Genomic DNA, 144,179 nt, shown 5'->3' with positions numbered 1-144,179 from the left:
TTTGTCAGTCAGCTGTTTAGAGAACTCATTGCTTTGTTTTTCAAGTGTGCGCGGGTATTGGAGTTCTCCTTGCTGTCTGTGGTCAGAAGAGTAGACCATTTATTTAGCGTTATCATTTTCTATCAATATTTGTTGTCTTCCCTGGAACAGCTGATGATGGTCGACAATATCACAAGACAAATAGCTTTAAGCTAGACAGACATCAATGCGCATCCAATCCATCCAACAAGTATACGTTAATGACAGTAGGCCTATAGATTGACTCTTTCGGTTGGAAGCATTAGATTTTGTAATGGCACAGGCCTATATTATTTTGAGTGCCCATGAGAACGGTTTTCACGGTGAAACCTAATGAAATGTTACGTTGGCATAGCAACACTTACAGTGCATTTTCCGAGCTCTCCAAGATTCAGGATTCGTACAGGGTTTAAGTTCAATGTTTAAATTCAGTTGTTAAATGCTTAATAATGACATAACAAATAAAGGTAATTAATGTAAGGAAAGAAAGGAAGTGTTTTATGTTAAACAATCTGTGAGCTCTCCAAGCGTTCAACTCATGAACTAGGGTGTAAACATGTTTTGATTAAACTCATGTTTTATATTGAATGTAGGCTACCTGTTCTGCGTATGTTTGGCTGAGAGGGTAGGCTACCAGTAATGTTATAGGCCTAAACGTAATTTAACCTCCTTTATCAGCAAAAATGCATTGAAAGCATAGGGAGCATTACTTTTTTCACAGCGACCGGCAATCAGCGTTTACACACCTATGTTTTTTGCCGTTACATCACTGGCTACTGATTGGCCTATTTGAAGTTCATGGTAATACACATTGCAGCATAAACTAGTAAATGGACCATGTGTGTTAGGGTGACCATCCCGTTTTTCCCAGGACAGTTTCAGTCCATTTCAGGTGTCACAACTTTTCGGACTACAAAAACGTACATTTGTCAGCAAGATGCATCAATCACCTTTTGGTGCTTTGCAAACAGATGTCTATTTCCATTTATCAAATGGAGCGAGTGTACATGAAGTGCACTATTTGCATGCTGGAATGATTTTGGAGTGGACGAACATGCACAGGTAACCTACTTTTTGATGTGATTTGTTTGACAATCAGATGAAAGCATTATGACTGCTTGTGTTCATGCCACATTAAAGGGTAATACATTTTTAACGTTAAGTTACGTCTTTATTATTAGGCCCATGAAAATGTTTTGATGGGTAATACAAAATAATATACTCTAAGAGCGGATCAAGAGCTTAAAGTTCCTCGTTATTCATTTCACTAAGGAATTAACATGGTCCACACACAAACACAGTTGTGAAGAAAGCACAACAATACCTCTTCCCCTTCAGGAGGCTGAAAAGATTTGGCATGGGCCCTCACATACTCAGTTCTGCAGCCCAGGATCTTGACTGGCTGCATCATCGCTTAGTATGGCAACTGCTTGGCATCCTACCGCAAGGCACTACAGAGGATAATACATACGGCCCAGTAAATCACTGGGGCGGAACTCCTTGCCATCCAGGACCTCTATACCAGGTGGTGTCAGAGGAAGGCCCTAAATATCGTCGAAGACTCCACCCACCCAAGTCATTAAATGTTCTCTCTGCTACCGCAAGGAAAGTCTGGAACCAACAGGACCTTGAACAGCTTCTACCTCCAAGACATAAGACTGCTACATAGTTAGTCCAGGAAACGATTTGGTTATCTGCATTGACCCTTTTTGCACTAACTCTTTTGACTCATCACATACGCTGCTGCTACTGTTAATGAAACCTATACGTACATATCTACCTCAATGACCTCGTACCCCTGCACATCGACTCGGTACCGGTACCCTGTGTATATAGCCAAGTTATCATTACTCAGGGTGTATTTATTCCTTGTGTTATTTCTCTTTTTTTAATCACTGCATTGTTGGGAAGGGCCCGTAAGTAAGCATTTCACTGTTAGTCTAAACCTGTTGTTTACAAAGCATGTGACAGATACAATTTGATTTGGAGACATGTAGTGCTGTGTATTTTGATATTTTTTATACCTTTATTCTCCATTGTGCTTTCTCCCCCAATTGCCTGCTCTCTCCATCAACGGAGGGTTCACCTAATGTGTGTGAGAGAGCCCCCTCGTCTGGGACTGGAGCCTAATTTGATCAGTAATGAATTTTGTGTTACATTAGGCCTGTATAAATGGATGGACAAGCACAGACTACAAGTGTCCAGGAGTCAGACTTAATCTAATGACAGCCAGGCAGAGACAGAACCAATTAGAGGGAGAGGGCCAAATCGCTGCTGCTGCAGCGACTGCAAATGAATAGGTACAAATCAAATTAGGGCCTAATAGACGCGCTGCGAGAGGAGCCAGTCGATGCTAACAGCATTAGGGCCTCGTGACCTCCCAGCTCATAGCGACAACGGCCAGAGAAACTTCCATCGGCCCTTCAAGGAAAAATCAAAAGACCTCTTGTTCAATTAAGGAGAGGGGAAGAAACGTTGTTGCCATCTCCTAAACAAGTTAAACATTTGGGTCATCAGCAGACTTCCCCTTCAGGGTTTCAATATGAATTACTTAAAGGTGCAATATGCAGAAATCGCTCCACCATTTCCTGGTTGCTAAAATGTTTGTAGTTCACCTAATTTCAGTTTGTGACAAAACAAGACAGTGCTTGACTTGGGATAAAAGAGGTGCGTTAGATTATGTTCACAGAAATTCCCAAATTACAAAATGCTATACACTGAGTGTACCAAACATTAAGGACACCTGCTCTTTCCATGACATGGACTGACCAGCAGAATCCAGGTGAAACTATGATCCCTTATTGATGTCACTTGTTAAATCCACTTCAATCAGTGTAAATGAATGGGAGGAGACAGATTCTAGAAGGATATTTAAGCCTTGAGCAATTGAGACATGGATTGTGTACTTGTACCATTCAGAGGGTGAATGGACCTTTGCCTTGAACAGGGTATGGTAGTAGGTGCCAGGCGCACTGTTTGTGGCAAGAACTGTAACACTGCTGGATTTTTCACACTCAACAGTGTATATCAAGAATGGTTCACCACCCAAAGGACATTCAGCCAACTTGACAAAACTTTGGGAAGCATTGGAGTCAACATGGGCCAGCATCTCTGTGGAACACTTTAGAAATATTGTAGAGTCCATGCCCCAACTCAATATTAGGACGGTGTTCCTAATGTTTTGTATACTCATATATATATATATATATATATAATTTTAATAGGGGGGGGGGGGTGCAAGTCAATCACAGGAGGTTGGTGGCACCTTAATTGGGGAGAACGGGCTCATGGTAATGACTAAGTAAAATAACTGCACTGTTAGGCTACAGTATAATACACATTTGTATACATCGTGTGTGAGCTACTGGGTGTGCAGACTTTTGCTCCAGGCCTGAAACAGTCTGCCTACCAAGGTCCTGTTGAGTAGCTGATGTTCAGACTATAATGTGGTGTGTTTGAGTGGGGATCGGACAAAAGCCTGCACACCCAGTAGCTCCTCTGGACGATGGTTGGCCACCCTTATTATAAAATGTTGCAACATTACAACCAAATACTTTTATGTCTTTATAAAATGATTCCCTCATTTAATGAATCAGTGGTAAAATGGATAAGGTAGGCTACTTCAAAGCAAGGTAGCTAACTAAGACAAGTTTATCTATAACCTTATAAGGATAAAATATTCATGTTTCAGGGAAGATCTATGCACAGCATGGAAGCTATTTGTTCATATTTTTAAGGTTGTTGGAATTACATAACCTACTGTTTAATAGAGGGGAATCCCAGCATTCAAAAAACGGTGTCAGATTTATTTCTCAACAGTGCTGGTGGAAAAGCGACACCGAGTCAATGACATTAGCCTAATGCTTAGGCCTATAGCTAAAAAGTTAAGTAGTGAGCTAGCTTGTAGTATGGCTAGATATGTTTTGAATTGGCTATTTAATAGTTAGTCTATCATTATTTTATAGGCACCCTGCTGCTGAAATGTCTCTCTCTCCTCGGTCAACGGCCCACTCGCACTGGCACACACTCAGATGATGCACACACACATAACACAGACGGGCTGAAGGGTAGGCCTAATTCTGATCATGGTTTATATGTAGACCTTTATGTGATTGATAATATATTTTAAAAAGGAAAACACAATGATACAATTCCATGACTTTTCCAGGATTTTCATGACTGTAAGAACGCTCATTTGACAACTTGGAGCAGCGCATCCTAAGCATTCAGGCTGGCGCATTCTCAATTTGCCCATTCTCAATCTGCCCATTCTCAATCTGTGCATTCTCAATCTGCCCATTCTCAATCTGCCCATTCTCAATCTGCGCATTCTCAATCTGCCCATTCTCAATCTGCGCATTCTCAATCTGCCCATTCTCAATCTGCACATTCTCAATCTGCCCATTCTCAATCTGCGCATTCTCAATCTGCGCATTCTCAATCTGCGCATTTGTTACGTTCGTCTGAAGGATGAGACCAAGGTGGAGCGTGGTAGGCGAACATTTTTCCTTTATTAAAATGAACACTGTCAAAACAACAAAATACAAGAACGAACGTAAAGTTCTGCAGGCTACACAGTAACTAACAAAAACAAGATCCCACAAAAACCCAGTGGGAAAAGGCTGCCTAAATATGATCCCCAATCAGAGACAACGAATGTCAGCTGCCTCTGATTGGGAACCATATCAGGCCAACACAGAAATACAAAACATAGATTATGCCCACCCAAGCCACACCCTGACCTAACAAAATAGAGAATAGAAAAGGCTCTCTAAGGTCAGGGCGTGACAGCATTGTCAATCTGCCCATTCTCAATCTGTGCATTCTCAAACTCCAACAGTCTACTGGCACGCATACACAGGATTCACAGACTAGTGTCAAATAAACTTGAACAAAGCGGAATCAGGATATGAATGCACACTCTCTATTGCTATTCAATGCAGATCCCGCCTTAATTCCACTGTGTGTGAATCCGGGCCGGTGATAGGCCACTTTGTTTTAAGCAGTTCCCCAAAAATTGGAGGGGTGCACCAGACAACTCCAGCCCATGTCAAGCACTGAGTGTAGAGAATCATTGTACCATCTAAACCGCTGTGAAATATCTTTTCATAACCAAATATATAGTATTTTCATCTGTTTGAAGCTGGTGTACCAAACCAAAAGTAAAAGATGCAAAAACTTAAGAACAGGAAGTATAGAAACCGCTTCTTAGACTTGGTTTAAATGAGAATGACTGATCTATAATCCACATTTCTTTGTGAATTTTGTAAGGTTGCTCAAAAAGTTACATATTGCAGCTTTAATACATCATTTTAGGCCCTTTAAAACGTAGGCTGCTTTTTGGCAGCTTATCTAAGCAAAGGAAGACATCACTGGTTTACAAAGAGACACTGTGCCTCTTGTACATTAACATATTAAAGGAAACTGGGAAATAAAATAAAGGTGGATTAAAATGTCAACTCAATTTGCTGTGCTTATTGAGAAAAACACTTTATAGGGTTTACTTGACAAATGGACACTGTATAAACACTATCGTTTTTGTTTTTACAAACTTTGTAGAATGCATTAAGAGTCATGCTGTTAAGACATTAGCAAAATAAATCCATCAAATAAGACTGCTTACATTAGTGATTGATAGTTAACTTCATGAGACATCTTGGAGGCATAAGTGGACCGTTGACTGACTACATGTTACCACACTGAACATTCTTCACCTGATGCAATTTAGAGGAAATGAGGTAAACTTTGGACAATACCAGAGATTAACCCCAGTACCATATGGTCTATGCCATGCATGCATTTACAACTGATAACATTATGACTGCCACTGCCACTTTGTGAGACAGTAGTAATTCAAGATTTAGAGATTAAGAGAATTACTTTAAAAAATAATTAAAATATTGATATTGTCATAAAAACAATGCATGTCATTACTGATATAATAGCAAATGTATTATTTAAATAAAGTACCACACGTGTAATTTATGACAATGTATGACAATGTACAGTGCATTGGGAAAGTATTCCGACCCCTTCTCTTTTTCCACATTTTCTTACATTACAGCCTTATTCTAAAATTGATTCAATAAAATTTTAAATTATATTAAATGTTTTCCTCATCAATCTACACACAATACACCATAATGACAAAGTGAAACAGGTTTTTATACATTTTTGCAAATGTATAACATTTTTAAAACAGAAATACCATATTTACATCAGAAATTCAGACATTTTGCTATGAGACTACAAATTGAGCTCAGGTGCATCCTGTTTCCATTGATCATCCTTGAGATGTTTCTACAACTTGATTGGAGTCCACCTGTGGTAAATTCAATTGATTGGACATGATTTGGAAAGGCGCACATCTGTCTATGTAAGGTCCCACAGTTGACAGTGCATTTCAGAGCAAAAACCAAGCCATGAGGTCGAATTAATTGTCAGTAGAGCTCCGAGGCAGGATTGTGTCAAGACACAGATCTGGGGAAGGGCACCAAAAAATGTATGTAGCATTGAAGGTCCCCAAGAATACAGTATCCTTCATCATTTTTAAATGGAAGAAGTTTGGAACCACCAAGACTCTTCCTAGAGCTGGCCGCCCTGTCAAACTGAGCAATCGGGGGAGAAGGGCCTTGGACAAGGAGGTGACCAAAAACCCGAAGGTCACTCTGACAGAGCTCCAGAATTCCTCTGTGGAGATGGGAGAACCTTCCAGAAGGACAACCATCTCTGCTGCACTCCACCAATCAGGCCTTTATGGTAGAGTGGGCAGACAGAAGCCACTCCTCAGTAAAAGGCACATGACAGCCCGCTTGGAGTTTGCCAAAAGGACTCTCAGACCATGAGAAACAAGATTCTCTGGTCTGATTAAACCAAGATTGAACTCTTCGGCCTGAATGCCAAGCGTCACATCTGGGGGATACCTGGCACCATCCCTACGGTGAAGCATGGTGGTGGCAGCATCATGCTGTGGGGATGTTTTTCAGTGGCAGGGATTGGGAGACTAGTCAGGATCTAGGGAAAGATGAACAGAGCAAAGTACAAAGAGATCTTTGATGAAAACCTGCTCCAGAGCACTCAGGACATCAGACTGGGGCGAAGGTTCACCTTCAAACAGGACAATGACCCTAAGCACACAGCCAAGACAATGCAGGAGTGGCTTCAGGACAGGTTTCTGAATGTCCTTGAGTGGCCCAGCCAGTGCCCGGACTTGAACCCAATCGAACATCTCTGGAGAGACCTGAAAATAGCTGTGCAGCGAAGCTCCCTGTCCATCCTGACAGAATTTGAGAGGATATGCAGAGAAGAATGGGAGAAACTCCCCAAATACAGGTGTCAAATCAAGTCAAATTTTATTTGTCACATGCACCAAATACAACGTGTAGACCTTACTGTGAAATGATTACTTACAAGCCCTTAACCAACAATGCAGTTCAAGAAATAGATTTAACAAAATAAATAAATAAAATTAAAAAGTAACGCAATAAAATTACATAATAATAACGAGGCTATATACAGTGGGTACCGGTACCGAGTCAATGTGCGGGGGTACAGGTTAGTTGAGGTAATTTGTAAAGTGACTATGCATGGATAATAGAGTAGCAGCAGTGTGAAAACAAAGGGAGAGGGGGGGCAATGTAAATAGTCTGGGTGGATTAATTGTTCAGCAGTCTTACGGCTTGGGGTAGAAGCTGTTAAGGAGCCTTTTGGTCCTAGATTTGGCGCCCCGGTACCGCTTGACTTGGGTGACTGGATTCTTTGACAGTTTTTCGGGCCTTCCTCTGACACCGCCTAGTATATAGTGTGCCAAGCTTGTAGTGTCATACACAAGAAGACTCAAGGCTGTAATAGCTGCCAAAGGTGCTTCAACAAAGTACTAAGTAAAGAGTCTGAATGTTTATGTAAATGTAATATTTCAATTTTATTTGTAATACATTTGCAAAAAAAATTATAATTATGGGGTGTGTAGAAGGATTAGGAAGAAAAACAATTAAATCAATTTTAGAATAAGGCTGTAACGTAACAAAATTGGAAAAAAGTTTGAATACTTTCCCGAATGCACTGTATAAAGATTTGGTAATTTTCCTAGAAGAGGAGCAGGAGAAAAGCTACTAAGGAAAGAGGGGTCAGAGGAAGTTGCCTGGTTTCTGTGATCACAGACAGGGCCATAGAGATAGACAGAACAGAGCAGAGGGGGTGCAGTGGCCTTGCTCGACAGATAGCTCACACACCAAACGCTGCTGGGTTATCACAGGGCCCTGCATGGGGCCCTTTGATGTGGGGGCTCCTGGCTATCTGCAATTGTCCCCGGGGCCCCCTGGCTTGGCTCAGCCACACACTGTCCCCTCTGACAGCTGCTAATATGCAGGTGAGAGTGGGGGGCAGACGGCCGCTGCACAACGCTGCTGATTCGGCGAGACAACTATTATCTACTGGCTGAACATTCAACCAGGCTGGGCAGATAACTTTCTACCACTTCATAAAAGTTGTCTGAGCATGGGTCTGTTCCCAGGCCAACAGATCCACCATCAAAGAGCTTGTGTTTAGGTGGGTAGGTTTCTTGAGGAATGTGAAAAGACAACGAAATATGTTCTGTATAAACATCTCTCTAAACATAGTACATCTAATTGTTTGACGTATTTGTCGTCTGAATTTGGATCATCAAAGGTGAGACCTGTGGGTGTCAGTGTGAACAGCTCAGTGTGTGGCTGTGGATCGCTCTGTCTGTCCATACACACATACTGTCTGCTGCATTTATTTTAAGGTCTAGGGTCCAGTCCAGGGGAAGTGTGATAAAGAAGGGGCAGCAGTCTATCTGGATGTCAAGTTCATGAGTTCATCCTCCGGACCCAGACCATCTTCTCTCCTCCCTCCCTCTGTCTGTCTGACAGCCAGCCATGCACCACATTCCACTCCCTTCACACCCAGCTTTTAAAATGGCACAATTAAATAATAATGCGTCTCCTGAGACATAGACATAGAGAAAAGAGAGAGAAGAGAGGAGAAAAAAGAGTGAGAGAGCCCACAGAGAGCAGACAAGCAGAAAGGCTCCGGCTAAATGCATTCTCTCTCTCCCTTAGAATATCCTCCAAGCAGCAGAGGGATATATGGGACACAGTAGATGGAGTGGAAATACAACATTAGAAAATACAACTGTGATTTTCATCACTGTGAAAATAAAGGAGTGAGAGATGATGTATAAGGCAGCTGTTGGCAAACGCGTACTTGCATCTCACACAGCAGTGACAGTTCCTTACAGATTTTATCAGCCTCCATTCAGTAACAGAGCAGAGTGTTGGCGTGAAAAAATACATGCACTGCCATTGCCTTAACCACAGTCTAATTTCCCTGTCTAGCTGTTACCTGGCCAAGGAAACACACTGGGACATTGTCATTGAAAACCAGTGATGGAATATGAAGTTAACAGGTTTGATTGAAAGGGCCCACAAGTGTAGCTAATCACAGAATGGTGTTGCAAAGCCCTACTTACTGAAGGAGTCAGAGCAGTAGTGGCCTCATCCTTTCTTCCCTTTTGATATATGCCCTAGCTTTCAGCTATCTGTGGCCTGCTCTTACAGCCTCTTTACAGTCCAAAACCGACACTATTCTCTGTAAGCCCAGCCGACAACCCCCACTCCATTCCTCATTCCCTCCTCTCCCACGCCCACAGTTCCTAGAAGAGGCCCAGCCCTGGCCCAGAGTCCCCAGGCTGTCCCATCAGTGCCTCCCCCAGAGCCCAGCACACTGACAGCCCTCTAGACAAGTGTAACGTCGGCCTCCTCCGCAGCCCTGAGAGCTGCCACAAGTGCTTAGCAGCGAAGTGTGAGTCTTAACGTGGATGTAAGCCCCCAGGATCAACCACCGCCACATGATGGCTCCAGGAGCATCTTCCCTTCTCTCCACGCCCAGGGATTCACCTCGCTTCCATTACATTAGCATGTCGCTGTTAAATCATTTACTCCTTTTTACTCTCTTCCTTACCCGCCAACTCCGTTCTCTCCCGGGGCTCTGGGAGTGTTAGTAATCCCATCAATAACAGCCTTCTGAGGGCTTTTACTATAGCCCTCTCTCACAGAATGGAGCACAGTGCCCCTAAAAGCCAAACCAGGAGCATCCGAGGAGTAGGAAAGGGGGGCAATCTTTCAATTAGCGTTAAACCTTTAATAGAGTAAAGAGCGCCTTGAGTGTCTGCTGTGTGTGCCACTTTCCATACTGTTCCTCTGTGTTTTTTTTGTAGGGGTGAGGGGACCACTCATAGCCAAATAAGCCTGCTTCCATGCCTCAGGGCATCTCGCTGTGTGTGGTAGTGGTGACTGGGATCTCAGACATGCTCAACAGTTACAGGACGGGGGAGTGTCAAAAACAAGATATGATTCCTACAAACATCCAGATAGATAATAGCATAGATAAGTGTATAATAACTGGTAAGACCAGATATACAGTGCTGTATCATCTATTGCAATGTAGGTTCTGATAAGACGTACTGTAGGAGTGAGTGTGAAGGAGCAGTAGTGAGTGGGTGGGTGACTGTGCTGTGTGTAAGCCTGGGGTGTAATATACTAAGCTGCTAATGTGCGTCTCCTCTGATTAATTGTTTGATAGCCAAACACTTCCTGTGTGGACAGATAGGGCTGTGTTCATAATGGGATATCCAGTCTTTAACTACTGTTCTTGGGGGTTATGCATTTTTATATTTTTTATGTCACCTTCATTTAACCAGGTAGGCCAGTTGAGAACAAGTTGTCATTTACAACTGCGACCTGGCCAAGATAAAGCAAAGCAGTGCGACACAAACAACAACACAGAGTTACACATTGAATAAACAAACGTACAGTCAATAACACAATAGAAAAAAAAGTCTATATACAGTGTGTGCAAATGGCGTGAGGAGGTAACGCAATAAATAGGCCATAGTAGCGAAGTAATTACAATTTAGCAAATTAACACTGGAGTGATAGATGTGCAGATGATGATGTGCAAGTAGAAATACTGGTGTGCAAAAGAGCAAAAAAGTTAATAAAAAGAATATGGGGATGAGGTAGGTAGATTGGTTGGGCTATTTACAGATGGGCTGTGTACAGCTGCAGCGATCGTTTAGCTGCTCAGATAGCTGATGTTTAAAGTTAGTGAGGGAAATATAAGTCTCCAACTTCAGCGATTTTTGCAATTCGTTCCAGTCATTGGCAGCAGAGAACTGGACGGAAAGGCGGCCAAAGCAGGTGTTGGCTTTGTGGATGACCAGTGAGATATACCTGCTGGAGCGCGTGCTACGGGTGGGTGTTGTTATCATGACCAGTGAGCTGAGATAAGGCGTAGCATTACCTAGCAAAGACTTATAGATGACCTGGAGCCAGTGGGTCTGGCGACGAATATGTAGCAAGGGCCAGCCGACGAGAGCATTCAGGTTGCAGTCGTGGGTGGTCTATGGGGCTTTGGTGACAAAACGGATGGCACTGTGATAGACTGCATCCAGTTTGCTGAGTAGAGTGTTGGAGTCTATTTTGTAAATGACATCGCCGAAGTCGAGGATTGGTAGGACAGTCAGTTTTATGAGGGTATGTTTGGCAGTGTGAGTGAAGGAGGCTTTGTTGCGAAATAGGAAGCCGATTCTAGATTTAATTTTGGATTGGAGATGTTTAATATGAGTCTGGAAGGAGAGTTTACAGTCTAGCCAGACACCTAGGTATTTGCAGTTGTCCACATAGTCAGAACCATTAGAGTAGTGATGCTAGTCGGGCGGGCGGGTGGGTGCGGGCAGCGATCGGTTGAAAAGCATGCATTTAGTTTTACTAGCGTTTAAGAGCAGTTGGAGGCCACAGAAGGAGTGTTGTATGGCATTGAAGCTCATTTGGAGGTTTGTTAACACAGTGTCCAAAGAAGGGCCAGATGTATACAGAACGGTGTCGTTTGCGTAGAGGTGGATCAGGGAATCATCCGCAGCAAGAGCGACATCGTTCTTATACTTAGAGAAACGAGTTGGCCCGAGATTTGAACCCTGTGGTACCCCCATAGAGACTGCCAGAGGTTCGGACAACAGGCCCTCCGATTTGACACACTGAACTCTATCTGAGAAGTAGTTGGTCAACCAGGCGAGGCAGTCATTTGAGAAACCAAGGCTGTTGAGTCTGCCAATAAGAATACGGTGATTGACAGAGTCGAAAGCCTTGGCCAGGTCGATGAAAACGGCTGCACAGTACTGTCTTTTATCGATGGCGGTTATGATATTGTTTAGTACCTTGAGCATGGCTGAGGTGCACCTGTAACCAGCTCGAAAACCGTATTGCACAGCGGAGAAGGTACGGTGGGATTTGAAATGGTCAGTGAACTGTTTGTTAACCTCTCTAGGGGGTGTGGGATGCTACCGTCCCACCTGGCCAACATCCGACGAAATTGCAGAGCGCCAAATTCAAATTAAATTACTATAAATATAACTTTAACTTTCATGAAATCACAAGTGTAATACATCAAAATAAAGCTTAACTTGTTGTAAATCCAGCCACCGTGTCAGATTTCAAAACGGCTTTATGGCGAAAGCAAACCATGCGATTATCTGAGGACAGTGCTCAGCACACAAAACATTACATACAGTTATCAGCCAAGTAGATTAGTCACAAAAGTCAGAAATAGCAATAAAATGAATCACTTACCTTTGATGATCTTCTTTTGGTTGCACTCACAGGACTCCCATTTACACAATAAATGTTTGTTTTGTTCGATAAAGTCCCTCTTTATATCCAAAAACCTCAATTTTGTTGGCGCATTTTGTTCAGTAATCCAATGGCTCAAATGCGGTCACAACAGGCAGACGAAAATTCCAAATAGTACTGGTAAAGTTCGTAAAAACATGTCAAATGATGTTTATAATCAATCAGTTCTTTTTAGCCTAAATAATTGATAATATTTCAACCGGACAATAGCGTCGTCAATATAAAAGAAAAACAAGAAAGGCACGCTCTTGGTCGTGCACAGGAAACAGCTCTGGGGACATCCCACTATCCATTCACTCAAAGTTGTCATTCTCCCTCATTTTTCAGAATAAAAGCCTGATACAATGTCTAAAGACTGTTCACAACTAGTGGAAGCCATAGGGAACAGAATCTGGGTCCTATCCCTTTAAATGGTGGATAGGATTTCTTTGGAAAAACACTTCCTGGATGGATTTTCCTCAGGTTTTCGCCTGCCATTTCAGTTCTGTTATACTCACAGACATTATTTTAACAGTTTTAGAAACTTTGGAGTGTTCTATCCAAATCTACTAATTATATGCATATCCTAGCTTCTGGGCCTGAGTAGCAGGCAGTTTACTTTGGGCACGCTCTTCATCCGGAGGTGAAAATAGTGCCCCCTACCCTAGTGAGGTTAACTTGGCTTTCGAAGACTTTAGAAGGGCAGGGCAGGATGGATATAGGTCTGTAACAGTTTGGGTCTAGAGTGTCACCCCCGTTGAACAGGGGGATGACCGCGGCAGCTTTCCAATCTTTAGGGATCTCGGACAATATGAAAGAGAGGTTGAACAGACTGGTAACAGGGGTTGCAACAATAGCGGCGGATCATTTTAGAAAGAGAGGGTCCAGATTGTCTAGCCCAGCTGATTTGTACAGGTCCAGGTTTTGCAGCTCTTTCAGAACATCTGCTATCTGGATTAGGGTGAAAGAGAAGCTGGGGAGGCTTGGGCAAGTAGCTGCGGGGGGTGCGGAGCTGTTGGCCGGGGTTGGGGTAGCCAGGAGGAAAGCATGGCCAGCCGTAGAGAAATGCTTATTGAAATTCTCGATTATCGTGGCTATCACTGTGAAGAAGGACCATAAAGAAGAACCACGGTTCAATGCCCAGTAGGTCCTATAACACACAGCCACAGCAAAGGACAAATGAGCAAAGTTGTGATGTAACCATTCAAAGCAGTGGGTACTATAAGTGCGTTGCTTTGTACTCAGAGTCAAGTCAATGGAGAAAAACAGTGTGGAAAATGAATGCTTCAACCCAGTCTGCTCTGTCTGGAATTTCTCTCATTATCTTTTCTCCCAGAGCCTTTAATGGGCGCTGCTGTCTGAGCTGGCCCAACAGCATCAATAATGGAGTCAACATGGGCACTGGTAGAGACTGAAGGGTTAAAATAACCTTGACAAAGAGCAGATGCCAAATGGTGTGTTCACTGACAAACCGCTGACAAACCCCGACATCTGGATGAAGGGAACCTCCCTTCGTACGCGCGTCCATGCCTTGCTGAAGTCTCACATTATGACGTGCGTTCAACGGTCATCTTTCACATAGCAATGATGTGTAAGGCTTGGGCATTCTCCCTTCCTGGGCCCTGGTCATACAATACAGTATCACAGGCTCCCCGAGTGCTTCTTTAACATCCAACCCAAACCACACAACTACCACACAGCTGAGAGTGTGCAGCCTGAAAAGCTTCCAGGAGCCGATTTAAACAAATTAGCTCTCCAGCCTCTGGTCCCCCCGGGGCTGAGTTCTGACAGTCACATTATGAGTGTAATAGGTGGAGTTTATGTAAACAGAATATTACGGTTTACAATGAATAATGAATGAGGCAGCAGGCTGAGAGGAAATTGGTGGTACACCTAGTTGTCAGAGGGCCTAATGGATTCCAAACAGGCTTGTGTTACAAGCAGACTAAATGAAGCAACGCTCTGTTTATGCTGACATGTTAATGTGCTTTAAAGCTACTTTACTGGCAGGCAGTAGAGCTCCGGCACGCCCTGCACCGCTCATCAATGACGCCTCAGAGAGAGAGACAGAGCGGATCGTGGAGATTCAAAAAGGATTACATACACGCAAAGAAATGTGAAAACATGACACTGTTGTTGACTAGTTGTAGAGCAAATAGATGCTAGTGATGTACTGAGGGAGTGTGGTGTAGGGGTAGAGGGTAGGGGTGCAGGGTTAGGGTAGTAGTAATAGGAAAGGGGGGCAGGGTAGTAGGGGTGTAGGGGTAGGGTAGGGGGGTAGGGTAGTAGGGGTAGTTTGGTAGGGGTGTAGGGGTATAGTAGTAGGAGTGCAGGGGTGGGGGGTAGGGGTGTAGGGGTGGGTTAGTAAGGAGTGTAGGGGTAGGGTGGTAGTGGCCCAGGGGTAGGGTTGCAGGGGTAGGGTAGTAGGGATAGGAAAGGGGGGCAGGGTAGTAGGGGTGTAGGGTAGGGTAGGGGGCAGGGTTGGGGGAGGTTTGAAAGGGGTGTAGGGGTAGATAGGAAGGGGTAGGGTAGGGTAGGGGGTAGGGGTTAGGTAGTAGGGGTAGGTTGGTAGGGGTGGGGGGTAGGGGTGTAGGGGTGGGTTAGTAAGGGGTGTAGGGGTAGGGTGGTAGTGGCCCAGGGGTAGGGTTGCAGGGGTAGGGTGGTAGTCGTGCAGGAGTAGGGAGGCAGGGGTACGGGTGCAGGGTAAGGATAGAAGGGGTACATGGGTAGGTTAGTAGGGGTTCAGGGGTACGGGTGCAGGGGTAGGATAGAAGAGGTAGGGTGGTAGGGGTTCAGGGGTTCAGGGGTAGGGATGCAGGGGTAGGGTAGAAGGGCTGCAGGGGTAGGGTGGTAGGGGTTCAGGGGTAAGGGTGCAGGGGTAGGTTGGTAGGGGTTCAGGGGTAAGGGTGCAGGGGTAAGGTTGGTAGGGGTTCAGGGGTAAGGGTGCAGGGGTAGGTTGGTAGGGGTTCAGGGGTAAGGGTGCAGGGGTAGGTTGGTAGGGGTTCAGGGTTAAGGGTGCAGGGGTAGGTTGGTAGGGGTTCAGGGGTAAGGGTGCAGGGTGCAGGGGTAGGTTGGTAGGGGTTCAGGGGTAAGGGTGCAGGGGTAGGTTGGTAGGGGTTCAGGGGTAATGGTGCAGGGTGCAGGGGTAGGTTGGTAGGGGTTCAGGGGCGGAGGTAGTGTGGTAGAGGTTCAGGAGTAGGGGTGTAGGGGTAAGGGTGTAGGGGTAGGATGGTAGGGGTTCAGTGTTAGGGGTGTAGGGGTAGGGTGGTAAGGGTTCAGGGGTAGGGGTTAGGGGTGTAGGGGTAGCGATGCAGGGGTAGCACATGGGGATGTGTGAAACGTACTCCTCAGCCTGAAGTGGTACTCGCTAAGCAAGCAGCATGACATCCTACTGTGGTGCCTAATGACCCGGATCTACAGTTTGAGGGGTGAATGTAGCACATGGGGATGTGTAAAACTTACTTCTCAGCCTGAAGTGTCCCCACTTGCGCTAGAGCGTAGCTGGGGTCATTAATTAGGGTGCCCCTCCCTGTTGGTTACATTCATCAGCCCTGAGTTTCAGACGGAAACCCCATATGCCCATTGCCTGCCTGGGTCAAACAATCCACAGCAGGCGATTGATGACCAGCCCCTTTCCCTTCCACCTCCCTGAGCTCTCTCCATGTTCAAACTACCCTCTCATAACACTATTACTACTCATCCCTACTGTACAGTATATGATGAGAGACAGCATAATGTACAACTCCACAGAGCTGTATTTACTGTTTACAAACTGTCGTACACTTTTCACCATACAGCAATATTTTACTCAATGCATGACTGAGTGACTGACTGAGTGTGTGTGTGTGTGTGTGTGTGTGTGTGTGTGTGTGTGTGTGTGTGTGTGTGTGTGTGTGTGTGTGTGTGTGTGTGTGTGTGTGTGTGTGTGTGTGTGTGTGTCAGAGAGAGAGAGAGAGAGTGTGTGTGTGTATGTGTGTGTGTGAGAGAGAAAGGTAGAGAGAGAGAGAGAGAGTGCGCATTCGTGCGTGCATGCGTGCGCGTGTGTGTGTGAGAGAGAGGGTAAGTAAGTAAGTGAGAGAGAAAGAAAGTGAAAGAGATTCAGATTCAGAGAAAGGGGGAGGGGGATGCAGACATGTATGCAGTAATGGCGACCGTGATTCTTGTGCCCTCTTTGTAAGTGAGTTAGGATGTGCTGCCTGCTATTTATCTCAAGTCCTCCAAAGGCAGCAGCAGTGAAAGAAGCCTGAAAAACCCAGACCTCAGCTGGTCTTCATTCGAGATATGTGGGCAGTGGACACGCACACTCACACACACACACACACACACACGCACCCTTCCCTTGGCCCTGTCATCTAGTATTATTTATCAATGCGCTGACGTCTACCATGGAGCCCGCACCACATGAGAAAGTGATATGATTGATGTGAGACATGGTTCCATCTGAATGCAGACTGCTCCTGGGCAACTGCCTCGCCTTTATCTCTTCTGCTCTACTCTGGCCTGCTCAGCGAGAGGCAGGCCGTATATCAGTAGTTTAAGTGCTTCTCCTGATGAGTCCGGGACCTGGGTGGGGTGTGTATAGGCCAACATGTATGTGTGTGTTCATTTTGGTGGGGGATGGGTTGTGTTCACGTGAGGGCTGCATGTGTATCCACATTGACGTTGGTGTGCATGTGTGTGTGAGCACTAAAAGGGGTGGGCGCATACTAGCAGTGACAGAGGAGGTGTTAGACGGCTCCCAGGGCTGCTGTGTGTCGGCCTGACCTCTCTCTCATCTTAATCCAAACAGAAAAACTGACACATTTTCAAGGATCCTAAAATTCCTGACTTGTGAGCTGCCTCCACATTGCCAGCAGGGAATGAGGAATGAGATGACTCAAGTGTCCCTTCACACCACAGGGTGTGTGTGTGCGTGTGTGCGTGTGTGTGTGTGCTGTGTGTGTGTGTGTGTGTGTGTGTGTGTGTGTGTGTGTGTGTGTGTGTGTGTGTGTGTGAATAAGGCATGAAATCAACAACAGAAGGGAATACAGACACCCTGAGTTAATTCATCATTACATATTTGGAGCTCTCAGGTTCCACTGTATGATCTGCAGGAGTGTGGCTGGAAAACCAATGTAGTGGCCCAGTCCCTGCATCATATAAAGGCTAAACAAATATGAAGCATGCGTCTGTACATTTTTGCCAAGCAACGCAAAGTTCTTTCAATTATTAGGTAAAGAATTTCACTATTCATCAGAATATATCATAAAAATAACACAAATAATATAGCAAAATTTGCTGTAGGTGAATTTGCTGTGAGTTTAGAGGCTTCGCATTGCATGTTGTAATGTATTCTATTAACCCTTTATAAAAACCGTGGTCCAAAAATTCCTTTTTAAACGTGGGTTAAAGGGCATGAGACCAGGGAATGGGTTTGAATGAGGAGTCACAAGGGTCAGACCCTTCAATCTATAGAGAAAGAATGGAATCGGGAATGACTTCATGATATCCACTGTGCCTTAGAGCTGCAGAACTACCAAACCACTTGGCTGCAAAATGGTTTGGATCTTGGCTCGTAAATGGGAGGTTTCTGGTTCAAATCCCATGTCACAACCCTTGAGAAAAGCACTTAACATCAATTGCTTCAATAAAAATATCCAGATGAATAAGAGGATAAATATTTTTTTGCCTTTAAGAGCATCTGGTATGTAAAGATCTGATGACAATAATAACCCACCATTATGGCTGGACAGGGAAATCTCATTGAGTCAGCCAAGGAAATGGAAATGGTTTGTTACCTATGCCTCCCCCAAAGTGGAGTAAACCCCTTTAAACTTGGTAATCTTGTTTAGGACTGCTCTACGTATTCTACGGAGTGTTGGGTTTTGACCTACCTGATGTGTTGTCAAAGGTTCTTTCAGATTCTGATATTATTGCAGTCAAATCCTATTCTTCCTCTGGGACAGTGATTCAGCTCATCCAGTTTAGAATCCTTCAGTCCAAAACTCCAAACTCACAACACTAACCTGCATATTCAGGCTAAAATACAGCCCTGTTCAACAAGGAAATGAAGGCATGGTGTTATAAAGCTCAGGGCTAAGCCAGGCCAAAGGGTCTGCCGCATCATAGAAGAGTCTGACAGCATAAAAGTGGCGAGTATAGGACGAGTATAGATCTTTTATATCCGCTTGACCCCGCTACAAAGGCCTAGTCTTACCAGTCTCCCTGATCAAAAACATACCAGAGGAAAAGTTAGGTGAAGAGTCAATTGGTTCACATAAAATAATGAGTGACTGTGACAAACAATATAAACAGTGAATGCGTGCTGACAGAGTCCTGAGCCCTGGACAATCTCATCTCAGTCCCACTGAAAACAAGTCTCGAAAATCTGCCCAAACGTGTCCTGCAGTAAAAGTGTCAAGGGGGTTCATTTTTATTTGGCCTCACATACAGAGTAAAATACAGGCACTTCAGAGGTCTACCGGGCAGGGCAGTGGTTTGTCCACCATCTGGGGGCATGCAAGGCCTGACCTCATGATTGCAATGGACATCACCTCTCTAGCCTGCTCATATCCCCACTGGTATCCACACACATACCTACTAGGGAAAACATCCATTGAACTGCAGCTTGATTGGAAGGTGATCCAGAGGAGTCTGCTGCCTCCCTCCTGCCCTGCAATGTAAATCCCAGATGTGGCCGTGCTTCTGATGGTAATGAGGAGGAAGTGGAGGGTCCAGGGCACGACACCTCAGAGGGATTAAATCACAGACACGCTTCCCTGTGGAAGCGTAAACGCAAACACTGGAGTAGCTAGCAACCCAGTGGCTTAACCCTCCAGATACCTAACAAACAACAGAAATATAGACAGCCTGGGCCTGAGCGGAGGAAGCAGACAAAACAGTGGGTCTAGTTGAAGCAGGGTGGAATGGAGGGCACACAGTCACAGAGCCGTGTCTAGAGAGAGGATTGACCAGAGGAAGCCGCTGCAGTGGCACAGCAACAGGTAGCAGACAGACACACCGAGCAGAGTTCAAAGAAGAGGGATTCCAATGCATACTGCATAACTGTAGACATCTGGGCCTGCAATCAGCAGGCTACTCCAAAGGGCTGCCAAGGCAAACAGGGCAATAACAAATCCACTTTGCAGATCATCGATCTGCCTCTGCCAGGGCCAGGTAAACACGCTGAGGCTGAAGTTTGCTTTTTAAACCAGGGCTCAGGGATCGAGGCGAGGCAACTAGCCCCCCGTCCACCGCAAGCACAGACGAGCTGTCTTCTTCTCTTCTCTCTAGCTCTACATATAGGTCTGTCAGAAGAATTTCTCCATCTATCCAATAGTCACTACAACCCACTCAAATAGTGAGAAGTTTCTCCAGAGAAACATGACTTAGACATAGTATAGCATCATCATAGTGTTTGCTAATTGATGTTTACCAAGTTCATGTAAGTCAGTTATCTGTGCAACAGGCAATTGCAATGCAAGCTTAGAACACAGCAGAAAGGATCATCACAGACAGAACTACATCAGGTAGTGTAGAACCTGTATAATCTACTAAAAGAACATCAGTGGCTGTATCACATACCTCTGTCTCGCTCTCTCCTTCAGATCCACAAAACAGTCTATTGATTAACAGGTATGACAGTAAAATATGGCAGATTTCCTTTACTAAGCTTTCAAACAAGACCTTGCTTCGGACCAGCTGTGAGTTCTGTTATGTCTTATACACACAGGGACACACACCGGCAATACTCGGGGCAGGAGACAACCTCCATTGAGAGAGCAAATGAGCTGTTCCACCCCCAGAGACCAGTGCTTATAGTGCGGAAACACAGTCCAGATCCCCTGATAGAAGAACAGGCAGGTTGGAGGAAATGGAGCCTGATGGTTGGGATGATTAACACAGGGTGTAGCTCTAATGAAAGGATCTGGGTCAGCCATAAACATCCAAGCCTGCCTGATGTTGTTATATGTGCCTTAAATGTCTTCTCCATCATCTGCCCACTTCTCATACAGTGATCTTTACCTGACCATGGATGATGGCATCTGTTACTCACATACGCATGAGGCCATCTGTACCCACAAGCTTTAGTGGAAGGGCAATGGGATTGAAAGTGCATCTAAAGGAAATAGAAATAACAAACAAGTCTTCTTCTTATGTTTTGATTGTGTGTCAACGTCTGGCAGACTTCATAGTAGTCCATATTGTCAGCAACACCTTAGTAAATCTTTTTTTAGCCGAAACAGTTTGGTGGGCTGGAAGCAGGAAGGAAGAGGGAAGGAAGGCTAGAAGTGAGATAAAAACAATGTTTGGAAAACTAGGTCTGTAAAGAGAGACTGATGAAACGTATAGATGATTCATTCCGCTTTAATGTTTATTGACGTTGTGCCGGCCACTGGTCCATATTTGTGTACCTCAATGTTGTAAGGCTTTTGACCTCTCATACATCCCATGCTTTGCAGCTGTATTGACATGTGTTGGTCACATAACAAGTAAAATAAGTACTCCTTATCCAACCTCTCAGATCTTATGAAAAGATCTGGATCTCGCAGGATGTTTACAGATCCTATTGACCTTTCGCCCCAGATTTTTGGGCAACCAAATACAGTGCTCCAGTGGATAGCAACTGTCGCTAACCAAGCTCAAGTCCGACGCCTTGGACAAGCTCACGTTTCAAAACGCATGGAAGCCAATAAGGGCAATGGCGAAAACAGAGATTATTAAAAATAAAAAAATGAATTATTTAAATAGCAAAATTATTGAACAGTGCACCAGGGGTACGTGGCTGTGATTCATGAAATGCAGAGCCTTTTGCGCATGAGCTTAGCTAGCTAACGTCGCCAGGACTTTGCCTGCAAGCGTGATTGGGGACTTCTACTGGAGAAGAAGTTTCTGCCCATCTTCATACTGTACTATCTTTGATAGTGGGCAGAACAACCAAGGAGGTGGGCAGAGCCGAGCATGAGCTAGCGAGATCCTATTGGCGCATGTATTTGCATATTTCCGTTAGGGAACACCTACTCTGTGAAGAGCACGTGTGCAATAACTCAATTAGCCCTTGCACTCCTTAGAAACAACACCATTTTAGAAAGGGTCAAGTCTACAAAACTTAGTGCACTCTGTTCGTAACAGAGTACAGTTTTGAGAACGGAAAACTGTATTGAGATCTAATGTTTTACCGATTAGAACATTTGCAGAATGGGCGTCCCGAGTGGCACAGCGGTCTTAGGCACTGCATCGCAGTGCTTGAGGCGTCACTATAGCCCCGGGTTTGACCCCAGGCTGTGTCACAGCCGGCCATTACCAGGAGACCCATGAGGCGGCACACAATTGGTCCAGCATCGTCCGAGTTAGGGGAGGGTTTGGCCGGATGGGATTTCCTTGTCCCATCGCGCTCTAACGACTCCCTGTGGCGAGCCGGGTGCCTGCAAGCTGACTTCGGACACCAGTTGTACGGTATTTCTTCTGCCACATTGGTGGGGCTGGATTCAGGGTTAAGAGAGCAGTATGTCAAGAAGCAGTGCGGCTTGGCAGGGTCGTGTTTTGGAGGATGCATGGCTCTTGACCTTCGCCTCTGTCGAGTCCGTAGGGGAGTTGCAGCGATGGGACAAGACTGTAACAACCATTTGGATATCACGAAATTGGGGAGAAATAAAAAATTGGCTAAATGTCAGCCAAGTTTTATCTTGCTCCATCCTCCCCCCACTTCCTGACACTGGACTTCCTCTCATTACCATATTTGGTGGTGAGAAAAAGTTCTAAACAGATGCTTCAGATTTATAGCCCATGTGACATGTCTGGGTTTCCCCTTTTATCTATGATTGCATGTTGTAGGGGAAGGAAGGTAATGCACAGCTTGTGGAGAAAGCATAGAAGAAATACTGTTTTTTAATAAATGTTTAATGAAGTGAGGGTTTGTGTCTCCTTGAGGTGGTTGGGCAAAGAGGTCCAGATACATGGGACTGGGCACATAATCAATATAAATATATAATCATGTTACATATGGAATCAAAATACATAGTGTATTGGAACCTAAGTATTGTGACAATATCGAGGTCACTAGCAATTCCCAGCCCGTAGAATTTGGTTTCCTTTTTGAATTGACTGAAACTGAAATGGAGTTGACCACAACCCTGGACATCATAGCGTGCTTAATATAACAAACATTTCTCACATGAAATGATTTTTTTTAAACATTTGAGTCATTTGAAGTTAGGGCCTGATTCTGACTTAGGAAATTATACCATTCGTTCGCACGCCTTTGCTACTTACTTCTCAGTAGTTGGTAGACTTACCTTATCTAGGTGCGTAATGGGCTTCGCAGGCGTGATTCCCTTGCGATTTCTGAATAAATGTAATTCAACTGCTGCAAACCTACCGTTTTCATTTATCTTAAGCCATCCCTTTAAATACAGAATACCTTTAGTTCGAATTTTGTCGACAGACTAGAATACATTGAGAGAAGGGGTTCAGAAAATAAGGATCAATGAAGTTCAAGGTCAGAATACGCATAGAGAGAAAAGTGCATAAAAAGGTAATAACCTTCCATTTACGCACACTTAACTCGTTTTAGACTGATCCAATGAACCATTGTATTTCTGTTCAAAATGTTGTATCATGACTGCCCAAATGTGCCTAATTTGTTTATTAATAACTTTTCATGTTCAAAATTGTGCACTCTCCTCAAACAATAGCATGGTATTCTTTCACTGTAATATCTACTGTAAATTGGACAGTGCAGTTAGATTAACAAGAATTTAAGCTTTCTGCCAATATCAGATATGTCTATGTCCTGGGAAATGTTCTTGTTACTTACAACCTCACGCTAATCGCATTAGCCTACATTAGCTCAAGGGAAGGGACACTGATCCCGAAGAAGTTTTAAGATAGCTACGTGAGAGACAACCACATATCACATTCATAGTAAGTAAATATTTTATTATTTACATTTAATGCATTTATCTTAACCCTAAAAGCGCCAACAGGGGTAAATTCTGAACCAAAGGGGACAAAAATGTCATCATTTTGAAACCCTTTTTTTATCCTTTGGAAATGTTGGGACTTTGACAAGCTACCGGAAAAAAAAACATTTACCATGATTTCTGTTTTAATATGGAGGAATTAAAAATACATTATATTTTGTAGTGGTACGTGGGCAGCTAAGCTGAAATTGTGGAATCAATAGTAATCTTTGTGAAATTTGGCATAAAGGTAGATGTACAGCCTGTATCTTAAAAAGAGTTAGATCTGAAACCAGCCCAGATTTGGCCCCTGGGGGGCATGGTAGTCACTTTAACCAAAAAATAACTCAACAATGTAAATACATATTTAGCTTCCATTCAGTGATGAAAGTCTCATCTTTCAGATGCAATTGAAACAGAGTTGATAGCCCATAGTGTTCCAAAGTTATAGCTAAAAGTCTGATGGCACCGTTGCCCATATCGGTGAACATCTTAGGTCGTACCAGTATGTCAGATTATATTAATCACCAATGTCTCAGCCTCTGAGTATCACAGAAACACAACACTTTGAATGAATAACAGACAAATGTTCATAACAACTGGCTATGGATGAAATGTATAATTTATATTTGTGTGGGAGCCTATGGCAATAGCCCATGGCATGATCACAAAATTCATATTGCGTGATTTAATTGCGACACTTTGTGAAGAAGTAAGTTTACAGATATGTTCAGAAAAGATGGGCAGACACTCAGCTGTCCTGACATTTGATTGTTCCACCATTTGGGTGCCTGGGTAGAGAAGTAAGTAAATATATGTTTATTGTGAGAGCAGAGTAGAGTTCATAGAGTCTACTGAAAATAATGACAGGTTAATCAGGGTTAGGTACCGGATGTCCCCAACTAAGCCCCTGTAGCTCATCCCAACAAGGGCCCGCGAGGCTGTGGATGGAACTGTTGCAGCCTGCAGCCCTCTATTCCCATATATCAAATCTCTCTCTCTTCTCTGCCTCCCTGCTGGGCAAATTTGTCCAATTAGATACGGCCCCACAGGGAGGTATTCAGTTTGAAATGTGGCCACTACTGCCTGCAGATTAAGCCACAATAAAGAGGGTTTCACAGATACGCTCATTTAAAGGCTCCAAATGGCAGGGACAGAGGAGACTGGACCGCACAGACACACACAGCGCATGCAGGCAGACAGACACGGGGCTGGTGAAAACGTCCTCCCAACACATATGAAAACAAAAACACACACAGGGCACAGTACCTACCCTCACTTAGACACACTGGAGCCCAGTACCCACCCTTACACAGACACACACACAGGGCCCAGTACCCACCCGTAAACAGATAGATGCATACACAGGGCCCAGTACCCACCCTTACACAGAGCCCAGTACATAATCAATAATCAAATAAAATCAAATGTTATTAATCACATACACAGTTTACAGCATGTATAAAAGGTACAGTGAAATGCTTGCATGCTAGCTCCCTCAATATTGCAGTACAACACCTCTGCCCCCTAGGTGTCTGTGATGAGCCTCCGGCCAATCTGTCTCACACCCGACCATCCGTGGTGACATAATCCAAGTCCCTGGCCCAGACTAAGAGCCTTACAGGTGTCAGAAGAGGCCAACTGCCACCTTCAATGGAATCCAATGACTGAAAATACATACCTGACGGGTGGCACTCAGGAGACTGGGTTACAAGCGGACAAATTACAAGCGAATCAAATGCAATGGAATATGGAGCCAAGAAAAGTAGGGATTGACACACCCAAAGTGGGAGGCACTCATGAAGTATCTTACTGCAGTCAATCAGATCAACTCCAAACCCCTCCTTCAGACGCTGAGGAAATAGATTTTCACATTTTACATTTTAGTCATTTAGCAGACGCTCTTATCCAGAACGACTTACAGTGACGTTTAAATCAATCCACGATTGTGCAGCCCAATACATATCAGATATGCTTTTAAGTTGTGTATCCAGTAGGTCCCTCAGGTCCTCTGGCACTGGCCTTTTAACAATCCCAAAGCCTAGGACCAAGAGGCACGGAGAGGCAGCCTTTAGTTATTATGCCCCCAGGCTCTGGAACAGCCTGCCAGAGAACCTGAGGGGGGCCGAAACTGTGGACATATTTAAAAGAGATCTTAAAACACACCTTTTAAGCTTTGCTTTTCCTCAGGGTGCTTTTTAGTCATTCAGTATTTACTGTTATTCTTTTGTTTTTTATTCTCTTATGTTTGTTGTGTAGTAAATATTTCCGCTTTTATTTTCATACTTAAAAAAATTTACTTCTGTGAAGCACAATACATTGCATTCCATGTCTGAAATGTTTTGCATAAATAAAGCTAGATTTTCAAGTTTTTAAGTTTAAAGTCTTCAAGTTTTAATGTCACATGCACAAGTACAGTGAAATGCCTTTCTTGCAAACTCAAAACCCAACAACGCAATTATCAATAACAATGTAATACTAGAATTTTAAAAAAAGAAATAAGAAGAAATATGAACACAATAAGTCAGTAAGCAAGCATACTATATACAGGGTCAGTTCCAATACCATACTATATACAGGGTCAGTTCCAATACCATACTATATACAGGGTCAGTTCAATACCATACTATATACAGGGTCAGTTCCAATACCATACTATATACAGGGTCAGTTCAATACCATACTATATACAGGGTCAGTTACAATACCATACTATATACAGGGTCAGTTACAATACCATACTATATACAGGGTCAGTTACAATACCATATTTACAATGTGCAGGGATACCTGAGTGATGGAGTTAGATATGTGTAGGGGTAAGGGGACTAGGCAACAGGATATAAGATAAACACAGTAGCAGCAGCTTGTATGTGAGTGGGTGTACGTGTGTGTAGAGTCAGTAAAAATGTATATGCATATTATGTGTGAGTGAGTGTGTAGGGCCCTGTGAGTGTGTAGGGCCCTGTGAGTGTGTAGGGTCCTGTGAGTGTGTACAGAGACAGTTCAAAAATACAAATAAAAGGTCAATAAGGATACAAGGTTAACTCTGATAGTCCGCATAGCTATTGTTAGCTATTTATCAGTCTTATTGCTTGGGGATAGAAGCTGTTCAAGAGCCTGTTGGTGCCAGACTTGAAGCACTGGTACCGCTTGCCGTGCGGAAGCAGAGAGAATAGTCTATGGCTTGGGTGGTTGGAGTCTTTTACAATTTTCCGGGCCTTCCTTACACACCGCCTGATATAGATGTCCTGGATGGCTGGGAGCTCTGCCCCAGTGATGTAATGGGCTGTCCGCACCACCCTCTGTAGCGCCATGCGATTGAGGGCGGTGCTATTTCTTGAACTGCATTGTTGGTTAAGGGCTTGTAAGTAAGCATTTCATGGTAAGGTCTACACTTGTTGTATTCAGTACATGTGACAAATAAGGTTTGATTTGATTGCCATACCATGCAGTGATGCAGCCAGTCAAAATGCTCTCAGTGATTTGACAGGAGCGATTAGGGTTAAGTGTCTTGCTCAAGGGCACATCAACAGATATTTCACATAGTCGGCTCAGAGATTCGAATCAGTGACCTTTCGGTTACCGGTCCAACGCTCTACCGTAAACTTTATATCACAAAATGCTCCACTTACAGCAGGTCTTCCTCTCTTCAGATGAAGCAAATCTGACATTCCATAACACTCAGTTGACATCACAGAAGCAGATCCCCTGGCAAAGGCATCCACAGCTTCATCTGATGCTAATCATACCATGATATGATGCTATCCACAGCTATCCACAGCCCATAGTGAAGCGTTAATGCTCATTTAGGCAGTAAAGTAGGTCCCAAGGGTCATACTGCCTGCTGTTTTGCTAGGGTGGGTCATTGGTTGATAGACTGATTAAAAAACAACAGACACATATGTACATTAGCGAAAATTGCCATGATTATTAGGTAACAAATTACCAGCTGTTTGCAAGTTCCTTGAGGAAGTTCAACTCAGTCAGTAACCAATGTCCCAGACAGGGACAGATTGGGACCAGAAATTGTCCTAGCATTTCTAATGCAAATCCCCATTTCTTTCCTCGAGGCCCCCAACAGGCCCACTGGGCAAATGCCAGCGAATCTGGCATTTGACAGAATTGTCCTGTTGTCAGTCCTTAAAGAACTGTGACATATTCAAAGAAACCAAGACTAGTCACTTTTATTGGTCTGGTTCAGTAAGTGTTGACAACTTCAGCAGTGTTATGGATATATCCTCTTCATTTGAGAAAAGGGGATACATAGTTAGCTGTACAACTGAATGCATCTTCTGCATTTAACCCAACCCCTCTGAATCAGAGAGGTGTGGGGGGCTGCCATAATCAACATCTACAGCACCCATGGAACAGTGGGTTAACTGCCTTGCTCAGGGGCAGAACACCTGATTTTTACCTTGTCAGCTCAGGGTTTTGATCCAGCAACCTTACCAGTATTAGTATTTCTGATGTGATAATAATGGTAGTCGTGTTGTGTAAGAGTTAAGGGCCTCCACCAAGCCAATAACTATAACGATAACTATAATAATAAACTATAGTCTACATAACTACAAAACATTGGTGAGCATCCACACTAGAGGAAAGTTTATCATTCTACAGTCCTACACCTGTCAATCAACTGATTAACGCATTCTACTGCATGCTGCCTATTAATATGGTGGTAACCTGAAGCATCAGGCTGGCATTTCCACTCACCACCAAATATGGTGATGAGAGGAAGCCAAGTGGCAGGCAATGGGAGAAGATGGAGCCAGATGGATTGCAGCCCCAAAAAATGCTTCACAGAGTTCAAGTAACAGACACATATCAACATCAACTGTTCAGAAGAGACTGCATGAATCAGGCCTTCATGGTCGAATTGCTGCAAAGAAACCACTGCTAAAGGATACCAATAATAAGAAGAGACTTGCTTGGGCAAAGAATCACGAGCAATAGACATTAGACCGGTGGAAATCTGTCCTTTTTTCTGATGAGTACAAATTTTAGATTTATGGTTCCAACCGCCGTGTCTGTGAGACGCAGAGTAGGTGAATGGATGATATCCGCATGTATGGTTCCCACCGTGAAGCATGGAGGAGATGGGATGGTGCTTTTCTGGTGACACTGTCTGTGATTTACTTAGAATGTAAGGTACACTTAACCAGCATGGCTACCACAGGATTCTGCTGCGATATGCCATCTCATCTGGTTTGCACTTAGTGGGACGATCATTTGATTTTCAACAAGACAATAACCCAACACACCTCTAGGCTGCGTAAGGGCTATTTGTCCAAGAAGGAGAGTGATGGAGTGCTGCATCAGATGACCTGGCCTCCACAATCACCTGACCTCAACCCAATTGAGATGGTTTGGGATGAGTTGGACCGCAGAGTGAAGGAAAAGCAGCCAACAAGTGTTTAGCATATGTGGGAAGCTGGTTGAGAGAATGCCAAGAGCGTGCAAAGCTGTCATCAAGGCAAAGAGTGGCTACTTTGAAGAATCCAAATATATATTTTGATTTGTTTAACACTTTTATGGTTACTACATGATTCCATATGTGTTATTTCATAGTTTTGATGTCTTCACTATTATTCTACAAAGTAGACAATATTAAAAATAAATAAAACACTTAACTGAGTAGATTTGTCCAAACTTTTGACTGGTACTCTAAGTATTCAGACCCTTTACTCAGTACTTTGTTGAAGCACCTTTGGCAGCGATTACAGCCTCGAGTCTTCTTGGGATTGACGCTACAAGCTTGGCACACTTGTATTTGGGGAGTTTCTCCTATTTTTCTCTGCAGATCCTCTCAAGCTCTGTCAGGTTGGATGGGGAGCGTCGCTGCACAGCTATTTTCAGAGATGTTTGATTGGGTTCATGTCCGGGCTCTGGCTGGGCTACTCAAGGACATTCATAGACTTGTCCCTTAGCCACTCCTGTGTGGTCCTGGCTGTGTGCTTAGGGTCCTTGTCCTGTTGAAAGAATAACTTTCGTCCCAGTCTGAGGTCCTGAGTGCTCTGGAGCAGTTTTCCATCAAGGTTTTCTCTGTACTTTGCTCTGTTTATCTTTCCCTTGATCCTGACTAATCCCCCAGTCCCTGCCGCTGAAAAACATCACCACAGCATTATGCTGCCACCACCATGCTTCACTGTTGCCTTGTTGCCAGGTTTCCTCCAGCCGTGACTCTTGGCATTCAGGCCAAAGAGTTCAATCTTGGTTTCATCAGACCAGATAATCTTGTTTATCATGTTCTGAGTCCTTTTGGGTGCCTTTTGGTAAACTCCAAGCAGGATGTCATGTGCCTTTTACTGAGGAGTGGCTTACGTCTGGCCTCTCTAACATAAAGGCCTGATTGGTGGAGTGCTGCAGAGACGGTTATCCTTCTGGAAGGTACTCCCATCTTCACAGAGGAACTCTGGAGCTCTGTCAGAGTGACCATAGGGTACTTGGTCAGCTCCCTGACCAAGCCCCTATCCCCGATTGCTCAGTTTTTGCCGGGCGGCCAGCTCTAGGAAGAATCTTGGTGGTTCCAAAATTCTTCCATTTAAGAATGATGGACGCCAATGTGTTCTTGGGGACATTCAATGCTGCAGACATTTTTTGGTACCCTGCCCCAGATCTGTGCCTCAACACAATCCTGTCTTGGAGCTCATTGGACAATTCCATCAACCTCATGGCTTGGTTTTTGATCTGACATCCACTGTCAACTATGGGATCTTATATAGAAAGGTGTGTGCCTTAATTGTTCCAAGATGGGTTTTTTTCTGTATATATTTTGTATATATTTTAATCTTACTTTCCATCTACGGACTGAATATACTCTCCTGCAACCCGCCTCACCCAATGTGGTACTGATCTGCTATTTTTATACTTTAGAACACCAGCCAGCCTCAGCTCAGCCAATACTTGACAGTCTGCACAGTGCGATATCAACCCAGAGCATATCGGACTGATTTATTTTTCTCTACCACATCTCTGGATTCCTACCGCAAGCGCTGAGCCTTTACACTCGATCATCGCAGCTAGCTAGCTGCAATCCAAGTGGCTACTCCTGGTTGATGTTTCTGTCCCGAAGCAAGCACCAGTTAGCCTTGAGCTAGCCTCGAGCTAGGCCCATCTCCCGGCTAGCCGAAGAGGTCCACCAGCCAATTCTTCAGTTACAATACCTCTTTTGCCAATTGGCCTGAACCCTTTACTGCTGACACGGAGCCCCGCCGATCTATCACGACTGGTCTGCCGACGTAATTGTCCGAGGTGGCTTCAACAGGCTCTTCCGTTGCGACGCCGCCGGAGGCCCATCTGCATCCGCCCGCTAGTTGTCTGAATCGCCGTGTCTCCAGCTCGCCTAGCGTAGTAGCAACGACTGAAACGCCTCCCTGACTCATCTATTGCTACTCATTGGACCCTATGATCACTCGGCTACACATGCCTCTCCCTAATGTCAATATGCTTCATCTATTGCTATTTTGGTTAGTGATTATTGTCTTATTTCACTGTAGAGCCTAAAGCCCTGCCCAATATGCCTTAGATAGCCCTGTTGTTCCACCCCCCACACATGCAGTGACCTCACCTGGCTTAACTGGTGCCTCTAGAGACTTAACTTCTCTCATCGTCACTCAATGCCTAGGTTTACCTCCACTATACTCACACCCTACCATATCCTTGTCTGTACATTATGCCTTGAATCTATTCTTCCACGCTCAGAAATCTGCTCCTTTTACTCTCTGTTCCGAACGCACTAGACGACCAGTTCTTATAGCCTTTAGCCGTACCCTTATCCTATTCCACCTCTGTTCCTCTGGTGATGTAGAGGTTAACCCAGGCCCTGCAGCCCCCAGCATCACTCCCATTCCCCAGGATCTCTCATTTGTTGACTTCTGTAACCATAAAAGCCTTGGTTTCATTTTTTAAATTTTATTTTTATTTATTTCACCTTTATTTAACCAGGTAGGCAAGTTGAGAACAAGTTCTCATTTACAATTGCGACCTGGCCAAGATAAAGCAAAGCCGTTCGACAACATACAACAACACAGAGTTACACATGGAGTAAAACAAATATACAGTCAATAATACAGTAGATAAAGAAGTCTATGTACAATGTGATCAAATGAGGTGAGATAAGGGAGGTAAAGGCAAAAAAAGTCCATGCTGGCAAAGTAAATACAATATATAAAGTAAAACACTGGAATGGTAGATTTGTAGTTGAAGAAAGTGCAAAGTAGAAATAGAGATAATGGGGTGCAAAGGAGCAAAATAAAATAAATAAAATAAATAAATACAGTAGGGGAAGAGGTAGTTGTTTGGGCTAAATTATAGATGGGCTATGTACAGGTGCAGTGATCTGTGAGCTGCTCTGACAGCTGGTGCTTAAAGCTAGTGAGGGAGATAAGTGTTTCCAGTTTCAGAGATTTTTGTAGTTCGTTCCAGTCATTGGCAGCAGAGAACTGGAAAGAGAGACGGCCAAAGGAGGAATTGGCTTTGGGGGTGACCAGAGAGATATACCTGCTGGAGCGCGTGCTACAGGTGGGTGCTGCTAAGGTGACCAGTGAGCGGAGATAAGCGGGGACTTTACCTAGCAGGGTCTTGTAGATGACCTGGAGCCAGTGGGTTTGGCGACGATTATGAAGCGAAGGCCAGCCAACGAGAGCGTACAGGTCGCAGTGGTGGGTAGTATATGGGGCTTTGGTGACAAAATGGATGGCACTGTGATAGACTGCATCCAGTTTGTTGAGTAGGGTATTGGAGGCTATTTTGTAAATGACATCGCCAAAGTCCAGGATCGGTAGGATGGTCAGTTTTACGAGGGTATGTTTGGCAGCATGAGTGAAGGATGCTTTGTTGCGAAATAGGAAGCCAATTCTTGATTTAACTTTGGATTGGAGATGTTTGATGTGAGTCTGGAAGGAGAGTTTACAGTCTAACCAGACACCTAGGTATTTGTAGTTGTCCACATATTCTAAGTCAGAACCGTCCAGAGTAGTGATGCAGGACAGGCGGGCAGGTGCAGGCAGCGATCGGTTGAAGAGCATGCATTTAGTTTTACTTGTATTTAGGAGCAGTTGGAGGCCACGGAAGGAGAGTTGTATGGCATTGAAGCTCGTCTGGAGGGTTGTTAACACAGTGTCTAAAGAAGGGCCAGAAGTATACAGAATGGTATCCTCTGCGTAGAGGTGGATCAGAGACTCACCAGCAGCAAGAGTGACATCATTGATGTATACAGAGAAAAGAGTTGGCCCAATAATTTAACCCTGTGGCACCCCCATAGAGACTGCCAGAGGTCCGGACAACAGGCCCTCCGATTTGACACACTGAACTCATGCATGTTAACATTAGAAGCCTCCTCCCTAAGTTTGTTTAATTCCCTGCTTTAGCACACTACGCCAACCCTGATGTCCTAGCTGTGTCTGAATCCTGGCTTAGGGAGGCCACCAAAAATCCTGAAATTTCCATCCCCAACTACAACATTTTCCGACAAGATAGAACTGCCAAAGGGGGCGGAGTTGCAATCTACTGCAAAGATAGCCTGCAGAGTTCTGTCGTACTATACAGGTCTGTGCCCAAACAACTCGAGCTTCTACTTTTAAAAATCCACCTTTCCAGAAACAAGTCTCCCACCGTTGCCGCGTGTTAAAGACCCCCCTCTGCCCCCAGCTGTGCCCTGGACACCATATGTGAATTGATTGCCCCCCATCTATCTTCAGAGTTCATACTGTTAGGTACCTAAACTGGGATATGCTTAACAGCCCGGCCATCCTACAATCTAAACTAGATGCCCTCAATCTCACACAAATTATCAAGGAACCTACCAGGTAGAACCCTAAATCCGTAACCATAGGCACGCTCTTAGATATCATCCTGACCAACTTGCCCTCTAAATACACCTCTGCTGTCTTCAACCAGGATCTCAGTGATCACTGCCTCATTGCCTGCGTCCGTAATGGGTCCGCGGTCAAATGACCACCCCCCTGCAGCTTTTCAGGGAAGTCGTGAACCAATATACACAAAATGCATAATATCATCACTTTCAAATGCTCCCTAAAACACTTCAGCGAGCAGGCGTTTCTAATTAGCCTGGCCCGGGTATCCTGGAAGGATACTGACCTCATCCCGTCAGTAGAGGATGCCTGGTTGCTTTTAAAAGTGCTTTCATCACCATCTTAAATAAGCATGCCCCATTCAAAAAATGTAAAATTAAGAACAGATTTAGCCCTTGGTTCACCCCAGACTTGACTGCCCTTGACCAGCCCAAAAACATCCTGTGGCATTTTGCATTAGCATCGAATAGCCCCCACGATATGCAGCTTTTCAGGGAAGTCGTGAACCAATATACACAGTCAGTTAGGAAAGCTAAGACTAGCTTTTTCAAACAGAAATTTGCATCCTGTAGCACTAATTCCAAAAGGTTTTGGGACACTGTAAAGTCCATGGAGAATAAGAGCATGATATTTTTTTAATTTAATTAATACATTTAAGAATAAGGCTGTAACGTAACAACGTGGATTAAGTCAAGGGGTCTGAATACTTTCCGAATGCACTGTATTTTGTCAAGATGTATCGGCTAACAGAAACATGCTAATGCAGGGATTTCTACACATATGAATTATGATCATACATGAGCGCGGAGGAAGTTGTATCCATAGTTTCCTCATTTGACTTCTGTGTTTTAAAAGCATTTGAAAATAGGTGGATAATGTAGCCATAAATAATCCCTTAGTAACACAATCTCAAAGGTAAATACTGACCACAAAACCATCAAACAATGGTATAATATTTTAATGATATACAATACTTTACAATACTTATCATAATACTAATACTAACCATAATAATCACAATAATATCTATTTTAATTTGTATTGTACACAAAAATGCATAATATCATAAAATCTGAAATACACTATACAGTACAGTGAAAAAGGATAAAACAGTACCAGGGTCTGGTGTAGCGGTCTTAGCTCGAATGAAAGCTTTGTCCGCCATATTGATTTTGGGGCCAAGTCCAAGGTGGTCCACCATCTTAATTGATGTTTCAATTTAACCAGTAAACAATAAAGATGTTAAAATCACTGTGAAATTTGTTACTGGAAAGAATGGCATTTTTTTCCTTGGCTGGGACCTGCCTACAGTGCCTATAATAAGTATTCATCCCACTTGGACTTCTTCACAATTTATTGTGTTACAAAGTGGGATTTAATGTTTTTTTTTATCACTGATCTACACAAAATACTATGTTATATCAAAGTGTGTGTGTGGGTTTTATTTTATTTTTTATTTTTTTACAAATGAATGAAAATGAAACACTAATATATTTTGATGATCTGAGTTAATACATGCTAAAAACACCTTTAGCAGCTATTACAGCTTTGAGTGTTTTTGGGTAAGTCTCTAGAGCCCTGTTCACACCGCAGTCTTTAATGCTCAAATCAGTTTTGTTTTTCCAATACGTTTTGGAATACTGACTGTCTAAACAGCAAGTTACAAGTGACCAAATCAGATTTGTGTGTGTTCAGAACGGTCATTTGCTGACATGGCTAAGCTAGTTGTCATAGTAACGACAGGTGTGTGCACAGTGGTGTAGGCTGATTGATGTTGGTGGTCATGCTTCCTGTCACTCATAAGTTCTGTTGCAAGATAAGATGACAGCAATGTCTGCATTGGACGTTTCCCAGTGGTTTTGAATTAAATATTTTAAAACCTCAAAAGATAAGATTATCCAACTTTCGAAACAAGTTCTTTTTTTCTAGCCACAGCAGTCAACTAGCTATTTAGGTGGCTGATTAGCTTTCTTGCACATTCACTAATTTATTTGTAAATAATTAAACTAGTTAGCTACCACACGTTATTGTCAAACTGGTAACAGAGTAGGTACTGTAGCAAGCAGCAAGAAATGCCAAATAAGAGTCTAAAAACCACTTGAGGGCAAATAAATCAGATTTGACCGTTCAGACAAGTTCAGACAAGGTTAGCGGTTTCCGTCATAAATCTTGCTCTGGAGGCCGCTCTGCAGGAGGCCGCTCTGCAGGAGGCCGCTCCTTAACCCTAACCTTAACCACACTGCTAACAGTGAAGCTTGGTGGTGGCAGCATCATGCTGTGGGGATGTTTTTCAGCGGTAGGGACTGGGAGAGTAGTCAGGATCAAGGGAAAGATGAACAGAGCAAAGTACAGAGAGATCCTTGATGAAAACCTGCTCCTGAGAACTCAGGCCCTCAGATTGGGGTGAAGGTACACCTTCCAACAGGACAATGACCCTAAGCACACAGTCAACACAATGCAGGAGTGGATTTGAGACAAGTCTCTGAATGTCCTTGAGTGGCCCAGCCAGAGCCCGGACATGAACCCGATCGAACATTTCTGGAGAGACCTGAAAATAGCTGTGCAGCGACGCTCCCCATCCAACCTGACAGAGCTTGGGAGGATCTGTAGAGAAGAATTGGAGAAACTCTCCAAATACAGGGGTGCCAAGCTTGTAGCATCATACCTAAGAAGACTCGAGGCTGTAATCGCTGCCAAAGGTGCTTCAACAAAGTACTGAGTAAAGGGTCTGAATACTTATGTAAATATGATATTTCCTTTTTTTTTTATACATTTGCAAAAATGTTCAAAAACCTGTTTTTGCTTTGTCATTATGGGGTATTGTGCAGAGATTGATGAGGTAAAAAAAACTATTTCATCATTTTTAGAATATGGCTGTAATGTAACAAAATGTAGAAAAAGTGAAGGGGTCTGAATACTTTCCCAAATGACATGATCAAAAGTATGTGGACATCTGCTCATCAAATATCTCATTCCAAAATCATGGGCATTAATATGGAGCTGTTATCCCTATTGCTGCTATAATAGCCTCCACTCTTCTGGGAAGGCTTTCCACTAGACGTTGGAACATTGCTGCGGGGACTTGCTTCCATTGAGCCACAAGAGCATTAGTGAGGTCAGGCACTGACGTTGGGCAATTAGGCTTGGCTCGCAGTCGGCGTTCCAATTCATCTCAAAGGTGTTCAATGAGTTGAGGTCAGGGCTCTGTGCAGGCCAGTCAAGTTCTTCCATACTGATCTCGACAAACCATTTCTGTATGGACCTCGCTTTGTGCACGGGAGCATTGTCATGCTGAAACAGGAAAGGGACTTCCCCAAACTGTTGCCATAAAGTTGGAAGCACAGAATAGTCTAGAATGTCATTGTATGCTGTAGCATTAAGATTTCCCTTCACTGGAACAATGGGCCTAGTCCAAACCATGAAAATCAGCCCATGAACATTATTCCTCCTCCACCAAAGTTTACAGTTGGCACTATGCATTGGGTCAGGTAGAGTTCTCCTGGCATCCGCCAAACCCAGATTCGTCCGTCAGACTGCCAGATGGTAAACACTGATTCATCACTCCAGAGAACGCGCGTATTCACTGCTCCAGAGTCCAATGGCGGCGAGCTTTACACCACTCCGTTCAACGCTTGGCATTGCGCATGGTGATCTTAGCGTGCGGCTTCTTGGCCATGGAAGCCCATTTCATGAAGCTCCCGAAGAACAGTTATTGTGTTGATGTTTCTTCCATATGCAGTTTCGAACTCGGTAGTGAGTGTTGCAACCAAGGAAAGATGATTTTTACACGCTACACGCTTCAGCATTCAGGGTCCTGTTCTGTGAGCTTGTGTGGCCCTCCACTTTGTGGCTGGGCAGTTGTTCCTCCTAGACGTTGCCACTTCACAATAACAGCACTTACAGTTGACCGGGCAGCTCTAGCAGGGCAGAGTATGTATGGGCCATTCTAAAGTACGGGCCATTCTACTGCCAATGTATGTCTGTGGAGATAAAATGGCTTTGTAGTTGATTTTATACACCTGTCAGCAACAGGTGTGGCTGAAATAGCCGAATCCACTAATTTGAAGGGGTGTCCACATACTTTTGTGTATATATATGTGGACACCCCTTCAAATGAGTGGATTCTGGAGCCAACTGTATATATATATAAAAAAAAAAAAAAAAAAATTTTTAATTTTGTAAACATATCATTTTCTTTTCACTTTGACATTATGGAGTATTTTGTGTAGATCAATGACAAAAACAATCCCACTTTGTAAAATTACACGTGAAAAGTCCATGCAGGGTAAATACTTATTATAGGTAAAACCATATAAATGCCCATCCACAGGCACATAAATCCTCAAGGGATTACAGAGTACCAGTGTCAAATAAAGGCATATATTCCAAGTGTCCTTGACCAAATGGTTGCTTCTGTGCAAATGAAATTATATCTAATCGAATCAAATGTTATTGGTCACATACACGTGTTTAGCAGATGTTATTGTGGGTGTAGCGAAATGCTTGTGTTTCTAGCTCCAACAGTACAGTAATATTTAACAATTTCATAACAATACACACAATACACACAAATCTAAAGTAAAGGAATGGATTTAAGAACATATAAATATATGAACGAGCAATGTCGGAGCGGCATAGACTAAAATACAGTAGAATAGAAAACAGTATATACATATGAAATGAGTAAAGCAGTACGTAAACATTATTAGAGTGACTAGTGTTCCATTATTAAAGTGGCCAGTGATTTCAAGTCTATGTATATAGGGCAGCAGCCTCTAAGGTGCTAGTGATGGCTATTTAACGGTCTGATGGCCTTGAGATAGAAGCTGCTTTTCAGTCTCTCGGTCCCAGCTTTGATGCACCTGTACAGACTTCGCCTTCTGGATGATAGCGAGGTGAACAGGCAGTGGCTCGGGTGGTTGTTGTCCTTGATGATCTTTTCGGCCTTCTTGTGACATCGGGTGCTGTACTGTAGGTGTCCTATTGGGCAGGTAGTTTTACCCCGGTGATGCGTTGGGCAGACCGCACCACCCTCTGGAGAGCTCTGCTGTTGTGGGCGGTGCAAAGCACGTTATCTGGTGAGGTAAATCTGCCTTAAATCTATAAACCTGGTAGTAATGTCTTCGGGGGAAGAACGAGCTCCCAAGGCTTTAAGACTCTTAACCTGACCAACCTCTATATCCTATTGAAATCAGCAGTTTCCTGGAATGCAATAGACAATAAACACATAATAGGCTTCATTATATTTTAACCACAACCATGAGCTGCCACGACTACAACATTACAACGGCATATATTAAGAAGAAGAAATGTGCAAATCAACAAACTGACCAAATGTGACTTAAAGAACTATTGAAAAAAACTAAAAACGTTGTCTGCCTTGTTTCATATCATTTAACCATATGTAAGGGGCCCTGACTCAGGGTTGCTACCATCACAGCTTAGCAATGAAACTGCTCTGTGCCTCTGCCTGCCTGCTGATAGACTTTAAAGCAAAACTGACAGCGTTTTAACAACTTCGAAGATATGAAACAAACAGACAATCATAATATATTTATGCTACAAAACCAACTTTATAAGTGGTTTTAAAAATAGGTTATATTTGACAAAAAACTCCATGACATAGAGTAAGGCATTGTTGGCAGAATATATGGATGCAGTTATATATATTATTAATATAATTCACCAATACATTTCTTGGTAGTCCAGAAAATATTGCTATAAGGCTGTAAATCTCAGCTGGCCTGGTACATTGTTTGCTGCCTCCAGTCATTCGGGATACACTGTTTCAGTTTCAATGACTCAATATTTTGGACAAAAACGGATGAAGGTAACTAAGGCTGGGAATGTCAATACAATCAAAGTAGCAAGGGAAATGATCACAATTCAGTCATAACGTGGCTAATAAGCTAGCGTAGCTATTTATTTAGCAAGCTAAAAACACAGAGCCTAACGTAAGCTAGCTAACTAGCTGCTGGGACAATGTCATATCATTGGACAAGTGACCAACTTTTTCCCCTCATATCATTTTTCAGTGGCTACAGCTAGAGATGCAGTTATCATTTGGTTAGCTAGCAAGAAATGTGAATCACTTTGCTAGCTAGCTAGCTATGCTGAACTTGAACAGCTGTTATCCACAGTTAGCATGCATATATCTTAGTTGTTAATCAAATGTATTTTGCATCAATCAAATGGGCGGGCAGGCAGTTCCCATTCAGTTGTCAAAACGTGGGTTGGGACCAGCATGCATTGGCAGTCAAGCTGCAGAAGGGCGAGCAGGCTCCTATTCTCCATCGTTTATCAGTACAATTTTGACGAGCAACTACAAGCTGATGAGGTTTGAGAGGGTTTATCTACACTTGCCTTGTTAGATTTTAGCTGATCTCACTCTGGTTAACATTAGTTGTTGATCTTAGGGAGGAAGAGATAGCCAACCTGTTCATGGTTGTTTGATCAATAGGACTGTAAAGTTCCCAAGAGAGCTCCCGTGGTATTTACATGTTTGGCAAATGCTTTCTAATGGTCTAAAGTCGCACTGTTGCTACAGCCTGTAAACAAACAGTCCAGTTCAAAGTTTATGATGGCAGGCCTGTGTGGCAAATGGCTTATTTGCATATAGGCCTACTGTAGCTCTGATTGTCTATAGCACACTGGTCTGCGTAGACTCTGTTCCTGGACAAGACTGACACGTATTTATTAGGTTTTATTTACTGCAGTGTCAAGATTTCATGTTGCTAAAAGGCTGTCAGTTCCACTTTAAGACTAGTCTATTGCAATGTCCTTCATGTTATATACAGCAGTGGGTTTCTGCTAAGTACTTTAACATGCTTCAGAAAGTCCCAAACTGGGATGCTTACTCACACCTCTTCTCATGATCACATCACTCCATTTTCCCCTCCACTGACTGATCCGATCTGCTCTCGTATTGCCTGCAAATCCATCCCCACAGTTAAGTCAACTTGTCCACGAAAACCCAGGGCTCTGATCTAAAGTACCTTAGCAACCTGATCAGAACCTACCACCCTACACACATCCAGAATGGCTCAACCTGGCTGCTGAAAACTCTGGGAGGTGTGTAGAGGTTGTAGTTGTGCTGCTCCATGGCAGGGGAACATCCTGACATGTTCTAACTGTCTGGTTATCACTATGCAGCTTCATTCAAATATTTAAGTACAATTCATTACTATCAAAATCATTGTATTTCCTTCCATCAGTATTTTTTTGTTCATCTTAATCTCCCGTGTCCTTAGCTCTGCGAGTCCCTTGCTCCGCGTGTCCCCAGATCCGCGTGTCCCCAGCTCCGCGTGTCCCCAGCTCCGCGTGTCCCCAGCTCCGCATGTCCCCAGCTCTGCGTGACCGTCTGTAGGTTTGATAGTAGAGGCCTGAAGAACACTCATAGAACTGACCTGACCCCCCTGGTGGCCTAAATACCAGTAGCAGACTGTCAGGGGCAAAAACAGATTACACAAAGGACACCAGTCTCAGCTAATCTATCATTTTGTGTCTCATAAAGGATTAAGTAAAACACTTCATAAGCGACAAATAAAATAACTGCTGAACAAAATTATTTACCTTGTGTGGCTTGAAACTCTACCTGACCTTCATGATGGTGATGGCATGGCTGATGAGACCAAGGACAAGGATTCGAGACAGTATCTTTTACATCATTAGTAGGGACTACGTACAACAGTCCTGTGGAAGACGTTCTGACATCCTGGCTGCAACTGAGGCCTGAAGATACAGATTGGATGAGACAACCTCTCTGCACCAGCCCTCCAACCCCATCCCACACCCACATCCTTGACATCAAGCCATCCTCCCCTTAAATATCAGGTCTAATGTTTCCTTAATGTAATGGAGTTTGATCTGCAGTGTCCAATGTCCAATATTGTGCTGTTATGCTGGAGTTAAGAGCTCTCTGGGGCTTCTCAGGTTCACACACACAAGACCTCCCAGACTGTGTTGTTGGACTGTTGTCTGTACAGTCTCATAACCACAGACAAGCCTGTGATCAGAACTCAGCAATTTGATACACTGCCAGCCTCTGTATGGGGGGGCTGACAATGTCTCCGGGTGGACGGACACTGTATCCATGACAAGGTCTGTCCTCCTGGGACTGTCCATCCTGGCATCCTCCCCGCCTAGCACCATAGTGTTGCAGACCTCCAAACAATGAGGAATCCACAGACGCCCCAGCCTTGGCAGCGTCCATTTGTTGTTTCTTTAACAGGGGGAGAGAATTATACTAAAGTCAGCGAAACTAATGATACAAAGCGACAGACGTAAATAAAGTTAAGTGCAGAGGGTTGACATGCGCCTAGGGCCCCTTAATTGACTTACTGCCAATATTTTGGGACTGTGGTCAGGCAGCAAGACACCCTGCGCAGACTTTAAGTCTGATAGGTTGGAATTAGATTAGGCCCGTGGCACTGGTATTTGACCCGAAGTGACAGTGGGGAACAGGTAGCTGGTTTGACAAGATGACCATTAAGATGTCTAAAAAGTCTATAATCAATCCACTTTAATCATGAAATGCAAATTGAATTGACAAGGAGACAACGGTGCTATAAGCCCCATGATCCTCTATTCAACAGTCCTTGTATAACCCATACATTCACTGGTCTAATCCGGCTGTTTACAGCCCAGCAGGAATATCAACCGTCTGTCTGTCCTAATGTCCCTGTCACAATGTGGACAGACTGACCCACCAATACAGCGGTCTGTAGCTGTGTCTCCTGCCCACCCATGTCCGCTGTGAATTAAGTCCCTGGGTTTCCTGGAAGGCACATTTCTGGCAGATACAGACACAGACAGAGGGTCAACAGATCGGAAAACATGTGCACCACATTCTTTAAGGGGACATGCTGAAGTGAGAAGCCGGCGCCTGACAAGCAAACGTTTAGTCATTGGGGGATCGATGGTTTTGACATGCGTGGGGGCCACCTGAGCCACCCGACCACCTGCCCTGCCACCACTCACCGGAATGACAACTCCAACAGCTGGCCCAGGGATTTACACACATTAACAGCCAGTCTGCCAGCCCAGTGTGGTGTGAATAACTTTCCTGGGTCACCACCACCATAGCCTCAGCCCAGGCCAGGACTGATAGTTCAGAGTCAAGAGGAACACCTCCTTAAGCTTAATGCAGGGGAGTCCAATCTCAAGCCTGTTCTCTCAACGGTTCAGCATGACCTTTATTTGCCATCAGCTGAAAGGTCATACTCCTTAATCCATGCCCACTCCGTTTTGCCGAGCCCCAGAGTGCCACATCAGGATTATTGCCCTCTTAATGGTGCTTATCAGTGCATGAGAGTGCAAGCAGCATGGTTATTTACACCCTAATCTGTGAGAGAGGGACTAAATCCCTGAGTGATCCCAGCCAGAGCAGCCGCTGTGGTACTGTCCGTCCACCTGCCTGCTGACACCCCGCTCTCAGCACCCTCTCCTGCACTCCCCTGACTGACAACTCTATCAATGAGGTCAGCTTCCATGCAGGCACACAATCACACACATCTTAGTAGTGTTAACCAGAGCGCAGAACTAAGTGGATAGAAGACCCCTTACGCATACAGAGATAATCAATAAAACAAATATTTTTGAAAAGGCATAATGCAAAACAAATGAACTTTACTAAACCTATACAAGTTTGTTCAATTTTTTTGTATCAGATCATAGAAAGGCTAAGTTACAAGGCTACGCATGGCAGACATTTCAACCGACACTCGCCCTCCTCATATAGCGTGGTGTTTGCCCAGGTACTACGGCCTAACTAACACAGTGTCCAAGTAAAACCATCTAATAAAATACAATGGAACACAACAGACACCTGATTAAGTGTTTAATTACTGTTAATTAACATTAACACTATGGAAAGAGTTTTTTAAAAAGTGTTAAATTAAGTCCAATTTGATGAATTAGTGGGGGCAACCAAAGTACAACCAAAGGACAACAGCAAGTAACGCCTCCAGAGATGACATCTTAGGAAAGATTGTTGAGTATTGAACAGACACTCAATTAAGTGTTAAATAGCATTAACTCATTTCTACCTTATGCGCATTGAGCGTGGGAAATGAGCTTAACAAATCAAATATTATTATTATTATTAACACTATGGAAAAGGTTATTGGAATTCCACCTTAATTAGCCAACAAGCTGTCAGGGAATAGATAACTAGCTAGCTTGCTTGCTTTAGCTAATTGACTGAAGTCTTCCTCAGCACAGTGTTTAGTTGAAACACCTTGTTCAACTGACAAATTATATTTTTCAGGGCCAACTAACGAGGTGGACCAAAAAGCAGCACTTTTCAATCGACCAGCCACATTGGCTGGTAGGTAGACTATACCAAAAAATTATTTCAGTCACTCATTATTTTTATGTCAATCTTCCTGAGTGTAATGTAAATTTAAGGTAAAATACAATATAAAATGCCAATATTTATTTATTTATTTATTTATTTGTTACAATTCCAAGTACAAATTACAAATATCAGGCACAAATATTTGTTATACAAATACTTCCACCGCAAAACAAAACACACAGGTAAAACAAGAACAGACCTTAAAGACAAATAAAAAACTAATAGCGCAATTGTATTCACTCAGACAACATTTCATGATAATGATTCAAGAAGACGTCATTGTTTTTGTCCTTAACTAAGGTTCATGTTTTAACTAGATTATCAAATTCAATCAGAAATATTTGTAATTTTAGTATAGATTCCTGGAATTTTTGTTTGTGTCTAAAGTATTTGGCAACAAGAAAATAATCACTATAATTTCAATGGTCCTGTCATCATTGCAATAGTAACATATAATATCCTTCATGTCAAAAACATGGGTAGCGTTAACAAAGTTAATATGTATGCAAGGCTTTCCCAAAAATCGATCATAGATTTACATTCACACAACAAGTGTGTAAGATTTTCACCTTTTTTTACACAGGAAGCACAGATATTATTAACATCAACAAATTTGGACAGCATGTAATACAATTTTAATCTGTATCTCCTTTGGTGCTTCCAGTAATGTCAAGTTCCATTAGAAAAGCCCTTTACCCCAGAAACCAATTAGTATGGTCAAATTAAGCAACAAGATTACTGACGCCTCCTGAGATGACATCTGAACTTTTGGCAACCAGTGGTGTAAAAACAGACACCTAATTAAAAGTTAACTAACACACACACACACACACACACACACAGGTTACGACAGGTTACAGTACATTGAAAAAGCCCTTGTCCTCTTCTATCCTATCATCTCTTCCTTCCGCTAAATCCTTCCCCATCCTGTTTCCTGACTCTTCCACCTATTTTGAGTCTTTTCACACTTACTACACTTTGCGTAAAAATACCGTCGGCTACACATATTACTACAATGTAAACTTGTGTACTTGCTACGTCTCGACCTCTACCTCTGGAGGTAGAACACGACGCTAGCCCGACAGTTGCCCCCATGAAGCAGGACAGTGTAAACAGAATTGTCTTGTTGAGCCAACACTCCTACTGTATAAATGGTAATAGCAGAGCAATGTTTTTGAAACAGCTGAAATGTACAGACATTTTCCTCATATATGAGACTTGTTTTATTGTTTTTACCTGAAACTGCAGTAACAACCTGTTACATTCTGAAACTGCAGTAACAGCCTGATACATTCTGAAACTGCAGTAACAGCCTGCTACATTCTGAAACTGCAGTAACAGCCTGCTACATTCTGAAACTGCAGTAACAGCCTGCTACATTCTGAAACTGCAGTAACAGCCTGCTACATTCTGAAACTGCAGTAACAGCCTGTTACATTCTGAAACTACAGTAACAGCCTGCTACATTCTGAAACTGCAGTAACAGACTGCTACATTCTAAAACTGCAGTAACAGCCTGCTACATTCTGAAACTGCAGTAACAGACTGCTACATTCTGAAACTGCAGTAACAGCCTGCTACATTCTGAAACTGCAGTAACAGCCTGCTACATTCTGAAACTGCAGTAACAGCCTGTTACATTCTGAAACTGCAGTAACAGCCTGCTACATTCTGAAACTGCAGTAACAGCCTGCTACATTCTGAAACTGCAGTAACAGACTGCTACATTCTAAAACTGCAGTAACAGCCTGCTACATTCTGAAACTGCAGTAACAGACTGCTGCATTCTGAAACTGCAGTAACAGCCTGCTACATTCTGAAACTGCAGTATCAGCATTTTACATTCTGAAACTGCAGTAACAGCCTGCTACATTCTGAAAATGCAGTAACAGCCTGCTACATTCTGAAACTGCAGTAACAGACTGCTACATTCTGAAACAGCAGTAACAGCCTGCTACATTCTGAAACTGCATTAACAGCCTGTTACATTCTGAAACTGCAGTAACAGACTGCTACATTCTGAAACTGCAGTAACAGCCTGCTACATTCTGAAACTGCATTAACAGCCTGTTACATTCTGAAACTGCAGTAACAGCCTGCTACATTCTGAAACTGCAGTAACAGACTGCTACATTCTGAAACTGCAGTATCAGCATGTTACATTCTGAAACTGCAGTAACAGCCTGCTACATTCTGAAAATGCAGTAACAGCCTGCTACATTCTGAAACTGCAGTAACAGACTGCTACATTCTGAAACAGCAGTAACAGCCTGCTACATTCTGAAACTGCATTAACAGCCTGTTACATTCTGAAACTGCAGTAACAGACTGCTACATTCTGAAACTGCAGTAACAGCCTGCTACATTCTGAAACTGCATTAACAGCCTGTTACATTCTGAAACTGCAGTAACAGCCTGCTACATTCTGAAACTGCAGTAACAGCCTGCTACATTCTGAAACTGCAGTAACAGCCTGTTACATTCTGAAACTGCAGTAACAGCCTGTTACATTCTGAAACTGCAGTAACAGCCTGTTACATTCTGAAACTGCAGTAACAGCCTGTTACATTCTGAAATTGCAGTAACAGCCTGCTACATTCTGAAACTGCAGTAACAGCCTGCTACATTCTGAAACTGCAGTAACAGACTGCTACATTCTGAAACTGCAGTAACAGCCTGCTACATTCTGAAACTGCAGTAACAGACTGCTACATTCTAAAACTGCAGTAACAGCCTGCTACATTCTGAAACTGCAGTAACAGACTGCTACATTCTGAAACTGCAGTAACAGCCTGCTACATTCTGAAACTGCAGTAACAGCCTGCTACATTCTGAAACTGCAGTAACAGCCTGTTACATTCTGAAACTGCAGTAACAGCCTGCTACATTCTGAAACTGCAGTAACAGCCTGCTACATTCTGAAACTGCAGTAACAGACTGCTACATTCTGAAACTGCAGTAACAGCTTGCTACATTCTGAAACTGCAGTAACAGCCTGTTACATTCTGAAACTGCAGTAACAGCCTGTTACATTCTGAAACTGCAGTAACAGCCTGTTACATTCTGAAACTGCAGTAACATCCTGTTACATTCTGAAACTGCAGTAACAGCCTGATACATTCTGAAACTGCAGTAACAGACTGTTACATTCTGAAACTGCAGTAACATCCTGTTACATTCTGAAACTGCAGTAACAGACTGTTACATTCTGAAACTGCAGTAACAGACTGTTACATTCTGAAACTGCAGTAACAGCCTGTTACATTCTGAAATTGCAGTAACAGCCCGTTACATTCTGAAACTGCAGTAACAGCCTGATACATTCTGAAACTGCAGTAACAGCCCGCTACATTCTGAAACTGCAGTAACAGCCTGCTACATTCTGAAACTGCAGTAACAGCTTGCTACATTCTGAAACTGCAGTAACAGCCTGTTACATTCTGAAACTGCAGAAACAGCCTGTTACATTCTGAAACTGCAGTAACAGACTGTTACATTCTGAAACTGCAGTAACAGCCTGTTACATTCTGAAACTGCAGTAACAGACTGTTACATTCTGAAACTGCAGTAACAGCCTGATACATTCTGAAACTGCAGTAACATCCTGCTACATTCTGAAACTGCAGTAACGGCCTGCTACATTCTGAAACTGCAGTATCAGCATGTTGCATTCTGAAACTGCAGTAACAGCCTGTTACATTCTGAAACTGCAGTAACAGCCTGATACATTCTGAAACTGCAGTAACAGCCTGCTACATTCTGAAACTGCAGTAACAGCCTGTTACATTCTGAAACTGCAGTAACAGCCTGTTACATTCTGAAACTGCAGTAACAGCCTGTTACATTCTGAAACAGCAGTAACAACCTGTTACATTCTGAAATTGCAGTAACAGCCTGCTACATTCTGAAACTGCAGTAACAGCATGCTACATTCTGAAACTGCAGTAACAGCCTGTTACATTCTGAAACTGCAGTAACAGCCTGTTACATTCTGAAATTGCAGTAACAGCCTGCTACATTCTGAAACTGCAGTAACAGCTTGCTACATTCTGAAACTGCAGTAACAGCCTGTTACATTCTGAAACTGCAGTAACAGCCTGTTACATTCTGAAACTGCAGTAACAGCCTGATACATTCTGAAACTGCAGTAACATCCTGTTACATTCTGAAACTGCAGGAACAGACTGTTACATTCTGAAACTGCAGGAACAGACTGTTACATTCTGAAACTGCAGTAACAGCCTGTTACATTCTGAAACTGCAGTAACAGCCTGCTACATTCTGAAACTGCAGTAACAGCCTGCTACATTCTGAAACTGCAGTAACAGACTGCTACATTCTGAAACTGCAGTAACAGCCTGCTACATTCTGAAACTGCATTAACAGCCTGTTACATTCTGAAACTGCAGTAACAGCCTGCTACATTCTGAAACTGCAGTAACAGCCTGCTACATTCTGAAACTGCAGTAACAGACTGCTACATTCTGAAACTGCAGTAACAGACTGCTACATTCTGAAAATGCAGTAACAGCCTGTTACATTCTGAAACTGCAGTAACAGCCTGTTACATTCTGAAACTGCAGTAACAGCCTGTTACATTCTGAAACTGCAGTAACATCCTGTTACATTCTGAAACTGCAGTAACAGCCTGATACATTTTGAAACTGCAGTAACAGCCTGCTACATTCTGAAACTGCAGTAACAGCCTGCTACATTCTGAAACTGCAGTATCAGCCTGATACATTCTGAAACTGCAGTAACAGCCTGTTACCTTCTGAAACTGCAGTAACAGCCTGCTACATTCTGAAACTGCAGTAACAGCCTGCTACATTCTGAAAGTGCAGTAACAGACTGCTACATTCTGAAACTGCAGTAACAGCCTGCTACATTCTGAAACTGCATTAACAGCCTGTTACATTCTGAAACTGCAGGAACAGCCTGCTACATTCTGAAACTGCAGTAACAGCCTGCTACATTCTGAAACTGCAGTAACAGCCTGTTACATTCTGAAACTGCAGTAACAGCCTGTTACATTCTCAAACTGCAGTAACAGCCTGTTACATTCTCAAACTGCAGTAACAGCCTGTTACATTCTGAAATTGCAGTAACAGCCTGCTACATTCTGAAACTGCAGTAACAGCCTGCTACATTCTGAAACTTCAGTAACAGCCTGCTACATTTTGAAACTGCAGTAACAGACTGCTACATTCTGAAACTGCAGTAACAGCTTGCTACATTCTGAAACTGCAGTAACAGCCTGTTACATTCTGAAACTGCAGTAACAGCCTGTTACATTCTGAAACTGCAGTAACAGCCTGTTACATTCTGAAACTGCAGTAACAGCCTGATACATTCTGAAACTGCAGTAACAGCCTGTTACATTCTGAAACTGCAGTAACATCCTGTTACATTCTGAAACTGCAGTAACAGCCTGATACATTCTGAAACTGCAGTAACAGCCTGTTACATTCTGAAACTGCAGTAACATCCTGTTACATTCTGAAACTGCAGTAACAGACTGTTACATTCTGAAACTGCAGTAACAGCCTGTTACATTCTGAAACTGCAGTAACAGCCTGTTACATTCTGAAACTGCAGTAACAGCCTGTTACATTCTGAAACTGCAGTAACAGCCTGTTACATTCTGAAACTGCAGTAACAGCCTGATACATTCTGAAACTGCAGTAACAGCCTGCTACATTCTGAAACTGCAGTAACAGCCTGCTACATTCTGAAACTGCAGTAACAGCTTGCTACATTCTGAAACTGCAGTAACATCCTGTTACATTCTGAAACGGCAGTAACAGCCTGCTACATTCTGAAACTGCAGTAACACACTGCTACATTCTGAAACTGCAGTAACAGCCTGCTACATTCTGAAACTGCATTAACAGCCTGTTACATTCTGAAACTGCAGTAACAGCCTGCTACATTCTGAAACTGCAGTAACAGCCTGCTACATTCTGAAACTGCAGTAACAGCCTGTTACATTCTGAAACTACAGTAACAGCCTGTTACATTCTGAAACTGCAGTAACAGCCTGTTACATTCTGAAACTGCAGTAACAGCCTGTTACATTATGAAACTGCAGTAACAGCCTGTTACATTCTGAAATTGCAGTAACAGCCTGCTACATTCTGAAACTGCAGTAACAGCCTGCTACATTCTGAAACTGCAGTAACAGCCTGTTACATTCTGAAACTTCAGTCACAACTGCTACATTCTGAAACTGCAGTAACAGCCTGCTACATTCTGAAACTGCAGTAACAGACTGCTACATTCTGAAACTGCAGTAACAGCTTGCTACATTCTGAAACTGCAGTAACAGCCTGTTACATTCTGAAACTGCAGTAACAGCCTGTTACATTCTGAAACTGCAGTAACAGCCTGTTACATTCTGAAACTGCAGTAACAGCCTGATACATTCTGAAACTGCAGTAACATCCTGTTACATTCTGAAACTGCAGGAACAGACTGTTACATTCTGAAACTGCAGGAACAGACTGTTACATTCTGAAACTGCAGTAACAGCCTGTTACATTCTGAAACTGCAGTAACAGCCTGCTACATTCTGAAACTGCAGTAACAGCCTGCTACATTCTGAAACTGCAGTAACAGCTTGTTACATTCTGAAACTGCAGTAACAGCCTGCTACATTCTGAAACTGCAGTAACAGACTGCTACATTCTGAAACTGCAGTAACAGACTGCTACATTCTGAAACTGCAGTAACAGCCTGATAAATTCTGAAACTGCATTAACAGCCTGTTACATTCTGAAACTGCAGTAACAGCCTGATACATTCTGAAACTGCAGTAACAGCCTGCTACATTCTGAAACTGCAGTAACAGCCTGTTACATTCTGAAACTGCAGTAACAGCCTGTTACATTCTGAAACTGCAGTAACAGCCTGTTACATTCTGAAACAGCAGTAACAACCTGTTACATTCTGAAATTGCAGTAACAGCCTGCTACATTCTGAAACTGCAGTAACAGCATGCTACATTCTGAAACTGCAGTAACAGCCTGTTACATTCTGAAACTGCAGTAACAGCCTGTTACATTCTGAAATTGCAGTAACAGCCTGCTACATTCTGAAACTGCAGTAACAGCTTGCTACATTCTGAAACTGCAGTAACAGCCTGTTACATTCTGAAACTGCAGTAACAGCCTGTTACATTCTGAAACTGCAGTAACAGCCTGATACATTCTGAAACTGCAGTAACATCCTGTTACATTCTGAAACTGCAGGAACAGACTGTTACATTCTGAAACTGCAGGAACAGACTGTTACATTCTGAAACTGCAGTAACAGCCTGTTACATTCTGAAACTGCAGTAACAGCCTGCTACATTCTGAAACTGCAGTAACAGCCTGCTACATTCTGAAACTGCAGTAACAGACTGCTACATTCTGAAACTGCAGTAACAGCCTGCTACATTCTGAAACTGCATTAACAGCCTGTTACATTCTGAAACTGCAGTAACAGCCTGCTACATTCTGAAACTGCAGTAACAGCCTGCTACATTCTGAAACTGCAGTAACAGACTGCTACATTCTGAAACTGCAGTAACAGACTGCTACATTCTGAAAATGCAGTAACAGCCTGTTACATTCTGAAACTGCAGTAACAGCCTGTTACATTCTGAAACTGCAGTAACAGCCTGTTACATTCTGAAACTGCAGTAACATCCTGTTACATTCTGAAACTGCAGTAACAGCCTGATACATTTTGAAACTGCAGTAACAGCCTGCTACATTCTGAAACTGCATTAACAGCCTGTTACATTCTGAAACTGCAGGAACAGCCTGCTACATTCTGAAACTGCAGTAACAGCCTGCTACATTCTGAAACTGCAGTAACAGCCTGTTACATTCTGAAACTGCAGTAACAGCCTGTTACATTCTCAAACTGCAGTAACAGCCTGTTACATTCTCAAACTGCAGTAACAGCCTGTTACATTCTGAAATTGCAGTAACAGCCTGCTACATTCTGAAACTGCAGTAACAGCCTGCTACATTCTGAAACTTCAGTAACAGCCTGCTACATTTTGAAACTGCAGTAACAGACTGCTACATTCTGAAACTGCAGTAACAGCTTGCTACATTCTGAAACTGCAGTAACAGCCTGTTACATTCTGAAACTGCAGTAACAGCCTGTTACATTCTGAAACTGCAGTAACAGCCTGTTACATTCTGAAACTGCAGTAACAGCCTGATACATTCTGAAACTGCAGTAACAGCCTGTTACATTCTGAAACTGCAGTAACATCCTGTTACATTCTGAAACTGCAGTAACAGCCTGATACATTCTGAAACTGCAGTAACAGCCTGTTACATTCTGAAACTGCAGTAACATCCTGTTACATTCTGAAACTGCAGTAACAGACTGTTACATTCTGAAACTGCAGTAACAGCCTGTTACATTCTGAAACTGCAGTAACAGCCTGTTACATTCTGAAACTGCAGTAACAGCCTGTTACATTCTGAAACTGCAGTAACAGCCTGTTACATTCTGAAACTGCAGTAACAGCCTGATACATTCTGAAACTGCAGTAACAGCCTGCTACATTCTGAAACTGCAGTAACAGCCTGCTACATTCTGAAACTGCAGTAACAGCTTGCTACATTCTGAAACTGCAGTAACATCCTGTTACATTCTGAAACGGCAGTAACAGCCTGCTACATTCTGAAACTGCAGTAACACACTGCTACATTCTGAAACTGCAGTAACAGCCTGCTACATTCTGAAACTGCATTAACAGCCTGTTACATTCTGAAACTGCAGTAACAGCCTGCTACATTCTGAAACTGCAGTAACAGCCTGCTACATTCTGAAACTGCAGTAACAGCCTGTTACATTCTGAAACTACAGTAACAGCCTGTTACATTCTGAAACTGCAGTAACAGCCTGTTACATTCTGAAACTGCAGTAACAGCCTGTTACATTATGAAACTGCAGTAACAGCCTGTTACATTCTGAAATTGCAGTAACAGCCTGCTACATTCTGAAACTGCAGTAACAGCCTGCTACATTCTGAAACTGCAGTAACAGCCTGTTACATTCTGAAACTTCAGTCACAACTGCTACATTCTGAAACTGCAGTAACAGCCTGCTACATTCTGAAACTGCAGTAACAGACTGCTACATTCTGAAACTGCAGTAACAGCTTGCTACATTCTGAAACTGCAGTAACAGCCTGTTACATTCTGAAACTGCAGTAACAGCCTGTTACATTCTGAAACTGCAGTAACAGCCTGTTACATTCTGAAACTGCAGTAACAGCCTGATACATTCTGAAACTGCAGTAACATCCTGTTACATTCTGAAACTGCAGGAACAGACTGTTACATTCTGAAACTGCAGGAACAGACTGTTACATTCTGAAACTGCAGTAACAGCCTGTTACATTCTGAAACTGCAGTAACAGCCTGCTACATTCTGAAACTGCAGTAACAGCCTGCTACATTCTGAAACTGCAGTAACAGCTTGTTACATTCTGAAACTGCAGTAACAGCCTGCTACATTCTGAAACTGCAGTAACAGACTGCTACATTCTGAAACTGCAGTAACAGACTGCTACATTCTGAAACTGCAGTAACAGCCTGATAAATTCTGAAACTGCATTAACAGCCTGTTACATTCTGAAACTGCAGTAACAGCCTGCTACATTCTGAAACTGCAGTAACAGCCTGCTACATTCTGAAACTGCAGTAACAGCCTGTTACATTCTGAAACTGCAGTAACAGCCTGTTACATTCTGAAACTGCAGTAACAGCCTGTTATATTCTGAAACTGCAGTAACAGCCTGTTACATTCTGAAATTGCAGTAACAGCCTGCTACATTCTGAAACTGCAGTAACAGCCTGCTACATTCTGAAACTGCAGTAACAGCCTGTTACATTCTGAAACTGCAGTAACAGCCTGCTACATTCTGAAACTGCAGTAACAGCCTGTTACATTCTGAAACTGCAGTAACAGACTGTTACATTCTGAAACTGCTGGAACAGACTGTTACATTCTGAAACTGCAGTAACAGCCTGCTACATTCTGAAACTGCAGTAACAGCTTGTTACATTCTGAAACTGCAGTAACAGCCTGCTACATTCTGAAACTGCAGTAACAGCCTGCTACATTCTGAAACTGCAGTAACAGACTGCTACATTCTGAAACTGCAGTAACAGCCTGCTACATTCTGAAACTGCAGTAACAGCCTGTTACATTCTGAAACTGCAGTAACAGCCTGCTACATTCTGAAACTGCAGTAACAGCCTGTTACATTCTGAAACTGCAGTAACAGACTGCTACATTCTGAAACTGCAGTAACAGCTTGCTACATTCTGAAACTGCAGTAACAGCCTGTTACATTCTGAAACTGCAGTAACAGCTTTTTACCTTCTGAAACTGCAGTAACAGCCTGATACATTCTGAAACTGCAGTAACATCCTGTTACATTCTGAAACTGCTGGAACAGACTGTTACATTCTGAAACTGCAGTAACAGCCTGCTACATTCTGAAACTGCAGTAACAGCTTGTTACATTCTGAAACTGCAGTAACAGCCTGCTACATTCTGAAACTGCAGTAACAGCCTGCTACATTCTGAAACTGCAGTAACAGACTGCTACATTCTGAAACTGCAGTAACAGCCTGATAAATTCTGAAACTGCATTAACAGCCTGTTACATTCTGAAACTGCAGTAACAGCCTGCTACATTCTGAAACTGCAGTAACAGCCTGCTACATTCTGAAACTGCAGTAACAGCCTGTTACATTCTGAAACTGCAGTAACAGCCTGTTACATTCTGAAACTGCAGTAACAGCCTGTTACATTCTGAAACTGCAGTAACAGCCTGTTACATTCTGAAATTGCAGTAACAGCCTGCTACATTCTGAAACTGCAGTAACAGCCTGCTACATTCTGAAACTGCAGTAACAGCCTGTTACATTCTGAAACTGCAGTAACAGCCTGCTACATTCTGAAACTGCAGTAACAGCCTGTTACATTCTGAAACTGCAGTAACAGACTGCTACATTCTGAAACTGCAGTAACAGCTTGCTACATTCTGAAACTGCAGTAACAGCCTGTTACATTCTGAAACTGCAGTAACAGCTTTTTACCTTCTGAAACTGCAGTAACAGCCTGATACATTCTGAAACTGCAGTAACATCCTGTTACATTCTGAAACTGCTGGAACAGACTGTTACATTCTGAAACTGCAGTAACAGCCTGTTACATTCTGAAACTGCAGTAACAGCCTGTTACATTCTGAAACTGCAGTAACAGCCTGCTACATTCTGAAACTGCAGTAACAGCCTGCTACATTCTGAAACTGCAGTAACAGACTGCTACATTCTGAAACTGCAGTAACAGCCTGCTACATTCTGAAACTGCATTAACAGCCTGTTACATTCTGAAACTGCAGTAACAGCCTGCTACATTCTGAAACTGCAGTAACAGCCTGCTACATTCTGAAACTGCAGTAACAGCCTGTTACATTCTGAAACTGCAGTAACAGCCTGTTACATTCTGAAACTGCAGTAACAGCCTGTTACATTCTGAAACTGCAGTAACAGCCTGCTTCATTCTGAAACTGCAGTAACAGCCTGTTACATTCTGAAACTGCAGTAACAGCCTGCTACATTCTGAAACTGCAGTAACAGCCTGCTACATTCTGAAACTGCAGTAACAGCCTGCTACATTCTGAAACTGCAGTAACAGACTGCTACATTCTGAAACAGCAGTAACACCCTGCTACATTCTGAAACTCCATTAACAGCCTGTTACATTCTGAAACTGCAGTAACAGCCTGCTACATTCTGAAACTGCAGTAACAGACTGCTACATTCTGAAACTGCAGTAACAGCTTGCTACATTCTGAAACTGCAGTAACAGCCTGTTACATTCTGAAACTGCAGTAACAGCCTGTTACATTCTGAAACTGCAGTAACAGCCTGCTACATTCTGAAACTGCAGTAACAGCCTGATACATTCTGAAACTGCAGTAACAGCCTGCTACATTCTGAAACTGCAGTAACAGCCTGTTACATTCTGAAACTGCAGTAACAGCCTGTTACATTCTGAAACTGCAGTAACAGCCTGTTACATTCTGAAACTGCAGTAACAGCCTGTTACATTCTGAAATTGCAGTAACAGCCTGCTACATTCTTAAACTGCAGTAACAGCCTGCTACATTCTGAAACTGCAGTAACAGCCTGTTACATTCTGAAACTGCAGTAACAGCCTGCTACATTCTGAAACTGCAGTAACAGCCTGCTACATTCTGAAACTGCAGTAACAGACTGCTACATTCTGAAACTGCAGTAACAGCTTGCTACATTCTGAAACTGCAGTAACAGCCTGTTACATTCTGAAACTGCAGTAACAGCCTGTTACATTCTGAAACTGCAGTAACAGCCTGATACATTCTGAAACTGCAGTAACATCCCAGTAACATCCTAGACAATGAGACAGACCTGCCCAGCAGCCCGACTTTGTTAAGATAATACAACACATCACACATTTTTTTTACTTGAGAAATGCCGCACCAAACACCTTAGTTAGATTTAAAATTGCACAACAAATGTATACTAGGCAAAAACATAAAAATTAATTACAGATATCTTGAGTTATCTTATATTCTTTCTGGGATTTTGAGGAAATAAAATAGGCTTCCGTGTTTACGTTGTCTCATGGGGGACAAACATTATTAGCCAAACGCGGAAATTCTGTTTTTCTAACGAGCAACAGAAAAACACGTGTTCAGTTGACGTGTTCAGTGGCTCTTTAACAGTAACACTATAGAAAAGTTCCTGGAAGTTGCTGTAATTGGCTAACAAGCTGTGAGGGGTTCGTTAACTAGTTTGCTATTGCTTATTAGCTAACTGACTGAAGTCTTCCTGGGGCAGCGTAGTGTTTACCCAAATACTACACTCTATCACATATCCAACTTAAACCAATTGAATGAATCAAATGAAAATGCATTTGAATTGTTATGTGACTTCGGCTGCATTTACACAGGCATGCCAATTCTGATCTATTTATACTATTTGTTCTTCACAAGCTGTGAGGGGATTGATAACAAGCTACGGTAACTAATTATAGCTAATTACCTGAAGTCTGTTCACCAGCTTCTAGTTCTCACTTTTTTCAGGTTTCTGAAGTTGCTATTTTATACCATAAAGAAAGAGCTACCTAATGTCTTTCCGCTAAAATTCCAAACACAATACTAATAACTAATGAAATGACAATCAGTTATACAAATGATTCTATATGTACTCATTTTGTTGTTCCATGCTCATCAAAATGGTTACATCATTCTTTGACCCTGATCTTCTTGATAAACCCAAGGCATCTAAAGATTCTAGCTACTCTTCCCTGCTGACCTTATCTCTTGGCCCCACCTTCCCTTGGCTGGCCACTCTGACACAAGGATTAAAAGTACATCTGGTCGGAGCCAACAGGATTTATAAACAAAGCAATCAATTAAGGCAGAAGCATGCGATCGTGTTCCCCTGCTGACGCATGCCAGATTTTACAATGCCTGGATAGCTATTTTACGTTTCAGCTAACCACATCATATGTTATAGCAATCTGGTGCTCCATAGCACAGGCGATGACGTGGCACACAACCATTGGTTGATGCATGCAACATCTGAGCAGAGGAACACGACCCCTGTGACGTGTTTAGGGGATTTGTGACACCTGTAGGGATGTATAAAATCTGCAATGGGGATTTGTGATACCCGTAGGGACGTATAAAATCTGCAATGCAGACAACGTGGACTGAATGACAGAATACATATGTTAAAACGGATTTCAACAACATAAAAAACAGTAGCTATTGAACTTAGTAGGAAATCAATTAAATGTATCAAACTTATTAGAACATTTGTTAATTTGCCCAAGTTTATCATAAGACAAACAGAATGCATCAGTGATTTGTATTTTCGGTAACTTTCTGAAGATACAACAACATGGGAATGCCCCTGTCTCTGTGTGTGCGTTGTTCGCTTATGTCTGCCAATTTGTGTAGCTGTTAGTGATGCTAATGATAACTGTCTTCTGGTAGATGGAAAGGCTTTCCCAAAAACCTTCTCAATGAAATGTTATGGGGCATTTACATGTTATATGACTTGGGAAATTTCACTTGAATGACCCTCCAAGTTGTAATTGCAAGTGGGAAATTGAGAATTTTCTAACCCGAGTTTCCCAGTCAACCAAAAGATGATCTAAAGCAAGCTAGCCAACCTAATTATTATCAACGTTAGCTATCTTATCCAGCTGCTAAAATCTTATTGGTTGAAGAATTGTTTCACCTTCAAAAGCACATGGACACAATCATGCCGAACTCACATCTTATGCCTACCTGATTATTTGCATCAATCCAGTGGGTATTTGTTTTTCAAACTCTACCGTGATCACATATGGTAAAGAAACACTCATAACCAAACAACAGTCTTTTGCTAGTACACAGTTTAATTAAAGGGTAACTACACTCCAAAATCAACATTTCGTAGACCTCAAAAGTAGTCTACTGATGTGGCATTAGTTGTGGACTGAGAACATGTTATTTAGTTTTTCCCCCCCAAAAAGTGAGATTTTAAAAGCAAAAACCTGAAAGAAATGGGAAAAACCTGGAAAAATTCAACAGAGCTTATTTGGAAAAAAAGAAAACAGAGTTGATAGGACTCTACACCTGCAACACACATACACACACACACAAATAGTTTAAATCAGGCTCAGCAGGTTGCAGTAATGTGTAAACAAACTGGCACTATGGCTGTCTTTATTCTCACTAATCAGCTCCTTGGGCCAGAATCAATCTCAACTTTGATGGAATATGTTACATCAAGCGCTCTCCTCAACCCTGCCCTAGCACCTTTCTGTAAAGCTAGGATGGTGTAGTCTGATCTTAGCATTTAGAGATGAGTTGAGAAACATCCCATTTTGGCCAAGGTGTAATTTTCCGTACTGTATGTGTGCAGAGAGCGAGAGAGGGGGAAGAGAGCGAAGGAGGGAATGGTCCCTTTGGTTCTAACCGGCATCTTACATCTTACATTTGTCACAGTGTAAAGAGGGCTTAGGGGAGCAGTAACTTGGAACAATGACTCCATGAGTTCTTGGTCTTTAAGCTTTACAATACTTCAGTCTAAGCATGGTCTATATGGGTATAAAACACACAGCCCCATGTATCTACAACCAGGAGTCAAGGCAGATCCTGGAAAAATCATCTCAAGTAGCCGTAAGTCTGCATGTACTGACAAGCACTGCAGGCGTAAGCAAACAGAGGGAGCCGATGACGCGTCAGATATACGATTGTTTTCTTTGTTTGTGGGAAGGAGGGAGAGAGGGAGAGAGAGAGAGAGAGAGAGAGAGAGGAAGTTGGCCAGCTGAGACTCCCTCCCTTCGTGAGCCCAGGCCTCTTCTTTCCTCCCCCCGCTGACTGATCTGAAGTGATTAAACCTCTGCCATCCCTCCCCTGTTCCTCATCACAGAAAAACATGCTCTTTCAGCACCACCACTCCCACTTTAGCTGAACTGGGCTAACGCTGTGCAGACTGGGGAAAGAGTGTAGGCTGCTCTACGAGCTTCGCGCTGCACACTAAATCCAGTCCACATATGGGCAGAGAGCAGCCAGGGACAAGGCCAGATCTTATCCTCTGAGAGACCTTTCATCCATCTGCCCCTGATAATTCATCAGTGTTTCCTCTCAAGACAACATCATCAGAATCACAGCCGTACACATTCATCTCCATCTGTAACTTCTCTCAGCCCTTCATGTTCCTGGAAAAGATGTTGTCTACCATCTCGTCTGGTCTTTTAATTCTGGTTATGTGTAAGATAACCAGGGCTTCATCATGATGCTTGTGTGAATGCAGCTGTGTAGCTGTTGAGGAATGTTACTCGTCAGACTCTTGCTGTAATCGTGCACTGCGCGACACCAGCACCTCTCCCGTTCTCTGGCCTCCTCATGTTGTATCTGTGGTCATATGATCAAAGAGAGGCTTCCGGCACAAACAGGACTCCATTATGGATTTATGCGACAGGCTGCAACACAAGACATGGCTCTGGGTAGACTGTGATAGACAGGGAATCAGAGAACCTAGGTTTCTAAAGAGACTGTTCCCTGCAGTACATCCATCCAGAAATCCCTCTGTCCCTGGCAAGTAGATGAGCTTCTTGGCCCTGTCTGTCTGTCCCCTGCCTAGTGGATTTGACTGGTTGGCTGGCTGGACAGTAGACGGCTTGGAGTGAGTGGGTGACAGCACGGTGAAACATTAGCCAGACCACCTAGAAACAGGGACAAATGGGGTAAAAGTGCAGTAAACTGTTTGATTATTGTGCCTCCGCTCGTTGCCAAAGTTATATTTAACCGTTCCCATAAAGCAATGCTTGAGAAATGGGACTTGGGAATGGCTTCAGTGTGGGCCAGCGGAAGAGGAAGTGGCATTTCACCTCAGACGGCTCAGGGAGTGTTTATATGACGCTCTGGGCAGATAGCTGCGGCTGGGGGAACAGGGAGGATGCTGGGAGTCTCTGTGGTCAGCATGTGAAATGTTCTCACTTTCACCCCCTTTGTCTTTGTGGGTACTTTTTGAATCCTCTCCCATCTCCTCTTTGAGAAAACTTCTGAGATGATGAGATAAAAATGTACCTCTGTATATTTAACCAAAGCAGCAGTATACTGTACTTGTATGCATACCTTCAAACACAAATCCTTATTTTAGAACACACATTGTACATGACATGCACTTCCCCTTGAACCACACGAGTCAAAACAAAAGCACAAGTTGTAGGACTTTAGCAGATGATTATAATGAGACAAAAGCACCCATGTCCTGTTGCCATGCCCTTTTATTATTGCTCCATAACACGTATCCAATCAAAGTCTAGCTTGTGAATGATTGACAGGTGGGAGGGAGTACTAACTGTAGCCTGGTGGTGGTGCTGCTAAGTGGTATGTGTGGTGCGCCAGACTGTGGACACTGCCTGCTGAGACATACGCACCAATACAAGCTCAGGTTTCTGGCACATGTAGCTATTCATGTCGAGGATGAAAACTTCCCAGTCTGAAGACATTGCTTCAAGTTTATAATTGCTAACCGTGAATCCTCTCCTAATCGAGATGTAATAGTACATGAACACAAGCAAACATAACATTAATGAATGTTTGTGCTTCTGCCATGGCTCCAATGTGATTATGTCTCCTATATGCATTACATCTATCCACTGGTCTTATTGCAACTTGTAAAAGTAATGAACTGAACAGTCCTTTCTTTATGTTTGCCAAATGAAATAGATTAATATCTGTAAGAAACTCTCACAGCCTATAATTAATTACATCTGTTAAATAAGGGGGGGGGAACAAACTCTCCACATTTCCTTTGTCTTTCTGATTCAGAAGAGACTGTGTGTGTGTGTGCGTGTGTGCGTGTGTGCGTGTGTGCGTGTGTGTGTGTGTGCGTGTGTGCGGGTGTGCGGGTGTGCGTGTGTGCGTGTGTGTGTGTGGGTGTGTGTGTGCGGGTGTGCGTGCATGCGTGCCTGTGTGTGTGTGTGTGGGTGTGCGGGTACGCATACGTGTCATGTCTGTGAGACTGTGTGTGTGTTTGTGAATGTGCATACGTGTCATGTCTGTGAGACTGTGTGTGTGTTTGTGAATGTTCATAAGTGTCGGGAGTGTGTGTTTGTGTGTTTTTATTGTCACATGCACAAGTAAAGTGAAATGTGTTTCTTGCTTGCTCTTTCCCAACAATGCACTAATCAATATCAGTAGCACAATAAAAACACTATAAATCAAGCAGAACAGAACAGGGGTGGGGGCTCGGAGCAGGCAGTCGTTGGGGGACTAGGGAGGGCTTATAGTGTGTGTGTTAAGGTTTAATGAGAGCAGGCCTTCAGCAGGCAGGCAGGCAGAGCCAGGCCATCGGTCGGTGGGGCTCTCTCTGATATTAAGCAGCACGGGGCTGTGTAGCGAAGGCCCAGCGGCCTCTCTCTAATCTGCCCTGATTTATGGGGTGCTCTTCCTGCGGCTCAGCCCTAGCCTGGAGACAGCCTGGCGTCCTCTCCTACACACACACACACACACACACACACACACACACACACACACACACACACACACACACACACACACACACACACACACACACACACACACACACACACACACACACACACACACACACACACACACACACAGTACGCCCACCCTAGTCCCCCAACAAATGCCCGCTCTCAACCCTGGCCTGTGACTCAACCAAGCCACACAATAAAGCTCTATAATGCAGCAGTGTACACCGTGCATCAGCATACTCACAGATAGGCACATAGACAACACTATATACAACAGGTATTTCATTCACATAAACACTACGATGCTTACTTCCTCCAAATACGTTACTGGGTAGGCTTGTCTAGACGATGGGACGATTGGGAAAGTCAGAGTGTTCAGGAGACATACATGACCATCTGTCTTACCCTCTCCATGTAACACAGACAGCTTACCATTGTCGACAATCAGTCAGTCCTCCATACATGTTCAGTGTGTACAGAGGACTCCACAGGACGGCGGACCAGAAGACCATGCAGTGTTATCGGGGCCCAGGAATGTAAATCAGGAGGCAGCTCAGGCCCGTTAGCAATTCATCAAAGTCTGACGTGTGTGTGCTGTTCACCTGAGAGTCATCAGTCCTGTGTTAAGTGTGGTGTCAGAGCTGTGGCCATTATCTCCTCAGGGCTGGATAAACACACACCACACACACCACACACACATCCATCCTGTAAACAAAGACCCACCAACACAGACAGATCGCCCCACTCTGAGAGACTCCTCTCAACTGCAACCAGTCACACACATACCATATATACAAAATATACACAACATGCTACACGAGCCCAGGTAAACATACAGTAGCAGTCTTACATAACACAGTAAGCACACACAGTATGCACACATACTCACTCAACTCTAAGGATAGCTATCAAAACTAGATTCCAGTTACCCTCTTAGTAATGTGTGTGAATCTGACATTGCCAGGGCACTCTCCCTCATCCTCTCAGGCAAGGCAGGGTTGCTCTGAGTTCAGCAAGGGACTGATTTGACCATGTCCCTCTGACCCTGGCAGGGCAGGGACAGGGAGCGCTGGGAAGCAGCACAGAGACCCTGACCTGCTGCAGCCACTCTGCCCCTGTCCCCTTTCCACGCTCCCAGAGGGGCCCTGGGAGCCTGGCAGAACATCTCCCATCACATCATAGTTCCCAGGACCAAGACTAGGGACTTCACCCACCCAGGAAGCCAGAGGGGACCCATAGAGAACCCAGAGGCAGCCTCCTCTCGCTCTGCGCCGTCAGCTTCACCATGGCCCCAGGACCTCTAGTTCCCAGGACCACAGGGTAGCTTCCCAGAGCCTCTGGACACTGCCCAACTATAGCGTCTCCCCCTCACAAACATGTCTACTATTATCTTATTATAGTAATGGGACTTATCACTATGTGAATGCACGGTTCCTCTTCCTTTTTCTTTTCAAACATTGAAAGTGTAAGTGCTCTTTGCCACCCACTGCTTCTCTTCCGGAGGCCCTGGTTGTACACACTATGAACTCATGTTAAATGAGAGGACTGTGTCATTAGAACAGCCAGTGGCCTGCCCGACACACTACATGGTAGACGCCAGAGGAGGGGGAGCAACACAATCACACCAGGTGGGCATGGCAGGCAGTTGAACCCTACAAGTTAATTGTTAAGGCGTTGGACACCCAGGGTGGCACAGAGATGCCATCTGTGCCCAGGAGATGGATGTTCCAGGTGAAGAGATGTGAGGTGACACATTGGCCTCTCTGACACACCAGCCACCAGAGGTGTGACAAGACATGACTCTGCTATAATAGGAGAGACCATTACCATGCTTTAATAAGTGCATGCTGCTGTTGACTGCAGTCAGGCACTGATATGAGAAAGTGGAGGGTGTTAGGGGGGGGGGGGGGGTGATAACTATAGCTGTAACAGCTACAGTAGCCCTTTTGTGGTGGAGGGCAGAGGGGGACAGATGGACCAACATGGAAACAGATGGAGAGAGGTTATATAGGTTCATGCTGAAGCAGGAGACCCAGTGGGAGTACAAGTGGGTGGTCAAAATGTGTGCTATTCTCATATAGCCTCTGTCCCATCATATACGCTGTACTGTTTTTAGAACAAAATATTGGTAGAACTGTGGAACAGCCAGCCAGTGTAATTCAGGGAAACTAGAGCACACAGATGCATCTCCGTTACAATTGGAGTCTCTCATTACCTTTCAAGTTTATTGAGAAGCAGACCAAATAAACCCCTTTAGTTGCGGACTAAATAAAGAATGAACCCACGTACAGATTGTAGGCATAATGTGGCCTGTTTCTGAAGTGTAAGCCTTGTAATTCCAGTCACATTCAAGCACATCAGACACTGTCAAAAATGAAACTCCCAAAAAGAGCGGTTGAAGCCAAGACAAACGAAACGGGAGGATATAAAAATGGAGTTGTAAAGCGTGTCTGAGAGTGATTTATTTCACATCATAGCAGGGTACCATCCCTCTCCCCCTATGAAAGAACAACATGGAGGCTTAGCACACAGCCTCCACAGATCCCTGATAAATGTGGCTAATGGAGGAAACAAACGGAGGGTTCCCACGCTTTTTTATTTATCCAGGGCTATTTTAGCTAGAGCCTCTCACTCTTTGGGCCCTGTGATGCCTGCCCTGCCTCTGGGCTCTCCCTGTGGAGCTGTGGGGTTATGTGAAAATACAGACAGGAGTAGGACAGAGAGAGAGAGAGAAAGAGAGAGAGAGAGAGAGAGAGAGAGGAGAGAAAGGGTGAAAGAGAGAGAGGAGACAGGAGGGTGTGTGAAGAAGAGGACGAGAGAGAGAAGGGGATGAGAAATAGGGTGAGGGTGTGTGAGAGACGAAGAGAGAGAAAGAGAGAGGTGGAGAGAGGGAGGGGGGAGAGAGGGAAGGGAGAGGGCGGAGAAAGAGGGTGAGCAAGAGGGAGAAGGAGAGGGGGGAGGGAGAGAGAGAGAGAGGAGGGGGGATAAAAAGAAAAAGAGGGTGCATGAGGAGCCTGCATGACCGGAGTCAGGTCTAAGTAATTATTTCCATGAATTAGATCAGAACCCAACCCAGAGCCAAACATACAGAAAACGCTCACACACTCATTCCCTCACCCCCACATGCCAACTCAAGGGCCACTAATTCCCTCCACCGGCCCAGGGACATTGAAAATGGAGGCCTAATCATGGGCAAACAGCTGGCCCCTGGTTCCGGAATGTAGCCACTTGAGTCCAGCTAATACCTCTGTAACAAGGCCAGCTCTGGCAGAGCATCAGACCACTTTACTCCTGGGTTTGTCTGGGCCACTTGGACTAGATTCGACCAAAGAGAAAAAAACATAATATTAAAGTGCCTTGCAGTTTAGATCAAATGAACACATTGTGTCATCGTTGTTTTGAATCATAACCCTGCTAGCCAAGTAAACGTATCTTTACCAATATGTGGACCAAAACACACAGGTGGTTCTGGTGCTTACAATCTAGCCCTCATCTAAAGAAACAGACATGAAACAGAGAGATCAAGGCCACAGAGAAGTGGGACAGACTTATGAAGGAGAGGAACAAGGGTACGTACCTCTGTGAATAGACAGTAAAGGAGGGTGAGGTTTGGAGGGGGCTCAAAGGAAAACAGTGCCCTCTCTCTCCCTGTGAGTGTCTTTTCCAGAGCCTTCTTCCTTTCACAGTGTCTAATGCTTTACCCAGACCAGCTCCTTATGGAGGTCATCCAATAGCTCCTTATCCAGATGTTTTCATCCTCACTTTTTATCTGTCACTCTCAGCCAGGTTATCAACACTGGGAGAGGACTAAACAAAGACCAGGAGAAATTGACTATATCTTTAAATCTGACCAGCTGCAATCCCTCCCTGCACATAAAGAAACACATGTCATTTTGTGAATGCTCTTGTATCAAATACAGGGGCATGTATTGATTCATTGTGATACTGTACATGAACAAAGGGCGATTTTGTCAGATTTAATCCATGCTTTCCAGTCAGAAGCACCTGCAGCCTATAACACACAGAGTGATATGATAGGAGCAGTGTTAACCCGTGGCCATACAGTATTTTGTGATGTGTATCACAGATGGGCCATTGACCCAGCTGACCCCTGTGTCCTCCAGGCTAGACAACAATTGGCCTGAAATAGCTACTAACAGACAGACCATCTGGGCTCCCGAGTAGCACAGCGGTCTAAGGCACTGCATCTCAGTGCTAGAGGGGTCACTACAGACCCTGGTTTGATTCCAGGCTGTATCACAACTGGCTGTAATTGGGCGGCACACAATTGGCCCAGTGTTGTCTGGGTTAGGGATTGGCCGGGGTGGGCCGTCATTGTAAATAAGAATTTGTTCTTAACTGACTTGCCTAGTTAAATGAAGGTTAAATAAATAAAAATATATAGATTAAAAAATCTGTGCCAACAGACAGCAGGGTCTGATTATGACTCCCACCCATGGGCTGCATTTTCCTGGTCAATCAGGCTGTTGGCTAAATGAGCACATGTGCAACACAAGCTATTGAGTGGTTTGTGTCTCTTTAGACGAGCGCCAGGTTAGACTTAGAGGGGTCCCCAAAGTATTTGTTTTCTTGGAAACTCACTGACCCTGACCCTGAACCTTCTCTGGTCTGAAAGATGTGGCCTCTGAGGATGCAGTAGAGCTTCAAGTTCAAGAGCTTCAGATCAACATACACAGACACATTCTAAATCCATGCTCTACCAAGGTTTTCCAGTACATAGCTTTGATCTACCACAGTTGCTATGTTTGTCTACTGTACTTCAAACAATGTGTAGGCAGGTTGCTTAGGATTCAAACATTTTCAAACAGCCTACTTCATACTCTTAGAGGAGGTGCTGTACCGCATACATGCAAATAATGTATTGCATGTTTTCCACCTCACACCAAGACATTATCCCATTCCACTACTTTTTGCTTTTATAAGACCATCAGGCTTGATTGAATTTGCATTTTGTCTTGTAATAATTTATGAGGTACCTGCCTGCTGTTCTTTGCCGTTTTTATTTTATTTAAACCTTTATTTTAGCAATATATGTAATTGAGAAAAATGTATATTTCATAATAACATAATTTCTTGGTCAGTAGCTGTGCAACATAACAACAGGTGGTGTGTTGAACACAGTCACTCATATACAGTGCATTCAGAAAATATTCAGACCCCTTGACTTTTTTCTTTTACAGCCATATTCTAAAATGTATTAAATAATGTTTTGCCCTAATCAATCTACACACACACACACACACACACACACACACACACACACACACACACACACACACACACACACACACACACACACACACACACACACACACACACACACACACACACACACACACACACACAATACCCCATAATGACAAAGCGAATACAGGTTTTTAGAAATACCTTATCTACATAAGTATTCAGACCCTTTGCTATGAGACTCGAAATTGAGCTCAGGTGCATCCTGTTTCTACAACTTGATTGGAGTCCACCTGTGGTAAATTCAATTGATTGGACATGATTTGGAAAGGCACACACCTGTTTACTGTATATAAGGTCTCACAGTTGGCAGTGCATGTCAGAGCAAAAACCAAGTCATGAGGTCGAAGGAATTGTCCGTAGAGCTCCGAGACAGGATTGTATCGAGGCACAGATCTGGGGAAAGGTTATACCCAAGAAGACTCGAGGCTGTAATCGCTGCCAAAGGTGCTTCAACAAATTACTGAGTAAAGTGTCTGAATACTTATGTAAATCTGATATTTCAGTTTTTTACTTTTAATACATTTGAAAAAATGTCTAAAAAACTGTTTTGCTTTGTCATTATGGGGTATTGTGTGTAGATTGATGAGGATAAAAAACGATTTAATCAATTTTAGAATAAGGCTGTAACATAACAAAATGTGGAAAAAGTCAAGGGGTCTGAATACTTTCCGAATACACTGTAGATAGAGAGTTAATTCCTGATTTCTGTAACCATTAGCTAAGCTGTGTAATATTGACATAAGCTTAGAACCTCTTGTTTTGCAAACATGGTGCTGTTCTTTCAATTTCTGAGTTGATTAATGGACAGTTCATTATCTCAGTCAAATGAATATGCAAGTTATGTTTGTATTTGTATTTATTTTCGCAGTAAAGATGGTGATGATACAATAAAACACATTTACAATAGGCCTATATCTAAAAATGCATACGAAGACAGCCCGAAAACATTTTTTTTGGGGGGGGGGGGGCTCACAGGGTTGGTCGGCGAAGCCGAGGGGTGAGTCTGAGAGTGAAGAGGAATATTGGGAGAGACTGAGCGAGGAGTACTGTGAGATAGTTGAGGGGGGTGATGAGAGAGAGCTGTTGGCTTGGCGTAGTATGTACGGCATTTTCCCTGAGGAGCGTGTTGGCCATCAGATGCCCGTACTCATCCCGAGAAGTGTGTTAAAGTTCCGGTACAAATGAGGACGGCTATACGCACCAGGTCTCCAGTGCGCCTTCACAGCCCAGTACGTCCTGTGCCAACTCTCCGTACTCACCGCGGGGAGCGTGTGACCGGTCAGGCACCATGTTTTGCGGTGATACGCACGGTGTCGCCAGTGCGCATTCACAGCCCAGTGCGTCCTGTGCCAGCGCCCCGCACTTTCCGGGTTAAAGTGAGCATCCAGCCAGGATGGATTGTGCCAGCTCTACGCTCCAGACCTCCAGTGCGCCTCCACAGCCCAGTACGTCCTGTGCCTGCTCCTCACACTCTCCCTGAAGTGCGTGTTACCAGTTTGGCGCCACCTTTGCCAGTTCCACGCACTAAGCCTCCAGTGCGCCTGTCCAGTCAGGTATGTGCTGTGACTGCTCTTCGCACTCTCCCTGAAGTGCACCTGCCCAGTCAGGTACGTCCTGTGCCCGCTCCTCGCACTCGCCCTGAAGTGCGTGTCACCAGTCTGGCGCTACCTGTTCCAGCTCCACGCACCAGGCCTCCAGTGCGCCTTCCCAGTCCAGAGCTTCCGGCGACAGTTCCCAGTCCAGAGCTTCCGGTGACAGTTCCCAGTCCAGAGTTTCCAGCGACAGTTCCCAGTCCAGAGCTTCCAGCGACAGTTCCCAGTCCAGAGCTTCCGGCGACAGCTCCCAGTCCATAGCTTCCGGCGACAGCTCCCAGTCCAGAGCTTCCAGTGACGTTTCACAGTCCGGAGCCTCCAGCGACGGTCCGGAGCCTCCAGCGACGGTCGGCGGTCCGGAGCCTCCAGCGACGGTCGGCGGTCCGGAGCCTCCAACAAGGGTTCCCAGTCCGGAACCTTCTGTGACGATCTACGGTCCGGAGTCTCCGGAGACACTCCATGGTCCGAAACCTCCTGAGAGAGTAAATGGTCCGGAACCTTCAGCTCCATGGCCGGAGCCTTCCCCTGTGCTGATGCCCAGTCTGAGCAAGGCGTCCAGTCCAGCTCAAAGGCCAGAGTCTTCTTATGCGTTGGTGCCCAGTCCAGGCACAGCGATCAGTCAGGGTCCATGGCTGGATCTGGGGGATGAGCAGGTTCTTCGTCCCGCACCAGAGCCGCCTCCGATGCTGGAGGATGCGCGGGATGAGAAGGTTCTTCGTCCTGCACCAGAGCCGCCACCAACACTAGACACCCCCCCAACCCTCCCTTTTGGTTTCAGGTTTTGCGGCCAGAGTCCGCACCTTGGGGGGGGGGGTGGGGTACTGTCATGTCCTGACCATAGAGAGCTCTTATTTTCTATGGTAGAGTAGGTCAGGGTGTGACTAGGGGGTTTATCTAGTTGATTTATTTCTATGTTGGGTTCTAGTTTCTTTTTTCTATGTTGGGGTTTTTGTATGATTCCCAATTAGAGGCAGCTGGTCATCGTTGTCTCTAATTGGGGATCATATTTAAGTAGTTGTTTTTCCCACCTGTGTTTGTGGGATATTATTTTGAGTTAGTGCATGTTGCACCTCTGTCGTCACGGTTTGTTGTTTTGTTTGTAGTTTATTGTATGTTTTGCTAAGTTTCACATATTGTAACGGCTGTCGGGAGAGAGAGTAGACCATGGCGCAGCGGAGTTAGTGTTCATCATGATTTTAATTAACGTAAGAACACTATACAAAACTGAACAAAAACACAACAGCAAAACAGTCCTGTTAGGAAATAATCTAACAGAAACAATTACCCACAAAACCCCAACGGAAAAACAGGCACTTATGTGTGACTCCCAATCAGCAACAACCAACAACAGCTGTGCCTGATTGGAAGCCACACGGCCAAAATCAATGAAACAGACAACATAGAAAATGAACATAGAACGCCCACCCAATGTAACACCCTGGCCTAACCAAAATAAAGAACAAAAACCCCTCTCTATGGCCAGGTCGTTACAGTACCCCCCGCAAGGTGCAGACTCCGACCGCAAAACCTGACTCTGAAGGGGAGGGTCCGGGTGGGCCTTCTTACGGCAGCGGCTCAGGTGCGGGACGTGGCCTCCGCTCCACCTTCGGCGTCGCCCACTTAGGTAGCGCCCCTGGCCGCACCGGAGGACTGGTGGGCGACCTTGGTTGCGCCCGGCTGGCGGGCGGCGATGGCTGCGCCCGGCTGGCGGGCGGCGATGGCTGCGCCCAGCTGGCGGCGATGGCTGCCACCCGCCAGCCGGGCGCAGCCGGCGCAGCCATCGCCGCCCGCCAGCCGGGCGGCTCTGGCGGCTCCGGACAGGCGGGCGGCTCTGGCGGCTCCGGACTGGCGGGCGGCTCTGACGGCTCCGGACTGGCGGGCGGCTCTGACGGCTCCTGACTGGAGGGCGGCTCTGACGGCTCCGGACTGGCGGGCGGCTCTGGCGGCTCCAGACTGGCGAGACCCACTGGAGGCCTGGTCCGTTGAGCAGGCACAGGACTGACCAGGATGGGGAGACCCACTGGAGGCCTGGTCCTAGGATACGGCACAGGAGAGACCAGGATGGGGAGACCCACTGGAGGCCTGGTCCGTGGAGGAGGCAGAGGCTTAACCAGGATGGGGAGACCCACTGGAGGCCTGGTCCGAGGAGGAGGCACAGGATAAACCGGGCTGTGGGGGAGCACTGGAGTTCTAGTATGGACGCTCTTTACACACTCCAGGCTGAAACTGTACCCAGTTTAGGAAAGTTGCACTTGACTGTACTTTGAGAAACACCGAAAATGTGGAATGGAATGGTAAAATGGAAATGCAAGCACAAGATGAGAGAATGTGTTGTAACCAAGGCGGTGAGTGTATGTTTTTTTTATTTTTATTATTTCCCGCTTTTATGAGAGTTAAGTTCCAAAGGTTTCCAAAACTCAAGGTTCTCAGAACCTTGGGTTCTTGAAAGCTAGTGAGCATGTACATTGCATTGCACGCCAATTGTTTCTTGGCAAGGCAATTTGTTTTCTCAGCTACAGTTTGTTGTTGTGTGTTGGCTGGTCTTAGTCAAGGAAATGTAGGTAGCTAGTGACTTGAGTAATGCAGAGTTACTAGCGTGGCAGTTTCCCAAAGTTTTGTGTTGGTTTTGAACTTATAAAGCTAGCTAGCTTGTTTCGTGGAAGAATGTGGGATATATTCAAAATTGAGTTGGGGTGCAAGAATGTCCACACCACTGTTTGGGTATCATTGGCAAGCTAACGCTAGCTGTGTGAAGTAGCTAGATAGCAAGCTAATGACCGAAGTAATCTGTGTAAAAACCTTCTATAACCAAATATAGCTAGCTTTCTGTGCATGTTTGTTAGACATTTTACATTTTACATTTACTTCATTTAGCAGACGCTCTTATCCAGAGCGACTTACAAATTGGTGCATTCACCTTATGATATCCAGTGGAACAACCACTTTACAATAGTACATCTATATTTTTTTTATAAAAAAAATATATATATTTTTTTTGGGGGGTGGGTTAGAAGGATTACTATATCCTATCCCAGGTATTCCTTAAAGAGGTGGGGTTAGCTAGTTAGCGGGCTCTCATCTGAGTGGTGTTAGCTAGCTAACGTTAGCCAGCAGCTGGAGATTTGGAAAACAAGCTAACCAAAATGAAACCACATTCATTGGCTAACTTATTAAATCGGAAACAGCTCACAAATGAAACTCAATTTTTAATATCTGACAATTATCTGTGTACCACCATACCACCATAACTATCTATCTACAGCATCATCCCTCGTTCTCATCTACATCTGAATGCCACCTGTCTCAGTGTCTGTCTGCCTGTGCAGCTGCATGCTGTTGAGTTGCTCAGCAACCTGGTTGCTAGACCCGGTTGTAGAACTCAGAGAGTCTGAAAAAGATAGATGTTAGAATTGTCAGAAATGCAACAAAAAGGTAGCACGTTGTTGGTTTTTATTGGACATGTGAGAGCAATACATTATAAATGTAATAAAAATTGTTACACCGACAAACTTAGTCAATCCGACAAATTATAAGTCCAATGGTCACCTTACAGACACTATAGTCTCGGTTTAATACAACGTCTGTGCCACAACCGGCCGTGTCCAGGAGTCCCATAGGACGGCGCACAATTGGCCCAGCGTCGTCCGGGTTAGGGGAAGGTTTGGCTTTACTTAGCTCATCGCGCTCTAGCGACTCCTTGTGGTAGGCCGAGAGCCTGCAGGCTGATTTTTATATATATATATATATATATATATATATATATATATATATATATACATACTGCTCAAAAAAATAAAGGGAACACTTAAACAACACATCCTAGATCTGAATGAAAGAAATAATCTTATTAAATACTTTTTTCTTTACATAGTTGAATGTGCTGACAACAAAATCACACAAAAATAATCAATGGAAATCCAATTTATCAACCCATGGAGGTCTGGATTTGGAGTCACACTCAAAATTAAAGTGGAAAACCACACTACAGGCTGATCCAACTTTGATGTAATGTCCTTAAAACAAGTCAAAATTAGGCTCATTATTGTGTGTGGCCTCCACGTGCCTGTATGACCTCCCTACAACGCCTGGGCATGCTCCTGATGAGGTGGCGGATGGTCTCTCGAGGGATCTCCTCCCAGACCAGGACTAAAGCATCCGCCAACTCCTGGACAGTCTGTGGTGCAACGTGGCGTTGGTGGATGGAGCGAAACATGATGTCCCAGATGTGCTCAATTGGATTCAGGTCTGGGGAACGGGCGGGCCAGTCCATAGCATCAATGCCTTCCTCTTGCAGGAACTGCTGACACACTCCAGCCACATGAGGTCAGGCATTGTCTTGCATTAGGAGGAACCCAGGGCCAACCGCACCAGCATATGGTCTCACAAGGGGTCTGAGGATCTCATCTCGGTACCTAATGGCAGTCAGGCTACCTCTGGCGAGCACATGAAGGGCTGTGCGGCCCCCCAAAGAAATGCCACCCACACCATGACTGACCCACCGCCAAACCGGTCATGCTGGAGGATGTTGCAGGCAGCAGAACGTTCTCCACGGCATCTCCAGACTCTGTCACGTCTGTCACGTGCTCAGTGTGAACCTGCTTTCATCTGTGAAGAGCACAGGGCACCAGTGGCGAATTTGCCAATCTTGGTGTTCTCTGGCAAATGCCAAACGTCCTGCACGGTATTGGGCTGTAAGCACAACCCCCACCTGTGGACGTCGGGCCCTCATACCACCCTCATGGAGTCTGTTTCTGACCGTTTGAGCAGACACATGCACATTTGTGGCCTGCTGGAGGTCATTTTGCAGGGCTCTGGCAGTGCTCCTCCTGCTCCTCCTTGCACAAAGGCGGAGGTAGCGGTCTTGCTGCTGGGTTGTTGCCCTCCTACGGCCTCCTCCACGTCTCCTGATGTACTGGCCTGTCTCCTGGTAGCACCTCCATGCTCTGGACACTACGCTGACAGACACAGCAAACCTTCTTACCACAGCTCACATTGATGTGCCATCCTGGATGAGCTGCACTACCTGAGCCACTTGTGTGGGTTGTAGACTCCGTCTCATGCTACCACTAGAGTGAAAGCACCGCCAGCATTCAAAAGTGACCAAAACATCTACCAGGAAGCATAGGAACTGAGAAGTGGTCTGTGGTCCCCATCTGCAGAACCACTCCTTTATTGGGGGTGTCTTGCTAATTGCCTATAATTTCCACCTGTTGTCTATTCCATTTGCACAACAGCATGTGAAATGTATTGTCAATCAGTGTTGCTTCCTAAGTGGACAGTTTGATTTCACAGAAGTGTGATTGACTTGGAGTTACATTGTGTTGTTTAAGTGTTCCCTTTATTTTTTTGAGCAGTGTATATCTGGTACAACAACAAAAAATGTATTAAAAAAAATCTGGTACAACAAAAAAAGTATTAAAACAATATCTGGTATGTGGTTCTCGGTAATGGCTGAACGTATCATGATGAGAGGCAAGGAGTGTGTCGTGTACCTCCAATCAAGTTGATTTACAAAGTTCAATAGACATTGGTGTCATATTGGCTTAGATGTCATGGTAGGAAGATTTGTATTTAAAATTGAGCATCAACCTATGCTTACTATAATCGCCTATTGGCACGATCATAATATGGTTTGTGCCTGAAAAAGCCATCTGTAGCAATCGCTGAATGTATTAGATCAATTTATTTTGGGGTGAAAACACAAACCATGGTTGAATAGAAAATCAATCATGCAGAAAAATTTGTTCCAAAGATTCTACACCTGCATTGCTTGCTGTTTGGGGTTTTAGGCTGGGTTTCTGTACAGCACTTTGTGACATCAGCTGATGTAAGAAGGGCATTATAAATACATTTGATTGATTGATTGATCACACATGCATAGCAAAATCTCAGACTGGGTAATGCAGGTTTTCAGAGCTCTCTCCCTCTCTGGTTAACTTCACTCTGTCACCTCTCATCGTGTATCCACCATACTACTATCTCTACAGCTAATCTTCCTCCATCTCTCTTGTAACTCAGTCCCTTTCTCATCATACTCTCCCTCCCATGCCATGTTGTCTTATTGTTCTCCTCTGACACTTTCACGTCTCTCCTTCTCCCCTCGCCATACACACTGTCATAAGTGGTGTACTGTGAGTACAGACTTTTAGGGGTGTGCTCACACTGTGAGGAATGTTAAAATGAGTGCAGCCCGGTAGGTTTGCCCAAGGCCAGAGGTTGCATTAGTCAGCTAACAAACTGCAGAAGGAACAGGCCTGACCCAATCAAACCCATTCAGCAGGATATAATGCACCCAGGCGCCCTTCTACGCCCTCAATGCACAGCCAGCCTGGCAGCACTCACAGCAGGCAGACAGCCCCCTAGAAGACTGTGTAATCCCCAATTTAACACACACTCAAGTGAGCAGGCCGATATAAAAAGAGTGTTAATGGTATGCGTCACTCCCTGAGCTTTGTTTCACACACACGCACGCATACGCACACACACATGCACACACCTAGACACCAGAGACACACTCAGAATGCTTCTTATTGTGCTCAGAAAGGAAACATCTAAACTGAGTTGAACAGTACTTCTTTGCCAGGAAAACAATTTGAACAGATGCAGGAATTCACTATTGAATATATTTGGTAAACAAGACTGACAAGAAACGGATGTCACCCAAATGCTCTATTCTTCTTAATGCACTAAGTGCAAGCTACACTGTTGGTGGTGCAGGCAGCGTGTTCCAGCTTGGCGTGGGGATAATCACCCTTTGTTTGACAACATACAGCAGGGTACAGGGCTAGCATTAGCATACAAGCATAAGCGTATTACCCAGGACCTTGCAACAGATACCCACCACACACACACACACACACACACACACACACACACACACACACACACACACACACACACACACACACACACACACACACACACACACACACACACACACACACACACACACACACACACACAGGACGGGATCACAACCCCAGCATCGTTGCTACCCTAACATATAATCACATCTTAAATTCAGTTTCACCCCCTCCTTGCAAAAGTCCCCCTTGGAGGTTCAAGTAGAGTTGAAAGGTGAGGAGGTCAAGGCAGTTGCTGGAGCTTTGGGGAGGGGGCAGCCTCACATGGTGTCAGGGGGTTCTATGTGGGCCCTGTCTGAGAAGGGGGGGGCAAACTAGTGTTTTGGGGTAACGAAGCCACGCTTCACTCCTTAAATGCCTTGACACGTCCTCACAATGCTCTTTCACACTCTGTCGGGCACAAACACACACACAGACACACACATGATCACACACACACTCACTTATACACACTCATTAATATACAGTACCATACAGGTCTAAGTATACAATAATAAATACTTGTAATAAACTTAGAGACAACAAATTAAGGCCATAGCGTGAGAGGGGTGTTGGGTTCGTAAGAGTTCTAGGAGCTGTCCCTGGAAAACTCCTCTCGGGAGTGCTATAAAGATGACAGAGGAGCCAGTCACAGCTCCCTTTCTCATGTGAGGCTGGGCTTTTCACATGCCAGGAGAGTGAAAACTACGGCCCTGTGAGACACCTATGGACATATGGCAAAGTATCACCACACACACACACACACACACACACACACACACACACACACACACACACACACAAGTTCACTGGATACACACTTTGAAGTTGCAAAGAGAGTTTGACACAGAGAAAGTAGCAAAACATATACACAAGAAACAAAATCTCAGACAAAAATGTACTAATGGACAAGACATGCTCCCTGGAGTGATGTGCTTGTGAAAAATCCATTACTCAACATAATCTCTCTCTCTCTCTCTCTCTCTCTCTCTCTCTCTCTCTCTCTCTCTCTCTCTCTCTCTCTCTCTCTCTCTCTCTCTCTGTCTCTCAGCAAAGGTGTACATTCCTGAACTCCCTGGTCCTAGTCAGGGTGCGGGCCGGTTTAAATCAGTGACTGGACAGAGTGGCAGAACGGTGGAAACCGTCAAACATACAATGAGGATGGCGTGTGTGTGTGTATACAAACTGTTTTTTTTAAACTCACACTAAATCTTGAACAAACGGTACGAAACAAATCAACTGTTGACAGACTAACATATGGACTGGGAAACACTTTACGTGACACCTAGCGTCATAACACGTTACGAAACGGTCATAACCATGTCATAATGTCATAACAGCTGACATTTGTATTTATTAGGGATCCCCATTAGCTGCAGCTACTCTTTATGGGGTCCAAACACATTAAGGCACTTACATCAAACATAAAACAAAAGATAAAACAGCACATCATATAACATTACTACACCACTACAGTACATATCTACAATACAAAATGTATAATACCACCATACAACAATATTACAATGTACGTGTGTGTAGAGTGCGTGTGCTAGCGTGTGTGTGCGTATGCATGTGTCTGTACCTGTGTCTGTGTCTCTTCACAGTCCCCGCTGTTCCATAAGGTGTATTTTTATCTGTTTTTTAAACCTAATTCTACTGCTTGCATCAGTTACCTGATGTGGAACAGAGTTCCTTGTAGTCATGGCCCTATTGAGAACTCTGCGCCTCTCATAGTCTGTTCTGGACTTGGGGATTGTGAAGAGACCTCTGATGTCTTGTGGGGTATGCATGGGTGTCTGAGCTGTGTGCTAGTAGTTTAAACAGACAGCTCAGTGCATTCAGCTTGTCAACACCTCTTACAAAAACAAGTAGTGATGAAGCCAATCTCTCTTCCACTTTGAGCCATAAGAGATTGACATGCATATTAGCTCTGTCGTTAGTAAAGATTGAAAAAAGTAAGGGGCCTAGATAGCTGCCCTGGGTAACTCTTTATCTACAATATAGCAGGAGTGTAAAGCCATAACACATACGTTTTTCCAGCTGCAGACTATGATCGATAATGTCAAAAGCCGCACTGAAGTCTAACAGAAGAGCCCCTACAATCTTAACATAACATGCCATAACCTGTCATAATATGGTCATAACACTGTCATGACACATATATTTAGACCAGTTGTAACATATATAGAGTTATTTTATGGCTGGTTATGACACCTACATAAAAGGGGCAGCAGGTAGCCTATAGGGCAGCAGGTAGCCTAGTGGTTACAGCGTTGGGCCAGTAACTGAAAGGTTACTGGTTCGAATCCTCAAGCCGACAAGGCTATGTCAATGTACCCTTGATCAAGGGACTTAACCCTAATTGCTCAAGCTAAATGACTAAAATGTCAAACGTAAATGTAAGAGTGTCAAAACCCCCAAAACCTACCACACAAGGCACAACATATTACACCATAGCCTACTTATCAATAGCATTTTTATGTTATATAACGTTTTCTGAAATTGACCATATTAAATTATAATTGTAATTGCGCACACATTGATGTCAGACATGCACCTACCCCAATGCTCTGCTGTTGATGACTGGGATGAATGCAGGAGCAGATTTCAGGAGCAGGACAAGACACCCTCTTTTGACTGATGACAGACATAAGGGCATGTACTGTACGTGATAGGCCTATCTGGCTTATATGATGCTGGTGGTCATAATGCTTCTTGACGGTGTCATAAAATTTATTTTCTTAGTCCAAGTCAAATGACACAGTACAGTCATAATGCTTCATGACAGTGTAAAAGAGTATTCACTACAAGTTATTTAAAATAGGATGAAAATAAACATGCTGTAAAGAATTAATTACAACAACAACAAAGGATTAAAGAAACAAACTTTCAAATGAAAGGACATTTCTTGGTGGTGAAAAAACACATTTGAATACATTTGGGTTTTGACACTTACTGTATGTAGGTGTCATAACCAGCCATAAAATAACACAATATATGTCAAAACAGATGTAAATATATGGGTCATGACAGTATAATGACCATATTATGACAGGTTATGACCGTGTCATAACATGTTATGACGCTAGGTGTCAGGTAAAGTGTTACCAAACACTGTAACTTCGTTTTTGACAACATTTTAAGTTTGAAGCCTATAATTCTGTGATTGTGCAGCAGGTCTTTGCAGACCTAGAATTACAACACACTGCTGCCAAATAAGGCAAATACACTTGCTCTCCTGTGACCACTGAGTTTTTCTCGGTAATCCTGTAAAATACTAAAAACCTGTTGAAACTTTGAAATCCCATACATTTCAGCGGTAGGGCTCAGAGAGTTAATGAGCAGCTCATAAATGTGAATGTGGAGGTCAGGGCATTACAATGAGTGATATAGAGGTCTCCTCTAGAGTTTGGCTGGCTGGCAGGCAGGCAGGCAGGCAGGCAGGCAGGCAGGCAGGCAGGCAGGCAGGCAGGCAGGCAGGCAGGCAGGCAGACAGACAGACAGACAGACAGACAGACAGACAGACAGACAGACAGACAGACAGACAGACAGACAGACAGACAGACAGACAGACAGACAGACAGACAGACAGACAGACAGACAGACAGACAGACAGACAGACAGACAGACAGACAGACAGACAGACAGACAGACAGACAGACAGACAGACAGACAGACAGACAGACAGACAGACAGACAGACAGACAGACAGACAGACATTGTAGAGGAACGGAAGCTAGCTGGAAGAAATATATAAAATATGTATCTATTAGTTCACTGTGATGCCAACCAATTAGATTTTAAACCTGAAAAGCTTTAAGATAAACTCATCCAGAAGTGTTGTAATCGCTCCAATCGCTTGAGGGAATACTTTCATTCTTCCTGCTAAGCACTTTTCTCCAGTGTACAGTAAGTGTTCCCTCAGCAGGTTTATGGCAGGACATGGGGAGATTATGTTTTTCACCCATCCTGAGTGAGGCCATGCAGTGTGGTCCCACTGAAGCTCTGTCCTCCTGGCCAGACAGAAACAGGACATGAGGCAAATTAACAGATGAGGGGCAACTGGAGATTGACCCGTTTGAGGACCTAAAGTGCAGGCCATCAGTGTAGCAAAAGAACATAAAGACATGAACAGATCACCATCCCCCTACTGGTGTTACGAGACTTACAGTAGAATATCTTTGTAAGTCTGAAGAAAGACTAACAGACACTAACACTGCACCCACCATTTCAATGACCCTGGACAGCATTAGGGAGCCTAAAAGTTCATCAAACGGGGAGCTAAAAGTTCATCACATGGCTGACGTGTATAATCCTGTCTGTCACGTGTGACTAACCATAGTGTCAGTCTGGGTGAAATCACACCCTCAGGAGTGAGTTGTCTCTAAACCAAGAAGCCCACACACCTCCTTGTAGTTATCAGGGCATGGGCAACATGAAAGCCCCTGGGTTCTCCCCTCCCTCTGCAGAGCAACTGACCATCGCCCTGATCAAACGCAGGAATTATGATTAGCGGAGATAATAGGAAATAATGGAGCAAAGGTAAACTTCCTCTAGGAGATGATACTCATTTCCCTCAAAGAACAAAACCCACACAAGCAAGAACTCACGCACACACAAATGCACACACGCACATGAAGTTCGTGGGAGTGTGAACTTTCCGCTTTTGACTTGTAACACAGATTTTTTCCTTTGGCAAATCAGAGGGCATAGTGTCAGGGTTGTCGTAGGATGAAGCGGACCAAGGTGCAGCGTGATTATTGTTCCACATATTTATTGAACTGTGAAACTATGCAATACATACAAAATAAACTGAATAAACAAAAACAACAAACCGTGACGAAGAGTTAACATACACGTACTCAAAAACAATCTCCCACAAACCCAGGTAGGTTAATTAGGGTCTAATTGGGGTCTCCAATTAGAGACAACGATGACCAGCTGCTTCTAATTGGAGATCATCCCAAACAAAACCCAACATAGAAATACTAAAACTAGAACATAACAACATAGAAAATCTAAACTAGAAAAAAAACCTGTCATGCCCTGACCTACTCTACCATAGAAAATAACAGCTTTCTATGGTCAGGACATGACAGTACCCCCCCCCCAAAGGTGCGGACTCCGAACGCACCTTAACAAACAAGAAAAAAAGGGGAAAAAGGGAGGTTTAGGGAGGGTGACTAATGTCTATGGCGGCTCTGGTGCAGTACGCAGAACCTTCTCATCCCACGGATCCTCCAGCAGAGGAGGCAGCTCCGGTTCGGGGCGTAACCCCCGCTCCGCCCGTTGATCCCTCTGATTTTGTGTCACCGGACCCTGGATCGTCGCCGGAGGTTCTGTACTGCAGGCCGCCGCTGGAGGCTGCGGGCTGCAGGCCGTCGCTGGAGGCTCTGGGCTGCAGGCCGCCGCTGGAGGCTCCGGGCTGCAGACTGCTGCTGGAGGCTCCGGACTGCAGACCGCCGCTGGAGGCTCCGGACTGCAGACCGCCGCTGGAGGCTCCGGACTGTAGACCGCCGCTGGAGACTCCGGACTGCAGACCGTCGCTGGAGGTTCCGGGCTGTGAAACATCTCAGGAGGTTCCGGGCTGGGAAACGTCTCAGGAGGTTCCGGGCTGTAGGCCGTCTCAGGAGGTTCCGGGCTGTAGGCCGTCTCAGGAGGTTCCGGACTGTAAGCTCTGGACTGGGCACTGTCGCCGGAAGCTCTGGACTGGGAACTGTCACCGGAAGCTCTGGACTGGGAACTGTCGCCGGAAGCTCTGGACTGGGAACTGTCGCCGGAAGCTCTGGACTGGGAATGCGCACTGGAGGCCTGATGCGTGGGGCTGGCACAGGTGGCGCCAGACTGGTAACACGCACCTCAGGGCGAGTGCAGGGAGCAGGAACAGGACACCCCGGACTGGGCAGGCATACTGGAGGCCTGATGTGTGGGGCTGGCACAGGTGGCGCCAAACTGGTGACTCGCACCTCAGGGCAAGTGCGAGGAGCAGGCACAGGGCATACCAGGCTGGATAGACTCACTGGAGGCCGGGTACGTGGGGCAGGCACAGGATATACTGGGCCGTGGAGGCGCACTGGAGGTCTCGAGCGAAGAGCTGGCACAACCCGTCCTGACTGGATGCTTACTTTCGCCCGGCAAACGCGGGGCGCTGGCACAGGACGTACTGGGTGTGAATACGCACTGGCGACAGTGCGCAGAGCCAGTGCAGGATATCCTGGACCGAGAAGGCGAACTGGAGACCAGGAGCGCTGAGCTGGCACCACCCTTCCTGGTTGAATGCTCATCCTGGCTTGACAAATGCGTGGCGAAGGCACGAATCGCACCGGCTGTGAATGCGCACTGGCAACACAGTGCGAATCACCGCATAACACGGTGCTTGCTTCGTCACTCGCTCCCCACAGTAAGCACGGGGAGTTGTCTCAGGTCTCCACCCTGACTCTGCCAATCTCCCCGTGTGCCCCCCCCAAAACATTTTTTGGGGCTGCCTCTCGCACTTGCCTCGTGGTTGGTATAGTGCCTCGTAATATCGCCGCTCCACTTTCGCTGCCTCAATCTCCTCTTTAGGACGACGATACTCCCCAGCCTGCCTCCAGGGTCCTTTCCCATCCAGTATCTCCTCCCAAGTCCACTGGTCCATTCCACGCTGCTTGGTCCTTTGGTGGTGGGAGATTCTGTCACGGTTGTCGTAGGATGAAGCGGACGAAAGTGTAGCGTGATTATCGTTCCACATATTTTATTGAACTGTGAAACTATGTAATACATACAAAATAAACTGAATAAACAAAAACAACAAACCGTGACGAAGAGTTAACATACACGTACTCAAAAACAATCTCCCACAAACCCAGGTGGGAAAAACACCTAGTTAAGTATGATCTCCAATTAGAGACAACGATGACCAGCTGCCTCTAATTGGAGATCATCCCAAACAAAACCCAACAAAAAAATACAAAAACTAGAACATAACAACATAGAAAATCTAAACTAGAAAAAAAAAAACTGTCACGCCCTGACCTACTCTACCATATAAAATAACAGCTTTCTATGGTCAGGACGTGACACATAGTCTTTCTCTACAACACTGTATGTATAATAAGACCTGGTAGGTTCCATCCGCTAGCTTGTCATTCAATAAAAGTTTCAGTTTGAAATGTTTTGAATGTGACTGTGATACAAAATGCAAGCAAGCAGATATCTCAGCTCTAATGTAGCGGTTAACGCGTGTAATAAGCCCTGTTATCTTGTTACCAGGCCTAACTTTGTTTCTGTTACTTACAACCGTGAGTGGTTCAGGGATGATGAGGGCACACATAGCCATGCAGTATGGACATCAGGCCTGATGCGACAGTACTTATTTTTTCCATATAGTGTAACTCAATTTTGTGTTACAGTATACAAAGTGCGGAGATGACCACTGAAGTAAAAACTAACAACACCAAACCTGAAGTGGGTAAATGGAGCCCCCTGTTGAGTTGTAACAGTTGGGGTGTGAATGCTGAGGCCAGAAATACTTTTCCTTTAGATGATGCTTTCTGGCAGAACACTCACACTCCCTGCCCTTGTACTCCAATGCTGCAGGCTGTGTGAGTGAGTGTTTTTGTGAGTGTGTGTGTGTGTGTGGGTGAGACAGAAAGAAAAACAGAGAAAGAAAGAGAGTGAGAGAGAGAGATAGAAGGGGAGAGAGACTGAACTGTGTGAACAGTGTTGTGCAAAGGGTGTGTATGTGTATACGCGCAACGATGCATGTGTGTCTGCGTGTGTCCGTCTGGGCATGTGCGCGTGTGTGTGTAGGGGGGATTTAGAGATCTACATGAGTGACTCTGATCTGATTAACAGTGTGGCCGGGTGGCTGGGACTGCTAATAGCCATGTCCTCCAGGCAGAACCAGGCAGCACCATGTGACCCAGCCAGGCCAACAACACGGGACCTTTCTCCCCGACCCTGTCACTGGAAGACAGGCTGGGCCCACCGATGGAGACACAAGACCAGTTTGGCCTATGTATGCGTCAGCGTGGAGCCAGGCCTAAGGGCCTGCCTTCAGGGGGAACCATTGTGTAGCAACAAGTCCCTCTATTCAGCACCAGTGTGTCGCTACAATCTGCTAATGAGCGTGCCCAGCAGCTCCGCGCACCATCACAGGATGCCCATTCAGTCCAGAAACCAGGCCACGGCCACACTGCAGGCCAGAGAGAGAGGGAGGGAGGGAGGTAGAGAGAAACAGAGAGAGGGTGGTTAGACAGGAAATTTGTCACGGCAAACACAGCAGTATTTTGCCGCTTCTCACACAAGAAACTAAGTCAACAATTGTGACAGCTTTTTGACTACTCTGTGTAAACAGATTCTGCAGTACGTGTCAGCATGTAAATAACGAACAAAAGAGAAGCACTATCAATTATTCCATGGACACCTGCCTGTTATAACTTCCATTATACTGTAGCTATACTTTGCCTTCTCTCACTGGTTTGTCTCATAGAACAGAGCTGACAGTATGATTCAGTGTTGAATCATAACAACTATCAAATTGATATGAAAAATGAATGACTCTGCTGCAAAGGAGCTCTCGATGAGAAGAACCAGGTACTCTGTCAGGAACAGACTCTCCCTTACCCACGTATAGTACCCACCCTCTCTGCTCTCTAAGAGCAGGGGGAAAGGGAGGCAGTTCAGCTCAATTCCCCGAAAGGCTACATTCTAAATTCTCTAGCGTTTCTCCCCGTGTCACCCAGCCCTGGCCACGTGACGAGTTAGCCGGCAGCTAGCTAGAAGAGCAAAAGGAGGGCATGTCATCTCCCATCAGCCAGAGAAGCTTTTCTCTCCTCTCACAGCACAGCAGCTACTCTAAAGCCTCCCAGGAGCAGCAGAGTGGAGGCTGCCCATTAAAGCCCTGTTAAAACATTTCTGATGTTTTCAGAGGAGCCCGGTTAAGCACGGTGGCTCAGCCGCCAGATCACCCAGACACTCTGCGTTTCCCAGCATTCTCTCACCACCACTGTCCAGCTCAGAAGCCTTCAGGTGTCAGATTAGCATCAACCTAATTTCACCATTAAAATGTAATGTGCCGCTCCGAGGGCTAGATGAGTGCCTGTTTCATAGTTTCAAGTTTTAATGTCACATGCACAAGTACAGTGACATGCCTTTCCTGCAAGCTCTTAAGCAGTAATCAGTATCAATGTAGTCCCAAAAATAACATAAGGTAGAACAGAAACACACAAGAAATTAAAATAAGAAGAACATGAGAAAGTAAGTAAGCTGTATACAGGGTCAGTTTCAATACCATTATTTACAATGTGCAGGGACACTGGAGTGATAGACGTAGAGACACTACATGGCCAAAACAAAAGTATGTGAACACCCCTTTCAAATCAGTGGATTCGGATATTTCAACCACACCCATTGCTGACGTGTATAAAACCATCACACAACCATACAATCTCCATAGACAAATATCAGCAGTAAAATGGCTCATATTGAAGAGCTTAATGACTTTCACTGTGGCACCGTCATAGGATGCCACCTTTTCAACAAGTCAGTTAGTGTCACGTCCTGGCCAGTATAAGGTTAATTGGTATTGTAGTTTGGTCAGGACGTGGCAGAGGGTATTCGTTTTATGTGGTTCGGGGTGGTGTGTTTGTTGAAGGGGCATTTGATTTAAGTATTCCGGGGTTTTTGGGCACTGTTTGGTTTTCATGTATTCTATGTTTAGTCTAGTGTGTCTGTTTCTATGTTTTGGTTAATTGGGGTTGGGACTCTCAGTTGAAGGCAGGTGTTGTCTATTTGCCTTTGATTGAGAGTCCCATATATTAGGGTGTGTTTGTGTTTGTCATTTGTGGGAGATTGTTCCGTGATTAGTGTGTGTCAACATTACAGGACTGTCAGTTTATCGTTCGTTCTCTTTTGTTATTTTTGTGTTCATTTTGGAGTTAATAAATGTTCAAAATGAACAACCGCATGCCTGCTGCGTTTTGGTCCTCCTTCACCGTCGATAAGCGTGACAGTTAGTCAAATATCTGCCCTGCTAGAGCTGCCCCGGTCAACTGTAAGTGCTGTTATTGTGAAGTGGAAAAGTCTAGGAGCAACAACGGCTCAGCAGCAAATTGGTAGGCCACACAAGCTCACAGAACGGGACCGCGTGATGAATCGCGAAGCGTGTACAATTGTCTGTCCTCAGTTGCAACCCTCACTAACGAATTACAAACTGCCTCTGGAAGCAACATCAGCACAAGAACTGTTCGTCCGGAGCTTCATGAAATGGATTTCCATGGCCGAGCAGCCTAAGATCTAAGATCACCATGCACAATGCCAAGTATTGGCTGGATTGTTGTAAAGCATGCTGCCATTGGACTCTGGAGCAGTGGAAACGCATTCTCTGGAGTGATAAATCATGCTTCACCATCTGGCAGTCTGATGGACGAATCTGGGTTTGGCGGATGCCAGGAGAATGCTAAAGTTTGGTGGAGGAGGAAAAAGTTTGGAAGAGGAGGAATAATGGTCTGATGCTGTTTTTCATGGTTCGGGCAAGTTCCCTTAGTTGCAGTAAAGGAAAATCTTAACGCTACAGCATACAATGACATTCTAGATGATTCTGTGACTCCAACTTTATGGCAACAGTTTGGGGATGCCCTTTCCTGTTTCAGCATGACAATGCCCCTGTGCACAAAGCGAGGTCCATACAGAAATGGTTTGCACAGAGCCCTGATCTCAGGTGGCGAATCTCATCTCTGCATGTCTGGCAGACATATCAGTGTGGATGACGGATCACCACCTCAAGCTGAACCTCGGCAAGACGGAGCTGCTCTTCCTCCCGGGGAAGGACTGCCCTTTCCATGATCTCGTCTGGTGTTCAACCAGCCCGTCTGGTGTTCAACCTTCCCAAGTTCTCTCACGTCACCCCGCTCCTCCGCACACTCCACTGGCTTCCAGTTGAAGCTCGCATCTGATACAAGACCATGGTGCTTGCCTACGGAGCTGTGAGGGGAACGGCACCTCCGTACCTTCAGGCTCTGATCAGGCCCTACACCCAAACAAGGGCACTGCGTTCATCCACCTCTGGCCTGCTGGCCCCCCTACCTCTGCGGGAGCACAGTTCCCGCTCAGCCCAGTCAAAACTGTTTGCTGCTCTGGCACCCCAATGGTGGAACAAGCTCCCTCACGACGCCAGGACAGCGGAGTCAATCACCACCTTCCGTAGACACCTGAAACCCCACCTCTTTAAGGAATACCTGGGATAGGATAAAACAATTCTTCTAACCCCCCCCCCCCCAAAAAAAAAAGATATAGATGTACTATTGTAAAGTGGTTGTTCCGCTGGATATCATAAGGTGAATCCACCAATTTGTAAGTCGCTCTGGATAAGAGCGTCTGCTAAATGACGTAAATGTAAATGTAAATCTCAACCCCATTGAACATCTTTGGGATGAATTGGAACGCCGACTAAAAACTGTTCAGGAGCCTGTTGGTGTCAGATTTAATGCAGCGGTACCGCTTGCCATGCAGGAGCATAGATAACAGTCTATGGCTTGGGTGGCTGGAGTCTTTAACAATTTGAAGGGCTTTCCTTTCACACCGCCTGATATAGAGGTCCTGGATGGCAGGGAGCTCGGCCCCAGTGATGTACTGGGATGTCCGCTACACAATGCGATCGAGGGCGGTGATGTTGCCATACCAAGCAGTGATGCAGCCAGTCAAGAGGCTCTCAATGTTGCAGCTGTAGAACTGTGTGTGTGTGTGTGTGTGTATGTGTGAGAATGTGTGTGTGAATGAGAGAGTGCTGTGAGAGTTAGTAGTGTGTCATAAGTTCTTTGTTTCAGTGTCTGATCTTCAACTCTGACCTAAAGATGCCCAAGGATGAGACTTTTCCTGCTAAAACAGAAAACATAAGGAGCTTGTTTTCCTGGCAAGCAGGTCTTGTGGGAAAAGACTACAACATACATCTAAGTTTACACCACAATGTGTCGACAGCTCAAGTGAGAGTGTATTTCAGGGTGAGAGTGTATTTCAGATTGAGAGTGTATTTCAGGGTGAGAGTGTATTTCAGATTGAGAGTGTATTTCAGGGTGAGAGTGTATGTCAGGGTGAGAGTATATTTCAGATTGAGAGTGTATTTCAGATTGAGAGTGTATTTCAGGGTGAGAGCGTATGTTAGGGTGAGAGCGTATGTTAGGGTGAGAGTGTATGTCATGGTGAGAGTGTATTTCAGGGTGAGAGTGTATTTCAGATTGAGAGTGTATTTCAGGGTGAGAGTGTATTCCAGGGTGAGAGTGTATGTTAGGGTGAGAGCGTATGTCAAGGTTAGAGTGTATTTCAGGGTGAGAGTGTATGTCAGGGTGAGAGTGTATTTCAGGGGAACACGAACTTACAGTATGCGTAGGGTTGAAGACGGAAGTTTACATACACCTTAGCCAAATACATTTAAACTCAAAAGTACCTGTCTTGGGTCAGTTAGGATCACCACTTTATTTTAAGAATGTGAAATGTCAGAATAATAGTAGAGAGAAGGATTTATTTCAGCTTTTATTTTTTTCATCACATTCCCAGTGGGTCAGAAGTTTACATACACTCAATTAGTATTTGGTAGCATTGCCTTTAAATTGTTTAACTTAGGTCAAATGTTTCAGGTAGCCTTCCACAAGCTTCCCACAATAAGTTGGGAGAATTTTGGCCCATTCCTCCTGACAGAGCTGGTGTAACTGAGTCAGGTTTGTAGGCCTCCTTGCTCGCACACGCTTTTTCAGTTCTGCCCCAAAATGTTCTATAGGTTGAGATCAGGGCTTTGCTATGGCCACTCCAATACCTTGACTTTGTTGTACTTAAGCCATTTTGCCACAACTTTGGAAGTATGCTTGGGGTCATTGTCCATTTGGAAGACCCATTTGCAACCAAGCTCTAACTTCCTGACTGATGTCTTGAGATGTTGCTTCAATATATCCACATAACTTTCCTACCTCATGATGCCATCTATTTTATGAAGTGCACCAGTCCCTCCTGCAGCAAAGCACCCCCACAACATGATGCTGCCACCCCCGTGCTTCACGGTTGGGATGCTGTTCTTCGGCTTGCAAGCCTCCCCCTTTTTCCTCCAAACATAACGATGGTCATTATGGCCAAGCAGTTCTATTTTTGATTCATCAGACCAGAGGACATTTCTTCAAAAAGTATGATCTTTGTCCCCATGTGCAGTTGCAAACTGTAGTCTGGCTTTTTTATGGCAGTTTTGGAGCTGTGGCTTCTTCCTTGCTGAGCGGCCTTTCAGGTTATGTCGATATAGGACTTGTTTTGTACCTGTTTCCTCCAGCATCTTCACAAGGTCTTTTGCTGTTGTTCTGGGATTGATTTGCACTTTTCGCACCAAAGTACGTTAATCTCTAGGAGACAGAACACGTCTCCTTCCTGAGCTGTATGACGGCTGCGTGGTCCCATGGTGTTTATACTTGCGTACTATTGTTTGTACAGATGAACGTGGTACCTTCAGGCATTTGGAAATTGCTCCCAAGGATGAACCAGACTTGTGGAGGTCTACAAAAAAAATTCTGAGGTCTTGGCTGATTTCTTTTGATTTTCCCATGATGTCAAGCAAAGAGGCACTGAGTTTGAAGGTAGGCCTTGAAATACATCCACAGGTACACCTCCAATTGACTCAAATGATGTCAATTAGCCTATCAGAAGCTTCTAAAGCCATGACATCATTTTCAGGAATTTTCCAAGCTGTTTAAAGGCACAGTCAACTTAGTGTATGTAAACTTCTGACCCACTGGAATTGTGATACAATGAATTATAAGTGAAATAATCTGTCTATAAACAATTGTTGGAAAAATGACTTGTGTCATGCACAAAGTAGATGTCCTAACTGACTTGCCAAAACTATAGTTTGTTAACAGGAAATTTGTGGAGTGGTTGAAAAACAAGTTTTAATGACTCCAACCTAAGTGTATGTAAACTTCCCACTTCAGCTGTAGGTGTGTAAGTGTGGACTTGCGTGTGTCCCCATCATGTTAAGCAGGGCTATGGAAGAAGAGGGAGCAGTGAAGATGGGCAGGTGGGGGTGTCCACAGTGTGAGGGAGAGCTGCCTGACTGCATGCATGTATGTTTGTCTGCTCTTTCCCCTGCTCCCTGGTGGCCCCCTGTGATGAGGCTTATTCACAGAAAATATAAAAGGGGGGAGAGAGAGGAGGGGGAGAGCAGGAGGAGGGGAGGGGGGAGTCACGGTTGGCTGGCTGATCTGCAGTGACAGGCCGTCTCCAGTGAGATGGGAACTTAGCATGTCAGGCAGGTCAGCACGGGCCAGGCAGACAGTCGATGAAATATTGAATCCAGCACATTGCTATCATGGATCTGATGCCTCCGAAACAGTCCGCGGCTAGGAGATCTCTGGCTATCTCTTAGTGTCTCGTAACAAAAGTGTGTGCAAAATCAAGTCAGTTAAAGGTGAGCTAGCATTCTCTGCGGGCGAGCCAATGGATTTTATCAACCAGGATTCCATGCTGGGCTATAAGGAGGTAAAGTTCAAAAGTGCACTGTGACCCTTTGTGGTCATATTCTCTCTACACGGTGGAGGAGAAAGAGGCAGATCTTTTCTTTATTTTCACTTCTCTTGTATTTCCTCTGGGCCATTTCTGTTCTCTGTTTTCATTTACTGCTGCTGTATCCTTCCTGGCTCTGTTCAGAAATAAATAAATGTAAGAGCATGTGTCTCTTTTGGCAAAGCACCAACTCTGGAGTCTGTGTCGCACTGGACTACTCAAAACCAGAGCATGATGCATTCTGGGATGGTAACGCAATTACCCATTTCCTATCATGCCATATGAATTGGCTGTACTCCATCATGTCTAATTCACTACAAGTACAAGAGCACACACACTTCACCCTCACCTTCTCTCTAGCCTCCCAGAGCTAACCATAACTATAAAATAGCCATTTACATTCCCATTGTCCTCCACTCAGAGTTCCACTCCTCCACTGCATTGCAATAGACACTTCACCAGCTCATTCTCTTCCATTTCATTCTTAGAATGGCCACATCTCGACCACTTTTCAACTTATTATATATTGATGAAGGAATGCGTTGTAAAACGCATGTGTTGGCAGAAGAGCTGCTACTGCCGTCCTAAAAGAACCAGGTGATCTCACGCTTTGCCTTGACACAGTGTCCCAGCGTTGCTTCACACCATCACCATAGGGCTGACTGGGCTGGAGACTGAGGGCAGAGAGATGGACTGGAGGTTGAGGGCAGAGAGATGGACTGGAGGCTGAGGGCAGAGAGATGGACTGGAGGCTGAGATCAGAGAGATGAACTGGAGGCTAAGAGCAGAGAGATGGACTGGAGGCTGAGTTCAGAGAGATGAACTGGATGCTGAGGGCAGAGAGATGGACTGGAGGCCGAGAGCAGAGAAATGAACTGGAGGCCGAGAGCAGAGAGATTAACTGGAGGCCGAGAGCAGAGGGATGGACTGGAGGCCGAGAGCAGAGCGATGAACTGGAGGCTGAGATCAGAAAGATGGACTGGAGGCTAACAGCAGTGAGATGAACTGGTGGCTGAGGGCAGTGAGATGAACTGGAGGCTGAGGGCAGTGAGATGAACTGGAGGATGAAAGTAGAGAGATGGGCTGGAGGCTGAGAGCAGGGAAATGGGCTGGAGAATGAGAGCAGGGAAATGGGCTGGAGGCTGAAATCAGAGAGACTGACTGGAGGCTGAGGGCAGAGAGATGGACTGGAGGCTGAGAGCAGAGAGATGGACTGGAGGCCGAGGGCAGAGAGATGGACTGGAGGCTGAGAGCAGAGAGATGAACTGGAGGCCTAGATCAGAGAGATGGACTGGAGGCTGAGGGCAGAGAGATAGACTGGAGGCTAAGAGCAGGGAAATGGACTGGAGGCTGAGAGCAGAACTGGAGGCTGAGATCAGAGAGAAGAACTGGAGGCTGAGAGCAGAGAGATGGACTGGAGGCTGGGAGCAGAGCGATAGACTGGAGGCCGAGGTCAGAGAGATGGACTGGAGGCTGAGAGCAGAGAGATGGACTGGAGGCTGGGATCAGAGAGATGGACTGGAGGCCGAGATCAGAGAAATGGACTGAAGGCTGAGGGCAGAGAGATGAACTGGAGGCTGAGAGCAGGGAAAAGGGCTGGAGGCTGAGAGCAGAGAGATGGACTGGAGGCTGAGATCAGAGAGATGGACTGGAGGATGAGGGCAGAGAGATGGACTGGAGGCTGAGAGCAGGGAAAAGGGCTGGAGGCTGAGAGCAGAGAGATGGACTGGAGGCTGAGAGCAGAGAGATGGACTGGAGGCTGAGAGCAGCGAGATGGACTGGAGGCTGAGAGCAGAGAGATGGACTGGAGGCTGAGAGCAGGGAAATTGGCCAGTGTTCCACTTAGGCCAGACACCTGCTTGGGGATGAAGTGGTATTCTGCACTTCATTAAGTCATCTAATGGAAAAAACATGGACAATACACACATGTTCGTGCAGTAGCGGGTCAGGTGTTGCTAGACCATAACTGAGCTTGCTGTCATTATTTCAGTATACCTTGCAGCAATATTTAAATCAATTAACAAACTATTCACTGTCAGACAGAATACAGTTTACACAATGTCAAAGCATACATCAACCACAGAAACTATGATGATTTTCAAGTTTCTGGCCCCAGTGATGATCACAATGCAAAAGTATTACTCCATAAAAAATAATACTGTAGAAAACAAGAGGGAGAGGTGACTGGTATTCTGTCAACTGAAGGAAGTGTGTGTTAGGCGGTGGTTAACTGGTTCAGTGAATCAGGTGCAGGAGAGCAGAAATGAGTGTACAAGGTATTTAATTCCACGACAGCACCAGTATACAGACAATATTCAAAGTGCGGAGAAATACCGGTCACTCGAAAATAACGGGCGTAAATACATAACCCGGCAAACATAACCAGCCGACAAGTACCGCCATGAACAATCAATAAACACGCACACTAACATGTGGGAAACAGAGGGTTAAATAATGAACATGTAATTGGGGAATAGAAACGAGGTGTGTAGAAAACAAAGACAAAACAAATGGAAAATGAAAAGTAGATCGGCGATGGCTAAAAGACCGGTGACGTCGACCGCCGAACGCCGAACGCCGCCCGAACAAGGAGAGGGACCGACTTCGGCGGAAGTCGTGACAGGAGCCCCCCCCCTGACACCGGCCTCGGGGACGACCCGGAGGACGAGGCGCAGGACGATCTGGATAGAGACGGTGGAACTCCCGCAGCATTGAATTGTCCAATACGTCCTCCACCAGCACCCAGCATCTCTCCTCCGGACCGTACCCCTCCCAAATCCACGAGGTACTGAAGGCCCCTCGCCCGACGCCTCGAGTACAGTATGGCTAGAACTGCATACGCCGGGGCCCCCTCGATGTCCAGAGGGGGCGGAGGAATCTCCCGCACCTCAGACTCCTGGAGTGGACCAGCCACCACCAGCCTGAGGAGAGAAACATGGAACAAGGGGTTAATACGGTAATCAGGGGGAAGCTGTAACCTGTAACAAACCTCGTTCAGTCTCCTCAGGACTTTGAATGGCCACACAAACCGCGGACCAAGCTTCCGGCAGGGCAGGCGAAGGGGCAGGTTTCGGGTCGAGAGCCAGACCCGGTCCCCCGGTGCGAACACCGAGGCCTCACTGCGGTGGCGGTCTGCGCTAGCTTTCTGACGCCTCACGGCCCGCTGAAGGTGCACATGAGCGGCGTCCCATGTCTCCTCCGAGCGCCTAAACCAGTCGTCCACCGCAGGAGCCTCGATCTGGCTCTGATGCCAAGGTGCCAGAACCGGCTGGTACCCCAGTACGCACTGGAAGGGGGAGAAGTTAGTGGAGGAGTGGCGAAGCAAGTTTTGGGCCATCTCCGCCCAGCTGGACACTGGAGGGGAGTGGGCTCTGTATGCAACGCCCACTCGATGTCCGCGTCCAGCTCCCACACTACCGGTGCCAACAGGCAAGAGGCCGGGAGTATGGGAGTGTGATCCATGGACCGCTCCTCCGTGTCATACATCCGGGACAGTGCGTCTGCCTTAGCGTTCTGGGAACCTGGTCTGTAGGACAGGGTGAAGACAAAACGGGTAAAGAACATGGCCCACCTTGCCTGGCGAGGGTTCAGTCTCCTCGCCGCCCGGATGTACTCCAGATTGTGGTGTACAGTCCAGATGAGAATAGGGTGTTTAGCCCCCTCAAGCCAATGTCTCCACTCCTTCAAGGCCATGACGACAGCCAATAGCTCCCGGTCCCCCACGTCATAGTTTCGCTCCACCGGGCTGAGCTTCTTCGAAAAGAAGGCACAGGGGCGGAGCTTTGGTGACGTACCCGAGCGCTGAGAGAGCACAGCTCCTATCCCAGCCTCAGACGCGTCCACCTCCACTATGAACGCCAAAGAGAGATCCGGATGAGCCAGCACGGGAGCCGAGGTAAACAGTGCCCTCAGGTGACCAAAAGCCCTGTCCTCCTCAGCCGACCACTGCAAACGCACCGGTCCCCCCTTCAGCAGTGAGATAATGGGAGCCGCTACCTGACCAAAGCCCCAGATAAACCTCCGGTAGTAGTTGGCAGACCCTAGAAACCGCTGCACTTCCTTTACCGTGGTGGGAGTCGGCCAATTACGCACGGCTGAAATGCGGTTATTCTCCATCTCCACCCCTGAAGTGGACATGCGGTACCCTAGCAAGGAGACGGACTGTTTAAAGAACAGACATTTCTCAGCCTTGATGTACAGGTCATGCTCCAACAGTCGACCAAGCACCCTGCTCACCAGGGACACATGCTCGGCGCGTGTAGCAGAGTATATCAGAATGTCATCAATATACACCACTACACACTGCCCGTGCAGGTCCCTGAAAATCTCATCTACAAAGGCCTGGAAGACTGATGGAGCATTCATCAACCCGTACGGCATGACGAGGTAGTCATAGTGCCCTGAGGTGGTACTAAAAGCCATCTTCCACTCGTCTCCCTCCCGGATACGCACCAGGTTGTAAGCGCTCCTGGGATCCAATTTTGTGAAGAAGCGCGCCCTGTGCATTGACTCAATCGCACTGGCTATGAGAGGTAGCGGGTAACTGTACCTCACCGTGATCTGGTTGATGCCTCGATAGTCAATACATGGGCACAGAACTCCATCCTTCTTCTTCACAAAAAAGAAACTCGAGGAGGCAGGTGAAGTGGAGGGCCGAATGTACCCCTGCCCCAGGGATTCGGAGACATATGTTTCCATAGCCCCTGTCTCCTCTTGCGACAGGGGAAATACGTGACTCCTGGGAAGTGCTGCGTCTACAAGGAGATTTATCGCACAATCCCCCCCGTCGATGGGGTGGTAATTGAGTCGCCTTCTTTTTACAGAAGGCGAGAGCCAAATCGGCATATTCAGAGGGGATGCGCACGGTGGAGACCTGGTCTGGACTTTCCACCGTAGTAGCACCGACGGAAACCCCTAAACACCTCCCCGAGCACTCTCATGACCACCCCGTGATAGCCCTCTGTTGCCACGAAATTGTGTGGTCATGACAGACCAACCAGGGTAGGCCCAACACCACGGGAAACGCAGGCGAATCAATAAGGACTGATTCTCTCCTTGTGACCCTCCTGCGTAACCAGGCTCAGTGGAGCGGTGGCCTCCCTAATTAGCCCCGACCCTAATGGTCAACTATCTAGGGCGTGCACAGGGAAGGGCATATCCTCTGGAACAATGGGGAACCCTAAACTATGGGCAAATGATCTGTCAATAAAATTCCCAGCTGCGCCTGAATCTATGAGTGCCTTATGCTGGGAATGCTGGGAAAACTCAGGAAAATGAATAAACAAAAACATGTGAGCAACAGAGGGCTCTGGGTGAGCCTGGTGCCGACTCACCTGGGGTGACACGAGAGTCCCCTGCCTGCTGTCTCGACTCCTAGAGGAACCTCCCCAGCACCGACTGGTAGTGTGCCCTCTGCAGCAACAGATTGTGCATGGAACGGCCCCTCCTCCGGTCGCCCTAAGATCAGCACCTCCCAGCTCCATGGGCGTCGGAGCAGTGGTGCAGGGGGATGGAATCGACAGACCCCGATCTGGACGTCTGCGGGTAGCCAGCAGGTTATCAAACCGGATGGACAGGTCCACCAGCTGGTCAAAGCTGAGATTGGTGTCCCTGCAGGCCAACTCCCATCGGATGTCCTCGCGCAAACTACAACGGTAGTGATCGATCAGGGCCCTGTCGTTCCATCTCGCGCCGGCGGCCAGGGTCCGAAAGTCCAATGCAAACTCCTGTGCGCTCCTCGTCCCCTGCCTCAGATGGACGAGACGTTCACCGGCGGGTGAACTCCTCGTATTGGTCCAGCACCGCTTCCCCTTCCCCCCATACGGCGTTGGCCCACTCCAGGGCTTTCCCTGAGAGACAGGAGAGGAGGGCGGACACGCTTTCCTGACCCAAAGGAGCCGGGTGGACGGTTGGAGGAACTCCTCTTCTCTCCCAATGATCCATAATTTGCAGGACGCAATCCATGGTGGTGCCGAGATGCTGTAACATGGCAGCGTGCTGCTGGATGCGCTCCTCAACCCCTAATACCGGGGCACCTGCTCCTGCTGACTCCATTTCGGGGGTGCTGACTCCATTTCGGGGGTAATTGGGGTATCGAAACCAGCTGTGTCGAAAACAAAGACAAAACAAATGGAAAATGAAAAGTGGATCGGCGATGGCTAAAAGACCGGTGACGTCGACCGCCGAACGACGCCTGAATAAGGAGAGGGACCGACTTTGGCGGAAGTCATGACAGTGTGTTTGGAGAGTGGCCTTGTGCCTGATGGTAAACATCATTAGGATGGTTAGAGGCTGGCTGGTGATGACTTACAGCCTAGAGGCAGGAATGGGACTTCACTGCAAACATCTTGAGTTTTCAGATCTTTCATGAAAATGTAAAGAAACATACAGAATAAAATAATGTGACCATCAAACATATGGTGTACCATATTAATCCCATATACAACAGTGTGATAGTATATTCACTTTGATGAGATGCTCTTCCTAGAGGTACACGAGAAGAGGTTCAGTACAAAAAAAAAGTTGCAAGTAATATCCTTTTGAGTGCTTTTCTGGCAGACCCTGAGCCACTCCACGACGCACTTATCGTAGGAGAAAGTACTATTTGTAGTAAGAGCCCATATTTCTCTCTATCAGTCTAATTTATTCAGCAGAGTTTATACTACAAGCAGATATCCAGTTTAATTGCTGAGATGAAGCTGCTCTCTTTAGTTGCCATGATTCTTGCCAGATCAGTTCTGCACAAATAAACATGGCAGTGTTGATGTAAAAATAGGACACAGAGAGACTTGGTTCCTCAGAGAGTTTCCGGAGGGGTGATAAACACAGGGAGGCCTGGCTACAGAGGTCCCCCTACCTCGCCCTGTCTCCCCCTTCCCCCTTGTCTCCCCCTGTCTACTGTGTAGACTGTGGCTTGGCCAGCGGGGCTGAGGGGTCACCAACCCAACAGGCAAGGCTGAGGGCTGTCCTGTCCTGCCGCCAGGAGTCAGGAAAACAGCTGTACACTGTCTGACCAGAGCAGCTGTACAGAGAGACAGACAGACAGACAGACAGACAGACAGACAGACAGACAGACAGACAGACAGACAGACAGACAGACAGACAGACAGACAGACAGACAGACAGACAGACAGAAGGATGGACAGAGACAGACAGAGCAGACAGAGAAGACTCCAGAGTTTAGGCCTGGCCAGTGTACTTTAGGCCTGGCCAGTGTACATAAACTCAGGAGTCTGTCTGTCTGTCTGTCTGTCTGTCTGTCTGTCTGTCTGTCTGTCTGTCTGCTCTGTCTGTCTGTCTGTCTGTCTGTCTGTCTCGTTCGTCTGTCTCGTCTGTCTGTCTGTTCGTCCGTCTCGTCCGTCCGTCCGTCCGTCCGTCCGTCCGTCCGTCCGTCCGTCCGTCCGTCCCGTCCGTCCGTCCGTCCGTCCGCTCCGTCCGTCCGTCCGTCCGTCCGTCCGTCCGTCCGTCCGTCCGTCGTCCGTCCGTCCGTCCGTCCGTCCGTCCGCCTCGTCCGTCCGTCCGTCCGTCCGTCCGTCCGTCCGTCCGTCCGTCCGTCCGTCCGTCCGTCCGTCCGTCCGTCCGTCCGTCCGTCCGTCCGTCCGTCCGTCCGTCCGTCCGTCCGTCCGTCCGTCCGTCCGTCCGTCCGTCCGTCCGTCTCGTCCGCTCCGTCCGTCCGCTCCGTCCGTCCCGTCCGTCCGTCCGTCCGCTCCGTCCGTCCGTCCGTCCGTCCGTCCGTCCGCTCCGTCCGTCCGTCCGTCCGTCCGTCCGTCCGTCCCGTCCCGTCCCGCTCCGCTCCGTCCGCTCCGTCCGTCCGTCCGTCCGCCGTCCGTCCGCGTCCGTCCGTCCGTCCCGTCGTCCGTCCCGTCCGTCCCGTCCGTCCCGTCCCGTCCGTCTGTCCGTTTGTCACAGCTGCTCTGGTCAGACAGTGTACAGCTGTTCCCTTGACTCCTGGCGGCTGGACAGGACAGTCCTCAGCCTGGCTGGTGACCCCTCAGCCCCACTGGCCAAGCCACAGTCTACACAGCAGACAGGGGGAGACAAGGGTAGGTAGGGCAAGCCACGCTGTCTGTCTGTCTTTTAGTGGATAGTCAGTCAAACAGTTTCCATCCTGGGTTAATTGTAGAGAGATTAAAGAGAGATTAAACAAGGTAGCCTGGCATATAAAATGTATGATTTAGACCAGAAGATGAAGAGTGTTGGATTGTAATAATCAGAGCATCTCTTATAATATATATAACTTCTAACTTATAGACCCACATGTAGCGAGCTCCAAGCCTCCAGATATTTAGCTTCATGATTGGCCTGAGTAGGGTGCCTCATGTTTGGAGTTGTATGGTCAATTGACAATTTCTGATAGTGACATGGCTGAAATGTCTTAGCGTGGGTCAATGACCCTGCAGGCGTTTGGGCCTAACAGGGAGACAAACCTCAAACCTCCCTGAACCACGGGGGCACGGCCCTGGGCCTGTTGGTGGAGAAGAGCCCTAGAGGGGAGGCAGAATGGTGGCAGGTAGTTTTGGATTACATCTATGGCTTTGTTTCCTGTGGTTATAGGTTTATCTGGAACATTCTGTGTGATCAAATAGCTCTTTTAAAAGCTGCCAATGTGTCATAATGAAAGCAAGCCTATACATAATGTGTCTATATGATATTGGATGGATGAATGCACATTGCACCCCAAAACCCAAGGGAAACAAAACAATAGCATAATTTTGCACATCATGCTCAACCCTATACGTTTTTCTTTGTGTGTAGTTTCTTTATGTGTATACATCTATATTTCATGGTTAAACTGAATCCATGCTCTGCCAGGCAACAATTTCACCATGTGGAATTCATGGCCTGTGTTTCATATTACACTCCATCTCTCCACAAACTCAAAATCCCTCCGATTTCAAAAACGAATACATGCGGTTAGTCCTTTGGGAAGACAGAACAGTATTTAATTTGATTCTTCCGTTTTTTTGGGAGAAAGTTGAAACTGACACCGATGTGAGAAGGCCGGACAAGTAAGGAGTCAGAACCATGATGTGGAGACCGCAGTGCAGCAGGAAGAAAAACAGAATCACATAATCTGAACTGCCTTAACCGTTGCACTCTCTGTGCTGCTGAAGGTTCATACATCACTATTAGGCCACAGCTCTTGCTGCTGCTTTGTCAGGCTGGCTGCCTTAACGGGGTGTAGCAATAGTGCACGGGGACGGACTCTTGGCACTTCGCACACAGTGTGCCTGGGCATGGATAATGCTATATATGCACCATGAAGAAAATCCCATGACTGCAAAGTTAACATTATTCTTAATAAAGCAAGGGAAAACCTGTCTCGCTCTACTTTCTCCTGAAAGAAAGACTAGCGTGTTAAGGAACACATTCTAGCCGTGGGTAACTGAATATCCTGGTGGATATCAAGCTTCCTTCACAAAGTACCGTGTCTAATCAACCCAGGGGGAATGAAACATTCTGTAAACATTTCCAAAATCAAATGTTGAAACAGATCGAAATGTCTTCTGTTATCCACAAACTGGTGAAGTTTGAAGATCGACGGTGCCAATATTGCAGGAGTAATGAAATAACTAAACATATTTCTCTGAGAGCACATGATTATCAATAAATTTGATTCAGTCTTCGTAGCTTCCCTCTTAATTTGATTCAGAGGGTGAAAAGGAGAGCAGCCATGCCCCATTTGCTTTTCCTCTCCCCCCCTTCCCCCCTTTCCTCCAAAATCCCCCTCTCTTCTAAATACCTAATGGGAATCGGAAGTTTTAGTAGGGCAGCTCTGCTAGCTAGCCCTGGTCTAACCTTGCCCATCTGGAGGGGGCTTGCCAGCCTCAGGGCGACTCCAGGCCCCTCCCATCTGCTGTGGACAGCTTTCCATCCTTTCACATGGACACAGGACTATAGAAAAAAAAGTCTCCCTCCAGCTGCGGACCTGACTTCTGTCCACCTAACTAACTGGTCATCTGGCTTCCATTTACTATGGGCAGGGTTGACCCTGGTCCACGATGCAGCGCCACTCTGACAGCTCAACGTGTTAAAGCTGTGACAAGGCATAGAGGGGGGATAATGCTGCTGCCCTAATGGGACTGGCTATTAACCCAGCACCCCACCACCCTTGCCTGTAGCCTTATACCCAAACAGCACAGCCTGGGCCAAATAGACGAGGTGAGGCTTATTTATCCACTTCAACATAGGGCTCCTGAGTGGCGATCTAAAGCGATCTAAAGCAGCGATCTAAAGCACTGCATCTCAGTGCTAGAGGTGTCACTACAGACCCTGGTTCGATTCCAGGCTGAATCACAACCGGCCGTGATTGGGAGTCCCATAGGGCGGCGTGCAATTGGCCCAGCGTCGTCCGGGTTTTGCCGGGGTAGGCCGTTATTGTAAATAAGAGTTTGTTCTTAACTGACTTGCCTAGGTAAATGAAAAAAAGAGAAAAACATAGAAGGCTGGTGCTCGTTGTGATGTTGTGATACCGTTATAGTTCATAATGTCCCCTCCTCACTCCAGACTTGTTTGTGCTGTGTGCAGATAATACTGCATTATGAATTGAAGGGATGTTTACTCCAGATGTCGAAGACTTGTTTTTCTCCTCGATTTTTTTCTGAAAAGACGGTCATTTTATTTATGCTTAGAATACATCAAATATATGAACATGTTTGTTCCAAGGTAACGACTGCATGGAGCTTTTTGCACAGCAATTCGTAAAAAAAAGTAACAGCACTGCCGAGGAGCCAGGGAGATAAATAGACAATGAGAAGACAACCCAGGAGTGATGGAACAAACACAAGATGAGCTGTCAACGAAACAGCTTGGTAGAACCTTCAAATCTCCAAGCAGCCATGGCTTACTGAAAAAAACACTTTAGCACATTTTCTCCTGACAATATTTCACTTGCCTGTCAATACTCCAATTGGATTAAATATGAATAATGTGGCCTTTTGCGTCACATGTGGGGTGCCAGTGTTTGCGGGGTGGTACGGTGTGCTGGGTGGTTAGGGCTGCTCCTGTATTCATGAGGCTGTATAATTCATGCTTCTTGATCCCTCAGGTGAGGGCCACACAGCAGCGTGCCAAACAGACTTGTTCTAGAAACACTTCCCTCTTCCGCACCAGCCAGCCCCAACGCCACTGGAAAGCAGCACAAAGGCTTTCTTCACATCTGTCAAATGAGCCAGAAACACAAAAAGCACGAGGCCAGGTGTGCACAAGCATGATGACACACAAAAATGCAGATGCAGAGGCACGTGCACACGCACACACGCACACACACACACACACACACACACACACACACACACACACACACACACACACACACACACACACACACACACACACACACACACACACACACACAGCACCATCCAGCCCACCCTGCTTACAGTGCACCACCACTGAAGCACAGGTTCAGTCTGTCATTTTCTGTACTGCACACTGGTCCAATGTGGTCAAGCACATGGGCGTACGCAATAATTGCACAGTAAAGTTATGGTCTAATTGCAATTTGGCAAAGGCCACTTCAGGACAGGAGAATTATATACAGTCGGTGAATGAATTCCTGTAAGACTGTGTAACCGTTGCTTTGTTTTGACTGGTGTTGCTTTTGGCTGACCGGAGTATTCTAAAATACACAAGACTGGCTTTGACTGCAAATTTGTACGTTATCCTTGGAGTTGATTACACATTTCAGAAGTCAAAGTACAGATCACACACAACCCAAAGCCCCAAAGTGCATTGAATAACATCAGAGCCTTTTCAACCAGTATGGCAGTGCTGACTTTTGACTAGAATGGCTTGTTCCAAACCTATCAAATGAGTCCCCACTCTTGGCTCTGGCCAACTGGCATTGATGTGTGAGAGAGAAGGAGGGCAATGGGGCATGAATGGCTATGGAGGTCCCTGTGACTAACAGGAATCCCACACTGGTCATTTGGGTTTCAAATTGGGGTCCAAAGTTCACAGTTCTCTGTGTTGTTTACCAGCCCAGAACAGCCCACAGAGCTGTAAAATGTGCTTATAATCAAATTTCAATGGTCCAGTGCCTCTCCATATGAATGTGTAGAGCGCTTTGCAGAGGCTGAGAAATTCTTCTGGTGGGGATTATCTAGCGGTAATGGTCAGATTGAGGCCTGTGCCAATGGACAGTGTGCTCTTGTACAATGGCACCATTAGAGCTGCAGAATCTCATGTTAATGATATAATCACTGTGCTCAATATATTAGTTACTGTAGTTATCAAGTGACTCAGGGTGGGCCAAAATCCCATGAAATGTGTTGATGTACAACACATGAATAGAATAGAAGACGGTTTACTCCTTTTCCCTTCTCATCCTGTTTTTGGCAACAGCAGATCAAACCTAACAGTCAATGCACCATAGGGCCTACAGAGTGGATATCAGATGTGCCACCCACTTGTTCTCTGGTAGCCACAGCTCCTTCCCCGGGGCCATGGGTTTACTGGTTCTCCTCAATCTGATTGTGTTTTATTGGATCAAGCTCAGTGTTTGGTGATATTTACAGTGCCTTCAGAAAGTATCACATCCCTGGACTTTTTCCGCAATTTGTTGGGTTACAAAGTGGGATTAATATAGTTTATTTGTCATTTTTGGACATCGATCTATACAAAATAATGTCAAAGTGGAAGAAAAATGTCTATAACATTTGTATTGTTATTCATGGAAAATAAAACTCTAATATATTTTAATTAGATAAGTATTCAACCCCCAGAGTCAATATACAGTACCAGCCAAAAATGTGGACACACCTACTCATTCAAGGGTTTTTCTTTATTTTTACTATTTTCTACATTGCAGAATAATAGTGAAGACATCAAAGCTATGAAATAACACAGATGGAATCATGTAGTAACCAAATAATTATTAAACAAATCAAAACATTTTATATTTGAGATTCTTCAAAGTAGCCACCCTTTGCCTTCACGACAGCTTTGCACACTCTTGGCATTCTCTCAACCAGCTTCATGAGGTAGTCACCTGGAATGCAAAGTCCATATTATGGCAAGAACAGCTCAAATAAGCAAAGAGAAACGACAGTCCATCATTACTTTAAGACACATGAAGGTCAGTCAATCTGGAACATTTCAAGAACTTTTAAAGTTTCTTCAAGTGCAGTCGCTAAAACCATCAAGCACTATGATGAAACTGGCTCGCATGAGGACCGCTACAGGAAAGGAAGACACAGAGTTACCTCTGCTGCAGAGGATACGTTCATTAGAGTTAATTGCACCTCAGATTGCAGCCCAAATAAATGCTTCCCAGAGTTCAAGTAACAGACACATCTCAACATCAACTGTTCAGAGGAGACTGCATGAATCAAGAAACATGAGCAATGGACATCAGACCGGTGGAAATCCATCCTTTGGTCTGATGAGTAAAAATTTGAGACTTTTGGTTCCAACTGTCGTGCAGTGGTGTAAAGTACTTAAGTAAAATACGTGAAAGTATTACTTAAGTCGTTTTTTTGGGGTATCTGTACATTACTTTACTATTTATCTTTTGACAACTTTTACTTTTACTCCACTACATTCCTAAAGAAAATGTTTTACTTTCTACTCCATACATTTTCCCTGACACCCAAAAGTACTCGTTACATTTTGAATGCTTAGCAGGACAGGAAAATGTCTCGCACTTAAAGAGAAAACAACTGGTCATCCCTACTGCATATGATCTGGCGGACTCACTAATCACAAATGCTTTGTTTGTAAATGATGTCTGAGTGTTTGAGTGTGCCCCTGGCTAACCGTAAATTTAAAAACAAGAACATTGTGCCGTCCGGTTTGTTTGATATAAGGAATTTGAAATGATTTATACTTTTACTTTTGATACTTAAGTATATTTAAAACAAAATACTTTTTTACTTAAGTAGTATTTTACTGGGCAACTTTCACATTTACTTGAGTCATTTTCTTTTAACCTCTTTGAGCTAGGGGGCGGTATTTTCACATCCGGATGAAAAGTGTGCCCAAAGTAAACTGTTTGCTACTCAGGCCCAGAAGCTAGGATATGCATATAATTGGTAGATTTGGATAGAAAACACTGTAAAGTTTCTAAAACTGGTAAAATTATGTCTGTTAGCATAACAGAACTTATTTGGCAGGTGAAACCATGAGGACAAACCATCCAGGATTTCTTTTGTTTGTTGAGGTGACAGTGTTTTCAATAGGTTTTCTATGTGCATCTAGATTTCTAAGGCACTTGCGTGCAGTTCCTATCGCTTCCACTGGATGTCAACAGTCTTTAGAAATTGGTTGATGTTTTTCTTTTGAGTAATGAAGAAGTATTGCTGTTCAGAATGAGGGTCGAGTCTAGTGTACGGTTGTGGTTGGGACGCACGACCTGAAAGCTCGCTCCACTTTGTTTTCATCCTGTATTGAACACAGTTTATCCCGTCTTAAATTTGATCGATTATTTACTTTAAAAAATACCTGAAGTTGTATTAGGAAAGTTGTTTGAAATGTTTGGATCAAGATTACAGGTAACTTATTAGATATTTTGTAGTCATGTTGCGCGAGTGGGAACCGGTGTTTTTCTGAATAAAACGCGCCAAATAAATTGACATTTTGGAGATATTACGACGGAATTAATCGAACAAAAGGACCATTTATGATGTTTATGGGACATATTGGAGTGCCAACAGAAGAAGATATTCAAAGGTAAGGCATGAATTATATTGTTATTTTATGAGTTTTTTGTCACGCCTGGCGGATTGAATTATGATTGTCATGTGTTTGTTTGATGGGGTGCTGTCCTCAGATAATAGCATGGTTTGCTTTCGCCGTAAAGCCTTTTTGAAATCTGACACGGTGGCTAGATTAACAAGAAATCAGGCTTTAATTTGGTGTATTGCACTTGTGAATGTATGAAAGTTAAATATTTGTAATACTTTTTTTTGAATTTCGCGCTCTGCAGTTTCACCGGATGTTGTCAAATCGGTCCCGTTAACGGGATTTGATCAATAAGAAGTTCTTTTAAGGTATCTTTACTTTTACTCAAGTATGACAATTGGGTACTTTTTCCACCACTGCCGCCGTGTCTTTTGTGAGACGCAGAGTAGGTGAAAGGATGATCTCCGCATGTGTGGTTCCCACCGTGAAGCACGGAGGAGGTGTAGTGTAGGGGTGCTTTGCTGGTGACACTGTCTTTGATTTATTTAGAATTCAAGGCACACTTAACCAGCACGGCTACCACAGCATTCTGCAGCAATACACCATCTTATCCGGTTTGCGCTTAATGGGACTATCATTTGATTTTCAACAGGACAATGACTCAAAACACACCTCCAGGCTGTGTAAGGGCTATTTGACCAAGAAGGAGAGTGATTGAGTGCTGCATCAGATGACCTCAACCAAATTGAGATGGTTTTGGATGAGTTGGACAGAGAGTGAACTAAAAACAGCCAACAAGTGCTCAGTTTATGTGGGAACTCCTTCACAACTGTTGGAAAAGCATGAAGCTGGTTGAGAGAATGCTAAGAGTGTGCAAAGCTGTCATCAAGGCAAAGGGTGGCTACTTTGAAGAATATACAATCTAAAATATATTTTGATTTGTTTAACACTTTTGTGGTTACTACATGATTTCATATGTGTTATTTCATAGTTTTGATGTATTCACTATTATTCTACAATGTAGAAAATAGTAAAAAAAAATATAAGAAAAACCCTTGAATGAGTAGGTGTATCCAAACTTTTGACTGATACTGTATGTTAGAATCCCCTTCGGCTGTGAGGCTCTCTGGGTAAATCTCTAAGAGCTTTGCAAACCTGGATTATTCTTCAATCTCTGTCAAATTGGTTGTTGATCATTGCTAGACAGCCATTTTCAAGTGTTGACATAGATTTCCAAGTCAAAACTGTAACTAGGCAACTCAGGAACATTCAATATTGAAAAAAAAACTCCCTAGTCCTTGCCGATGACAAGCATCCACATAACATGAAGCAGCCACCACCATGCATGACATTTTGAAGAGTGGTATTCAGTGACGTGTCGTGTTGGATTTCCCCCAAATGTATTGCTTTGTATTCTGGACAAAAAGTTAATTTATTTTCTGGATTTTTTTGCAGTATTACTTTAGTGCCTTATTGCAAACTGATTCATGTTTTGGAATATTCTTATTCTTCACAGAATAATTATTGTGGAGTAACTACAATATGTCTGATCCATCCTCCGTTTTCTAACAGCCATTTAACTCTGTAACTGTTTTAAAGTCACCACTGACCTCATGGTGAAATCCCTGAGGGGTTTCCTTCCCCTCCGCCAACTGAGTTAGGAAGGAGCCTGTATCTTTGTTGTGAATGGGTGTATTGATTCACCATCCAAAGTGTAATTAATAACTTCACCATGCTCAAAGGGACATTCAACATCTGCTTTTTGTCCCCAATCTACCAATAGGTGCATTTCTTTGCGAGGCATTGGATAACCTCCCTGATCTTTGCCGTTGAATCTGTGCTAGAAATGCACTGCTCGACTTAGGGACCTTAGAGATAATTGTATGTGTAGGCTACAGCGATGAGGTAGTCAATCAAAAAGCATGTTAAAGACTATTATTGCACACAGAGAGTCCATGCAACCTATTATCTGACTTGTTAAGCAAATTGTTACTCCTGAACGTATTTGGCTTTGCATCACAAAGGGGTTTAATACTTAGTGACAAGACATTTCAGATTTTCATTTTTAAATTTGTAAAAATGTCTAAAAACATAATTCCACTTTGACATTATGGGGTATTGTGCGTACACAAGTGACACAACATCTAAATGTAATCTATTTTAAATGCAGGCTGTAACACAACAAAATGTGGAAAAAGTGAAGGGGTGTGAATACTTTCTGAAGGCACTGTATGCACAACTGAGTATGCAGATGATGTAATGTTCTGTATTTGATCAATAAGAGGACTTCTGTTGAGTTCTTTGTGTTCTTGTCTGGAGCCTGAGGCCTCTCAGGGCGCCATAGGAACAGAGTGTGTGTAAACACAGCACTATTCCAGTTAGGGGAGTGTGTGGTGGGGGACACACAGTAAACCTCTTCACCCTTTCTCTGCCCAGCCACACTGGCTCCCATTGTGTTGCATTGAGTCTGCTGGGGATGTGACTGTGAGAAAAGATCCACATCACTGAGAATAATCTGACACAAACCAACACAGGCATGCAGTAGGGGAGTGTGGGGTAAGTTGAGCCAATTTTACATTCAGCATCACTCAATCAAGTGAAATATAGTACCTTCTAATAAAAATATTCACATATATATGTAATGTTGTGTATCCCTGGAAATAATCGGAATTAATGTTAACATTTGTTTTGAAAACATAGCTTGTGTCAGGTGCGCGTAAAAGGTGGACCAAAACGCAGCGGGTATATGAATACTCATCTTCTTTTATTAGAAGAAAAAAACAAAACAAAACACTTATACAAAAACAACGACGAAAAACAGTCCTGTAAGCTATACAGCTATACACGGAACAACTACCCACAAAACCCATGGAAAAAGCCCAACTAAATAGGACCTTCAATTGGAGGCAATGAGGAACAGCTGCCTCCAATTGAAGGTCAGCCCAATAAACTAAACCTAGAAATATAAGAACTAGAACAAACATAGAAATATATTAACATAGAACATAACCCCCAAAAAAACGAAACACACAAAACAAACACACCCCTGCCACGTCCTGACCAACTACCATAACAAAATGACCCCTTTCCTGGTCAGGAGGTGACAGCTTGACCCAAAAAAGTGAACTCTTGGCACAGCTTACCCTGGGTATGGGGTAAGTTGAGCCGCGGCACAGGGTAAGTTAAGCCGTCTACAAATGTATGTACTGAATTAAATATTACCACTAACTTTTTAAAACCATGTCTATCTTTATTTCCCAAACACAATTCAACACAATCACAAACTCTTTTTGTCTCTTAATCATATTAAGCATATTTTAACACAGGGTTAACACCTAACAAACATGTTGTACTTTTTGTTTTACACTTTTAACATAGGCACTGTTGTTACCTCATTTCCCAGCAATAATGCCTTGCATTACTTCTGGGAAGAAAACACTTCAAATTGCTCAAATTGCCATTGGTTTAACCATTGGCTCAACTTACCCCATGGCAAACATTTCGACTATATTAGCCCACACAGCTACAAGGATGCACCTTCATATTGAAGCTTATAGAGACCCCAACTGATGTATAGAACAATCTTAAAATCATCTACTTTGGTTTAGATACAAGAAACACGAAACCCCTGTCATGTTGATCACATATCAATCTCCAGGTCCCAGCCTTCTGCATGTCTTTTCTCTTATTTATTGAACCTTGATTTAACTAGGTAAGTCAGTTAAGAACACATTCTTATTTAAAATGACAGCCTTCCCTGGCCAAACCCAGACAACGGTGGGCCAATTGTGCACCGCCCTATGGGACTCCCAATCACGGCCAGATGTGATTCAGGCTGGATTCGAACCAGGGACTGTAGTGACACCTCTTGCACTGAGATGCAATGCCTTATACCGCTGCACCACTGGGGAGCCCAGTGAGTTCTGTTCTGTAAAGCTGGCCCGGGTGCCACGCCACTAATGCTGCCACAGCGCAGAGGTCCTGCTTTGTTGTGTTGGGTTGAGGTGGGGGCTAGATGGTGTTTGGGGGTGTGTGTGGATGGGGGGGGGGGCCCTGCCCGTACTGAGAGGTAATCAAGCTCATAGATTAAGGGCCGCTAAACGCTAAAGCTGTGAGATCGGCACGGCTCAGGGTTCTCATTAATTAACCCCTTAGGGCGAGGTGTCTGCTCCGCATGCAAATACACACACACACACACACACACACTCACACTCACACTCACACTCACACACACACACACACATCACCAGCATACTGTATGCTATAGATTATATTTGATCAGTGGTTGAGCTGAGAGAGGCAGGCAGCCACCCTACAAAACACTAACTCAGACCTAAGTGAAGTCTGCTGCATCCTTAAGAGTTGCTTACAAGACACTCCATGATACTGTACAGCAGGATTGGGGTCAATTCCATTTGAATTCCAGTCAATTCAGAAAGTAAACCAAATTCCAATTCTACATTTTCCTCATTGAAAAGCAATGAACAGAATTGGAATTGTAATTGCTGTGTACTTCCTGAATTGACTGGAATTGATCCCAACCCTGCTGTACAGAGCATGTTGAGGTGACAAAAGAGGTTGACCCTTCCCCTCTCCACTTGGCCCCACACTCACCCCATAAAAAAATGCTAAATGAATCTCCAAAACACCAAGAGGTTAAGCCGTGGGGGATAAACAGGGACAGGCCAGTAAGGGGAGCATCCCAGTTTAACCCAGATAGAAAACATAGCTCAGCAGACGTCTGATTAAAACGTGACAGCTGTTTACGGCAGAGAATTTGCCGCTAATTTACTGAGACAGGTTCTAAGGAGCCTTATTGTGGTCATCACCTCATTTACATAATACTCACACAAAACACTGAGGCTCTGTTTACACTCAGGCCCCTATTCTCTACCGTTTAGCCTGCTCTCAATACAAAGGCTGAGAGCTGTTGTCAGTGGTGTGACATTCAAACTAGTGACAAGGAATGAGAGAAGTACAAACACACACTTGTATAGAGGAACAATGAGGACTGATTTCAATCCGATGTAAATGTGAATCAGATTACATACATAAAGAAGGGAGACTGAACCTGGGACCAGTGTGACATGTTTTATGTACTCTAAGAACTCATTAACATCCGAAGTGCCATTGAATAATGCTGCTCTAAAATGTATAGTGTTCGAGACAGACAGTTGATTGTGATAGTATTGTGCTCAATGTCGATGTGCATAATAACTTCAGGGGGGCTAGCCTGGCTAATAAAGGTAAAGAGAGGTGACATGGTTGATGTGTGAAGAGCTATACTATAGACAGGGGCTGGCCACTATCCCCAGTATCAAAGATCCCTTCATTTATTCCTTTATGATTTTAGGAGTGATGCATTTTGCTCGCTTGGATTGTCTTTCCCTCTGTGTAATTCTCCTGAGCACGCAATAACATATGAATGAGTGCCACTGCAAGAAACTGGCAGATCAGGGCAGGGAAGGGTAGCGCCATGACTCCTAGCAGGAGAGGCGCAGCCCCGGCGGACACTCCACTATAACAAGAACAATGTGGAGTGCGTTTTTAATGCGTTGGAATTCTAAGCTAAATGGTGTGCCCAGGCTACATAAAACCTGGGCAGGCAGATGAAAAAATATTTTCTGTTTTTATGAAATCTTTCCCAGTCATGTTTCTCAGGCCTCCTTCTTGCCTTGTAGCTGCAGGCTCCTTTGGTACGGTGGAGGGAGGAATTCAGTCACGTGGTTTTATTGAAAACATTGACTGTGACTGTGGAGGTGGCCAGGCTGGGCAGAGCTGGCCTCTCCAGACACAGCAAAGAAGAGAAGAGAGGGAGGCCAGCAGACAAGCAGGCAGCTCTGATGATTACAGAGACAAGCACCAGGCCTCTCCTTTAATGAGCTACAAGCCCAGTGCGTCACCATGTAGCTGTGCCAAAATGGAAAAACTAGACACGAGATGCTGTACGCCTGGCCTGTAACCTTAGCCTTTTCTGCCTCCCTGTCCCCCTCTTATTCTTCTGCCACACAACTGAGTGCAAAATCAAAAACACAATGTGTTAGGGACCGGCATCAAGCCTGAAGCGAACAGTATGCAAAATGTCACATAGAAACCTGTTCGGTAGTCGCCACAGCACGGAAGAGCACGGGGCTGGGGTAGGAATTAGAGTGGGGGACACAGTCTCAGCCTTGCACCCTCAACTCTCTCTATCCATTGTTTACATGGGACTGTGCTGTCTCTCTCTGTGGCTGATTTGTTGTCCCTAATCCAGGAAGCAGTGTAGCAGCGTGCTAAATAAAACATGAGCCTGAGGTCGCTGAGCCGAGGCAGAGCCATGTGTGAGAGGGCCCTGACCATGTAATTATACAGTCTCTCTCTAAGACCATAAAACAAATAAAGACTTCCTCTACATATTTAATGGAGAACCAAACAATGGTTTTAGAGGTGTTCAGAATTATGAATTTTAAACACGAAAACATTCATTTCAAGCTAGGCCACATCATTTACAGAATGATTTCATCGTGCTGTAAGTACCAGAGGTCAAAATTAAACAGGTTTGAATGAGCTGGAAAACATTTGTGCTTTAGTGCAAATGTGTACAATAACCACAAAACAATTCCTAGCACTTTCCTCTAACTGGTGTGCCCTAACCCCAGCCATCCTACCCTACCCCAGACCAGCCGGTGGTCAGGTTTTCACCGTTTGCAGTAATTAACGTGATTTATAACGTGACAGCTTGCACCAAGTCATAATCTCCACACTCCTATGCTGCTGCTGGTACTGGACGGGTTTTTCAGTTCAAAGCCTTGTTTTTTAGCTTTCCGCAGAATGAGTAAGAAATGAATCCCTGATGGACAGCCTGTCCTATGAAGAGCATCTGTCACCACATTCAAATGATATTGACAGTGACAAAAATATAGACCCATTTTCTGGGTCAGGTTTTAACCTTTATGAGGGGGTTGTATTCTACGGAAATAAATATCTGCAGCAACAGAGGAACCTATAGGCAATCAACCTACTGTAATATCAACCTTGTCTCAGAGCATTTCGTATTATTCATATCATATGATATGTTACGAATAACAATTTGTACAATATGTTACGAATTTGCAAAAGGTACAATATGTTACAAATTTGCAAAACATATGATATGTTATGAATTCTAGCTAGGTGGCTAACGTTAGCTAGCTGTCTAACGTTAACTAGGCAAGGGGTTAGGGTTAAAGGTTAGGGGTTAGGGTTAAGGTTAAGTTCAGGAGTTTGGTTAAAGAGTTAAGGTCCTGTGTGGCTCAGTTGGTAGAGCATGGTGTTTGCAACGCCAGGGTTGTGGGTTCAATTCCCAAGCGGGACCAGTACTGAGGAAAAGAAAATGTATGAAATGTATGCGTTCACTACTGTCATGACGTTGGCCTGTGGGTAAGGTTTATGACCCCCCCATAAATACCTTTCTCCCTTCCCCTCTCTTTCTGACCCTACTGAAGGACTTGAATAGTCTGTGTTAAATATAGAGAGTCTGGGAACATCAAACAAATGGGGAAAAGGAACCATATTTTGGTAATAAAACCAGTTGGAAATATGCTTGGGAACGTAATGAGTATGGATGTCAGTTCGGTTGTCATCTGAGACATTATGACTGATGACAGGACGACATAAACTGTACCTGAGAAAGTATACACCCTCTAGTTATCAGAGTAACATGGAATTGTTATGCAATTGAAATGTTTGATAGTGAAATTGTTTGTTAGGAGATTAAATGTAATTTTAGCTTCCAAATGAGAGAATTGGGTTTTCATAAGGAAAGTGCCCTGCTTGATCAGTGGCCCACCCCTGTGAAGAGACAGGGGTTATAAACGATGAAACACATCCTTCCCCCTCTCCACTATATAAGCCTTTGACGAAAAGATAACCAATGTTCCAGTACGTGAGGTCTGCAGCCTCTACGTTAGAAGGACACACATGTCAAGTACAGAACTAAGCCAACCTCGGCGTGAGCTTTGGTGGCGAATGGTATGAACTTTGAGCTTATTCACTACAGAAGTGATACTTCCTAGCCATTGAGTTAGCAGCGGCCGCTGTAGACCGGGGCTAGGAAAGGACGGACGACGGATCCAGTCTAACAGACAGACGAAGATACCACCACGTATCCAATTTACCACCAGAGACATTCTTCTGAGGACAGGAAGATCTGTTGGCCAACCCGGCCAGTATCAACGACCAATATACCGATGCGCAGCTCAGAGTAAATATTTATTGCATTTTCCTTTTCCAAATGGGCGGTAATTTAGAATGCATAAGATAATGTATTTACGATAGGAACAAAGAAACAGCAGCTATGCTAAGTCTTCCCGCTCTTTCATTCAAGCCCAACCCCCTTTCCTTTGTGTAACCAGCCATCATACAGGTTCCATCCACCGGGACGTTTTCTGTATGACATCATTTGTATTCTGTGTATTTGTAATTCTGTGTGATTAGTTTATTTAGTAAATAAATAATTAAACCCAATTTTGTATTGCTGATTCAACTTGTTAGCCAGGGTTCGTGAAGATAGCCAAGTTGTCCAAGTTGTCCGTGATGCGATTTGAACTAGCAACCTCTGAGTTGCTAGACGTTTATGTTATATGTCCAGCCATTCACACTGACCAACCATCCTATTTCAACCAACCATCCGTTTTGCCTTAAGTAACCATCTGTCTTATGTAACCATACCAAATATAACATATCACACTACTTTGAGGTGGCCCGGATTTACATTGACTATGTTTTGTCTAGTCTATGTGACCAGGCTGGTAATATGCGTTTCATGCCATTAAATTGCTTCCATGTGGCTATGCACTCTAAGGGTATGGTTAATGGGTTCTAGAAATGTATGAAAAAGCATTAATTCCGGTGCATTCACTGACATGATGCCACAAAAACAACAACACACAGTAAATGTTTAATTGTACGCCTATGATCAGATTACCCGGCGAAAATCACAGAGACTGCTCTCATTCATTCAACTAGAAAAAGTGACAGGGGTCAGGAAATCACTGGCCAACACTAAAATTACAATTCAAGACTTTATTTTTCAACTTCCTGAATGAACTGCCTTCAATTCGAATTGAGCCCAACCCAGGTATGGTCTAGCCCACATCTGAGACACATCTAGATGGTACATCTAGACAGTACACTGTCCTTCTCTCAGCACATATCATTTTTTTTTTTAAGCTGCAGGCTAAAGTTAAATCTAGACTTGGTTTCCTCTATCGTAATCGCACCTCTTTCACCCCAGCTGCCAAACTAACCCTGATTCAGATGACCATCCTACCCATGCTAGATTACGGAGACATCATTTACAGATCGGCAGGTAAGGTTGTTCTCGAGCGGCTAGACGTTCTTTACCATTCGGCCATCAGATTTGCCACCAGTGCTCCTTATAGGACACATCACTGCACTCTATACTCCTCTGTAAACTGGTCATCTCTGTACACCCGACGCAAGATCTACTGGTTGATGCGAATTTGAAAAACCCTCTTAGGCCTCAATCCCCCTTCTCTGAGATATTTACTGCAGCCCTCATCCTCCACATACAACACCTGTTCTGCCGGTCACATTCTGTTAAAGGTCCCCAAAGCACACACATCCAAGGGTCGCTCGTCTTTTCAGTTCGCTGCAGCTAGTGACTGGAACGAGCTGCAACAAACGCTCAAACTGAACAGTTTAATAACAATCTCTTCATTCAAAGACTCAATCATGGACACTCTTACTGACAGTTGTGGCTGTTTTGCGTGATGTATTGTTTTCTCTACCTTCTTGCCCTTTGTGCTGTTGTCTGTGCCCAATAATGTTTGTACCATGTTTTATGCTGCTACCATGTTGTGTTGCTGCCTTGCTATGTTGTTGTCTTAGGTCTGTCTTTATGTAGTGTTGTGTTATTTCTCTTGTCGTGATGTGTGTTTTGTCCTATATTTATATTTTATTTTATTTGTTTTTATTTTTAATCCCCGTCCCCGCAGGAGGCCTTTTGCCTTTTGGTAGGCCGTCATTGTAAATAAGATTTTGTTCTTAACTGACTTGCCTAGTTAAATAAAGGTTTAAAAAATAAATAAATCGGCAGCATTGCGAGGAGCCAGGCGAAGGGGAATGAAGTCTCCACTGCAGTGACCTGTTGGAGTAGAGCTACAGTATTTACTGCACTTGGCAAAGCATTAGCTCAGCACAAGCAGCATGCCTGAGATCACATACAGCTCACTGATCCCGTCTTGTCCATGCGGAGGATGACAAGGTCTTTACACTCTGCCCCTCGAACCCCCCCGGGCCATAGCCAGATGCCTTGCACTTGCCCAATTGCACCCTTCCGATATTAACCTCGCATGACAGCCAGCTTTTCCTCTTCGCATCTGAGCCAGAGACAGATGGGCCTAAAAGGTGTGCCACATCATGTGAACAAGGGAAGTGGTTCTGTTCTGTGTGTGTGTGAGGATTCTGGACTACAGGGCTGTCTCTGTCTGAACCGATCCCTAGCCTGGTGGTGACCATGACTGAGAGGAGCTGCCGTGACACCCTGCTACATAACGGGACTTATACAGTCCTCCTAGCCCATTCTCCAGTTAACAGACAGGTAAACATTTACTGTATTCACACAAGAGCAACCATCAGACAAGAGCAATAATCAGACAAGAGCAACAATCAGACAAGAGCATACAGAGCAGCCTTCGGTGTCACACACAGGCTTTATCTTCTAAAGAGATGAGGAAGTGATAGAGTACACTAAACTACACAATGCGTGTGTGTGTGTGTGTGTGTGTGTGTGTGTGTGTGTGTGTGTGTGTGTGTGTGGTGTGGAGGAGGGCCAGCCTCTCAGTAGAAATTAATGAACTGAGAATGACCTTGATCAATGATTCAAAGCCTCCTCTGCCCTTTCATTCATCACAAAGTCCTTTTGATCTCTGAAGCGAATCGCGTATGCTTTCCCAATCGGGCTAGGGCCTTACAGAGCCGCAACAGCTCAGCACAGCACAGAGACACTCACACAGCGTAAACACAACACACTCACAGCCCGCAAACAGTAGCTGCAACCAGCGCCTTCCATCATAAGGATTATAGTAACCCTATGGAAACCAACTTTGTGTCATATAGGGTCAACCCTGGACCCTGACTTAAACCCAGGGAACAGATTTGATTGAACAGACAGTACAATACTGTTAAACAGCAACTCTTTGAACGGTGTTTATCTCGTGAGAGTTTTACATATTACCAGTACAAATGTACGAGCTTACTCCGAAATAAGTCTAACAATACTGTGCCCCTTTTTAAGAAGATGCTGGCTTGTGGATATCCATGTATAATCTAAATAGGATACACACTCTAGCTTCCACAATTATTGTCTAAATGCAGCATATTTTTACAGTTTATGAACATTCAAAAAATCCAATTTGGATTCTCTCCTTTCATGTAAACCATATTGTATGGAAAGACACGCCCTAAACAAACCTTGCCCTTGAGGAAAATCAGCTCTTTTTCCCCATCTTTTCCTTCACACTTCATAACATTGGCTTAAGTGTGACTGTAAAAACTATAAATAAAATGCTGTAGAGCTAGCTGGAGCTAGCTGGCCCTGGCGGTCTGGCCTGAGAGAGAGCTCCATGTACCCTACGCTTCCCAAATCTGGTCGTGCTGGGGGAAACAAGGTCATTAGTTGGACTTTTCAAAGTGATTTTCTCTCTTGCAGCCTGATCCCCAACTACTCAGGTTACCAGAGAGACAAACAGGATTGGACACTCCAGATTACTGGATTATTTCCCAATACAGCTGCTTCAATATGTCCACCCACAATATGATGAAAGATCTTTTTCTATATAGTTTATTGAAAAAAAATCTTCTTTCATATGGGTTTGTGCAATGAGTCTCTGGTTGACAAATCTGTGAGGCTGGGGCTTTACTCTGCTTTCTAAAAGCTCCTCCCAACGAGGATGAATTTGTGTCTTACTACAGGACAAGCCAGAGAGGACCACAATTCCCTCACAGAGCCAGACAAACCATTTCACTTCCTATTGTCTATTTTTTTGCGAGGCCTTGTGCTACTGTGAAGTCCAGCTGAACGTCTTCTTAAAAACTACAGTGCCTTCATGTGTTAAAAAGAAAATCCATATTTCCTTTAAATGTATATATAAACATCCAAGACCAATCTGTGATCAACTTGTGGCTTTTTGAAGTATTTTGCTTTATTGTGGGTGTGTGAGTGTTATTTTTAACAGTCCATAAATTGTGCTCCATTTTCCCCAAATCATTGCAGGCTTCTCCGGCCGGCGGAGTTGTGGGGGGGCGTGCGCACGCTCCGTCTACATCTGTGGCACTGCAAGGCATTAATCAGCGCTGGCCAAGTGAAGTGGCGCTGTATGTCTGGGTCCATGGAATGGTCACAGGGAGGCACCAGACAGCTGGTTTCTCCTTTGGCCAGAGGGCATCAGTGTGTCAGCAGCACAGGGCCCAGACCATAACCTGGACCAGGTCAGACCACACATGTACAGTATGTATGCATCCAGTATGGCTTCACCTGCTATGTGTACTGGGTTATTGGTGCAACACAAAAGTATAATGTACAGTATGTAGTACATAGGTATCTACATTATCTCTGCATCAGCCCTGTTCAAGACCATCCTCAAGACAAGTAAGATCAGATATAGTATCTAACCTGAATGGCCTTGGTTAATGTATGACCATTCAAGTAGGTCAATACTTAAAATACAGGTTGCCCTCGTTGAGAGGATCTCCTAAAGCAGCTATGTAATACAATACTTGCGTTTGAGAAAAGCCATGATGTTTAGGCCTATCTAGTGTCTAGGAACTCTACCGTATATCGTTTTTTATGTGATAAGGCTGAACCATCCAAACGTCGTGAAGGCTACCTCTCCCTAGACTGAATGAAGCATCACAACACACTGTGCAATTACTGTAAGGCTCTGACATAATATTTCTTAAAAGTGAGCAGTGGTAACCATAACCCAGACAGTTTAAAAGAGCTTAAAGTAAAGTCACCTGATTCATTAAGGTGTATATTTTAAACTCTCCTTCCTCTCCTCCAAGGGCAGGCAGGCCCCCACTAATGGCCCAGTGTTTAAATATCATTACTCTTTGGGAGCCAGAAAGCGGGCCGCTCTACAGTACCTGCCACCAAGACCTCTCACTCATCCACTGAGGTACTTTTACCAATGACAACACAACACAGGAGGACCGACCAGTAAGACAGACACCAGGCAAATTTAGATGTATGATCAGAGCCTCCTCCTTAACAGGGGAGGGTTACACACAGCTCAAGGCCTGAGGAAAGACGTGATGGAAGGACAGGTAGGTGGAGAGGAGCAGAGCCAGAACCAGGTGAATGAAGGTGGAGCTATTCATTTCTTTCCACGCTCCAGTAATAAAGACAACAAGAAAGAAAAATAACTTATGGTAAGCAACACTGTCAACCCACATTTATGAACCTCTTACTTTTAAACAGAGTTTTCAAATAAGCTAGTGATGCATGGATTACTTTTGCACTTTTGGACTGGTTGTCCTAGACTTTTTTTGGAATTCGAGTTTGAAATACTTACACTCTCATCTCTAACATTGAATAAACTTAATTTGAACTTACTTTACCTGTTGTCCGCTGATTTTGTCCTTATGTCGCTGGTAATCGGAGACAAAATATCCACAAGTGTTATTAACCCGACTTACAGTACGCTGGTCTGTATATCTGTTTGTATTTCCGGTTTGAGATTTTCAATACTGACGCAATTCGCAGCGACAAACGCTTGCACAATATGTAAACAATGGCCGAGCTTAACCAAACCACAGACTGAACATTGTCCCACGCAATCAGCTTGAAAATTTCTCATGCACTTCCAGCTGATTGCAAGGGATGTCATAATCGTGTATGTAGGTGGCAGGGAAGTCAGGTGCAGGAGAAACCAAATTGGTTAATCTGAAGTATTTAATGAAAAAACAAACTCCAAAACCAGTACAAAATAACATGGGTAAAATATACCCGTCGCACACCGATACAAAAACACGCGTAACATAACATCACAAACAATCACCGACAAGGACATGAGGGGAAACAGAGGGTTAAATACACAACATGTAATTAATGGGATTGGAAACAGGTGTGTAGGAAGATAAGACAAGACCAATGGAAAATGAAAAACTGATCAATGATGGCTAGAAGACCGGTGACATCAACCGCTGAGCACCACCCGAGCAAGGAGGGGCATCAACTTCGGCAGAAGTCGTGACAGTAACCCCCCCCCGACACCAGCCTTGGGGACGACGCGGAGGACAAGGTGCAGGACGATCCGGATGTAGACGATGGAACTCTCGAAGCACGGAAGGATCTATCACATCCTCCACCGGAACCCAGCATCTCTCCTTCGGACTGCACCCCTCCCAGTCCACGAGGTACTGAAGACCCCTCGCCCGACGTCTCGAATCCAGGATGGATCGAACGGAGTACGCCGGGGCCCCCGCCGGAACCTCCCACACCTCAGCCTCTTGGAGCGGGCCAGCCACCATCGGCCTGAGGAGAGACACATGGAACGAGGGGTTAATGCGGTAATGGGAGGGGTTGCTTTAACCTATAACATACCTCGTTCACTCTCCTCAGGACTTTAAACGGCCCCACAAACAACAGACCCAGCTTCCGGCAGGGCAGGCGGAGCGGCAGGTTTCTGGTCGAGAGCCAGACCCTGTCCCCCGGTGCAAACACCGGGGCCTCACTGCGGCGACAGTCTGCGCCAACTTTCTGGTGCCCCACGGCGCGCTGAAGGCGGACATGAGCGGCGTCCCAGGTTTCCTCCGCGCGCCGGAACCAGTCGTCCACTGCAAGAGCCTCGGTCTGACTCTGATGCCAAGGGGCCAGAACCGGCTGATACCCCAACACACACTGAAAGGGAGAGAGGTTAGTGGAGGAGTGGCGGAGCGAGTTCTGAGCCATCTCTGCCCAGGGAACAAACTCCGCCCACTTCCCCGGCCGGTCCTGGCAATAAGGCCTCAGAAACCTACCCACATCCTGATTAACTCTCTCCACCTGCCCGTTACTCTCAGGGTGAAAACCCGAGGTAAGGCTGACGGAGACCCCCAGACGCTCCATGAACGCCTTCCAGACCCTAGTAGTGAACTGGGGACCCCGATCAGACACTATATCCTCAGGCACCCCGTAGTGCCGAAAGACGTGTGTAAACAGAGCCTTCGCCGTTTGTAGGGCTGTAGGGAGACCGGGCAAAGGGAGGAGACGACAGGACTTAGAAAAACAATCCACAACGACCAGGATCGTGGTGTTACCTTGTGAAGGTGGAAGATCGGTTATAAAATCCACCGACAAGTGCGACCACGGCCATTGTGGAACGGGTAAGGGTTGTAACTTACCCCTGGGTAGGTGTCTAGGAGCCTTGCACTGAGCGCACACTGAGCAGGAGGAAACATAAACCCTCACGTCTTTAGCTAAAGTGGGCCAGCAGTACCTCCCACTAAGACAGCGCATCGTCCGATCAATCCCAGGATGACCAGAGGAGGGTGACGTGTGAGCCCAGTAGATCAATCGGTCGCGGAAAGCAGACAGAACATACCGACGCCCAGCTGGACACTCAGGGGGAACGGGCTCTGCATGTGACGCCCGTTCAATGTCGACGTCCAGCTCCCACACTACCGGTGTCACCAAACAAGAGGCTGGAATTATGGGAGTGGGATCCATGGACCGCTCCTCCGTGTCATACAGCCGGGACAATGCGTCTGTCTTAACGTTCTGGGAACCTGGTCTGTAAGAGAGGGTAAACACAAAATGGGTGAAAATCATGGCCCATCTTGCCTGGCGAGGATTTAGTCTCCTCGCTTCCTGGATGTACTCCAGATTGCGGTGGTCAGTCCAGATGAGAAAGGGTGTTTAGCCCCCTCAAGCCAATGTCTTCACGCCTTCAAAGCCTTGACGACAGCCAACAGCTCCCGGTCCCCCACATCACAGTTTCGCTCCACCGGGCTGAGCTTCTTAGAAAAGAAGGCACGGGGCGGAGCTTAGATGGCGTACCCGAGTGCTGAGAGAGCACAGCTCCTATCCCAGCCTCAGACGCGTCCACCTCCACTATGAATTGCAAAGACGGATCCGGATGAGCCAACACAGGAACCGAGGTAAACAGAGCCTTCAGTTTCCTAAAAGCCCTGTCCGCCCCAGCCGACCACTGCAAACGCACCAGACCCCCCTTCAATAGTGAGGTAATGGGAGCCGCTACCTGACCAAAACCCCGGATAAACCTCCGGTAGTAATTGGCAAACCCTAAAAATCGCTGCACCTCCTTCACCGTGGTTGGAGTCGGCCAATTACACACGGCTGCAATGCGGTCACTCTCCATCTCCACTCCTGACGTAGATATGCGATACCCTAAGAAGGAGACGGACTGTTGAAAGAACAGGCATTTCTCAGCCTTGACATACAGGTCATGCTCCAACAGGCGACCAAGTACTATGCGCACCAGGGACACATGCTCAGAGCGTGTAGCGGAGTATATCAGAATGTCATCGATATACACCACTACACCCTGCCCGTGCAGGTCCCTGAAAATCTCATCTACAAAAGATTGGAAGACTGATAGAGCATTCTTCAACCCGTATGGCATGACGAGGTACTCATAATGCCCTGAGGTGGTACTAAATGCTGTCTTCCACTCGTCCCCCTCTCGGATACGCACCAGATTGTACGCACTCCTGAGATCCAGTTTAGTGAAGAAGCGCACCCCGTGCATTAACTCAATCGCCGTGGCGATCAGAGGTAGTGGGTAACTGTATCCCACCGTGATTTTATTTAGACCTCGATAATCAATGCACGGGCGCAGACCTCCATCCTTCTTCTTCACAAAAAAAACTTGAGGAGACGGGTGAAATGGAGGACCTAATGTAGCCCTGACGCAGGGATTCTGAGATATATGTCTCCATAGCCACCGTCTCCGCTTGCGACAGGGGATAAATGTGACTCTTGGGAAGTGCAGCGTCTACCATGAGATTTATCGCACAATCCCCCTGTCGATGGGGTGGTAATTGAGTCGCTTTCCTTTTACACAAGGCGAGAGCCAAATCGGCATATTTGGGGGAAATGTGCACGGTGGAGACCTGGTCTGGACTTTCAGCCATAGTAGCACCAACGGAAACCCCTACACACCTACCTGAGCACTCTCGCGACCACCCCGTGAGAGCCCTCTGTGGCCAAGAAAAAGTGGGGTTATGACTAGTTAACCAAGGTAGACCCAGCACCACCGGATACGCAGGAGTGTCAGTAAGGAAAAGACACATTTCTTCCTTGTGACCCCCCTGCGCACCATACTCAAAGGAGCTGTCGCCTCCTTGATCAACCCTGACCGTAATGGTCGACTATCTAAGGTGTGAACGGGGAATGGCACATCCACGGGTACAATGGGAATCCCTAAACTACGAGCAAGAGCTTGATCAATGAAATTCCCAGCCGCGCCTGAATCTACAAGCGCCTAATGCTGGGAACGCGGGGAAAAATCAGGAAAAGTAACAGACACAAATATATGTGCAACAGAGGGGTCTGGATGAGAATGGTGCCTACTCACCTGGGGTGGCGCCAGAGTGCCCTGCCTGTTACCTCGATTCCGAGAGGAACCTACCCGGCACCGACCAGCAGTGTGACCTCTGCGGCCACCGATGGTGCACGAGCGGGAACCCCCTCCAGTCTCCTTGTGCACCCTCCCTCCCAGTTCCATGGGAAGAGGAGAGGGGGTGCAGGAGGATGGAACCACCAGACCCCGATCTGGACGTCCGCGAGCAGCCAGCAGGTTGTCCAGCCGGATGGACAGATCCACCATCTGGTCGAAGGTGAGGGTGGTGTCTCTGCAGGCCAGCTCCCGACGGACGTCCTCACGCAGACTGCAGTGGTAATGGTCGATCAGGGCCCTGTGATTCCATCCCATACCGGCTGCCAGGGTCCTGAACTCCAGGGAGAAATCCTGGACGCTCCTTATCTCCTGCCTCAGATGGTAGAGGCGCTCACCCACCGCTCTGCCCTCGGGTGGGTGGTCGAAAACTGCCCGAAAACGGCGGGTGAACTCCTCATAATGGTCCAACGCCGTATCGCCTTCTCCACACACAGCGCTGGCCCATTCCAGGGCTCTCCCGGTGAGGCACGAGACGAGGGCGAAACTCTTCTCACGGTCAGTTGGAACTGGGTGAACCGTGGCCAGATAAAGTTCTAATTGGAGCAGGAAACCCCGGCAGTTGGCAGCACTTCCGTTGTAACCCTGAGGCAAGGCTAGACTGATGCCACCGGGTTCCGGTTGGCACGGGGCGCTTCAGATAGACCCTGGTTGGGCTGGTGGAGGCGCTGGATGAATTCCCTGTCTCTCCCAGCGGTCCAGATTCTGGACAACGCGATCCATGGCGGCGCATAGATGTGTAGCTTCTCCGCATTCTCCTGGATGCGCCCCTCCACCTCTCCGTCCGGGGTATCTTCTCCTGCTGACTTCAATATGCAGGTCGGTGAATCTGTCATAATCGTGTATGTAGGTGGCAGGGAAGTCAGGCGCAGGAGTAACCAAATTGGTTAATCTGGAGTATTTAATGAAAAAACAAACTCCAAAACCAAAGTACAAAATAACATGGGTAAAATATACCCGTCGCACACCGATACAAAAACACACGTAACATAACATCACAAACAATCACCGACAAGGACATGAGGGGAAACAGAGGGTTAAATACACAACATGTAATTAATGGGATTGGAAACAGGTGTGTAGGAAGACAAGACAAGACCAATGGAAAATGAAAAACTGATCAATGATGGCTAGAAGACCGGTGACATCAACCGCCGAGCACCACCCGAGCAAGGAGGGGCATCGACTTCGGTAGAAGTCGTGACAAGGGAAGTGCTTCGGTAGACCACATTCGGTTACATTCGGCTATTGTTTACATTTTGTCCATCACGTGCAATGTGTCAGGAGATTGAAAATACAGGGGACAAAACCTACTGCCGCTGCAAAACACCGGGTAAACAACACTTTCCTGTGGATATCTTATCTCCACTTCCTACCGCCAAAAGAACCAACAGCAAGTAAGTGTAAATATTTTATTCAAAAATTCTGGCTTGTAGAGACTCTTGTAATTTTATTTAAGGCGACATCTTTCAGACTGAATAGCCATGGGGTAACCATGGTAACTGTCACGTCGTTCGTCGGTAGGAGCAGACCAAAAGTGCAGTGTGTGTATCGTTCCACATATTTTATTGAACTGTGAAACTATGCAAGACACACAAATAAACTAAAGAACAAAAACAACAAACCGTGACAAAGAGGTGCAACATACACTAACTCAAAAACAATCTCCCACAAACCCAGGTGGGAAAAACAACTACTTAAGTATGATCTCCAATTAGAGACAACGATGACCAGCTGCCTGTAATTGGAGATCATCCCCCCCAAAAAAACATAAAAATACAAAAACTAAAACATAACAACATAGAGAATCTAAACTAGAAAACCCCCTGTCACGCCCTGACCTACTCTACCATAGAAAAGGTGCGGACTCCGAACGCACAACCTAAAACAACAACAAAAAAAACAAAAAAAAGGGAGGGTTAGGGTGGGTGACTAATGTCGGTGGCGGCTCTGGTGCAGGACGAAGAACCTTCTCATCCCGCGGATCCTCCAGCAGAGGAGGTGACTCCGGTTCGGGCGTAGCCCCCGCTCCGCCTGCTGATCCCTCCGCTTTTGTGTCACCGGACCGCGGATCATCACCGGAGGTTCTGGACTGCAGACCGCCGCTGGAGGTAGCGGACTGCGGACCGCCGCTGGAGGTTCCGGACTGCAGACCGCCTCTGGAGGTTCCGGACTGCAGACCGCCTCTGGAGGTTCCGGACTGCGGACCGCCTCTGGAGGTTCCGGACTGCGGACCGCCTCTGGAGGTTCCGGACTGCGGACCGCCGCTGGAGGTTCCGGACTGCGGACCGCCGCTGGAGGTTCCGGACTGCGGACCGCCGCTGGAGGTTCCGGACTGCGGACCGCCGCTGGAGACTCCGGACTGGGGACCGCCGCTGGAGACTCCGGACTGTGGGCCCTCTCAGGAAGCTCTGGACTGTGGGCCCTCTCACGAGGCTCCGGACTGCGGACCCTCTCAGGAGGCTCCGGACTGCGGGCCCTCTCAGGAAGCTCCGGACTGCGGGCCCTCTCAAGAGGCTCCGGACTGCGGGCCCTCTCAAGAGGCTCCGGACTGCGGGCCTTCTCAGGAGGCTCCGGACTGTGGGCCTTCTCAGGAGGCTCCGGACTGTGGGCCTTCTCAGGAGGCTCCGGACTGTGGCCCTTCTCAGGAGGCTCCGGACTGTGGGCCTTCTCAGGAGGCTCCGGACTGTGGGCCTTCTCAGGAGGTCCCGGACTGTGGGCCTTCACAGGAGGTCCAGTACTGTGGGCCGTCTCAGGAGGTCCCGGACTGTGGGCCGTCTCAGGAGGTTCCGGATTGGGAACTGTAGCCGGAAGCTCTGGACTGGGAACTGTCACCGGAAGCTCTGGCCTAGGAACTGTCGCCGGAAGCTCTGGACTGGGAACTGTCGCCGGAAGCTCGGGACTGGGAACTGTCGCCGGAAGCTCTGGACTGGGAATGCGCACTGGCACCAGACTGGTAACACGCACCTCAGGGCGAGTGCGTGGAGCAGGAACAGGACATACTGGACCGTGGAGGCGCACTGGTCTGGAACGTATGGCTGGCACAACCCGTCCTGGCTGGATGCTCAGTTTAGCCCGGCAAGTGCAGGGCGCTGGCACAGGACGAACTGGGCTGTGAAGGCGTACTGGTGACGCAGTGCGTAGAACTGGCGCAGGATATCCTGGACCGAGGAGGCGTACTGGAGACCAGGAGCGCTGAGCCGGCACAATCAGTCCTGGCTGAATGCCCACTCTAGCACGGCAAATGCGAGGTGCAGGCACAGATCTCACCGGGCTATGAATGCGCACTGGTGATATAGTGCGCATCACAGCATAACTCGGTGCCTGACTGGGCACATGCTCCCTACGGTAAGCACGGGGAGTTGGCTCAGGTCTACAACCTGACTCCGTCAATCTCCCCGTGTGCCCCACCAAAAAATATGGGGGAGCTGTCTCTCGGGCTTCCGTCGTTGCCGTGCTAGTTCCTCGTATTGTCGCCATTCCTCTCTCGCTATCTCCACCTGCTTCCATGGCAGGGTCTTGTCCCCTGCCATTACCTCGTCCCAGGTCCAGGATGTCCTCCACTCTCTTCTCTCCCGAGCCCAGGATCCCTGCTCCTCCTGGGCACGCTGCTTGGTCCTTTGGTGGTGGGAGATTCTGTCACGTCGATCGTCGGAAGGAGCGGACCAAAGTGCAGCGTGTGTATCGTTTCAAATGTTTTATTGAACTGTGAAACTATGCAAGATACACAAATAAACTAAACAAAAACAACAAACCGTGACGAAGAGATGCAACATACACTAACTCAAAAACAATCTCCCACAAACCCAGTTGGGAAAAACAACTACTTAAGTATGATCTCCAATTAGAGACAACGATGACCAGCTGCCTCTAATTGGAGTTCATCCCAAAAAACAACAACATAGAAATACAAAAACTAGAACATAACAACATAGAAAATCTAATCTTGAAAAAAGCCCTGTCACGCCCTGACCTACTCTACCGTAGAAAATAACAGCTTTCTATGGTCAGGACGTGACAGTAACAGGCTGATGTTTATGCAAAGGTTGTCCAAGCCTATATCGTATCTTGCACTGTTAGTGAATCATTATGTCACGACCAAACAAAACAAAATTGAAGTGATGCAGTAAAGTGTTGTTACAGTAAAGTGTTGTTACAGTAAAGTGTTGTTACAGTAGTGTTGATACAGTAAAGTGTTGTTACAGTAAAGTGTTGTTACAGTAAAGTGTTGTTACAGTAAAGTGTTGTTACAGTAAAGTGTTGTAACAGTAAAAGTGTTGTTACAGTAAAGTGTTGTTACAGTAAAGTGTTGTTACAGTAGTGTTGTTACAGTAAAGTGTTGTTACATTAAAGTGTTGTTACAGTAGTGTTGTTACAGTAAAGTGTTGTTACAGTAAAGTGGTGTGACAGTAAAGTGTTGTTACAGTAGTGTTGTTACAGTAAAGTGTTGTTACAGTAGTGTTGTTACAGTAGTGTTGTTACAGTAGTGTTGTTACAGTAGTGTTGTTAGAGTAAAGTGGTGTTACAGTAGTGTTGTTTCAGTAAAGTGTTGTTACAGTAAAGTGTTGTTACAGTAAAGTGTTGTTACAGTAGTATTGTTACACTAAAGTGTTGTTACAGTAAAGTGTTGTTACAGTAAAGTGTTGTTACAGTAAAGTGTTGTTACAGTAAAGTGTTGTTACAGTAGTGTTGTTACAGTAAAGTGTTGTTACAGTAGTATTGTTACAGTACAGTGTTGTTACAGTAAAGTTTTGTCACAGTAGTGTTGTTACAGTAAAGTGTTGTTACAGTAAAATGTTGTTACAGTAAAGTGTTGTTACAGTAAAGTGTTGTTACAGTAAAGTGTTGTTACAGTAGTGTGGTTACAGTAGTGTTGTTACAGTAAAGTGTTGTTACAGTAAAGTGTTGTTACAGTAGTGTTGTTACAGTAGTGTTGTTACAGTAGGTGCATAGTCTGTTAGTATGTGTTTCTACAGCCATGTGACGATGCAGGATCTTTCCAGTGCATCACAGTGAGTCTGCAGCTCAGCTGTGAACACAGATGGCTGCACTGATCTAATCACCATCAGACCTTTGATATTATGCTAGTCAAACATGTTATACAGGAAGAGCACAAGACCAGTGAGGATGGAGAGGCAGAATACAGTCAGGAAGATAAACTACAGACAAAAATAATTATCTGTAACAAGCTAACTGGTTGTGAACAAACTGTACTGTGCTCACCAATCAGTGGTATAAACACCCACTGATCAGCTCCATGCACACATCTCTGTACACAACAACAGTAACAGGGCTGACACATTGATCACAGAGCAGACCAGAGGAGCCAGAGGAGGAGCAAAGAGAGAGGAGGTGGAGGGGCTGAGGGGCAAAGTGAGGAAGCCTCAGTAGTGGAAGAGAGGAGGAGGGGAGGATAACCAGAGCAAATGAATGAAAGAAGAGACGCGGGGCCTGTGAGCATCCGGGAATAGTTTGAGGGGAAACAGTGTTCGTTTGTGGCCAGTGATAATACTTTCCATTCAACTGGGCTCACAGATAGCTGATTCTCTTGATTGCAGCATGGCGCCCTGCTGGCGAGCCTCCGCACTGAAATTAAATCCTCTCTGCTCAGTTATAAATTATAATTGTCCATAAACAACAGCCCCAGAGGAACACAGAGGAGAGAGATGCACACCATGAGTGGAGAAAGAGACACTGAGGGAGAGATACACACCATGTGGGAAGAGAGGGACACTGAGGGAGAGATACACACCATGAGGGAAGAGAGGGACTCTGATGGGGAGATTTGTACATGTGACATGTGCTGGGATTGTCCATTGGTGAGTTGAGCATCCATAAGCCGTGTGGATATTTCAAGATTCCATCAGTTCCAGTACACGTCAGCAGGAGGTGTCACTCAGTTCCACAGCACCTCTGCTGGTGGGATGAGGATGATGCTGCACAAGGAAGGTAGCGACGGGGTGTGTTCTGCTGTACAGCGAGGTTAAATCCAGACAGTAAACGGACTACATGACAGCATACAAGCAAATACACAAACTGTGGCAAGCTCAAAGTGCTGTTTCAGCTCCAGCACTAGTCAGTGAGAGCAGAAGATTCTGCTGTGTGCTAATATTTAACCCAGAAACTGCAAAGCCAAATAAGAGTACACAGTGAAAAGGGGAACAGAGAAAATCTCACACTGGCACATCTCTGAAAAACAAGGAGTTTCTCACAATGAAACAAATCATATAATAACTGTGACACTCCAAACGAGCATCCTCAATCTAATGGAGAGTAGAACAAACTGTTACTGTAAACATTTCATGCACTGGTCCATCTGTTCCATGGGTCCCCTGAAGCACATTACCAAGCAAACAAAGACTCAATGGTTGTAATCGGACTGTCTGTCTCTGTGCTCCCTCCTGGCTAGTCAGCCACAGCAACACATCTGTAACCATCTGACCAGCCCACACATCCCCCAGGGCTTACACCCTCTGTTACAGTTTTGCTTCCTCTTGCTGAACGCAGCTCCCCTCACATATGAACCTACAGTATAAATAATGCTAGTTACAACGTCTATTGGACTACTATTCCTAATCAGACATGAACTGTGTCCAATCAGAGTTAGCCTCCAGTCCTGCCTCTGCTACAGTAAAAATCACACAGACAACAGTCCAGATTAGCACCGTGGGCCTGTTAGTTAGTGACGCTCTTGTCCCCTCCAGAGCACAGGGCTAAGAGGCTGTCAGTCTGCTGGGGGGTCTGGCTGTTCCTCTGATATCATCCGACTGCCCACATCACTGAACTTTACGCCGCTTCATTGGCGTTTTTTTGGTGCCAGGTTACGTGCCGTTTCGGTATCAGTCAGTGCAAAGTGTATCTTGGGCAATAGGGTAAGCTGAGAGTGGCCCCTAACCCTTGCAGCAGCAAGTGGGAAATAGAGCAAGTGGATTTGTGTAAAAATGGGGAGGGGAGGAGGGGAAGAGGGGCCCATTTGAAAGCATAAGGTTTGGAAGGTTTTGATGGTCTGCTTTGTCTTCACTCTCCTCCCTCAGGAGATGAACTGTCAGCTCACATAGCCGTGATGGACTCCAGCAGGGAAGGTGCAGACGAGAGGAGAGACGAGGGGGAGACCACAATATGAATCTACATTAGCAACACTGCATACCACTTGGCATTAGTCACAGATTACTAAAACCCAAGTGCTGATGTCTGCTCTGGTGTGGCCACCTCTCACCGCATCCTATTACAGTCAGTGACATAGAAAATCAAACCAAACTATATTTGTATAGTTTAACTGACACAGAGCTTGCCATCCATTTTGAGAGCTGAGTCTTGTGTATATTAGAACCAACAGATGTAGAATCTTCATTTGATCACCGTGTTGCAGGAGAACTTTCCTGCAGTGCAGGACATGTTTTACTTGTAGCGCATTTGAGGTTTAAAAAGGCTTCTGAAGTTCTCATTTCTGTATGAGCTTAACTGACACAGAGCTTGTCATCCATTTTGAGAGCTGAGTTTTGTCTATGTTAAAACCTGGGATAAAACCACTGCCTCTTTTGATATTACTCACAGCCTCTGACAGTCTGGTGAGCTCTTCACCTTCCGCTATTCCCGACCCCTTCTGTGAGAAAATAAAGGCAAGGTCTTAAGAGTAAAAACACTTGATCCCTAAGTTTCATTTTAAACTTGCTTTAATAAACAGTCCCATGTGTTTGATATCAGGGCAAAGCTGTGGCTGGCTGCACCATCCCGGAGCAGGAGCGTTAGGAGGAGGAGAGGCAGCTAGCTGCAGAGGGCTCGGCTCAGCTCTCCACAGGGGACAAGTACTGGTAACCTTACATAACGCCAGCGAAGCATTGCCAGGTGCCAACTTTCAAATATCAATATCACAGTTTGATACATTAGGACCTCTTTGTAATCATACTTTCATAACATTGAATCATTTATTTTCTATAGGTGGCAGGTAGCCTAGTGGTTAAGAGCATTGGGCCAGTAACGGAAAGGTCGGTGGTTCAAATCCCCAACCTGACTAGATTAAAAATCTGTTGATGTGTCCTTGAGCAAGGCACTTAACCCTAGCTGCTCCTGTAAGTCACCCTGGATGAGAGCGTCTGCTAAATGACATACATATAGAATAGTACAAGCTAGCCTTATCAACTATAGCCAACACTGTTACACAGGTAATAATTTTTTGAAGATAATTAGAAAATATCAGAACAGATTTGAGTACAGCGTCTGGTTTTTCCCTTTATTGCACAGAGATTTTAACACTATGTGACACGCCACACTAGGAGCAGAAGTCTGCCATTGGCACTGGGGGGGAAATGTTCCAGAATGGAGGTCAGTGCACCGCATCAAACAACTGTCTCCAGACCAGCACCATATGCCAAGCTCACACTATCAGCTGTGGCAGACAGCTGACTCCAGACCAGTGCCATATGCCCACTATCATATGTTTCCCCTAAACAATCTATAGGCTAAGTTTGATCTGATGGCCTACAACTCTATGGTTGTTTCTCAATATGTATACTACCGTGCTCCGAACACGCAAATTGGAGCCTGGGAGGGTTGGAGTCTGAGTCAAAATCAAATTCTGAGAAACGGATCAAGGAGGGCACTTCTCGGATGCGCACTCTGTTTGTACATATTTTGAAGAATGCATTGATGCACACTTCAACGGGAAAAAATGCACAGAAATATAATGCAACCACTTAAAAAAACTAGTCAATAGGGCTAACTGGCTAGCTAGCTAGCCACAAAGAAATGGTAGCTAGCTACCCATGAAGAATTGACAGCTAGTCATTTACCTTGCATAACATTAGTTTTAGGTCATTTTTGCCTGTTAAACTAGCTGGACAGCTAGATTATTATGATTCATATATAGCTAGCTGACAATTATGAAGTTAAACGTTTGCTTTGTGTAGATCTCATGTTTACTGCTGTTAGTACAGCACTATAAAAAGCACAGATTCCACTTTGTTTGGATAGTCCGGATAGTCCGGTTATTCTATCAACAAAGTATCTGTTGAAAAGCAACTGCTTGCTTAGGGTTAGTATAAGGGTTAGGATAAGGGTTAAGGTTAGGGTAAGGGTTAAGGTTAGTAGGTAGTTAAATTCAATGTTACTGATAGTCTGTAGAGCATCTGTTATTTAAAAACATATATATTTTTTTTAACTAGGCAAGTCAGTTATAAACAAATGCTTATTTTACAATGACGGCCTACCAAAGGGAAAAAATCCTCCTGTGGGGACGGGGGCTGGGATTAAAAATAAAAAAAGATACAGGACAAAAACACACATCATGACAAGAGAGACACCACAACACTACATAAAGAGAGGCCTAAGACAACAACATAGCAGATCCATCTACATCTACAGATCCATCAGATCCATCTACATCTAAATCAAAAAATTTGACAGCATCCCAGTGATTGGGGCTAAATTAAGTGCATATTTGGTTCTTAACCACCACAGGACATCAAGTACCTATGCATCATGAATAATGTCACACACTTAGCTATCATAAAGTCCTCCACACTGTCCAATCCCATCAGTCTGTCTGATTGTTCTGGAGATGAATTACAAGTGATTTGACACATTGACCTGCTCAGACAAGTTTTTCTTTGACCTTCTGAACTCTATGTACGAACCAGCTTGCCTTGAGGAGCTGTCCCCCACATCTTTACTCAAACACCCATTTCATTTCAGTATGATGTTTCCAGTCTGAACTTACTTAGTCTCCGAAATGCCATTATTAAACTAATGGACATGCGAGCCATTTCATGAAACACCCTATAGAACTTAACCACACAACTCAATTCAATATAATCACCACACAAACATGAGCAGCTGATTTCCTGTTGGGGGATCCAGCCAGAATAATGGTAATACTGTGTACACACAGTACAGTACAGTATCAGGGTACCTGGGAGGATGCGGAAACCCGAGAGCCATTGACAGCCTGACCATTATTACTACGCTGTGTGCTGCTGGTAAACAGATCATTATAAACCAAGGGGGAAAAGGGAAGGGAGTTGCATGTGTGTGTGCTTCGGTAATCCAATCAGATCATTCTCTCTGATATATGTGACCACGACGCTTGTTGCCACATCTAAAGAATAGTTACAGTGTAGACCCTCTTTCCTCTGGTCACGCGTTATGATAAAGTCCTGCTCCCTTGGTGCAGTATGGTGGTACTATGCAGCATGACAAGTGTGTGGCTGTCTGCTGTGGGATGACATCAGCCTGGGAGGCCGCAGGAACGAGTCACGGTGAGGTAATACGACTTTACCAGGAGACTCAGGCACTACAGCAGGATGCAATGTTACTAAGGGTAAGAACACTGTCAGTCTATGGCCCCTGAAAAGTGATCATTCCTACAACCCAGGCATGTCCTCAACACTGAAGTCCTAGTATCTTGAAAAAGACGCTGAGACTCGGCTTTCACGTCAGTTTGATTCATGGAAACAGTTTTTACGACACTACTGTACTTACACTATTACAAGCAGATGGAGGGACGCTTACATGCTCTTTGGATTGACTATTAACTCCGTCAATGTTAAACACACATAATAGGATCAAAACAACACATAACGTAACATACTGTAGAAGTGTACAACTATAGTCTATTACACGTCCGACCGATTTCTAAAGTGTAAAAGCCCCTATGTAAAACGTGACCTGATGCCCCATACAGTAGGTCACCCCATCCCATGTGTGCATCACAGACACTCAGACACCCTCCAGAACAGGATCTGTGACCCTGCTCACCCAAAGTAATAACACAGCCCCAATAATAACTGTATTAGCTGTATTAACTGGTCAATTATTAAAAACAAGGAGGGGACATGGGAGAGAGGCCTGACATAATAAAAGTGACTTCACGTCCCTGCACATCAGAGGATCCCATAAAACGCTACAAAGGCTTGTCGTTTTTGGACACTTTCAAAAGGGAGGTCAGACTGGTATGTAGGAAAGCACTTTGCCTAGGCTAAAACAACAGTCTAGCAGCGAGCTGCCATGGCAACATCTGTATCCAATTACACACTACATCCTCGGCAGAGCTCCTTGGTAAGGAAGAGAGGAGTGTGGGTAAAGCTGTGGGCTCAGGAGAGATGTCAAATGTAGGTTAGACAGGCGCACGCACAGGAGTTGAGATGTTTCATTAGAGCTGTGCTCAGAACAGATAGTGATCTGAGAGGTTCCCACATTTTGACTGGGCTCCAGTCTGCTGAGTGAAAACACGTCAAACTTCAGGCCACATCTCCTCACTGAGCCTGTGTCAGTCACAGGCTTCTCCCTGAGGATCCATACACAGCTTTGTTTTCTCTTTCGTTTCAAAGATAACCAAATAAAAACATTAGGATTTTGGTGTTTTCATCTATCACCTTCATTTGCCTTAGAATAACTAATGACACACACACACACACACACACACACACACACACACACGACTGTGCTCACACACAGTGTTTGCCCAACTGGCACCTGTGTTGTACATCAATCTCCTGCCGGCTGGCTGCACAGATCAATGTTTGTCATTGTCTCTGGCTTTAGACTGACGCTGAAAACACAGTACTGTCCTCTCTCCTCTGTGTGTGAAGCTGACAGGCCCAAAACACTGGTAGTTTGATGTGTCACTGCTGAGCAGCACGGGGGGATAGAGTGGCTAACGGCTGGGGGCTAGCCTGACCCACGCAGCACACAGTGTCACATCAGCTCAGCTGTCACCTCACTCACCATGACAGAGCAGGCCCTCACCTACAGAGACAAACCACTCACACTCCACTCAGCCAAAGGCCAGGCTAGCTCATTGGCAATGTGACAATGTGACAAAAAGAGATACTGCACTGAAATTCATGTCACTACGTGGGAAATCTCATCAAAATGAACATCCTTCTAAATATGACTGTATATCAATGAAATAATAACTATTAGTCCATCCCTTGTATCTGTTTCTAAATGTAAATCTGCCCTGATCGTCCCTACAGTGGACACTGAGGCCTGACAACAGGTGGAGATGTAGTTAGTTAGATCCTTAGAAGCAGTGGTGAAGTGACAGTGCCAACAGGCTAGACTGGAAGCAGAGCCTCTCCTGCTCTGTCTCTGTGTCGACTGTGGTGTAGTGACATTTACCTAATGCGGCTAAGCCGGCGCTGCTGATCATTAGAGAGGGGCTGATGGTGATGTGGTCTGACTGATGCTGCTACTGCCAGTCAGCCTCTAACCAGACCTCTGTTATTTTATACTCATTGTACTGAACATCCCCCTAAAAACACCACACTGCTTCCTTTCTCACTCTCCTCTCACCCTGCCTGCCTGGAGTTCTTCTCAACTCTCCATGAGGAAGGGGGAGGGGGGTGGCAGAGAGAGTCCCATTGCTACCCATTTTAAAATGATGAGAGATGTCGGAACACCCAGAGAAGGGCCGGGTAATCCTGCAGTACCATGACAACAGGCCGGGCAGGCCAAGAGGCAGGCCAGAGGTGCGGGCAGGGCAGCGGAATATTTCAGTTGGCAACCATCCACCTGTGCCTAAAGGACTAGGCCAGCCAGAGGAGCAGAGTTCACTGAGACCACTTCCTGTGCTCCCTGGGAGAGAGGGAGAGAAACAGCCACAATAACAAGGCAGGCTCCCTTTCTTTAGTCTAGAGTACAAGCCAATCCACACATCAATCTTCATTACTGTTCAGAACACTCAGTTTTATCTGGGATCACAATGTTCCATCAATACGGGTTTATCCCTCCGCCTCTTTGTGGCATGTCACCCCCTACGTTCCCCACCATCACACCATCAGCCCTGGGGGACCTACAGTCATAAATCTCTCTCTCTACTGCGCTACCCTCCAACTCACCCCCTGGAGCTGGGCCAAGGGAAGGAGAGAGGGGAGGCAGGATGAGAGACACTAAAAGGCCAGCTCAGACCAGGAGCTCTCAGGACCCTCTGGGCTGTCCACAGACACTATTATCAGCCTGTGGAGGTGTGCAGACATTCTCCAGTGTCTGAACACGGCACCCCTGGCTTTGCTTCAAACACACTGTACACCCACTATAAAAATCTTAAACCAGCTTTTACACAAGCTACATTTTTCCCTCCTGGATGCCTTATTTTTGAGTGTGTCAATTCCACACCATTTCAAAAGTTGAGTCAATATCTGGACGGGGGTCTCTGCTCGTGTCTTTGCATTGGGATGTAAAGAATGGCATGCTCGCTTCCAAGTGTCATCTGAGAGCATGTTGAGGCATCTGGCTCTGTTGAGCATGTCTGGATGTGTGACCATAAAATGGACAGACAGCTTGTTGAGCCACATGAGCTGCTCAGTGAGTGGCAAGAGAACTTTGTTCAACAGCATGTCATATCTGACACACCAGATCTGTTTAGACCTACTGCTTTTTTCAGTCTTTCTTGGATAACTTCTGAGCAGCTCCTAACAAGCGCCAATGGTTTCACAGTTTCAGAATAAATACAACAGGAAACATTAGTGTTCATCTACGCCTCTCCAAATCAATCCCCACCTGTACAGTAGTATCAGCTGTTTACTCAATCTCCCCCCCGCATGGAGGAGCAGACAACATACAGGTGAGAGGGCTCTATCAACAAATAGTGAAGCGAGATACATCCTACACACTTGTTTTTACAAAGTCCCTGTCCCTCTCCCAGATTGTGGACTACCCCCTCTGTTCCACAGCTGATGCCACGTTCTTCTCAGTCTGATGTCTCTGTCATACCACACTACGGAGCCCTGGCATGGAGGCCTGCTGGAGCTTGGGAGGCCTCCAGACTACTACACTACACCAACACTGACCCTGCCCAATGTATGAGGCCAACACTTCGCTACTGAATCTCCAGCGGTCACTGATGTTGAGCTGAGCAGCAGGCATTAACATGGTCCTGTTTGAGACAGATTCCTGTCAGGCCCATTTAGCTGTCACATATCCTATCCTGGAGGAAAACGAGAAGAAATTACTAGGTTAAATGAGGGAACGGATGGAGCATATTGAGTTGTGTATTTGACTAAATGAATTGCAGCATGCAGAGAGGGATGTGCCAGGGTCCAGCCCTGTGTCTCTGTTTGTTTGTGGAACTGACTGGGCATGGATGTTCTGGAGCCCAGCCAGAACCAGATGGATGGGTCAGGGACATGCCAGGTCAGCAGCCTCCACAGCTGCCAGCGAGGTACATGTGGCTTTAATAAGCAGAGGACAGCCCTGCCTGTAGTGGCCTGGAGGATTAGGGGTAAGGGGAGGTAGAGGATGGGCCTCCACAGCCTCCTCACGCTCGGCAGAGGCACTGTCAGCGCCATGCGTTCTGTCCTGGGGGGCCAGGAGGCATCTGTGTCTGCAGAGTGGTGTCTGGTAGAAGTCTTCACAGGAAAACCTGCAGACCTCACTGCACAATCACAGCATTCATTCTACGCCCCCCCCCACCTTGGTTCGCTCCCAGCCCTTTCTAATCAGAGACAGAGCGTCTCTAATTGGGGTAAGCCAAGCATCACAGCGGGGGTAGACGGGAAAGCAGCCAGACCATCCAGCTCGCTCTGAGGAGATCAACGGAAACGCACCAGTGTTCCACCACCCCAGGCCCAATGGAACCAACCCCTGTGCAAGCAGCACCTCAATGAGTCTCCAGACACACACTGGCCTCCCTGGCCCTCAGCCCTCACACCTCCATGCTCTTGCTGCTTTCACAGGAGACAGAGTCTCAGTCAGGATGGATGGGTGTGTTTTGGTTGGAGTTGTTGGAAAGCGGAGGATGATGGAGGGTTAATGAAGGAGCAGGCGGAGTGAGAAGGGCCGTCACTGGGGCGTTGGGGGATGGGGGGGTGTTCTGGTGAATTACGGCGCAAATGATTCATCGCTGTGTGGTCAAGGGTCAGCCACCTTCTGAGCAGCCAGATCAGAGCGTAACATTCAGACACCTACCCCCACTCAACCCTGACGGTAGAAATCACTCGCCCTCTCACAAATCTATTTCACAGCCTCGGTCCAGGCAGCAGTCCCAGCAGAGGAGAATCCAAGCCCAGCCCAGGCTAAGGGACAGGAGAACAGACAATGGGGCTGGCGTTCTGTACTCGCTTTATGACCAACGCAGAGAAAACCCTTAAACCCTTAAATAGACCAGACTTTTGAAAGCTGCCTGAAAGTAAGCTTGTGGCTGCCCGAGGCGTTGATATGCATTTTTTGTCCTCTTTTGTCTGCTGTTTGTTTGTCTTAGTGCATGGCTGGAGTGGATGTCTGTGGCGTGCCTCCATCCTTCACTCTCCTCCGGCCCGTCTTCCCCAAACTAAATGATCCTTTCATTTCCTCCAAAACTCCTCAGGCCTGCGGCGGGCACTGGGCCCCGTGGCCTTGATCGCATGTGAAGTTCACAACTCGTCCTCCAATCTGCAGATCCTCTATCATAACACAGCTCGGCCAGGCCAAGCGCTTCCTGTCTGGGACGGCCTTGCGTGAGATGCCCCTTGGCTGGATCTACCTCCAGACTCACTTCCCCTTTGTGAAAAGAAGCAACAAGCAACTTGACGCAATCCACACACATGTATACACCACTCCCAAAATGCCAATCCTCCCTACCCCCTTCTTCTATCACCCCCCTGGCCAAACCTCCTTCTTGCCCCCCTTAACCCGTCCACAGAGACCCGACTCCGGAACTGACTTAGGAAGTCCCTTAATAGGTACCAAACTTTTGGGAACTGTTTGCACTTTCTGGGACTAACCATATGTTTAGAGGAGACAACATGAGCAATCACCACTTGACCCCTTGACAGACCTTGGGTCTCATACCCCCTCGCAGGAGAAAGAAAACTTTAACCAGATAATATAATCAAGTGAAAGCATAAGACTGCTGAGGAAGGACTGCGAACATGCCCATTTCCAGATGTCTGATGAGACGATGCTGAAATTCAGCCGTCGATAGACTCCACAGAGGATTACACAAGGTTCTGCGGTATGAAAAGAAGAAAATACGCAAACAGCCACATTTATCCAGTATGCCGAGTCATTCATACATGCATACACAAACACAAGCACACACCACGTGCACACACCACGTGCACACACATTTACCTTTTACATTTTAGTCATTTAGCAGATGCTCTTATCCAGAGCGACTTACAGTTAGTGCTTTCATCTTAAGATAGCTAGGTTGGACAACCATATATCACTATATCACAGGCATAGAAAGTACATTTTTCCTCAATAACGTAGCTATCAGTAGAGTCAGAGCTAAAGGGGGGGGGGCATTGTACACCACATGCACACACACACCATGTGCACAAGTTGACCTATACAAAAAGGAAAATAACACATTTCTTATGTCTGTGACTCAAGCGTCAATGTGTGAATAAGATGTGAAAGGAAAACAAAGTGGAGTAAGACTTAAACAGTCTCCTGGCTTTTCCCCGAGGGCATCTTTCCTCAGTCCTTTTACTGACTCCATGCCTGAGTGTCTTGTGAAATTATTATTTATAACCAGTGAATCACAAATGTGAGAAATCACAAGTCTGAGAAAATTACACCTCAATAACCACAGCGGCAGACAAAATTGAGTCTTTCATCAATCCAGAGACCATTCATCTTGCTGCAGTGAGAGACATGGAACATTGAATCAAGTCCAAAGCACAGACTTGTAGAATGATGAGCGCTGAAACGGGACAAAAAGAGGGAACACAAGGAAAAACATTGATAAATTCATCTTGTCTGGAAAAAGTGTAATCATTGAAGGGTAGTTACTCATCTCCAGCTCTTACTTACCTGTACAGCTGTGAAGCTCTAACACCCTCTTGCTTACCTGTACAGCTGTGAAGATCTAAAGCTGTGAAGCTCTAACACCCTCTTAATTACCAGTACAGCTGTGAAGCTCTAAAGCTGTGAAGCTCTAACACCCTCTTAATTACCTGTACAGCTGTGAAGATCTAAAGCTGTGAATCTCTAACACCCTCTTAATTACCTGTACAGCTGTGAAGCTCTAAAGCTGTGAAGCTTTAACACCCTCTTGCTTACCTGTACAGCTGTGAAGCTCTAACACCCTCTTGCTTACCTGTACAGCTGTGAAGCTCTAACACACTCTTGCTTACCTGTACAGCTGTGAAGCTCTAACACCCTCTTGCTTACCTGTACAGCTGTGAAGCTCTAACACCCTCTTGCTTACCTGTACAGCTGTGAAGCTCTAACAGCCTCTTGCTTACCTGTACAGCTGTGAAGCTCTAACAGCCTCTTGCTTACCTGTACAGCTGTGAAGCTCTAACAGCCTCTTGCTTACCTGTACAGCTGTGAAGCTCTAACAGCCTCTTGTTTACCTGTACAGCTGTGAAGCTCTAACACCCTCTTGCTTACCTGTACAGCTGTGCAGCTCTAATAGCCTCTTGCTTACCTGTACAGCTGTGAAGCTCTAACACCCTCTTGCTTACCTGTACAGCTGTGAAGCTCTAACAGCCTCTTGCTTACTGTACAGCTGTGAAGCTCTAATAGCCTCTTGCTTACCTGTACAGCTGTGAAGCTCTAACAGCCTCTTGCTTACCTGTACAGCTGTGAAGCTCTAATAGCCTCTTGCTTACCTGTACAGCTGTGAAGCTCTAACACCCTCTTGCTTACTTGTACAGCTGTGAAGCTCTAACAGCCTCTTGCTTAGCTGTACAGCTGTGAAGCTCTAATAGCCTCTTGCTTACCTGTACAGCTGTGAAGCTCTAACACCCTCTTGCTTACTTGTACAGCTGTGAAGCTCTAACAGCCTCTTGTTTACCTGTACAGCTGTGAAGCTCTAATAGCCTCTTGCTTACCTGTACAGCTGTGAAGCTCTAATAGCCTCTTGTTTACCTGTACAGCTGTGAAGCTCTAGCAGCCTCTTGTTTACCTGTACAGCTGTGAAGCTCTAACACCCTCTTGCTTACAGACAACTCATTCTCAAGCTCACAGATTTGTCGAAAACAGTAGATGTAATCATTTAAAATCCTAAAAAGGATGGATAACAGCAAATGCTATGCTTTTTCATTGATATGCTGTTAACCTGAAAATTCGCCAACATATTTATAACCCTAAAAGCACCAACTGGGGACATTTATTAATGGTTGTCAAGCAGTACAACTCTTTCTTTTATTAACAATTTGTAACACAAGTAAATGGTTTTAATTCCCCAAAAAGTATCATATATTTTAACATTTTCACACATTTATAGTCAAATATGTTTTCAAATATATACGTTATTCATGTTTTGAACATTAATTTGATACATTTCATCCATAGCAACTTGTCATGAATTATTTTTGATGTATTCATTCAAAGTGTTGCGTTTCTGTGATATTAAGAGTCTGAGAAATTGGCAATTGAGCTACTCTGACATACCGGTACGACCTAAATTGGCCGCCAATACGGGCGATATGGGCACCAGTGCCATCATACTTTTAGCTATATCTTTGGAACGGTATGGGCTATAAACTCAGTTCCAATTGCATCTGAAATATGTTACTCTCAACTTGATATCTATACATTGAATCGAAGCTAAATATGTATTAATTAACATGTTTGAGTTATTTTTTATAGTGGCTGCAAAGCCACCCAGGGGCTAAATCTGGGGTGGCTCCATATCTATATCTTTCCAGGGTACATACATCTAACTCTGTGTCAAATTTGCACTACTGAGTCAACGTTTTCACCTTATCCACTCACCACTAGTATACAAAACGGATTATTTTTAATTTCTCCATATCAATTTTTTGTTGCCGTTAACAAGTTGCTTTGCAAAGTCCCGAAAGTGTTCGGAAATGTAAATTTTTGACCCCTTGTTGGAGCTAAGGGTTAATATGAAATGCATGTGTTGTGCATATAGAACACTTGTTAATGTATTATTAATACTGTATAAAAAATACCTGACCTGATAAATAGAAATAATAAGACATTATCGTTTGTTATTGTAATCTAATTTATTACATATTTTAATTACATTCTCATAAAAGTCAAAAACCACAGATGTGTCATTGATTGTGAAAAACAATAGAATCAAACACTAATAATTACTCAAGGCTTTTGAGACGTAATGTTCGATGGTGCTTCTAAAGCAGGCTCCGCTCCTTTAAAAAGTAATCCACAGCCTTAAAACAAAACATAGTACAGTACTATCCAGCAGAGTAAATGGGGGCATAATGAGAGAAATAAAAACCAAATTGTGTTCTGCGTGTGTTAAAAGGTCAGGAGAATAATCATTCATTCAAGAGAAAGAGGGGGGAAAAACACTAGATAAACATTTTTCCGGATGCAATTTTCAGTCCAAGGGTAGATTTCCCAGTAGAAATCAGCAGCTAGGAGGAAATCATTTAGCCTCTGTAAGTGCCAAATTGTATCCTGATTTTCCTGGTCTGGCTTCATTTTCAAAACTGGTGGTAAGCACTCTGCAATCTTTCACCCGATGACTATGTAAACACATCTTTAAGAGGGTAGACCTAATCCCTGTGTGGCCTTGCACACCCAGGCTTAAGAACAATGTTTCAGAGCACAGAACAGTGGAAGAGAGAAGATTTAAAGAGAGACCGAAAAAACAGGAGTGGCGGCCGAGCCGCTAGTGTCATGTAGTGAAATTACTCTGTATTATTTACAACGTTCCTGCAGACAGAACGCTAGGGAGGAGAGAAACCGATGTTTCTGATCTATCACAATAATACTAATTGGCCTTTCAGTCTCCAGGACATTTCATCTGTTTATTAGATTCCACATTAATGAAACTCTGTGTCTAAAACCCAACCGCTAGCTGCTAACATGTCTCTAAATACTCTGAGCTTCGTTTATATAAAAATTTGATAACATCAATTAATACATGGTCTAAATTGAATATGTATGTGGCAATAATCATCAATTAAATGGACAACTCTGGTTTCGACTACACACTTGTTAGGTTAGATTACTCGTTGGATATTACTGCATTGTCGGAACTAGAAGCACAAGCATTTCGCTACACTCGCATTAACATCTGCTAACCATGTGTATGTGACAAATACCATTTGATTTGATTTGACTTTTGGGGGACGCCCTGGAATTAAAACCGGCCATTGCAAACAAAGGATGAGCACAAAGGGAAACTATCAAAAATGTATTTAAACCAGAGACTGCTGTCAGGGGTGTGTGGGGCAGGTTGGAGGCTGTTGGGGGTGTATGAGGTGGGTTGGAGGCTGTTGGGGGTGTATGGGGTGGGTTGGAGGCTGTTGGGGGTGTATGGGGCGGGTTGGAGGCTGTTGGGTCTGTATGGGGCGGGTTGGAGGCTGTTGGGTGTGTGTGGGGCGGGTTGGAGGCTGTTGGGGGTGTATGGGGTGGGTTGGAGGCTGTTGGGGGTGTATGGGGTGGGTTGGAGGCTGTTGGGGGTGTATGGGGTGGGTTGGAGGCTGTTGGGGGTGTATGGGGTGGGTTGGAGGCTGTTGGGGGTGTATGGGGTGGGTTGGAGGCTGTTGGGGGTGTATGGGGTGGGTTGGAGGCTGTTGGGGGTGTATGGGGTGGGTTGGAGGCTGTTGGGGGTGTATGGGGTGGGTTGGAGGCTGTTGGGGGGTGTATGGGGTGGGTTGGAGGCTGTTGGGGGTGTATGGGGTGGGTTGGAGGCTGTTGGGGGGTGGGTTGGAGGCTGTTGGGGGTGTATGGGGTGGGTTGGAGGCTGTTGGGGGTGTATGGGGTGGGTTGGAGGCTGTTGGGGGTGTATGGGGTGGGTTGGAGGCTGTTGGGGCTGTATGGGGTGGGTTGGAGGCTGTTGGGGGTGGGTTGGAGGCTGTTGGGGGTGGGTTGGAGGCTGTTGGGGGTGTATGGGGTGGGTTGGAGGCTGTTGGGGGTGTATGGGGTGGGTTGGAGGCATGGTTATTTGGGTTTTAGCCCTTGTTTGTGTTTGTCGCTAATTTAGTGGATTATGTCCTGCTGACCGGTGTGACTGACGGGGCGTCCGGCCTGGTTTGGGGCGACAGAGGCGTTGTGTGTGTGTGTTGGGGGGGGGGGGGGGTCCTCAGGGACTCCTTAGGGGGGCTGGTGTTTGTTATATCGCTGCCTGTCATCTTTCCCCCAGTATCCCTGCACTCAAACTCAGATCTTAATTACAGGGTAGCCAATTAGGGGCTAGACTGGGAAGTGCTGTAAGGCATGGGAGGGAAGACACCACATACTGTCCTGTACAAATGTCATGTACTGTAAATGCCAAGCCCTCAGCATCAAGCATCACTGAGCATTAATGACACTCGGTAGATTAGCTGTTTCCCTCAAATGTTTGCCAGTGCTGCTGCAGAATAACTCCATTGTGTGTTCCCCCTTTACGTAGAAGTAAATGAGTCACTGCATGCGTATTGCTTCTGAAGACGGTGAAATAATCCAGGGTTTTTTATTCAGCTCAGGAGCTCCCATCAGCCCTGTATGCCTCAGTCTTTCTCTAAAGGTTCTCCCCTCAGACCAGATCAGGTGTTGCCTCACTGGGAATGGTCCTCTGTTGATGGATGTTAACCACCCTTTTCCTTTAGAAAGTAAAACATATAACTGGCACAGTTCAACCCTCCCTACTACAGTAGCCCCCTCCCACATCCTTCCCCCTGCTCCCATTCCCTTACTAACAGTACATGTAGAAACAATAACATGACTACACGTTCAGCTGAATGAATTAGCTGCAATAGTGGGCTGCTGCCCTGACATATACTGTACATGCTTTATCAAAAACACATGTCCCCCCCCCTCACTCCAAGTGCCACTTCCCTTTGTGGACAGCAGTGAAAGAGGAACAGAGCGCTCGCTGGCAGCCTAGTCATAGCATAGCACACACTGAGAGAGGATTTTTTAAAGAACTATAAACATG

At 45.4% G+C, this 144,179-nt stretch overlaps 1 protein-coding gene across 1 annotated transcript; it reads right to left on the bottom strand.

The window, feature by feature from the left end:
• Positions 1-40,689: 40,689 nt before the first annotated feature.
• LOC123742354 (extensin-like) lies at positions 40,690-143,201 on the bottom strand. Its single transcript, XM_045716251.1, has 2 exons — positions 142,465-143,201; positions 40,690-40,900 (listed from the first exon to the last, which is right to left on the bottom strand). The coding sequence occupies exons 1-2, from the start codon at positions 143,199-143,201 to the stop codon at positions 40,690-40,692; spliced, it is 948 nt and encodes a 315-aa protein (XP_045572207.1).
• Positions 143,202-144,179: the final 978 nt, after the last annotated feature.

Source organism: Salmo salar, chromosome ssa04 (genome assembly GCF_905237065.1).
Source record: "Salmo salar chromosome ssa04, Ssal_v3.1, whole genome shotgun sequence".
NCBI classification, from domain to species: domain Eukaryota; kingdom Metazoa; phylum Chordata; class Actinopteri; order Salmoniformes; family Salmonidae; genus Salmo; species Salmo salar.
This window is presented reverse-complemented; position numbering and strand designations above follow the sequence as displayed.

Bases quoted from the DNA above. Each gene is read 5' to 3' on its own strand.
- LOC123742354 (XM_045716251.1), bottom strand. From the start codon at position 143,201: ATGCCTCCAACCCACCCCATACACCCCCAACAGCCTCCAACCCACCCC. The intron at 40,901-142,464 runs GTTTAAATACAT...TGCCCCTGACAG, and splicing joins ACCCCTGACAGCAGTCTCTG to TCTGCTACTGGTATTTAGGC.